General features: G+C 46.2%; 2 protein-coding genes across 5 annotated transcripts in view; one reads left to right on the top strand and one right to left on the bottom strand.

The window, feature by feature from the left end:
* The window catches only part of LOC101601630 (steroid 17-alpha-hydroxylase/17,20 lyase), a 7277-nt gene extending 1616 nt beyond the window's left edge, over positions 1–5661 (top strand). Inside the window, exons 2-8 of the mRNA XM_004659390.1 lie at positions 14–152; positions 376–605; positions 1596–1682; positions 2020–2235; positions 3941–4110; positions 4829–4932; positions 5387–5661. Of these exons, the coding sequence (XP_004659447.1) occupies positions 14–152; positions 376–605; positions 1596–1682; positions 2020–2235; positions 3941–4110; positions 4829–4932; positions 5387–5661 (1221 nt within the window). The remainder of the gene's footprint in view (positions 1–13; positions 153–375; positions 606–1595; positions 1683–2019; positions 2236–3940; positions 4111–4828; positions 4933–5386) is intronic.
* A 14739-nt stretch (positions 5662–20400) lies between these two features.
* Wbp1l (WW domain binding protein 1 like) lies at positions 20401–114371 on the bottom strand. 4 transcript variants are annotated; one of them, XM_004659391.2, is made up of 4 exons: positions 114192–114371; positions 38084–38186; positions 25138–25299; positions 20401–23927 (listed from the first exon to the last, which is right to left on the bottom strand). In XM_004659391.2, exons 1-4 carry the CDS (start codon positions 114279–114281, stop codon positions 23203–23205), a joined length of 1080 nt encoding a protein of 359 aa, XP_004659448.1. In that variant the 5' UTR covers positions 114282–114371; the 3' UTR covers positions 20401–23202. The 4 variants fall into 4 exon arrangements, with proteins under 4 accessions (XP_004659448.1, XP_044991156.1, XP_044991143.1 ...); XM_045135221.1 differs by having other exon boundaries at positions 37972–38186; positions 114192–114212; XM_045135208.1 differs by lacking the exon at positions 114192–114371 and adding an exon at positions 63223–63366.
* Positions 114372–116181: the final 1810 nt, after the last annotated feature.

Raw genomic sequence — 116181 nt, forward strand, 5'->3', positions numbered from 1 at the left:
CTTGCTCCCAAAGGTGACTCTAGACCTCCTGTCCCACCAAGGAAAAGGCATCGCTTTTTCTGACTCCGGTGCCCACTGGCAGCTGCACCGGAAGCTGGTGCTGGGCACCTTTGCTCTGTTCAGGGATGGTGACTACAAGTTGGAGAAGATCAGTGAGTGCCAGGCTGGCTCTGGGACTGGGGCTGATCTCTAGGGGGCTGGGGACAGAAAGGGGTTGGGGAAATGCCTTAAGTCCAGCCGTTTCTTGGAAACTGCTGCCATCTAGTGGCCATACAGTTTTCTGTGCTTGCCCTGTGGCTAAGCAGGGTGGGAGGGGGCAGGTAGCTAGAGGGCCAGAGGGCCCTGATTTACTTCCTCCACCCTTTCTCCCCTCAGTATGTCAGGAAGTCAGCACACTGTGTGATTTTCTGGTCACCTACAATGAGAAGGCCATAGATCTGTCCTTACCTGTATTCGCGTCGATAATCAACGTTATCTGCTCCATCTGTTTCAACACTTCTTACAAGAACGGGGATCCTGAGCTGATGACCATTAGGACATTCACAAAGGGGATCCTGAATAATCTGGACCAAGAAAATCTAGTGGACATCTTCCCCTGGTTGAAGGTGAGGGTGAAGCCAAGTCCCCAAATCTTTCAGTTACGGAGTTTCCTGAGCATTTCAGCTATGGTGAACTCTACCTATGCTGTCTCTTGTCTGTATAAATGTGTGTGGCTTTTAATCATACATCATCATCATCATCATCATCATTATTATTATTATTATTATTATTAAGGTGGGGTCTTGCTCTAGCTCAGGCTGACCTGGAATTCGCTATGTAGTCTCAGGCTGGCCTCAAACTTACGGCGATCCTCCTACCTCTGCCTCCCAAGTGCTGGGATTAAAGGCATGCACCACAACGCCCAGCTTAATCATACATCTTAATATTCATGATAGCAGCTTGCATTTAACCTATAATTTCTTTTTCTAAATTTTTTGTTCATTTTTTTTTTAATTTGAGAGTGACAGAGAGAGAAAGAGACAGAGAGAGAGAGAAAGCATGGGCACACCAGGGCTTCCAGTTCCACTGCAGACGAACTCCAGATGCATGCGCCCCCTTGTGCATCTGGCTAATGTGGGTCCTGGGGAATTGAGCCTCGAACTGGGGTCCTTAGGCTTCACAGGCAAGCACTTAACCGCTAAGCCATCTCTCCAGCCCATAGCCTATAATTTCTATGTGATAGCATTAAGCATAAGTTAATCACTGAATGTTCCTTGGAGCTATGTTAAATAATTCCCCTTGTGCAGATGGGGAAACAGTCTTCACCAGGTTAAGGAACTTGCCTGTGTCTGGAGTAAGGAAGTGTAGTAAGGGCAGCTTTGGTACTGAACATGGGGAGGAAGAGGAGGATACCACCCAGTCCTCCATTGTTTGGAGTTGCCCTAGTTTGTCCTTAATGATCCCATTCTGTATGGTTCATCTTGTGATCCATATGGCTGAAGGTCAGGTTGGTGTGGGAACTCTCCTGAGATGGAAAGCTAAGATTTGCCGCCAAGTATTGTCCTAGCTGGGAAAATGGAAGAGGAGTGGATTTGATGTTTCTTTCTGTTTCCTAGCTCTTTCCCAATAAAGCCCTGGGAATGATAAAGAAGTATGTGGAAATGCGAGATGGAGTGTTTATTAAAATATTGGAAAAGCACAAGGTGAGAGACCATGAGTTGTTAGAAATATCATAAGAGCGCCATTGGGGTTTATTTTGGACATCATGAGATCTCCAGAGCCTAGCACACAATAGATGCATAGTAGAAATGAAGCTAATTAATGAATGGGAGTGGCAAAGTAAAGAGGTCCCTAGAAGGGGCCCAGAAGAGAGGGTCCAGGGCTACTTCCTACCTCCACAAGCTCACAGGTTCTGCCGACCCCCTCTCCATTCACAAGCAAGAAGCCCTGCTGTCGGCGACGGGCAAGGATGGGGCATGGCAGGGATGTCGCAGGAGGGCTTTCTCACTTAACACTGCCTCCCATCTTTCCCTTGCCCAGGAGAAATTCAACAGTGACTCTATCACCAACCTGCTAGACCTACTGATTCAGGCCAAGATGAACGCAGACAACAACAATGGTGGCCCAGACCACGATTCCAATATGTTTTCGGACACGCACATCCTTGCTACAGTAGGGGACATCTTTGGGGCTGGTGTGGAGACCACCATGTCTGTAGTGAGTTGGATTGTGGCTTTCCTACTGCACAATCCCGAGGTGAGCATCTCCCCATGACTGTGTTCCTACCCCCCCCCCACCACACACACACCTTGGACCCCAGCCTCCACATTTGTATGGGTGGGGAAGGGAGATTCAAGGAAGAAAGATGCAGGAAGGTTAGGCTTGCCCTGTCGCTCACCCAAGCAGCGGTTGACCTGGCCCTGGGCTCAAGCTGCCCCGTCTTCTGGAAGCAGGACCCAGGCTGCAGATCCCCTACTGTGTAGCGTCTGACATACACTCTCTTCAGGATGTGACCATTGGGTTATGCTAAGCCCATCTTCTCTGTTTTTTTCTGTTATTGTATTTTTTTTTTTTTTAATGAGAGAGAAAGAGTGAGAGAAAGAGAATTGGCATACCAGGGCCTCCGGTCATTGAAATTAAGCTCCAAACGTGCGCATGTGCGACCTTGCACATTTGCGTCATTTTGTGCATCTGGCTTACATGGGATCTGGGGAGTCAAACATGGGTCCTTAGGCTTTGCAGGCAAATGCCTTAAGTCCTAAGCCATCTCTCTCTCTAGCCCTTTTCTCAGGTTTTTTTTTCCCCCTCAATTTTTATTAATATTTTCCATGATTATAAAAAATATCCCATGGTAATACCCTACCTCCCCTTCCCCACTTTCCCCTTTGAAATTCCATTCTCCATCATATCCCCTCCCCATCTCAATCAGTCTCTCTTTTATTTTGATGTCATCATCTTTTCCTCCTCTTGTGATGGTCTTGTGTAGGTAGTGTCAGGCACGGTGAGGTCATGGATATGCAGGCCATTTTGTGTCTGGAGGAGCATGTTCCTTCGGCTCTTACATTCTTTCTGCCACCTTTTCCACATTGGACCCTGAGCCTTGGAAGGTGTGATCGAGAGGTTACTCAGTACTCCAGTCACTTCTTTCCAGCACTATGATACCCTCTGAGTCATCCCAAGGTCACTGCCATTTGAAAAGAGAAGATTCTCTACCCAAAGTGAGAGTAGCATTAATATAAGGGTATAAATATTAAGAGAAGTGCTTACTGGGCAGTTTGATAAGCATAGTATATATATTTTTCCAGATATCAGCAGATGTTACACCCCTAGGGCTCATGACTACCCCTGTTTTAAGTTTTCAGTATCAGGGAAGTATTCCCCCACACCCCCCATGGAGCAGGCCTCCAGTCCAATTGGAGGGCAGTTGGTTTGCACCATGACAGACGTGCCACTATTGCACCCGTTGGCTCATTTGGCCTGGCTGACCAATTATAAGGCTTGCAGTGTCCTCAGGTTTTTTCTTTCTTACTTTCTTTCTTTCTTTTTAATTTTTTCATGATAGGGTCTCACTGCAGCCTAGGCCAACTTGGAGTTCACTATGTAGTCTCAGGCTGGCCTCAAATTTACAGCAATCCTCCTACCCAGAGTGCTGGGGTTATAGGCACGCACCCACCCAGCTTCTCTCAGGTTTCTAAAATAATATTTTACCTATTTATTTGCAAGGAGAGAGAGAAAGACAGAAAGTGTGAGAGAAAGAATGGGCACACCAGGGCCTGTAGCCACTGCAAACTACAGATGCATGCGCCACTCTGTGCATCTGGCTTTATGTGGGTCCTGGGGACTCTAACTTGGGAATATAATATGCCTTGCAGGCAAGTGCCTTAACCGCTGAGCCATCTCTCCAGCCCCTTCCCTCAGGTTTAAGCCACCTGCTCATATGCACCTTGCCCTGGCCCCTTAGGTAAAGAAGAAGATTCATAAGGAGATTGACCAGAATATAGGCTTTAGCCGGACACCAACTTTTAACGACCGGACTCACCTCCTCATGCTCGAGGCCACCATCCGAGAGGTGCTGCGCATCAGGCCTGTGGCCCCCATGCTTATCCCCCACAAAGCTAACGTTGACTCCAGGTATGCCCTCCCTCCTAAGACACCCAGCGCAGGATGTAGCCAGCTCTGCTAGCCAGCCCATCTTGTTCCCCATCTATGTCCCCCCACCTGCCCTCAGCCTGTGGGTCAACCTATGGTCAAGCAGGGGATACTACGATCAATCAGCCCATCCTTGGCTCACCCGCCACCCACCAACACTCACTGACTAAGCTGCAGAGCTTCCCAGTTCCCCTCCAAAGCCGCCTACCTCCCTTGGAGACATGAGTTTAGGATGAAAGACCCTGCTCTATGTGCCTATCCTGTCAAATAGCTGGTGTACACACACACACAAACACACCGGATCCTGAGGCACACCCAAAAGGCATAAAGGCCCATATAGTACACAGTGTTGATCTACAAGTATTTGTCCAGACAGGCGTGATGGCGCACGCCTGTAATCCCAGCACTAGGGAGGCAGACGGAGGAGGATCTCCATGAGTTCGAGGCCACCCTGAGACTACATAATGAGTTCCAGGTCAGCCTGAGCTAGAATGAGACCCTACCTTGAAAAAAAAAAAAAAAAAAGAACCCCAAGTGTTTGTCCAGAGGATCAGGCTGGACACAGAAGACAAGGAAAATTCGAGTGAGTGGGAATGAGGGAGTTGAGGGTTCTTCTTCCCTTCTCGGAGACTTGGGCTGAAAAGGAAGGGGATGGCAATGCTCCAGGGTAACCCAGTTCCTCCCCGCCTCTGTGGAGCAGCATCGGAGAGTTCACCATACCCAAGAACACACACGTGGTCGTCAACCTGTGGGCCCTACATCACAATGAGAAGGAGTGGCCCCAGCCAGACCGCTTCATGCCCGGTGAGCCTCTGTCCTGTCCTTGCCCTGGGGTCTGGGCCACACGGCCAGCCTGGACTCTGCTCTAACTTGCCAACACCCCAGCTCCCCCCTCACCCCTCACCAAGCTTGTTATTAGAAACCTCTTGGCTACACCCCTTGGGCCTGTTGCCACCCCCATTCCATCAGAGGGGGCTGTCCCAGACTATTCACAGCTGGGGTTCCCACTAGCTCTTCAAATTTAGTTTTCTCTGAGGAGTCCTCAGACATCTGGCTCCCAGCAAGCTCGCTCCTCCTCTCTTAGATGGTGGCATTTCCCACTTTGTGAATATTTCATTTCATCGGGACCATGAAAGGTTATCGGACAGCGAGGCCATCTCTCCTCGGGTGGGGTTCCCTGAGCGGGGCAGCATCGTCCCCCTTGGCCAGCGTAGAAGCATAACTGCCTGCCCTGAATGACGCATCTCTTTACTCACAGAGCGCTTCTTGGATCCGACAGGGGGGCATATCATCACGCCCTCCTTAAGCTACCTGCCCTTCGGAGCCGGTCCCCGCTCCTGTGTGGGGGAGGCCCTGGCCCGGCAGGAGCTCTTCCTCATCATGGCCTGGTTGCTGCAGAGGTTTGACCTGGAAGTGCCAGATAATGGGCAGCTGCCCAGCTTGGAGGGTGACCCAAAGGTGGTCTTTCTGATCCACCCTTTCCAAGTGAGGCTCAAGGTGCGCCAGGCCTGGAAGGACGCCCAGGCTGAGTAGCGCCTAGAGGTCCTGCCTAATGCCCCCCGACCCCATGCTGTGTAGCCGACAGTACAGAATTAAAGGTGCTATTCCCCCGTCTCCAGCCATTCCTCTCCTCCTCGCCCCCTCTGCCTTCTTTCCTAACTTGTAGCATGGCAGGTGATGTGCTGAATTAGAGGTTTTCTTCAGAATGTCCCTGAGTAAAGGAGTCATTTACTCACTCGCTCACTCAGTCAACAAACGTGTTGACTACCTTCTACGTGTCTGTCACTCAGTGACTCAGGGCACTCGGCCTCCCTGGCCTCTGGTCTCATGAAGTTCACGTTCTAGTGAAGGCTGACAGATAAATAAGAAGGTCAGACTCAGACTGGAGAGATGGCTTAGACAGCAAGGCACTTGCCTTGCGAAGTCTGAGGACCCAGGTTCAATTCCCCCAGGACCCACGTAAGCCAGATGCACAAAGTGAAGCACGCGTCTGAAGTTTGTTTGCAGTGGCTGGAGGCCCTGGAACACCCATTCTCTCTCTGTATCTGCCTCTTCCCCCCCCCACCTCAAAAAAATAAAAGAATGTTAGACTCATGAATGCTTTGACATCAGTTATTCTGGGCGATGTGGCATGAGAATGGCACAGTGGGAAGCAGACACTTCAACCAGTCTGTGGGGGATGCCAGGACACGGGGAGCAGACGTGACTGAGGGAGAAACAGGTGAAAGTTCTCAAGGTAGCTAGGTCAGCATGGCTCAAGAGGACAGACTAGCTCCCCCGGAGACTTTTTTTTGTGGGGGGGTTGGCTTTTCGAGGTAGGGTCTCACTCTATCCCAGGCTGACTTGGAATTCACTATGGAGTGTCAGGGTGCTGGGATTAAAGGCGTGTGCCCCCATGCCCAGCTTGATTCATTTTTTTTTGTTTATTTTTATTTATTTATTTATTTGTTTGTTTATTTGAGAGCGACAGGCAGACAGAAAGAGAAAGGCAGAGAGAGAGAGAGAGAATGGGAGTGCCAGGGCCTCCAGCCACTGCTAACGAACTCCAGATTCATACGCCACCTTGTGCATCAGGCTGGCGTGGGTCCTGGGAAGTCGAGCCTCGAACTGGGGTCCTTAGGCTTCACAGGCAAGCACTTAACCCCTAAGCCATCTCTCCAGCCCTTGATTGGTATTTTTAAATTTTAAAGGTGGGCTGGAGAGATGGCTTAGCGGTTAAGCGCTTGCCTATGAAACCTAAGGACCCCGGTTCGAGGCTCGGTTCCCCAGGTCCCACGTTAGCCAGATGCATAAGGGGGCGCACGCGTCTGGAGTTCGTTTGCAGAGGCTGGAAGCCCTGGCGCGCCTTTCTCTCTCTCTCCCTCTATCTGTCTTTCTCTCTGTGTCTGTCGCTCTCAAATAAATAAATAAAAAATTTAAAAAAAATAAAAAATAAAAAAAAAAAATTTTAAAGGTGCTCCCTTAGGTGCTTCACAGAGAATAGTGTCTCTGTACGGCGCTGGGAGCAGGGAGAACAATGAGAAAGGGGACTGTTGTGCTGCTCTGGGAAAGAGACATAGTGAGGGTTCAGGGCATGGCCACAGCATGTGCGTGGGTAGAGCTGTTTGTTTTCAAACTAGAGCAACAGATCTTGTTTACTTCCCCCCCCCCAACATTGTGTTGTATCTGCCTCACAGGTTTGCTTTGCAAGCATGTATAACCCACAGACTAGGCCCATCACAGCATCACCATCTTGGTCCTCAAGGATGGACATGCCCCCTCCTCACCCTCCTTCCCTGGGGCAAACACCACCAGGAACAGGATCTGGAAAGGAGGCAGCTGCCTCCCACAGCACTGCCTGGATTCTGATCTCTTTCCGCACAAAACACTCCCAAGAAGTATGAAATGCTTCCTCACGAGAAGATGGAGCCCAGATCTTGAAAACAGCCTTTTTATACTTTGGCCACTGGCCAGTGTGCAAATAAAGGATGTCCCCAGACATCCCCAGAGACTGGCTCTCGCCCTTTAGCCTAAAGAGAAGAAGTCTTCTCCCCAGCTTTCTGGCATCAGCCAGACCAGGGTCAGATCATCAATGACCCACAACCCAATCCTTTCCCTCTGATGAGACAGAAGGCTCTGGAAGGGCCAGCAAGGGCACAACCAATATCCTGCCTAAGCTTCCAAAGGAAAAAAACCTAAGGGAAGTCTAAGGAGAGACAGATATTTCCTCATACCCGCACATTCTTCAAAGAGCTCTGCTAATCCAGTGGTAGCAGGCCATCCCCTATTATCCCAGCTCTTGCGGTCTTGACCTTTGCCAGCCAGTGACTCCAGACCTGGCTAAAGAGCCCAGAGCGCCCATCCCAAGCAGCCTGGGAGGTAGAGATGCTGACGCCATTGTGAACTGAAGAGAGAGGTTAAACTGGAGTCCTGCTTCCCTCTCCCAGGGGCCCCGTGCCCCACCTTCACACTGCCTGCTGAGAGCCAAAGCTGCCTTCTGCTCAGAGTGCAGGGGTCAGGGCTGCTGGGGGAGAGCTGAGTACTTCACATTTGCTCAGATTTTGAAGGGCACTTTGTGGGCCAGTAACAGATAAAGCAAATCAGTAGAAGTAGAAAGCCCGTGTTCTCTGTAGAAGAGGGTGATGGTGAGATGGAAAATCTGCAGTCTCCAACTACTGAAGTGGAATGTTGAATGGCAGACAAATGAGACTACTGCTTCATTTTGCGCACAAAGGAAACTGAGGGCTCGTGTGGGTGATGCATGGGTGTGACTTTCCCCAAGTCCCACAACGACTTAACAGCTCAGCCGAGACCAGAACCCAAGACTTCAATGATGCGCAGTGAGGGGTCAACCATCCTTTCCCACCTGTCCCTACGGACTTGACAGAGGGCTTTCAGGATGTCTGGCCAAGGAGTGTGCTTTTCTGAAAAGCTGTCCTCTTACAAAATCTCATAGATGCTGACTGCTGCCCCACATGTGTGCTATTGCCTGGAATGAAAGGCCTTTCCTCACTAACCTGTCTGAGCCCCCCTGAGGTTCCAAGTAAATGCCTTCCTCCAACTATGACTCGATCGCTTCCTATTGGCCACGCACTTCTATCGACCCTGAGCCCCACCAGCATCTCAATATCTTCCTGTGCTTGAAATGAGCACAGAGGCCCCCAGGGACACAGTCCACCTCTATCTTTGAAGTTCATGGCTGAGCCTGAGTCTCTGGTCCATTACTAATTTATTTATTTATTTTTCTTTTGTTCCCTTTTTTAAATTGTTGTTTAACAAGGCAGGGTCTTCCTCTATCCCAGACTGACCTGGAATTCACTATGTAGTCTCAGGCTGGCCTCAAACTCACAGTGAACCTCTTACCTCTGCCTCCTGAGTGCTGGGATTGAAGGCGTGTGCCACAGCACCCGGCTCCCATTGCTAATTTCTTGAACCTCAGGATGTTTTATGCAGAAGGAAGCCCAGATCTTAGGCAAAGCTGGAAGGTCAAAGAAATCCCCACAGGCAGCATTTTGTTTTTGTTTTTATTTCTTTTATTTATTCATTTATTTTGTTTGCTTTGTTTTTTGAGGTAGGGTTTCACTCTAGCTCAGGCTGACCTGGAATTCACTATGTAGTCTCAGGGTGGCCTCGAACTCACAGCGATCCTCCTACCACTGCCTCTGTAAGTGCTGGGATTAAACGTATGTGTCACCACACCCAGCTTTTTATTTTTATTTTTGAGACAAGGTCTCATGTAGGCCAGAATGCTCTACTAATCCTCTTGCCTCTGCCTCCCAAGGGAAGGGATCACGAGCATGCACCCTATGCTTGGTTTCCCTCCTCCAGTGCTGGGGATCAAGCCCAGGGCCTCGTGTGTGCTGGGTAGGTACTCTATCACTGAGCCCCACCCCGGGCCCCTGGTTTCACTCTCCAGCACCACATACACAGGAGGTGGGGATGTGCCTGCAATCTCAGCACTCTGGAAGTAAATAAAGGCTGAAGGACCGGAATGTCAAGGTCATTCTTGGCTGCATAGGAAGCTAGAGGCTAACTGGGCTACAATGACCCTGTCTGGATAAAAAAAAAAAAAAAACTGGGGGGAGCACCTGGAGAGATGGCTTAGCCATTAAGGTACTTGCCTGGGAAGCATAATGAACCATGTTTGACTCTCCAGTTCCCACATAAGCCAGAAGCACAGTGATCAAAGCAACTAAGGTCGCACTTGGGCACAAGGGGGCGCATGTGTCTGGAGTTTGATTGCAGTGGGTGGTGACCCTGGCGTACCAATTCTCTCTCTCTGTGTGTCTCACATTTAAAAAAAAAGAAAAAAAGAAAAGCAGTCTGCAGAAGGCATCATGGCTCTGGAAAGAAGTGACCGGAGTGTTCAGTACTGCAATATCTCTATCACACCTTCCAAGGCCTCAGGGTCTAATGCAGAAGAGGTGGAGGAAAGAATGTAAGAGCCAAAGGAAGGGTAAGACTCCTTACAACGTGCTCCCCCCAGACACAAAATGGCCTGGATATCCATGACCTCATAGTGCCTGACCCTACCTACACAAGACCATCATAATAGGAGGAAAAGATGATGACATCAAAATAAAAGACTGATTGAGAGGGGGAGGGGATATGACGGAGAATGGAATTTCAAAGGGGAAAGTGGGGGAGGGAGGGTATTATCATGGGATATTTTTTATAATCATGGAAGTTGCAGTAAAAGAATTTGAAAAGATTAAAAAAAAAAAAACCTTAAGGTGGGCAGCAAGAAAGAAAAAGCAGTCTGTTGGGCTTGCCTCAAAAAAAAAAAAAAAAAAAAAAAAAGCAGTTGGCTGGAGGGGTAGCTTAGCAGTTAAGGCACTTGCCTGCAAAGCCAAAGGGACCCAGGTTCAATTACCCAAGACCCATGTAAGCCAGATGGCACATGCGTTTGGAGTTTGTTTGCAGTGGCCCTGGTGTGCCCATTCTCTCCCTCTCTCTCCCAAATAAATAGATAAAAATAATTTTAAAAATTAAAAAGAGGGCTGGAGAGATGGCTTAGCGGTTAAGCGCTTGCCTGTGAAGCCTAAGGACCCCGGTTCGAGGCTCAGTTCCCCAGGACCCACGTTAGCCAGATGCACAAGGGGGCACACGCGTCTGGAGTTCGTTTGCAGAGGCTGGAAGCCCTGACGCGCCCATTCTCTCTCTCTCCCTCTGTGGTGGTTTAATTCAGGTGTCCCCCATAAACTTAGGTGTTCTGAATGCTAGGTTCCCAGCTGATGGATATTTGGGAATTAATGCCTCCTGGAGGGAGTGTATTGTTGGGGGCGGGCTTATGGGCTTTATAGCCAGTTTCCCCATGCCAGTGTTTGGCACACCCTCCTGTTGCTGTGGTCCATCTTCTGTTGGCCAGGGGGTGATGTCCACCCTCTGCTCATGCCATCGTTTTCCCCTGCCATCGTGGAGCTTCCCCTCGAGCCTGTAAGCCAAATAAACCTCTTTTTCCCAGAAGCTGCTCTTGGTTGGGTGATTTCTACCAGCAATGCGAACCGGACTGCAACAGTAAAGTGGTACCGAGGAGTGGGGTTGCTGCTAGACACCTGACTATGTGGCTTCAGCCTTTTGTAGCTGAATTTCAAGAGGAAAGTGGAAGGAGTTGAAACCTTGGCCTAAGAGATATGCCTTGCAGTGCTGTAAGTACAGCTCAATGGACTATTCTGGTCTGAGCTGCAAGACCTGAAGGCAGTAAGAACTATGGACTGTGAGGTTTGGCTTATGAGGGTGCGAAAGAGCTTTGCTTGGACTGGGCTAGCAGTTTGTGTGAGAAGCTTGCTCTTATGCCCATGTCCTGAGAAGTTGTGCAGGGTTGCTTTGCGTAGAAATGAACTGGTGTGTGCAGAGGGATATGGCACAGAAAGAAAAATCTTTGGGTGAACTGTTGCCCATTCAGCTGCAACTGAGAGATTCCAACCTTTGAGACTGGGCTAGCTGACCTGTGCTGGGGCAACAAGAAGAATGTAGACTCTTTTTGAAAGGGCCTGAGTGCTCAAGGTGTCCTGTTCTTCAAAGTCTGCTTAATTCCCCCCTGGATTAACAAATTGGCACCCTACCTGGTATCGTGGAGTATAAGAAATGCTGGAAAGAGGGTCATTGAGTTTGCAACACGGTCTTGTGATTTGGAAATGGCCATGGGCAGTGTGAAGCGGGTTTGCTCTTTGCCTGCATAGAGACCCCATGGGGCCATGAGGATGAACCGTGGCTTGCAGTGGAGACCCAGTGGAGATGCCGGGACCATGAGATGGCTGCTGAGGAGCTGCCAGCCCCGATGAAGTTTTCCAGGACTGTGAGTAGCCTAGCTGGAGGGGCGGAATTGGAATGCCAGAGACTTGTTCCTCGTTAGAATTATCGGACTTGAAGATTTGTCACTGGCTAGAGTTGCTGGACTTGAAGCTACAGAGTTTGATGTTTGCCCTGGTTGTTTTAAATCTTGTATTGGTTGAATGTTTCTTTGTTATGCCCAATGCCATCTTTTGCAGTGTGAATATTTATTCTGTGCCATTATGGGTTTTTTGAGGTTATATTTTGGTATTATGGCTCAGTTAAAAGATCTTGAACTATGGGGATGTATGAACATCACTGGAATTGATAAAAACTATGGGGACTTTTAAAGTCAGACTGAATGCATTGTATTTTACATCATGTATGGATATCAGTTTATGGGGGCCAGGGGCGGAATGTGGTGGTTTGATTCAGGTGTCCCCCATAAACTTAGGTGTTCTGAATGCTAGGTTCCCAGCTGATGCATGTTTGGGAATTAATGCCTCCTGGAGGGAGTGTATTGTTGGGGGCGGGCTTATGGGTATTAAAGCCAGTTTCCCCTTGCCAGTGTTTGGCACACCCTCCTGTTGCTGCGGTCCATCTTATGTTGGCCAGAGGGTGATGTCCACCTTCTGCTCATGCCATCGTTTTCCCTTGCCATCGTGGAGCTTCCCCTCGAGCCTCTAAGCCAAAATAAATCTCTTTTTCCCAGAAGCTGCTCTTGGTTGGGTGATTTCTAACAGCAATGCAAACCAGACTGCAACACCCTCTATCTGTCTTTCTCTCTGTGTCTGTCGCTCTCAAATAAGTAAATAATTTTAAAAAAATTAAAAAGAAACGTTTAACAAAAGTCCTCTGTGTGGGAAGGGTATGCCCCTTATTTGTGTATTTTCCAGTAGCCACCAATGTGATGGGACAATACTAAGTTAAGGAGTTGCTCAGTGGCATCATATGCCAGCACTGAAACCATGCGCAGGACATGCTCTTGAGAAATGCATCATTAGACAGTTCAAACATTGTCTTCACATCACTATACGTACACAAAATAAGGAGGGATGGTCTATTACACAGCCACACTGCACACCTACACAGCACGTGTCTGTGCTGAACACTGTAGGCCACTGTGGCACAATGCTATCTGTGCACCTACACAGGTTTGTTTTCACCAGCATTGCCCACAAGCACATGAGAAAACACACTGAATTTTTAGTTCCACTATCGTCTTGTCATAAATGTGGTCAGTCGCTGATGGAAACATCATGAACACATAGTAAATACTATTGTGTATTTCTGCTGACACATGGATAGGTATTAGAAAGTGATTCATTTTTGTTTTAGTATATGCATTAATAATATATTCAGAAGTCTAGGGTGATGGCTTGCTTACTAAGCCTGCTGACACAGGTTCAATTCCTCAGCACCCACATACGGCCAGACGCACGAAGTGGTGCATGAGCCTGGAGCTCATTTGCAGTGGCAAGAGGCTCTGCTGTGCCCATACTCTCGCTCAAATAAATAAAAACATTTCTTAGGGCTGGAGAGGTGGCTTAGCAGTTAAGCACTTGCCTGTGAAGCCTAAGGACCCTGGTTCAAGGCTTGTTACCCCAAGACCCACATTAGCCAGATGTACAAGGGGTCACACGCATCTGGAGTTCGTTTGCAGTGGCTGGTGGCCCTGGCGCGCCCATTCTCTCTCCTCTCTCTCTGCCTTTTTCTCTCTGTTGCTCTCAAATAAATAAATAAAAATAAACAAAATATTTTTTTAAATTAAGAATTAATTAAGAATTTTTTTTAAAAACTACATATTAAATTGTGGGCTTAGTTTACTTTCCTGGCTATTTAGTAACTCATAGAAGTTATGAACATTTAACCACTCTTGTGAACTAGAAGAGCTACCCACCCCCAAGACTGGCCCTGCCCATGGGTGGAGCAGCTCCCCTGGGTCCACTCTGTAGGGGAGGAACTTCCTTGGTAAGGGAGATGTGTGGTGGGCAAATGTTCTGCAGGGGAACTCTCTCTAGTCACACGTGGACAGGTGTCCACCTATGGAGGCCAGGGGGCTCCAGAGGCAGCAGGGGCCAGAGAGGAAGGACACTGAGTGAGGAGGACCTGGAATCCCGGGCAGTAGGACTGGCTCCCACCGGTCTTGGATCACCCAGCACTGATTTTACTAAGCCTCAGCTTCCTCCCATGTCAGGGTTACTTTCCCCTGGAGCTGTCCATTGCCTGAGGTTCTGGTAAGGATGAAATACAAGCGTCTTTTATATGTGACAAGATCAGCCTGTGGACACTTGTGGTTGTGTATGGATACAGTGTTGTTCTGATGTTGGAATATGAATCTGCTTAGTGCCTTAATAAGCACTGGATTTATCATTGATATTTTAGTATTTATTTTTTATTTATTTATTAGACAAAGACAGAGAGGGTGAGAATGGGTGCGCCAGGACTTCCAGCCACTGCAAACGAACTCCAGACGCGTGCGCCCCCTTGTGCATCTGGCTAACGTGGGACCTGGGGAACCGAGCCTCGAACCAGGGTCCTTAGGCTTCACAGGCATGTACCTTAACCACTAAGCCATCTCTCCAGCCCTCATTGATTTGATTTTTTTCCACCCACTTCCATAAAGTAAGTCCTTCCATGAGATTTTTTTTTTTGAGAGAGAAGGCCTCCCTCCAGTGTAATTGAACTCCAGACGCACGTACCATCTTGCCTGTGCTTGCGTCACCTTCTGTGTCTGGTTAACGTGGGACCTGGAGAGTAAAACCTTAGGCTTTGCAGACAAGCACCTTAACTGCTAGGCCCTTCCCTGAGGTTTTCAAGCTAACTTTCCAAGAAACATTACTGGGAAAGGGAATGCAAAGGTACGAGAAGGCAGGGAAGTCTTCCAGAACCCACCTGTGGGTAGGCCATGATGACAGCAGCCAAGTGGACAAAAGGAGCAAGGACAAATGAGTGTCTCTGTAACTTCCCGGAGGGACTGGGTTTCTTGAGTCTTGGTGAGAAAACACAACGTGGAAGAAATATCACATTCCAATGAGGAACAGGCTGGCTTACTGCGAAGAAAAAATTCACATCAAATAAAAACTTGTTTCCCTCGTGAATGCTGGAATCCTCCTTTTTATCTCCTCTGAGGAAATCTATGCACTCTTTCAAGTAAAGATACAAAAAAGGGCTGGGCATGGTGGCACACACCTTTAATCCCAGCAATTGGGAGGCAGAGGTAGGAGGATTGCTGAGTTTGAGACTACCCTGAGACTACATAGTGAATTACAGGTCAGCCTGGGCTAGTGACACCCTACCTCAAAAAAAAAAAAAAGAGATGAAAAAGAAAAAGATGCAGCCGCAACTCCCAAGGATGTGCCCATGTTTCCAAAGGTCACACCCACCTTGTGGAAGTGAGCAGGCACTGCTTACCACTGGGAAGTGCCCATTCCAGCTCTAGGGGGCTCTTGGAGGGTATGGGCATCATTTTTGACACAGGCCACAAGGGGACAGTGCAGATCCTGAGGAAATGACATCGACTTCATCTTTTACCATATTACTGCCTGATGAACACGTCTTCTGGGTCCCTCATTTTGAGAAGTCACAAGCTTTTATCATGTGGCTTCTAGACACATTTCATTATTTTTTTTTTCTTTCCGAGGTAGGGTCTCACTTTAGCCCAGGCTGTCCTGGATTTCACTACATATGGCCCTGAACTCACAGCAATCCTCCTGCTGGAATTAAAGGCATGGGTCAAGCCAGGCATGATGGCACATACCTTTAATCCCAGCACTCAGGAGGCAAAGGTAGGAGGATCGCAGTGAGTTCAAGGCCACCCTGAGACTACATAGTGAATTCCAGGTCGGCCTGGGCTAGAGCGGGAACCTACCTTGAAAAACCAAAAACAAATAAAAAAATAAAGGCATGCATCACCATGCCTAGCCCTCTAGGCACATTTTAGCTCATGTTCTGCCTCCTTACTAGTTAACTGCACGGCCTTTGAGGTCAACAGATCTGGCTTCAAATCCTGGCCCTGCTATTTATTAGCTATGTGATCTTGGACAAGTGGGTTCTCTCCACTGACTGCCTCCAGGAAGTGGGAGTAATTACAATCTACCTCCAACAAGTGTCCTGAGTCAAAGATAAGGAAACGTAGCCAGGCATGGTGGCACACCCCTTTAATTGCAGCACTCAGGAGGCAGAGGTAGGGAGATGGCTAGGAGTACAAGACCACCCTGAGACAATTCCAGGTCAGCCTGGGCTAGAGCGAGACCCTACCTCAACACGGACCCCCCCGAAAAAAAAGGGTACCTAAGATGCTAAGACTCAGTATTATGTCAAAAGGCAATAAAAGCGCAATAGACAAATCAAGTTTAAATGTTTTATTATCTACTCACCTCTGGGCTTCATCTCTTGCCACTTCCCAGAATGCAATGCTTTCCAAAACACACATGTCTTCTGTTTAGGCTTCTCCGGATGCTTTTGTGCTTTTTCACAGCCTGACACTCAGGCTGGCATTTGCCTACATTCCCTTTTGTACCTTTTTAAAAAAATAACTTGTTATGGTGTTTTAAGTATTTTATTTATTTATTTTTATTTACAAGAGAAAGAGGCAGATAGAAAGAGAGGTAGAGAGGGACAGAGAGAGAGAGAGAGAGAGAATGGGCATCCCGGGGCCTTCCACTGCTGCAAAGGAACTCCAGATGCATGCGCCACCTTGTGCATCTAGCTTATGTGGGTCCTGGAGGTTCAAACCAGAATCCTTTGGCTTTGCAGGCAAGTGCCTTAACCAGTAAGCCATCTCTCCAGCCCTTAATATTTTATGATTTTATTTGAAGGGGGTACATAGAGAGAATCGGTGTGCCAGGGCCTCCAGCCACTGCAAACAAACTCCAGGCATATGCGTGCCCTTGTGCATTAAGTTGGTCCTGGAGAATTGAACCCAGCTCCTTTGACTTTGCAGGCAAAGGCCTTAACTGCTAAGCCATCCCTCCAGCCCCCTTTCTCGCCTTTCTTCTCCTGGCAAGCATGGACTGCCTTGAACTGTGTGAACTCTGTTTTCTTCCCCTCCAGACCTATTAGAACCCTGCCAAGGAACCAGGTCTAAGGCATCTTTGCATCCCCAAAGGCTTGTGAAGCAGCCAGTCTGTTTTGGGCTTCTGTTTTGTTCTAAGGCAGGGTATCATGTAGTTCAGGTTGGCCTTATCCATGTGTAGTGGGGCCTTGAACTCCTATCCTCCTGCCTCTACCTCCCAAGTGCCAGCAATAGAGGCTTCACTATGCCTGCGGCTCAGCAGTCTGGTGGTCTGTGGCTCAGTCTCTTGCTTCTATGTTGGAACCTGAAACCCAAATGAACCCAATCGCCAGCCCTTCCCATCAGGTCAGCATAAGGCTGGCCAGCAATCAACCAAGCCTGTTTCTTCCTCCTCCAGAGTCAAACCCTAGCTCTTGACCCTTGGCTAGAAACAGGAAACTGGAGAATGGGTGTTTCTTGAAATTCTCAATTCATCCAAACTACTCTGGCTTGTACCTCAGGGCATAATCAAATCTCCACTTAGACTTGGTCACTAGCGGCGACAGAAAGCATCTCTGTACCTCAAAAGAAAAATGAGGAATCCAATGACCCAAGAACTCGGCACCAACTTCCACACACAGCTTCTGGTAACCAGCCCATGAGTTGCACCCTGTTGTCTTTGGGCCACTCTATTAACTTTAAAAAAGATGTTGGGGCTGGAGAGATGGCTTAGCAGTTAAGGCATTTGCCTGTAAAGCCAAAGGATCCTGGTTCCTCCAGGACACACATAAGCCAGATGCACAAGGGGGCACATGCACCTGGAGTTCATTTGCTGTGGCTGGAGGTATTGGTGTGCCCATTCTCTCCCTCCCTCTCTGCCTTTCTCTCAAATAAATTTAAAAAAAAAAAAAGATGTTGTAGTGTGGAGGTGCGTGCCTTTAATCCCAGCATTCAGGAGGCAGAGATAGGAGGACTGCTGTGAGTTCAAGGACAGCCTGGAGATCCAAAGTGAGTTACAGGTCAGCCTGGAGTAGAATGAAACTTTGATACACACACACACACACAAAGTGAATAAAAAGATGTTGTATACCTCCAGTTCTTTCCCCTGTTTTAGTTTAAGACAAGGTCTTGCTAACAAGATTGGTCTGGAACTCACTGTGTAGTCTAAGCTGTCCTCAAACCTTATGACCCTCCTGCCTCTTGTCTACTGAGGGCATCAGATTACAGACACGCACCACCGAAGTTTCCTGTGGTTTTAGAAAACTATCCTAGATGTTAATATGTCCCACAAGGGTTGCCTGAAGGAGTCATGCAGTTGGTTTATCAAGGCAGGGTCTCACTCTAGCCCCGGATGACCTGGCATTCACTATGTACTCCAGGCTGGTCTCGAACTCATGGTAATCTTCCTACCTCAGCATGAGCCGCCACACCTGGGCGAGTCCTAATTTAGAAATAAAAGGCAACAATGACCCCAACTGTTACTGAGGAGCCAGAACAGTGTCCTTTGGCCCAGGGTCAATGACAGGGGCAGGGACAATGTCTGGCCAACTCTGAATTCTCCAAAGCCACGGGACTGACTACTGGGCAAGTTCCAGGCTAAGAGGTCAATACTCGCCACCATTTCCCAGGGGACTTGGCCCATTGTGAGCACTCCACTTGAACAACGGAAACCTTTTTTCTGGGAGCAAGTAACCCAAAGAGAAGTCACGACAGGCAGGCTGGGCACCACTCAAGGACTCACACCTGACTCAAAATGAAGAGGTAAAAAACAAAGGAGTTTGAGCTGGGTGTGGTGGCACACGCCTTTAATCCCAGCACTTGGGAGGCAGAGGTAGGAGGATTGCCATGAGTTCAAGGCCACCCTGAGATGAGAGAGTTAATTCCAGGTCATCCTGGACCAGAGCGAGACCCTACCTCGGAAAAAAAAAAAAAAAAAAAAGGAGTTTGAGTCTTAGGAAAGAATCACTGGCCCACAGTAACAGATGTTGGCACAGTAGGGACTCTTCTACCTAAAAAATCAGTCTGAGAACCCCCCCTTATTGGCATGACCTCCTGCTACTCCTGAAGTCTCTGAACCTGTCACTCATCTCTTTACCTATCGTGGGTGCTTGTTATTTCACTTTTTTTTTTTTTTTTTTTTTTTTGAAGTAGGGTCTCACTTTCTAGCCCAGGCTGACATAGAACTCATTCTGTAGTCCCAGGCTGGCCTTAAACACATGGTGATCCTCCTACCTCTGCCTCCCAAGTGCTTGGCTTAAAGGTGTGTGCCTCCATACCTGGCTCACACCAAATGTTTTGTCATCCTAGGTATAAGCTCTTGAGGGCTGGATGCTTGACTTATTTATTTCAAATTTCCCTAGCGTCCAGCACAGTACCCGGTACAAAGTAGGCAACTCAATACATTATTTTGTATATTAAATCCCAAGGGTGAGTTTGGTGACTCACTCCTGTAATTTCAGCACTCAGGAGGCTGAAGCAGGAAGTCTGAGATGAGCCTGAGCTATGTAGGCTGTACAGTAAGTTCCTAGCCAGCCTGGACTAGAATGAGAACCTGTTTCAAAACAAACAAAAAGCAAGGGGCTGGGCTAGAGAGATGGCTTAGCGGCTAAGGCGTTTGCCTGCAAAGCCAAAGGACCTCAGTTCGATTCCCCAGGACCCACATAAGCCAGATGCACAAGGGGACTCATGCATCTGGGGTTCGTTTGTAATGGCTGAAGGACCTGGCATGCCCATTCTCTCTCTCTCTCTCTCTCTCTCAAATAAAATAAAAATATAGTTTTTAAAAAAGGGGGGGGGCTGGAGAGATGGCTCAGCAGTTAAATGTGTCTGCTTGCAAAGTCTGTCAGCCTGAGTTCAATTCCCCAGCAGCCATGCACAAAGTGGCACAAATGGAATTTGTTTGCAAGAGGCCCTGGCGCGCCCATGTGTGTCTTCTCTCTCTTCTTGCAAAAAGGAAAAAAAAAAAAATCACCCAAGGATGACCACCCACATCCACATAGCTGACCTATCAGCAAATGAGACCTCCGGAAGTCACATTTCAACTTTGGTGTATCTGACAACTTGAGGTCTCCTCTCTCATTTTTGTTTTTGTTTTTTGAGGTAGGGTCTCACTCTAGGCTGACCTGGAATTCACTATGTAGTCTGAAGGTGGCCTTGAACTCATGGCAATCCTCCCACCTCTGCCTCCTGAGTGCTGGGCTTAAAGGCATGTGCCACCACACCCGGCTCTGAGGTTACATTTTTAATTTGTTTGTGGAGTGTGTCACAAAGTGTTCCAGACATCAGAGAGAGGCAGAAAATTGGAATGACAATTCCTCAGGACAAAGGGTGAACTCCATGGCAAACCCAGCCTGCTTTGGCCTGTGGCTCCCATTTGGCTCAGTATCTGTCCTCCAACACCTATGAGACCCCACTGGGGCTGTGTGTGGAGAAGGGAAAAGGGCTTGCAGTGTGGGTCTTGAGGGAACTCCCTTAAGTCTGAGAAAGGAAAATAAATAAATAAACAAAGTGCTGCAAGAAAAAAGTTCGGTAGAATGTTTGGGACTGATTTTTATTTGGGCTTCTCACAGTGGTTCGAGCCACTCTGTCTTCAGAACAATCACAGCACAGGAAACGTCACTGAGACTGCCCAGAAAAGTCTGACCAGCTGAATCTTATTGCTTAAGATACACATTATTCACAATAACTGACAAATGGTGATGTGCCTCACACAGGAATGTGTTAGCGTTTGCAAATCTCCCGACTGTAGCACCAAACCCTCCGCAGACTCCATCTTCTAGTTTACCCGGAACACCAGACTCGGTCAAGTCTCACCGGCCGCAGCTCTTCTTCCAGTCCTTACCGCCTGCGCTCCCCGGGCAGCGCGGCGGCCTGAAGCCGCGGAGGCCAGACTGCAGCTCAGCCGTCGCGGTCAGACATCGCAGTCACGGCCCCAGTTTTCCCTCAGGCCAGCTCCCCACTTTATGGTGGGGGGAGAAGAAACTTGAGAGGGTCCGATCTCCTCTATTTGATCAGTGAACTAGAGAAGGATTCATTTTGGTAAAACTTGCTCTCCTTTGAGACATTCAGTGAGTTGCTTGAGATTCATAAAGAAGGTCGCAGGAAAGGTGTGGCAGGGCTGCTGCTGGACTCGGCTCCTCTGGCCACACACCAGCTCAGCCCACTGAACTTCAACGAAGGTGGCCGTGGCGCACTGGGGCACCAAGGTGAACGCCTGCACCTCCGGGCAGTCCCACAGCCAGTCCACACTTGTCACTGAAGACTCAAGCAGCGGAGGGGGGGCAGACAGGTTGGGAGCATGTTTCCACAGACAGAGAACAGAACACAGGCCTCTGAGTGTCCACGGAGCAAAGTGCAAATTGCAGTGACGAGCTGAGTGAGAAAAACCTCTCCCTGGAGCGCAGCGTCTTGGGCGAACCCGGGTGGCTGCCGTTGACAGTGCTGCGGAGTACACCCGAGTACACAGTCAGGCATTTGTTCGGTAAACAGTAAATGCGTAAAATAAATTACTTTGAGAGGGCCATGTGTGCTCCAGCCATGTGATTACCACGAGCAGAATGGCTGCCATTCAAAGTATCTTCACAGGAACACAGGGCTCGGGGCCACGAACAACACACACACACACACACAAAACACACGCGCGCACACACACAAACACACATGCATGGGCACACACACACACACTCATACTCCAAAGTCACCATGTACAGACTTCACTTTGTTCGACATGGATTTTGGTTTTGTGGCATCCAAATGCCATTCACCTCACAGCCTTGGATTTGTCTGCTTTTTGTGGATGTATGTGTGTGTGTGTGTATATATATATATTTTTTCTTCTTCTTCTTCTTCTTCTTCTTCGTTCTTTTCTTACCGTAACACCCATGTCTGGTCTGCATATCACTGTTCGAGAGTTGGGAAAGAACCACACTCTGCATGAACAGGGCTGGATGGGGAATGTTAGTTTCGGTAGCTTGCATGCTCTTTTCAGAGTGTCCCTACCAAAGTGCGGCTGGTTCTCTGAGGTCAAGCAATAGAAACAAGGATCCTATCCATGGTCCTGCTGGGGATGGCCTTCACCTCCTGTCCTGACCCCAAGACTCTTTACACAGGCTGCAGGAAAGTGAGTCACCCCATTCCAACAAGCGAGGCCAGGGCCTGAGAACCACAGATAGCCAAAGCATTTCTTCGAAGTGGTCAGTTTAAAACAAACAAACAACGGACATTGAGACTCAAAGAAAAAATACTGTGTGAGAGAAAACAGGGGATGGGGCTGCTTCTCCCAGACCCGCAGCTTCCTCAGCCCATCTGTTCAGAGGACAGGAAGACACACAGGCCTGTCACTGTGTGCTCAGGGACAAGGACACTGATCACCTGCGGGCACAGGTGAAGGACAGAGGTAGAGGAAGCTGCGCCTCTGCCCTCCTTGGGGCCACAGCTGCTATCACCTAAGCTTGTCCACACTCTCTCTCTGCCTCAACTGCAGCCAGACTCTATGAAGCCCCGCTTGGGGAAGAGCCACAAAATTCCCTTGACCAGAAGAGGATTCCTGCCTGTCCACTGGTAAGGGTCTTGTTTCTGGCTGGCTTTTGTTACCGGTTTGGAGAAAAAAACCACAAAGGGAAGACAACATGATCTTCTACCCCTGAGCCAGGCTGCAGTCAGCCAGAGCATGCTGGGAGGGGCCGTTCACAATGCACAGCGGGGTACTGAACTTTTCACCTGGCACTGAAGAGCTCAGCAAGTGCCCTTCCCCCACTAACCTGTCCACCAGCCTCTCACCGTCCCGCAGGATTAGCTCAAGGCCAGCTCTGCAGTCACAGGTGACCATCACAGGCCCACGGAGGGGGTGGGGGAGCCCTCTTCACTCAGGGCCAAGACAAACTCTCTCTGGACCAAGACACAGTGAAGTTCTCTTAAATGAAACTCAGAGCATAAATCCACTCCATCACCAAGAATCATCTCAGGGCACAGTCCCAGCTCCACTCCTTGGGAACTCAGGGGCTTTTCAAACGCACATCTCTCTAAGCCAAGCAGGCAGGTGAGATGTGACCTGGAAAGGAGGAAGAAGAGGGTGAGGGATGAGGAATGAGTCACAGAACCAGCTTCTCAAGTCTTCCACGACACTGTGCTTCTGTGGGGGAGTCATCCACACCCCCGACTTGTACCTGGAGATGTGAGAAATGCAAGACAGGAGAAGAAAGAGGAAACGAAACAAAAACTAAAGAACACAGTGGCTGTGCTGCTTCTGAAAGTCACTTAATGCATCTCCCACGGGCCTCCCCGGCCCTGGTTGTCTGCCAAGCTCCTGGGTGCAGGCAGGGCACGCTCTAGCTGGGAGAGCTGCTGCTCTGGGAGTTTGCCGAGTCCTGTTCATTGATGGTGTTCAGCAGCAAGCATGCAGGCGGCCGTGGCAGGTGGGGGTGCCCAGGCTCTCGAGCCTGCTCCTCAGAGGGCTGGCAGAGCCCTTCCTCTTCGTCAACAGGAGGCCGCACGTGGCAACTGTCACAGAAGTCCAGGGGCCCATCCAGAGCATCATCGATGAGCGTGTTGAACTCTTTGAGGTCATCGTCACGGTGGCCCCGGTTACACACACACACTTCGATGCCCGAGTCACCGGTGAAGCGCCGATGTCGACCGGGCGTCTTGTCTTTGCTGTCGGGGAGTGCGCCGCCTTGCTCCGAGCCGTAGTCTTTCAGCAGCTCCTCCTGACACTCGGAATCCTTGTCCAGCTCCCCCAGGCCGGCCACCACGCCACTGGGCTCCACTGCAGAGGCTTTGCTGGCTGCTCGGTCAGCTGGCACGTCAGAGGGCTGAGGGTCAGCGACGCTTGGGGGTCTTGTGCTGCTTCGACTGGGCCCAGACAAGGGACTGCTCTGTGCCCCCTGGGAGCCCCGGGGAGGATCAGCGCCTGGAGGGCTGCCACCTGCGGGGCCACACGGAGGTGGCAGCTGCTGCTGCTGCTGTAGCTGGAAGGCACTGTACGGTGGGGGAGGAGTTGGAGGTCGGTTCACCACTTCCTCATAAGGAGGTAGTAAATAGTTTGGCAAAAACCCTAAAATGGGGAGATAGGGAGGAGAAATGACCTCACTGGCCATGGCTAAACATGCGCTGTCCCCTCTCACCCCTGCAGCACAGCCACCACTATGGCTTTTACTTGTGGGCAGGGGGGCAGGCGTTGCGAACAGCTGTGGAGGAAGAAAGGCAATCTGGGCTTCCTGATATCAAAGAGTCCCCAATGCTGCTGCGTAAGCAACGACCTCCTGCCTACCTGGAGTTGAGACACAGGGTGAGGCAAACGTGGTAATTGGCCAAGAAACAATGTCTGCCTGGAACAGACCTGTTTCCACAGGCATACAGGTCTCCTATTCCTTGTTCAGACTGAATCCTCCTGGGTAGCCCTAGGCCTCAGTGGCAGGGACAACAATGAACGCTCTCCTGATCATTCCTTTCTCCCCTGTACCTGTCTAGATATCCCATGTGGCGGGTCTTTTTCTGAAGATTATAAATCTGCATCGTCTCTCTCACTCTAGGGTGGTTGGAGGTGGTCTAGAAAGATAAACCAAGCTTCACCTTGACTCAGATCCACAGCAAGCAGATTACCAGCAAAGGGTGAAGGACTTTTGTCACCCAACCTCATTAAAAGCATGCCAGGTGAGTTTTTCAATGTGCTGAGTGTCCTGAGGCATAGATAATCTCATGATGAAATGATAGTAATCACTAGTATTTATTGAGCATCTAACCACCTGCAAGGAACTGTGCTAAGAAATTCACCCTTCTAGATAAGGAAGTCTAACATTTGTGACCCTTTTCATTTTGCAGAATGCGGCTGGTGGCTTAGGACAAGCTGCCTAGGCTAGGCCCTCCATGGAGCACTTGAGAAGAGACGTCGCCCCCTTCCACAGACACTTCTACTAGGCATATCCCATGGCAGCAAGCCACCAGGTGGGATTGAGGCCACTGATCTCCAAACCTCAAGCCACCCAACATTGTACTGCATCCAACTCTGCCTTAAATAAAAAGGAATAGAGACCTGACAAAAACTCAGCCATTGAGAGCTTAGGAAGGGGCCCTGTGACCTCAGGGACCCATGTCCCCAGCACTGGTTCCTCTGTGCTGAAGGATCACCCGCTGTTCTTGTACTTGGGAGACCCTGCTCTGGGTGGGACAAGGAAGGCAACCTCTCCGGGGGGCAGGTCCCAGCTCTGTGCAGCTGAGCTCCCGAGGCTGGGGTTGGGGGGGGGGGACGGCTTTGGGGTACATACTGAAGTAGAATGGCAGCGCTGAGTAATTGTGGGCTTCCCGGTAGGCGATCAGGTTGATCTCATGTTGTCGTTGCTGGGCCTGCAGGCGGTGCTTGGCTCGGCGGTGGTGGCAGACGCAGCAGCAGCTCAGGATGATGATGATGGTCCACACCAGCCAGAACCCTGGGAGCGGACAGGCAAGACAGAGAGTGCGCACCCAGTGAATGCCACCAACCAAGGGGGCCAGCTCTCCAGCATGGCTGAAGCTGGCACTGTCAGACCTCACCGGGTTACCGGACATGCAGATGGCTACAGTGAAGACACAGGGGACGGAAGGTGGCAGGAACGTGAGGATGACAGCACCAGAGGCCACTCACTCCAGGATGCCTCCAGGGGCCTGCAGCGGGGAGGGCAGGGGGGACCGGGAATCTCTTCCCAGCACCACTGACTGGCCCTGTTGTATTTTAGGTTTGGAAGGCATTTATTTAAATACCTCAACTTTTAGGACAGCATCCTCTTCCTTCTTTAAGAGATATTAGAGAAAATGTTTTAGATGTTCTGGTGCCCATCTCTCCCCTCCCCATCCTAACCCAAAACATTAGCAACTGAAGGGGCTTCAGAGTCGTCCCCCCCCCCTTATGCAGGAATTTATCAACATGACCAAGAAGAGGGCTGGTTCCTAAGAGTATGCTTCTAATGCAAGAATCACTCAAGCTAGAGGTGGAAAAGTTCTAATTGCCTCACGCTCATCTCCTCCCTAGAGAGTGTAAATGACTGCCTGCTTCTCTCTGTAATCCGGTATAATTCCGTCTCTCATGGCCTCAGTCTACTTCCCCCTCCCTCTGGCCTGAGCAGACTAAGAACTATTAATTAGCAGCCTCCCTTCTTCCTCCTTACTCCAGGACAGGCAGAGGAACAGGGGCCTGTAGCCCCTCATTTCCCACTGTTTCAGAAAACGCCAGTATAAGAGTCCCTTCCTAAATTTTCAAATGCAGGTAGAAAGGCTTTCAAATACAGTTTTTCTTTAAAAATACATACACATATATGGGAGATTTTTTTTTTTTTTTTTGAAGTAGGGTCTCACTTTAGCCCAGGCTGACTTGGGACTCACTTTGTAGTTCCAGGCTGGCCTCAATCTCACAATGATCCTCCCACCTCTGCCTCCCCAGTGCTGAAATTAAAGGTGCGCACAGGCATGCCTGGCTCATAGCTTGTGTGTAAGGGCACGGGGGACTCAACTCTGTCTGGTCCCCAAGCACATCAGGCAGGCACTGAACTATTCAGTTATATCCCCAGCTCAGGAATCAACATATATTTAAGTGGCAGGATTACTTTAAAATGTTCTTCTCCATTATTTGTTTAAAATTGGTTTAACTTTTATTTTTGTAGGCTTTTCCTTTTTTGGCTTTTATTTTGTATTACTTTGTTTTGTTTTTCGAGGCAGGGTCTCACTCTAGCCCAGGCTGACCTTAAACTCAAAGAGATCCTCCTACCTCTGCTTCTGGAGTGCTGGGATTAAAGACATGTGCCACCATGCCTAGCTTTGTTAATTTTTTTGTTGTTGTTGTTGAGGCAAGCCCAACAGACTGGACATTTTTAAAAAATATATTTTTTGTTCATTTTTATTTATTTATTTGAGAGTGACAGACAGAGAGAGAAAGAGGCAGATGGAGAGAGAGAGAGAGAATGGGTGTGCCTGGGCCTCCAGCCACTACAAACGAACTCCAAATGAATGCACCCCCTTGTGCATCTGGCTGATGTGGGTCCTGGGGAATCGAGCCTCAAACCAGGGTCCTAAGGCTTCACAGGCAAGTGCTTAACCACTAAGCCATCTCTCCAGATCACCCCCCCACACTTTTTTTTATCGGAGAGAGTGAGAGCGAGACAGTGGGAGAACAAGACAGAGTGTGAGAGAGAAAGTGTCATGTCAGGGCCTTTAAGCCCCTGTAATTGAACTCCAGATGCATGTGCCACCTTGACATGTGCGACCTCACAGCTTGTGTCACCTTGTGTGTCTGGCTGACGTGGGATCTGAAAAGTCGAACATAGGTCCTCAGAGTTCGCAGGCAAGCCACCTTAACAGCTAAGCCATCTCTCTAGCCCTTGTTGGCTTTTTTCTTTTTTTAATTGAAAAATTCATTCCTTCATAGGCTTTTGTTTGTTTTGGGTTTGGGGGGTGGACTGAAACAGGCTCTCATGTAGCCTAGGCTGGTCTCACAATTGCTAGGTAGCTAAGACGATCCGGAACTTCTGATCCTCTTGTTTCCACCACCCAAATGCTGGGGTTATAAGTGTTTGCCATCATGACCAGTTTATGTGGTGCTAAGGACAGAACTCAGCTAAGTGCAAGGTAGGTTTCCCACGGGAACCTCATTCCCAGCCCATCTACATAGGGTTCTATTATTTTTTTACAGTTCTATATTTTATTTACTAATTAGAGAGAGAGAGACAGAAATAGGGAGGGAGGGAGGGAGAGAATGGACATGCCAGGGCCTCTAGCCACTGCAAACGAACTCCAGATGCGTGTATCCCTTTATGCATATGGCTTATGTGGGTCCTGGGGAGTTAAACCTGGGTCCTTTGGCTTTGCAAGCAAGTGCCTTAACCGCTAAGCCACCTCTTCGGCCCTACGTAGGATTTTAAATTCCTTTGGGATCAAACATACAACCAAACGATGTGAATCATTTTTAAATGACTCCTGAATTACTTTCATAGAATATTACTTGTTGTTTTTTTTTTTTTTTTTTTTTCCGAGATACAGTCTCACTCTAGACCAGGCTGACCTGGAACTCACTATGTAGTCTCAGGGAGGCCTCAAACTCATGGCGATCCTCCTACCTATGCCTTCCAAGTGCTGGGATTAAAGGCGAGCACCACCATGCCCGGTTGAATATTATTTCTTAATATTTTATTTATTTGAGAGAGAGAGAGAGAGGCAGATATATATATTTAGAGAGAGAATGGGTATGCCAGGGCCTCTAACCACTGCAAATGAACTCTAGATGCACATACCACCTTGTGCAACTTGCTTATGTGGGTACTGAGGAATTGAACCTGGGTACTAGGCTTCGCAGGCAAGCACCTTAACCACTAAGCCACAGCCCTAGAATATTGTTTTTGACCAGGCTCCTAATAGTAAGTAAAAAAAAGCAGGTTATAAAAGGTTATAAAATAAGATGCAAACTTCTTTCCCTCACTCTCTTTCCAATAGGGTTCTAGGTAGCTGAGGCTGGCCTTAATGAACTTTGATCCTATGTCCCCCACTTTCCACATTCTGGGTTTACAGTTATGTGCCACCACATCTGGCTAATTTCAATTTTTTTTAATTAATCTGACAAGACCAATAAAGTCATAAGATTTTAAATTTATATTAAAATGATGTATATTAACACCCTCATTTACTAAGCCTGCTTGCTTTAGAGTTTAGTTTTTTGGTAGGAGTTGTTTATTTTTTAATTTAATTTTTATTTATTTATTTGAAAGAGAATGGGGGGGGGAGAGAGAGAAAGAGAAAGAACGGGCACATCAGGGCCTTTAGCCACTGCATATGAACTCCAGATGCATGTGCTACCATGTGCATCTGGCTTATGTGGGTACTGGGGAATTGAACCTGAGTCCTTAGGCTTCACAGGCAAGTGCCTTCACTGCTAAGCCATTTCTCCAGGCCTACTTACTTGTTTTGAGATATGGTCTCACTATGTAGTCCAGGCTGGCTTCAAGATCTCCCGCCTCTGCCTTCTGAGATGCAAGTGCCCAGCCTGTATACTGTTTGTCCCAGTATTATTTATTTATTTATTTATTTGAGAGAGACAGGCAGACAGAGAGACAGAGGGAAAGAGACAGATAGAGAATAGGCGCACCAGGGCCTCTAGCCACTACAAATGACCTCCAGATCTCATGCATCTGGCTTATGTGGGTACTAAGGAAATCAAACCTGGGTCCTTAGGCTTTATAGGAAAGCACCTTAACTACTAAACCATCTCTCCAACCCTTATTTGTATCTTTTAAATTGTTATTTATTTGAGGGGGCAGATAGAGAGAATGGGCACACCAGAGCCTCTATCCACTATAACTCCAAATTCAAAAGCCACCTTGTGCATCTGGCTTTATGTGGGTACTAGGGAACTGAATCTGGGTCCTTAGGCTTCATAGGCAAACACCTTAACCACTAAGCCATCTGTCCAGCCTCTGTTTCTTTCTTTGTTTTTTTTAATATATTTTATTTATTTATTTGAAAGAGAAAGTAAGGGGTAGTTAGAGAGAGAGAGAATGGGCATGCCAGGGCCTCTAGTCACTGCAAACAAACTCCAGACACATGTGCATCTGGCTTACATGGGTCTGGGGAATCAAACCTGGGTCCTTAGGCTCCCAAGGCAAACGCCTTAACTGCTAAGCCATCTCCCCAGCCCTATTATTTTTTTTATTTATTTTTTGTTTTATGCTTATTTATTTATTTGAAAGTGACAAACAGATAAAGAGGCAGTTAGAGAGAGAGAAAGAAAGAATGGGCACACCAGGGCCTCTAGCCACTGCAAACGAACTCCAGACGCATGTGCCCCCTTGGGCATCTGGCTAATGTGGGTTCTGGGGAATCGAGCCTCGAACCAGGATCCTTAGGCTTCACAGGCAAGCGCTTAACCACTAAGCCATCTCTCCAGCCCCCTATTTTGTTGTTTTTTTTTAAGATAGGGTCTCACTCTAGGCCAGGTTGACCTGAAATTTACTATGTAGTCTCAGGGTGACCTCGAACTCATGGTGAGCCTCCTACCCTGCCTCCCAAATGCTAAGATTAAAGGCATGTACCACCACACCCAGCAATTTATTTATTTTTAATTGACACACAATATGATCCAATTTTTCTTTTAAAAACAAGTATGCCTGGGATGATCCAAAAAGCAACATACTGCTGAGAAGACATGATGGAGGAGTGTCCATTGTGGAAGAGGTGACAGAAAGAATATAAGAGCCAAAAGGATACCACTCCTTACAATGCAACTGTCCAGACAGAAATCGGCCTGGATATCCAGGACCTCACAGTGCCTAGAAATACCTTCAGAAGATCTTCATAGGAGGAAAAGAAGATGACATCAAAATAAAAGAGAGACTAATGGAGAGAGGGAGGGTATACGATGGAGAGTGGAGTTGTGAAGGGAAAAGTGGGGGAGGGGAGGGAATTATCATGGTTTATTGTCTGTAAGTATAGAAGCTGTCAATAAAAATTATACATTAAAAAATTTGAAAAAAAAATATATATGGAGAGAGAGAGACAGAGACAGACAGACACACGGTGGTGCATGCATGCAAAAAGCTATTCTGGACTACGTAAGTGAGACCTTGTACCAAAGTAACAACAGCAGCAGTACTGATGATGTTGTGTAGGTGCTGGAAGTATAGCTCAGCATGGGTAAGGCCCTAACTTCTGTATTCAACACCGCTTCCACCTTCCACATGTTGAAATTATATACTTGTTTTGCTCGTTTATTTGAAACAGGTCATCTTTGTTGCCTAGACTGATCTTGAATCATGAGCTCCAATGACCTATCTTTAACTTCCTGCATATGCACACTTGAGGCTTACAGTCCACTCACACACAGACAGACATATATACATAATGATAAAATAATAAACACGTTAAAACATTTTAATGGAGAATGGAATGTCAAAGGGGAAACTGTGGGGGAGGAGGGAGGGTATTACCATGGGATTTTTTTTTATAATCATGGAAAATGTTAATAAAAATTAAATTAAAAAAAAAACATTTTAAAGGATGGGCTGGAGAGGTGGCTTAGTGGTTAAGGTGGTTGCCTGCAAAGCCAAAGGATCCAGGTTCCATTCCCCAGGACCTATGTAAGCCAGATGCACAAGGTGTCACATGTGTCTGGAGTTCGTTTGCAGTGGCTGGAGGCCCTGGTGCACCCACTCTCTCTCTCCCCCTCACCTGCCTCTATCTTAAGTAAATAAATAAAAAAATAAATAAGTAAATAAAAATTTAAAAAATTTTAAGGGTTACTCAGACTAGTTCCTATGAGGTTCAATTTCTTTTAGCTTGCCTTCAGAAATTAGAAGGAAGGTGGGCTTTGTTGCTTTTTATTTTGTAACTCATTATTGTTTTTTGTTTTTTGTTTTTTTTTTTTCGAGGTAGGGTCTCACTGTAGCCCAGGCTGACCTGGAATTCACTATGGAGTCTCAGGGTGGCCTTGAACTCATGGCAATCCTCCTACCTCTGCCTCCCGAGTGCTGGGATTTAAGGCGTGCGCCACCACGCCCGGCTTTCATTATTGTTGTTTTTCCCAGTGCTGAGGAGACAAGACAGGAGAATCCCTGGAGCTTGCTGGCCAGCGAGTCCAGCCCTGTTGGTGAGCTCCAAGCCAGTAAGAAACTCTGTCTCAAAGGAGGTGGACAGCATTCCTGAGGGTGACACTTGAGGTTGTCCTCAGGACTTCATATGATGTACACACAGGTGCTCATATGACCTCTCACACATGTGTGTCTGCACACACACAAACATATATGCATAAAAAACAATAATGAGGGCTGGAGAGATGGCTTAACAGTTAAGCGCTTGCCTGTGAAGCCTAAGAACCCCGGTTCGAGGCTCGGTTCCCCAGGTCCCACATTAGCCAGGTGCACAAAGGGGCGCACACGTCTGGAGTTCGTTTGCGGAGGCTGGAAGCCCTGGCGCGCCCATTCTCTCTCTCTCCCTCTGTCTTTTTCTCTGTGTCTGTCACTCTCAAATAAATAAAAAAATTAAAAAAAAAAACCAACAATAATGAAAGCCGGGCGTGGTGGCGCACGCCTTAAATCGCAGCACTTGAGAGGCAGAGGTAGAAGGATCACCATGAGTTCAAGGCCACCCTGAGATTACATAGTGAATTCCAGGTCAGCCTGGGCTAGAGTGAAACCCTACCTTGAAAAACCAAAAAGAAAAAAAGAATAAAATAATGATAATAATAAAAGTTCTGACCTTGTGCAGAGCATCTGCATGCTAACCAAAATGGAAAACATGTTTTTAAAAACAATGACAGTCCAATGTAGGAACTGAGTCATATGCCCCAGAGTTCACTAGAGACTTGGGAAAACACCACTCCTCAACTGGCAGGAAATTCCCCATTATGGTGCCAAAACATAATCAAAGTTCATTCCCCCTCCCTTCCACACGATGGAGCTGACTCCTCTCTTTCTGACAGCTCTCAACAGGAGCTCCTGACACTGCCATTGCCACTGTGCAAAACGCCAAGTTGGGGGAATGAAGACTTTAGAGACGTGTAGTTTAATCTAAAAGATGAACCATCTTGCCTCTAAAGGTGACCTCAGATACAAAGAAGCGGCCTGGGTTCACAAAGCAGCTCATTAATAACCAAGTCTTAGCTTTGTAGCCTGACTCGTTGTCTTTCTACTTCCCTCATCCTTAAGACGGGCCGAATAATGGTCTCTTCCACATTTGGTCATTGAAAGGACTGAGTTAGTACGGGTAGGAAAGGCAGAGCCTTGTCGACTGTAGTGCATTCTCTGGATTGCTACTGTGGCTGCTGTTGTTATAAGCATAATCACAGACTGGAAGGATTTCCTTTAGGCTTCCCTTTGACTCCCCACTAAAAAGCATTCCATAAAAAACATGGGTTAGGAACAAGTCCAAAGCCTACTTCTAGATTAATATTCTTGGCAAAATTCATTGGAAAATCAAGCACCTCCTATGGCCTGAGCTCCTGCCATGAGCAAGGTGCTGTGTCAGCTGATACCAGCTCCCCTCAGATCAGCCTGCCTTTGCCAGGGGCCTAGACCACTGGGGAGCTGGACTCCAACCGGGACTTGGAAGGAGGCCCCAGCTCCCTGATGGTCACTCTGTTCATGGTGGCAAATGTCCTGAGTCACTCAATGGGTATCTTTAAGGTAAACTAAAAAGAAAAGTTGTCTTGTATCTGTACTGAGACATCACATGGCACCCCATGAAGATGTACAATTTCAGATGTCAATTATTAGTAGATAAAAACAAGCTGGCTAGTGTTGACTGGATTTAAGTGTCCTTTTTGAGGTTCCATTGCCTTTCTCCCAACAAAAACCCAAACCAGGGAAACCTGAGGCTGTTGTGAAATTCCCCTAAATTATCTAAGGGGCAGAAGTTCCAACTTTATTTTATTGCATTTAAGTAGTTTTTGTAAAATTGTTTATTTGAGGAGAGGCATGGGCATGCCAGGGTCTGTTGCCACTACAAATGAACTGCAGACATACGTGTACTAGGTAACTGAACCCAGGCTGGCAGGTTTTCCAAGCAAGTGCCTTTAGCTGCTGAGCCATCTCCCCAGCCCTAAATATATTTTTAAAGTATTTTATTTTTATTTATTTATTTGAAAGAGGCAGAGAGAGAGAGAAGGAGGGAGGGAGGGAGGGAGGGAGGGAGGGAGGGAGGGAGGGAGGGAGGGAGGGAGGGAGGGAGGGAGAAAGGGAAAAGGGAAAGAATGGGCAGATCAGGGCCTCGAGCCGCTGGAAACAAGTTCCAGACACATGTGCCACCTTGTACATCTGGCTTATATGGGTCTCCTGAGGAGTTGAACCTGGCACTCCAGGGCCTCCTGCCTCTGTAAACTAACTTCAGACCCATGTGCCACTCTATGCATCTGGCTTTACATGGGTTTTGGGGAATCAAACCCAGGCTGTCAAGTTTTTGTGTGTGTGTGTCAAGTTTTATAAGCAAGTACCTTTAACCACTGAGTCATCTCTCCAGCCCAGAAATTCCAACTTTAAATTCTCCCTGGAAAATGTGGCTTGTAGAGTAAGAGTGAGCCCTAAAATGAACAATGGATACCTGCCTCAGGCTTGCTGGCTTTGAGCCCATTCCTAGACTTCCAGAGTCTCCTTTCCTCTATCTGTTTCAAAGGAAATTGAGCAACATACGGTCCACTTAAGACCACCTGTAATCTGTGCCCTCCGTCCTGGCCTACCACATGGAGCTCTAGAAGGGAAATGACAGGGGCATGAGGCTGACTCTGGTACTGAGCTACAACCAAGGTGGTTCCTTAATGACCCCAGCCAGTGTGAGTACCTGACAGAGCTATTCCTAGGATAAAAGAGATCCCAAGTCCCACTTTTCCTAAGCAAGCCCCACGACCCTAAGGAAGTGGTTTTTTCCACGGGGTCTTAGCTTATATAAATCTTATCCACTTAATTTATTTGTTGCAAGGAGAGAGAGAGAGAAAAAAAAAAGAGAGACAGAGAGAAATGGGCGTGCCAGGGTCTCTAGCTGCTGCCAACAAAACTCCGGAGGCATGCACCACTCTTGTGCATCTGGCTTTATATAGATACTGGAGAACTGAACCCAGGTCATTAGGCTTTACAGGCAAGTGCCTTAACTGCTGAGCCATTTATCTCTCCAGCCCCCCATTCCAGCTTTTTGGGGAGCGGGGTTTCAAGGTAGGTTCTCACTCTGGCCCAGGCTGACCAAGAATTCACTATGTAGTCTCAGGGTGGCCTCAAACTCATGGAGATCCTCCTACCTCTGCCTCCCGAGTGCTGGGATTAAAGGCGTGTGCCACCACGCCTGGCTCTAATCCACTTTTTTTTATTTTTTTTTTATTTATTTGAGAGCGAAAAACACAGAGAGAAAGACAGATAGAGGGAGAGAGAGAGAATGGGCGCGCCAGGGCTTCCAGCCTCTGCAAACGAACTCCAGACGCGTGCGCCCCCTTGTGCATCTGGGTCCTGGGGAACCGAGCCTCGAACCGGGGTCCTTAGGCTTCACAGGCAAGCACTTAACCGCTAAGCCATCTCTCCAGCCCTCTAATCCACTTTTTAAGGCCCACTTCGAATGCCACCTTTCCCAGGTGGCCTGCCTACACACACAGCAGAACTGGCACATACAGTCCACCTTCTTGCACTACTAGTTGCACACTGAGCCTCGCCTAGGTGCTGTGTTACCTTCCTGGTGGCAAGAATTCCACTCCCGCACCCCTTTGCTAACACAGAAGCAGCCACAGCATCAACTAAGAGCTTGTCAGGGCTGCGAAGATGGCTCACTGGTTTAAAGCACTTGCTTGCAAACACTACTGGCCCAGGTTCAGTTCCCAGACTGCCCACACAAGCTAAGCAAAAAGTGGCACGAGTGTCTGATATTCACTTGCGGCGACAAGAAGCCCTGGCGCATAAACACACATGCAAATATATAAGTTAAAAAAATAATAAAAGTCTGCGCGTGGTGGCACATGGGAGGCTGAGGTAGGAGGATTGCCATGAGTTCTCAAGGCCACCCTGAGACTACATAGTGAATTCCAGGTCAGCCTCGACTACAGCAAGGCCCTACTTTGGAAAAGAAATTAGTAAAGAACTTGCTGGTTGAAAATACTCAGGCCCACCTCAGACCTGCAGGGAGAAGAGCCTGGGACTCTGCATTTAAGTAAGAGCTCTAGAAAAATCTGACAGCCACCAAAGTAAGCACAAGTGCATGGAGACAACAATGATAAGCAGGTCTCTGTAGTCCGAACAGTATCGGTAAAACAGGATTTTCAGTTCTCATCTCATGGAGGCCCAGGGACTGGTTCAGGTTACAACAGACAGAAAGCTTGCTGGACAAAGCCCAAGGTCAGTGTGTGCCTGTGTGTCGGTACAATGTGTGCAAGTCCTCAGTGCACAGAAGAGTTCAGCTGAGCAGAGGTAGAAGGCTGGTGGAAATGGCATTTTCCTGAGGCGTCTCCTTAAGGCAGCTACAGTTAAGGAGGTACACAGCCTTTAGCAATGGTTAAAGATTTCCTGGCTTAAGTTTTCTTTCTTTCCTCTCTCTTTTTTTTTTTTTTTCAAAGATAGGAAAGCCAGTAGGTATTAAACCAACCCAAAGCTGTAAGGCAATTAAAGAGGAAATGGTTTAAAGCAACAAAAAGTATACTTTTTAACACCTGGAGGCAGAGGCAAGAGGAAAGAGTTTAAGGCCAGCCTAAGCAATATACAAATTTCCAGAGCAGCCTGGCTATGTAGGAAGACCCTGTCTCAAAACCAAACAACAAAACAGACTGCAGTTTTAAAAACATCTATCTATCTATCTATCTATCTATCTATCTATCTATCTATCTATCTATCTATGAGAGATTGAGAGAAAGAGACAGAGAGAATGGTCGTTCCAGGGCCTGTAGCCACTAAAAACAAATTCTAGACACATGTGCCACCATGAGCATCCGGCTTACATGGGTAATGAAAAACTGAACCTGGGTCCTTAGGCTTTTCAGGTAGGGTCTCACTCTAGATCAGGCTGACCTGGAATTCACTATGGAGTCTCATGATGGCCTCAACCTCATGATGATCCTCCTACCTCTGTCTCCCGAGTGCATGCTCTACCATGCTGGGCTAGCTCTGTGGCTTTTCTAAAATATTTATTTATTTATTTGACAGAGATGGAGAGAGGGGGAGAGAAAGAGGGAATGAATATGGCCGTGCCAGAGCCTCCAGCTGCTCCAAATGAACTCCAGATGTGGGTGCCCCTTGTGCATCTGACTAACGTGGGTCCTGGGGAATCGAACCTGGATCCTTTGGCTTTGCAGGCAAATGCCTTAACCACTAAGCCATCCCTCCAGCCCTCTGTGGCTTTTTGACAGGCCAGCTTTGCCTTTTGTTTGAATGTGGGGTGGGAGGGAGAACGTGAACTCTGTGCTTATCTGCATTTTAAAACCTTTGAACACGAGGATCCACCTGCTCTTCACCTGGTGTTCTACAGTCAGTTTCTCAGACTCCCCCCCCCTTCTAAAATAGCTACAATTCTGCACTCTCCCGCTTATATACATGATGGGGACCTCAAAGCATTGTCCCCTCCTGCACTAGTCTGCTCTGGTGTTGTGCTGACAAGCTGATGGGCTAGCTTCAGTTCTGGAAAGAGGCGGGTTGAGGAAGTGGTCATGTTTGGAGGAGCCACCCATGCTGGTTTAAGAGGCAACTGCATTTCAGAAGGAGAGAGACTTCCCAGCCAGGAGTGTGACTTCTTGCCAGATCAAACACTCATTTTAGCTGCTTTCCTACCATATCACTATTGGGGGGGGGGGGGATGCCGAGGGATAAGGGGGAAAGGGCAGAGGTGACAATAAAGGTACAGTCTGATCAGCCAGCCCAAGTATTCCATTTCATATAGAGGGCAGGGATGGAGACTCAGAATCATCTGGGGGAAACAGTTCACATTTGCCTCTCTCAAGACAGCTATGAGAACCACCTAGGACTACCCTGACCTAAGAACGCCCCCATCCTCCCATTTTTTTGTCCAGCAGCCAACACCATCTCATCTGAATTCCAAAAAGTATGTTAGTTAAAGCCACCTTTGCTCACTCCCTGAAGACACCGACAACGTCACCATCAGTGTGCAGCTGTGAAACATGCAAGTGGTCCTAGCTTCAAACCAACCAGTGGTATGCATGTAGCTGACAGATCCACTGGAAAAGCCTCTAGGTGGGAAAGGGTTAGGTGGCGATGGCCCTCAAAACTCCCTCTCAAGGACAATTCCACAGGCAGGGGCCTGAGGAGGATAGCTAAAGGACCATCAGAGGCTGCTCCATGAGCAATTCTGGAAGCCCCAGCAACACCTACAATAAAATAGCAAGAGGACCAGCTAAAGCTCAGCCCGGCACTGACAGCAGACTGGAGGTAGCAACCTCACTTCAAGGACAAACCTGGGCTAGCCTGAAGAAGGATCCAATGTTGTCAGCTGCATGACACATAGAGAACAGAGCGGAGGACCCCAGGCACAAGCATTAGAAGCAGGCTCGCCACCTCAGCCTCTAAGGAGGCTTAGATCGGTTTCCCCAGCTTCCAGCCCATGGTGCCCAGGGGGTACCAGAACCCTCCTCAACAAAGGAATCATTTCTGGAACCCATCACCAGATCTACTCACCAACACTGTCCCCAAGAGAATCAGAAAAGGCTGGCCAGCCCGTGGTTTCCCAAGGAGCAGAGGCAGTAACCGGGACCCTGGGACGCCAAGAACCCCCTGGGCAAGGACTTACACCAGAGTTCATAGTAGTAGTTGCAGCACTGAGACTGTCCACAGCAGTGTCCTGTGTCACAGATGTAGCTCTGGTTGTTGGTACCCACACAGGCTTCCTTATCCTACAAAATCAAGAAGCATCGGGGTATGTTACACCATGGCTCACACACGCCACCTTTCCTCCACCCCTTAAGCCCCTCCTCCTGGTCCTCTGCTGTCCATCCACCAAACTATGCCAGTGTTGATTCCATTAAGAGAATAAGATGAAAAGACCCACGTGACAGCACAGTTTAGGACAGCAATGGAGTTCATTCGCCTGGGAGGAGACAGAGCCAAGCCACGGGCTCCCCTCACACAGGGTAGGAAGAAGCGCTTCACTGGATGTGGTCAGTGTTAGACTCCCACTGGCAGGAAGGTGACGATTGTCTTGTGATTAGCTTCTGAGAAACTTCCAGGAATACTGACTGCCGTCAGGACTCTATGATTATCATCCAGTCAGGCATTCTAATCTCCCTTTAAAACACCCTCTCTAAGGTTAGCAGTAAGCTTCAAGAAAGCTTTAAAAAAAAAAAAAATTGGGGGGGGGGGGGTACTGGAGAGATGGCTTAGCAGTTAAGATATTTCCCTGCAAAGCCAAAGGACCTAGGTTTGATTTCCTAGTTCGTATCCATGCAAGCCAGATGCACAAGGTGGTGCATGTAGCTGGAATGCTTTTGCAGTGGCTGGAGGCCCTGGCGTGCCCATTCTCTCTCTTGTTCTCTGCCTCTTTCACTCCTTCTCTCAAATAAATTAATTAAAGATAATTCACTTTAGAAAAAAAAAAAAAAGACTGGGGATGTAGCTCAATTGATAGAGTGCTTGCCTAGCATGGCAGAGCCCTGAGTTCAATCCACAGAACAGCATAAACCAGGTGTGGTGGTGCACACCTGTGATTCCAGCACAAGGAGGTAGAGGGCAAGAGGACCAGGGCTACATTCTGGTCTACATAGCAAGTTTAAGGCCAGTCTGGGCTACATAAAATCCTCCTCCGTTCTCTGCAAACAACCCCCCCCACACACACACACACACAAAACCTGTTCTTCAAGTTCTTCACTCTTCAGAAAAGGAGCAACTTGGTGAGGTAACTTGGTCCAATTTCAATTTATTAGATCATTTTTGCTTATTAAATGATCTCTTAAGAATGACTAGATCCAAGATTCACACTGTCCCTTGTCAGGGACAGCTACATAAAGGCCACTGCTGAGTAACTGTCTACAGTTTGCCAAAGTCTATTCATAGCACTGGTAGATCGGGAGGAAGGTGAACATTTTTAAAACTACATTTCACATTTCAGATATGAACTGACGCCAGCTATAGTGGCTCACACCTGTAATCCCAGCACTCGGGAGGTTGAGGTTCGACTGGACTGTTTTGAGTTTAATGCCAGCCTAGGCTACATAGTGAGTTCAAGGCTAACCTAACCTGGGCTACAGAAGGAGATGGTCTCAAGATAAGATAAGTTAATTAGTCGGGCATGGTGGCGCATGACTTAATCCCAGCACTCAGGAGGCCAATGTAGGAGGATCCCTATGAGTGTGACACCAGCCTGCGGCCACACAGTGAACTCCAGGTCAGCCTGGGCTAGAGTGAAACCCTACTTCGACAAACAACAACAACAGCAAATTAGTTAATTAAACTAAAGCTACAGAATTCTCTACCATCAAACCTTAACCTCAGCCAGTATGTTCCTTGAGCACCGCTGCACTTACGATGAAACCTGCATGTCAACTGCTGTGTCTGGCTTTCAACGCTTCTTTGGTCATTTACCAGGCGGAGACTGTACCAAGCACTGCGTTGGGTAAACGGGACCCGGAAGATGATGACGACACAGTTCCTATCTTCAAGAAGCTCAGCATTTTCGAAGAAAAACCCCTGCCCGGCAGGGTTGAATCTGTGACGAAGACTAGGCTGAGTGACCCTGCCCATGGCGCACAGCCAGGCTGACAAGTTGCCAGTGGAAACTCAGGTCACATGGACTGAGCCTCCTCTCTGGGCCTGGCTTTGCTACACCGTCCACTCGGCCACAAGCATAAACAAAGCCCTCCGTGAGCAGCTGTAGTCTACAGGCCAGGCAGCCATAAAGAGAGGACAGGAGAAAGCACAGGGCTGGATACCCGATTCCTTTCTCAGTGTATGTATCTACCACACATCCTTCAAGTTCTTTTCTTTTCACTCTCTTCGAGGCAGGGTCTCACTCTAGCCCACGCTGATGTGGAATTCACTATGTAGTCTCAGGGGGGTCTTGAGCTCACAGAGATCCTCTTACCTCAAGTTTTCTTGGACTTCAAAAACTCTTACATCTGAAACAGGGTATGGTAGCGCACGTCTTTAACTCCAGCACTTGGGAGGCAGAGGTAGGAGGATTGCCATGAGTTCGAGGCCACCCTGAGACTACATAGTGAATTCCAGGTCAGCCTGGGCTAGAGTGAGACCCCACCTCGAAAAAGAAAAAAAAAAAAAAAAAGTCTTACATCCTAAGACAAGGGAGTTTTGGGAAGAAACATGAGAAACTGACAATGAAGGTGTGCAACAGTGTAGGGTTTAAAAAATTTTTGTTTTCCCAAGTCCACCAAAAGCGTGAACACACCTAGCAGATGTCTGTCCCACTCGAGGCTCCCTCAGAAGCCTACCTAGTGCCTGTGTACAGGACAGTGTTACACTTGCTATTTTTGCCAGAACTGACTTCACAGCAAACACTCCTCTCATAAGGACATCAAAAAGTTTTTCCCAAGTTCATCAGGTCCTGAAAATGCCATTTTTCTGGCACTGGCTTACAAAAGCAAGTTCAAAGTGTCTACACAGTTTCCTCGAGGCCGTGCTGCCTCCCCTCAGGCACATGAAAGACTCTGGGGCCACTCACCCCAGGACTGGGGGACATTTACCAGAGGAGGTGCAGGCCCTGAGCACAGGCAGCCAAGTCCTACGTGAGGCTTGCAACGGAGCACGCTGAAATCTAAACAAGTGGCATCCGCATGACCTGCTGGTGTCAGCTTTTCTCTTGGCTCTCCCGTGCCCCAAGGCAGGAGGCCCAGGGATAAACAAGACCCCACTCTGATTGGCTCCTCCACCCCCACTTTCCCAGGGAGACAAGAGCTGTCCTCGCCTCACCTAACCCAGTTCCCCAGAGCACCCCCTCTGCCTCCCCCAGACACAGTCATGGGCTGTCTAGAATGGTCCTGGGTATGGGAATCACCACTCTTTGCTGCAGGGGGGTAACAAAAGGCGGCAAATGGTCAACGAGGCCAAGAAGTGGGTTCACGGGGCTGGAGAGATGGCTTGGCGGTTAATGTGTTTGCCTGCAGAGCCAAAGGACCTTGATTGGATTCCCCAGGACCCACGTAAGCCAGATGCACAAGGTGGCGCATGAATCTGGAGTTGGTTTGCAGTGGCTGGAGACCCTGGCGTGCCCATTCTCTCTCCCTCTCTCTCTCTCTGCCTCTTTCTCTCTCTGTCTGTTGCTCTCAAATAAATAAATAAAAATAAGCAAAAAAATAGAAATAAAAGATTTTTTCTTTCTTTTTATTGTTTAAGGCAAGCCCAACAGACTGGCCCTTTTTTAATGCAAGAGAGCGAGAGCAAGTAAGCAGGAGAGAGAGTTGGTGCAGCAGGGCCCCCAGCCACTGTCATCAGACTCCAGGTGTGTGCGCCCCCTTGCAGTACCTTGTGCGCTTGTGTCACCTCGTGCATTTGGCTTATGAGGGATCTGAAGAGTTGAAAATGGGTTCTTAGGCTTCATGGGAAGCACTTTAACCACTAAACCATCTCTCCAGCCCAAAGATAAAAAAAAAAAAAAATTTAAAAAAAGGTCCAGGAGCTGGAGAGATGGCTAAGTGGTTAAGGCACTTGCCTGTAAAGCCAAAGGGCCCAGGTTTGATTCCCCAGGACCCACACAAGCCAGATGCATAAGGTAACGCATGCATCTGGAGTTTATTTACAGTAGCTGGAGTCTGTGGCACACTCTCTCTCTCTCTCAAATAAATAAATAAATAAATAAGAATATTCTTTAAAAGAAAGATCCAATATAAAAATTCCCCAGTGCCCTTTATGATTATTCTTGCTTTCCTCCTAAGCATCTTCAAGCACATTACACATACTACGTTGTTGAGGCTGAGTCCTAAAAAGTGAATATCCCTCCCCCTCCTTCCAGGGGGTGAACCAGAGAATGAGCTGTGATCGCCCTGTAGGTCAGAGCTGTCTCCTCATTCCCTCTGTCACTCCAGGACACCCCACTGCTGCTATGTGTCATTGGCTATCTGATCTCCAGGGAGAGCTGGGGGGGAAGCATGAGCTAAGTGGGCACTGCTCTAAATGCTTTTGAGGTATTGTTTCATTAAAAATTCAGAGAAACTTCGAAGTGAGTAGTAACAAGGAAATGAATGAAGCCCAGAGAGGCTAAGTAACTTGCTCAAGGTTTCAAAGCTGCAAAGTAAACCCATCAAGTTTGTCTGGCTCCAGATGCTGGGTTTTTAACCACTACCTACAGTCTCCCTGGTTCGTGAAATTAGACTCCCTCCGCTGCTTTCCATCCTTCGATGCTTGAATGAAAATCCTAAGCCAAACAAATACCAAGCATTCACCTTTGATAGCAAAGATAACGACTCAGCACTAGGGACTCCTGATTCTGGAACTGCGGACCTCATCTTCCACTGAGCAGTGAGGGGGTGACATGCTCAGGGGCTCTTCCCTTCTGAGTTTGAAAAGCCACACTTTCATATGCTGCTTCTCTGAAGAGTGGAACAGTATCTCACCCCAGTGTAGAATACCAGACTTCACTGACAGCCCTGAGCTGGGGTGGGGAACACAATACAATGGGCAAAAGAGCAAAACCCACACACAACATGCAGTCTGATGAAAGTCACTGAAACAAGCACACAGATAAAACTGCAAGGAAACTTGTAAAAGGTAATCATGAGGGTCCAGGTCGGCTTCTGGGGGGAAGGGAAGCTTACACTGAGATGGACAGGATGTTTGGTTAGATGGTCGGTAACTGCAAAAAGGGAACAGAAGAATGTGGTGTCAGCAAACTTCCTTGGCTTGGAAATGGTTGACTAATAGGTAGGGAGGTTAGGGAAGTTAGAACCTACCAGTACCAGGGGAGCACAGACCAGACTTGCATTTTAAAGTTACTTTCTCCCTGGCAGGCTTCACATGTATATAAAACTCCACAGCTGGGCTGGTGAGCTGGCTCAGTGGTTACAGGCACTTACTTGTAAAGCCTGACAGCTCAGTTTGATTCCCCAGTACTCACATAAAGGCAGATGCACAAAGTGAAGCATGTGTCTGGAGTTTGTTTGCAGTGGTAGGAGGCTCTGGTGTGCCCATTCTCTCTCTCTCTTAAATAATTTTAAAACTCCATAGTTAAAAGAATAAAAAATAAATAAACGTTGGAGACACTGAGTGTATCAAAAAGGAGCTGTGTGAGCAAAGTATCGTGGCGCACACCTTTAAATGCCAACACTTGGGAGACAGAGGTAGGAGGATCACCATGAGTTTGAGGCCAGCCTGGGACTACAGAGTAAGTTCCAGGTCAGCCTGGGCTAGAATGAAAAAAGAAGTGCTCTGTGCCAAGACTCACTTTAGGGCAGACTGGTAATTACTAGGACCTTTATTTCTAGTGGATCCTATGCTGGTACCACATATAGCAACCAACTCCAAGAGACCGGGCACATGTGGTCAGAGGCACAAAGAAGAAACAAACAAGGCCGACACAGGGCTGGAGAGAACACTTTTACAATGGAAAAGGCTGAACACTGTGTCTTTTGCACATATGCAAGAAATTATCTCATCTCGGGTGGCAGCGTAAACTGTGGGACTAACAACATTTTCCTTAATGGTTTCCATGTCTGGGGAGTTACTACTATTCTTAGCTGAGCCACTGTAAAGGTCAATTCAATCAGCGTAAGAACTTTCTAAGCGCCAGCAGAGAAAGAGACACTGGTCAGAATGGTTCCCAAGGCATGGTTTTAATTTGCCAGTTTATGGGGTTGGAAAATCCTGCTAGCAACTGGCTGACAGCAACATCATCTTCACATTCTTAGGAAAACACTGGAGTTTTAAGATGTAAGAGTGAAAAACAGGAAAATCGAAGTCTTTCACCGGATATACAAGCACAGGAGGCCAACTATCTTGGCTGCTTGATATGAATGACACTGGAAGACCACCTCTGGCTTGCCCCTTAAGGAGAAGAACAAATGTCTACTGGGAATGGCCAGCTCCCCAGATCACTTAACAACTATGCACTGACCCCCACCTCATCCCCACAATGTGCCAGGCACCCTGTGAACACTCAGAAGACTGGGTTGGAAGGATTGCCAGGAATTTTAGGCCAGTCTGGGGCTACAAAGTGAGTTTCAGGGTCAGCCTTGGCTACAGGAAGACCCTACTTCAAAAACGAAGCCAGGCATGGTAGCACACACCTTTAATCCCAGCACTCAGGAGGCAAAGGTAGGTAGGAGGATCTCTGTGAGTTCAAGGCCACCCTGAGACTACATAGTGAATTCCAGGTCAGTCTGGACTAGAGTGAGACCCTACCTCCAAAAACCAAAAAAAAAAAAGAAAGAAAAGAAAAGAAAGAAAGAAACCAGCTAGGCATGGTGGTGCACACCTTGAATCCTAGCACTTGGGAGACTACAGGGTGGGTTCCAGGTCAGCCTGGCCTAGAGTGAATCACCCTACCTCAAAACACCAAAAGAGGAAAAAAAAAAAAAAAAAAGGCTGCGCAGAGTGATGCATGCTTACAATCCCAGCATTTAGGAGTGTGAGGCAGGAGGAGGACTATGATTTGATATCAACCTCGGTGACATGGTGAGACTTGAGAAAAGTGGCCCCGTGGTGGCACACGCCTTGAATCCCAGCACTCAGGAGGCAGAGGTAGGAGGACTGCCATGAGTTCGAGGCCACCCTGAGACTAATTCCAGGTCAGCCTGGGCTAGAGTGAGACCCTACCTTGAAACCCTCCTTCCAAAAAAAGTGATAGGCTCCACAAGGATAATAAAACATAAAAATGGCAAATGTTTAGGTGAGGTGGTCAGGAAAGACATGAGGTGTCATCCGACTGACAACAAGGCGTCCAGGGGTGCAGGAACAGTGCTCCAGGCAGGGGAAGCCCGGCGCGTGCGCAAAGACACCAATTTAGGGAGCTCGGCGTCTCTCAAGGAGAAGGCAGGCTGGAGTACCGCGGACCAAGAGCACGTGAAAGGAGGGCTGGGAGCAGAGCCCAAACTGCACCTTGCAAATCCACTGCTGCCTTCTCCCTTAGGTGGCAGAGGAGATTTTAACAGATACAAAAATATTTTTGCAACTCTCACATTGACTTTTCAACTTGGGTCCATTTTTGCCCCATTCAGCCTGTAGCTGCTGTTGCAGCGTAAGCAACAAAATCAATTTTCCAGTCATTCTTCAGCCTAAGAATGACCTTCTAGACCGCAGACCCAGTCTAGCACTGCACGTGTGCTGGGGCGCAGTTCTTCCTGACTTGTACCCTGCTCTGAAACCAAAGGGCATGAAGTCTTCAACAGGACGGATGTGAAATGGCTAAATGAGAAGCAGCAGCAAGGAATTTAACTCAGAATCAGCTATTTTTGTTCTATCCCACACAGGACCTTCAGATGCTGCAAATGCAGCACTTTCAAGACCAGGTCCTTAGGCCTCAGAAAAAGATCCTTGGGCAGTCGTGACAATTCTTCTTTAAAGCTATATGAATTTACCTATATGTGAATATGTCTGTGTGTGTGGACTCAAAAGCCAGAAGTGACCATGGGATGGCCTCTGTCACCCATCCACTTGTTTCCTTGAGGCAGTCTCTCACTAAACGTAGAGCTGCTATTCTTGGTCAGACTGGCTGACCAGCGAGCCCTAATAATTATCTGGTTTTGGCTTCCCAAAGGACTTGGATTACAGGCATGTGTGGCCACACCCATTTGTTTACATGGGTGTTGGGGAACTGAACTCAGGCTGAGTCAGGCCCTCATGCTTGTATGGCAAATGCTGCAGGGGAATGAGAAGGCCCATTTACTTCAACCTGGGAAGGCCTTCTGGAACAATTCGGTCTGGAGCCTCCAAAAGACTGTCACTGTCCAGGAATCTGAGGAAGGGGACACAGTGACAACACAGTGCCTTGTAAGAAGTGGGTTTGCCTCCAACCATCAAGCAGCCCAGGGCTGTGATTCTCATAGTATCCCTGGGCCCCAAACCAGCCTGGCTCTTTGTTTGTTGCTGTTTTGTTTTGAGACAGGGTCTCATGGAGCCCAGGCTGGCCTCAAACTCACTGTGTAGGTAAGAATGACCTTGAACTCCTGATTCTCCTGCCTCCACCTCCCTAGTTCTAGAATGAGAGGTGCATGCTACCATGCCCACTTTATGGGGTGCTAAGGATCAGACCAGGGGTCTTGTGCATGCTAGGCAAGCATTCCACCAGCTGAATTATGTCCCAAGCCAAGACTGATATCCAAGTTTTTGTTTTTGTTTTTGAGGCAGAGTCTTACTCTAACTCGGACTAATACTGGCACTCACAGCAATTCTCTTACTTTAGCCTCCAGAGCGCTGCAGGTCAGAGGCATAAGCTTGATTTTTTAAAAATTTTATTTTTATTTATTTTATTTATTATTACCATTTTTTGTTTGTTTCCTGAGGTAGGGTCTCACACTAGCTCAGGCTGACCTGGAAATCACTATGAAGTCTCAGGGTGGCCTTGAACTCTCAGCCTCCCGAGTGCTGGGATTAAAGGTGTATGTCACCACACCCAGCTTCAGCTTGGTTTTATTTTTATCTTATTTTTTATTTTTTTGAGGCAGGGTCTCACTCTACCCCAGGCTGACTTGGAACTCTCCCTGTAGCCTAGGCTGGCCCTGAACTCACAGTGATCTTCCTTCTTAAGCCTCCCAAACACTGGGATTACAATACAAGCGTGAGCTACCACACCTGATGAGACTAATATTCTTTCCACAGGATCCCAAACATGCCCCAACAGTTACTCCTCTTCCCCCAAGAGCACCTACTTAGAACCAAGGCCATTAAGTGATTTATACTTTCTGCCTCATTTCATCAAAAAATGCATACCACATAAATCTTACGAAGTGACACGTTCATTAGTGAACTCCCACCTCGCCACTCCTGCCACTGCCAAAGCCACACGACAACTGGGTCCTCATCAAACAGCCCCCCACGGAGAGATTAAGTCCATTTCCTGTGTTGCTATTAGGAATTTGAACAACAAATTCAGCAAAAGCCACTTGACCCTGTCGGAAAATCCCAGAGTAAAAGTCGGAAGTTGCAACATATCCCGTTTTGTTAAGGTCCACTGGCCGGTGGGGTCTGGCTGGCTGCACTGGCACGGAACGCTAGATTACTGTATCACTCTTTCACCCTGCGCATTTAAAATGAAAGGCAGCCCCTCAGGATATCCCCAGCCGTCCCTAGGAGCTGGCATTTTTAGCCATAGATCAGGTCAGAAGTAAAACTTCTTTTTTTTTTTTTTAAATTTTTATTTATTTGTTTGAGAGCGACAGACAGAGAAAGAGGCAGAGACAGAGAGAGAGAGAATGGGCACACCAGGGCCTCCAGCCACTGCAAACAAACTCCAGATATGTGCGCCCCCTCGTGCATCTGGCTAACGTGGATCCTGGGGAATTGAGCCTCAAACCGCGGTCCTTAGGCTTCACAGGCAAGCGCTCAACCTCTAAGCCGTCTGTCCAGCGCTGTAAGACTTCTTTAATAAGGGCTAGTGCAGAGAGCTGAGGACTGAGATAAGTAAGTAGCCTGAAGGGTGCAGACAGAACAGCTGCAATGCCTGTCCATAGTTGATTACAATGAGGCAGGCCTATGCTTGCTTGGTAACTTTATTTACATACAAAAAAAAAAGAGCAATCAAACATTTAAAAAAATTTACTTATTATTATGAGAGTGAGTGAGCACGGGGGAGAGAATGGGTGTGGCAGGGCCTCTAGCCCCTGCAAATGAACTCCAGACATACACACTACCTGGTGCCGCTGGCTTATATGAGCTCTGGGGAATCGAACCTGGGACCTCAGGCTTCGTAGGCAAGTGCTTTAACTACTAAGCCATCTCTCCAGCCCCCACAAGCAACATTTTAAAATAAGGAACATTCATATAAAAATATAAGTATTTTTTGGAGGTGGCTGTGGTGGCGGCACACAGTGGTCTCAGCGCTTGGGAGGCTGCAGTAGGATCACCATGAATCTGAGGCCATCCTAGGGCCACAGCATGACCTACAGATCAGCCTGGGCTACAGTGAAACCCTGCCTTGGAAAAAATAATACATACGCATTTAAACATATGTAGTTTTTGCTTGTTTTTCAAGGTAGGGTCTCACTCTAGTACAGGCTGACCTGGAATTCACTCTGTAGTCTCAGGGTGGTCTCAAACTCATGGTGATCCTCCTACTTCTGCCTCCCGAGTGCTGGGATTAAAGGCGTGCACCACCACGCCTGGCCATATATATACTTTTTAATCCAGATTTCCAGTTTCTCTAGAAAAATACAAAGCTGGAGAGATGGCCTGCAAGGCCAAAGGACCCAGGTTCAATTCCCTAGGACCCACATAAGCCAGATGCACAATGTGGCGCATGTGTCCGGAGTTTGTTTGCAGGGGCTAGAGGCCCTGGCACATCCATTCATTTTCTCTCTCTCTCTCTCTCTCTCTCTCTCTCTCACACACACACACACACACACACACACACATAAATTTTAAAATACTCAAAAAGAAAATGCAGGCAGGCATGGTGGCACACACCTTTAATCTCAGCACTCGGGAGGGCAGAGGCAGAGGTAGGAGGATCGCCATGAGTTTAAGGCCTCTCTGAGAGAACAGAGTGAATTCCAGGTCAGCCTGTGCTAGAGAGCCTACCTCAGAAAAAAAAGAAAAACAAAAGTGCAAAGCCCATATTCTCCCCCATAAGACGTGGGAGGTGTGTGTGCATGGGTTTCACCAGTCTCCCACTTCCTCCTACGGTCAGCCTTGACTCAGTCAAGGCAGTTCTGATCCCTGGACACACCCGACCCAGCTTGGAGGTTGAGTCGTGGGTGGCTCACTCGCTCATCCTGAGGTTAAGATAAGCAGCAGTCTGAGCTCTCCTTGAGACTCGCACAAGTGGCACCTCACATGTACCACATCACGTGGGTGCTTGACAATGGAGGGATCCTTTCCACTGCGTGCGGGGGCGTCCCTCTTGATAACCAGGAATGCCCTCATCATCGTGCGGGAAGAGAAACGGTTCCACCCAGTCCCTGGGTGTCAAGCACTGAGGTTGTGTTTACGCATTATTTATTCCCCTTTTTGTAGGAAATGAGAAAACTGGGACTCAGAGCAATCACATAGCTAGAAAAGGTGTCTCAATCCAACACTCAAATATTAGTGGGGAAAATTTAGTGCTGAGAGGCTAGCATGTACAAGAACAGATAATGGACTCTGCCTTCCCAGTGCTTTATAATAACTCAATTCTTAGGTTAAAATAAAGTTCACATTTTAGTTTTTGTTTGTTTGTTTTGTTTTTGAGGTAGGGTCTCATTCTAGTCCAGGCTGACCTAGAATTCACTATGTAGTCTCAGGGTGGCCTCGAACTCATGGCTGTCCTCCTACCTCTGCCTCCTCTGAGTGCTGGAATTAAAGGCGTGTACCACCACACCCAGTTTATGCTTTAATTTGTATTGCTGAAAAGATCTGTAAATATTCAGGCAGAGGCCAGTTCAATTGCTAGAGTACTTGCCTACCATCCACGAAACCCTGAGTTTGATCTCCAACACCTCATAAAACTAGGTGTGGTGGCCCATGCCTGTAATTCCAGCACATGGGAGGTGGCCAAAAGATCAGAAATTCAAGGTCATCTCTGACAACATACTGGGTGTTAGGCTAGCCTGGGCTATAGGAAACCCTGTCACAGAAAAAAAAAAAAAAGATTCAAGTTCATATTGTCCCAGTATAATTAATAGATTTCATTCTTTTTTCTTTTCCCTTCCTCCCTCCCTCCCTCTCTTCTCCCTCTCCCTTTCTTTCTTCTTCCTTCCTTCTTCTCTTCCTCCCTCTCTCCCTCCGTCCTTCCTTTCTCCTTCCTTCCTCTCTTCTTTCTGCACGTGTGTGTGTGTGGTGTTGGAGACTAAGCCAGGCCCTCACTCACACTCTACTACTGAGATACAGCCTCTGTCCCATTCCTTTCACTTTTTTTTTCATGTGTGTATTGTGGTGTGGGTGTATGGCACGTGCACGTGTGTGCACTGTGTGTACAGGTCAGAAATCAATGTCAGGTTTATTCCTCAATCATTTTTTTTACCTTATTGAGGCAAGAATCTTTCACTGGTCTGAAGCTTACCAAACTAAACAGCCAGCAAGCCCCAGGGACTCTCCTGTCTCCACAGCCCCAGCCCTGAGGCCCAGGCCGTATACCACCTTGCCTGGCTTTTACATAGGTGCTGCGGAGCTGAACTCAGGTCCTCATGCTTGCATGGCAAGTGCTTTACTGACTGAGCCTTTTCCCCAGTCTCTCCCATTCCTCCTTTTTTCCCTTAATCACTAGTAATGTGATAAAACCTCAGGGTAGAACCCTAGCACTAGGGAGGCAGAAGTAGGAGGATCACTGTGTAGTGAATTCCAAGTCAGCTTGTGTTACACTAAAACCATACCTCAAAAAAGCCAAAACAAAAGGGGGGGTGCTGGAGAGATGGCATAGCAGTTAAGGTGTTTGCCTGCAAAGCCTAAGAACTCCTGTTTGAATCTCCAGGTCTCACAAAAGCCAGACACACAGCGACACAAGCATGCAATGTCGCACATTCACAAAAGGGGGCGCACGTGTCTGGAGTTAGCTCACAGCTGCTGAAGGCCCTGGCATGCCCATTGTTTCTCTCTCTCAACAAAAAACGTCAGAGGAAGCTGGGCGTGGTGGCACATGCCTTTAATCCCAGCACTCAGGAGGCAGAGATAGGAGGAGTGCAGTAAGTTCGAGGCCACCCTGAGACTACATAGGTAATTCCAGGTCAGCCTGGACCAGAGTGAGACCCTACCTCAGGGAAAAAAAAAAGTCAGAGGGCTGGAGAGATGGTTTAGTAGTTAAAGTGCTTGCCTGCAATGCCTAAGGATCCATGTTTGATTCCCTAGTACCCACATAAGCCTGATGCACAAAGTGGTACATGCACCTGGAGTTTGTTTACAGGGGCTAGAGGCTCTGGTAAGCCCATTCTCTATATATATCTGATTTTCTCTTTCTCTCTCTCAAATAAATTTTTTTTTTTTTAAGTCAGAGCTGGGCATGGTGGTACACACCTTTAATCCCAGCACTCAGGAGGCAGAGGTAGGAGGATCTCCGAGAGTTGGAGGCCAGCCTAAGACTATATAGTAAATTCTAGGTCAGCCTGAGTTAGAGTGAAACCTTACCTCAAAAAACCAAAGAAAAGAATTTTAAATAATATATACACGTACATAATTACATATAATTATTAATATGTCATTAAAATTTGTACAGAATGTTCAAACTTCTTAGCCTGTCAGTTGTTACATGCAAGAAGTCAAAAGGGGTGCTACCACCCTATCTTACAGATGAGGAAACCAACCCCAAGGCCACAGTCAGGACGATTAAAACTAGTCTATAGTTTTGACTTTTGTTCCTATATCTGACTACGTTCATTAGTGCCTTTATTCTACCTTGAAAATGTCAAACAAAATACCCATATTTCTGGGCTGGAGAGGTGGTTCAATGGTTAAGGCACTTGTTTGCAAAGCCTAACAATGGGAGTTCTATTCCTCAATACCCACGTAAAGCCAGATGCACAAAGTGGTACATGTATCTGGAGTTAGTCTGCAGCAACTGGAGGTCCTGGTATACTCATTTTCTATGTCAATCTCTCTTCTATCTCTCTCTGCTTGCAAATAAATTAAAAAATTACTTTTTTTTTTTGAGGTAGGGTCTCAAAGGCATGTGCCACCACACCTGGCTTTGAAATGGGTGTTCTTTAAAAATATTTTTTATTCCTTTAATCCCAGCACTCAGGAGGCAGAGGTAGGAGGATCGCCATGAGTTCGAGGCTACCCTGAGATTACATAGTGAGTTCCAGGTCAGCCTGAGCCAAAGTGAGACCCTACCTTGAAAGAACAACAAAACAAACACGCACCAAAAATAAAGAAATAAAAGGTCTCACTACAAATAGATAGTTAAAAGAAGACTTCCGACTACAGACAAGGTGTCCAAGACTGAAAATGTTAAAGAAACAAGAACTTTCTGAAGCATGAGGCCATGAATTTAAGAGGTTAAAACAGCCTCAGATGATTACACCAAACCCAAGCTACAGAAACCAGTAGCTGGTCTTCAATATGGCCTATTATTAAAATGACTGCAGCCTAATCATGTAAGCCACGCAGTTATCTGAGTATGACTGAGCTCTGGCCCCTGCTGGGGAAGGGTCACGATTACTCGGAGTAACAAATGAGATTTCAGTTCCAGAAGGTCCTGGTGTTATCTCCCCCACCACATACACACACAGAATGACCTTAATAAGACATAGTACTGGGGCTGGAGAGATGGCTCAGTGGTTAAAGGAGCTTGCTTATAAAGCCTGACAGCCCAGGTTCACCCACGTAGTATCAGACACAAAAAGTATTATGAGCATCTGCGTGCACACACACACACGTGCTAAAAAAAAAAAAAAAAAAAAGACACAGTACTGCCGGGTGTGGTGGCACATGCTTTTAATCCCAGCATTCAAGAGGCAGAGATAGGAGGACTGCTGTGAGTTCGAGGCCTGCCTGGGACTTCAGAGTGAGTTCCATGTCAGCCTGGGCAAGAGGGAGACCCTACCTCAAAAATAACAATAGGCTGGAGAGATGGCTTAGCAGTTAAGGTGCATGCCTGTAAAGCCTAGGGACCCAGGTTCGATTCTCTAGGACCCACATAAACCAGATGCATGTGGTGGCTCATGCATCTGGAGTTCATTTGCGGTGGCTAGAGGCCCTGGCACACCCATTCTCACTCACTCACTATCTCTCTCTGTTTCAAATAAATAAATAAATATCTTTAAACAACAACAAAGACATAGTACTGACTAAAGGGACATCAAGAGGGAAGATTTGAAATCTCTGGGCACATACGGATTAGAATGCAGCATGAGAAGGTACACCTACTGTCCCTTTATTAACCCTTTCAAGTCAGGCATGGCAGCATAGACTTGTTAGGAGACTGAGGCAGAAGAATCATATGTTCAAAGCCAGCCTCAGCTACATAGTGAAACCCTGTCTAGAAGGCTCATGACTCACTTCCTCAGCATAGCAGAATGCTGTGTTATCAGGAGTTTCTTCCCAGGGTCTCTCCACCTTGGCACTGATGACACTGGAATCAAATAATTCTTTGTTATAGGTGACACTTGTGTATGTTGTAATCTGGTACGCAGCATATCTGGCCTCTAGTCACTATGTAGCAGTAGCAATCACTCACCCAAAGTTGTGTCAGCCCAGTGTCCAGACATTGTCAACTGTCACATGGTGGGGGACGGGGGAGATGCCCCTTGTTTTGAAGCACTTTTTTTTTTTTTTTCGAGGTAGGGTCTCACTCTAGTCCAGGCTGACCTGGAATTCATTATGTAGTCTCAGGGTGGCCTCAAACTCATGGTGATCCTCCTACCTCTGCCTCCCGAGTGCTGGGATTAAAGGCGTGTGCCACCATGCCTGGCGTTTTGAAGCACTTTTAAAAACAATTACACCAATGGGGTACAAAATTGTGTCCTATTCAGTTTTGTTATTGGATCGACTCATAGGCTCCATACTGCAAATTCCCCAAAGGCAGGCCTGATGTCAATGTCACAGAGCATCTACCCAAGCAAAAAATAAAATTAAATTAAAAAAAAATTGAGAGCCTCTTTCTCTAGAAAGCACTGGGACTACAGAGTGAAGAGCCTGAAGACTCAGGCCTCTCAAGCAGGCCTCAGGTCTGTGCAACAGCAATCCTCCAAGGCTTAAAGTCATAGAGAGGTCACTTTCTCTAATTGGTGACAGATCAACCCATGGCTATCTGGCCATAACAGGTTCACAGAAACTTAATTTAAGCTGCTGTTTCAACTATAAGAGAGAAGCAGTATCAGAGAACCACAAGAAGTTCTGGAGAGAGGGAGACTTGTTTTGCAGAAGGCTGGAGTGTGATCTACAAATCCAGAGCCTCACTCGGAGATGGAGGAGTGAATGCACGTGGTATTTTTTGTCTTGTCTTTTGAAACAGGGTCTCACTCTGTAGCCCAAGCTAGCCTCAAACTCAAACTCGCAGTGATCCTCCTGGCTCAGCCACCCAAGGGCTGCAATCACAAGTGTGAGTCATCTTGCCCGGCTTTTACTTCTCCATACTGGGGACTGAACCCAAGGATTTATGCATCTTGGGCAGTAACCAGGGATTTCCAAACACTTGATTGAAAATCACACTGTTTGAGACCTTGCATCAGAGTTGAGTAGGAATTCCTGAAATCATGTGTTTAAGTTAAGCAAGAGAACCAAATGGCAATAAATATTCCAGCCTCCGTGATACAGGGCCCAAGGGAACCAGTTTTATGTGCAACACAACACAATGTCAGTAATAAATCCTATGCTACTGCCAGGAAAAGTATGTTACACTCCAGCCATCTGCAAAGCAAGTCTCCCTCTCTCCAGAACTGCATATGGTTCTCTGACACTGCTCCCCTCTTATAATTTGAAACAGCAACTTCAAATTAAGTCACTTGAGCTGGAGGGATGGCTCAGTGGTTAAGAGGCTTGCTTGCAAAGTCTGACAGCCTAGGTTGGATTGCTCAGTACCCACATAAAGCCAGATGCACAAAGTGGCGCATGCATCTGGTGTTCATATGCAGCAGCAAAAAGCCCTGGTGTGCCAACTGCCTCTCTTTCTGCTTGCAAATAAATAAATAAAAATATTTTTTCCAGCACTCAGGAGGCAGAGGTAGGAGAATCACCAAGAGTTCGAGGCAGCTTAAGACTACGTCAGCCTGGGCCAGAGGGAGACTCTACCTCAAAAAAAAAAGGGGGGGGGGAGCTGGAGAGATGGCCTAGCGGTTAAGGCACTTGCCTGCAAAGCTAAAGGAATCTGGTTTGATTCCTCAGGACCCACCTAAGCCAGATGCACAAGATGGCACATGCATCTGGAGTTTGTTTGCAGGGCTAAAGGCTCTGGCATGTCCATTCTCTCTTTATATCTGCCTTTCTCTAGCTCCCTCAAATAAATTTAAAAAAAAATTTTAACAATTGTTTTTAAAGATTTTTTAAAATTTATTTAGTAGAGACAGAGAGAGTGAATGAGAATGGGCATGCCAGAGCCTCTAGGAACTGCAAATGCATTCCAGACGCATGCGCCCCCTTGTGTATCTGGCTAATGTGGAACCTAGAGAATCAAACTTGAGTCTTCTGGCTGTGCACACACCTTAACTGCTAAGACATCTCTCCAACCCCAATTTTTTTTATCATTTCCCAGGATAGTTTTTTAAATTCTCCCTCCCTCTCTCTTTCTCTCTCTCTCTCTCTGCGTGTGTGTGTGTGTGTGTGTGTGTGTGTGTGTGTGAGAGAGAGAGAGAGAGAGAGAGAGAGAGAGAGAGAGATTGACATTAGGTGTCTTCCTCAGTTGCTTTATTTTGTGAGGCAGGGTCTCTCACTGAACCTGGAGCTCATCAATTCAGCTAGACTAGCTGGCCAGTGAGCAGCCTGGACCCTCCTGTCTCTATGTCCCAAGTGCTAGGATTACAGGCACGCACCATCACAACTGGCTTTTTATGTAGGTCCCGGTGATCCAAAAATCAGGCCCTCAGGTTTGCAAGGCAAGCACTTTATTTTTCCATACTGGGGATTGAAGCATCTCCCCAGCCCTTAACTTCTTAAATGCAGCATGATGCTGTCATCATTTCTGTACAGCTCAGCATGAAGATTTCACTGCTTAGGACCTCTCTGCACAGGGTATAAAGAACACAAAGGCTACAGTTTTCACACACTCTTATTGATGTGTATGTGTAAGTTCAATACATAACAGCATATGCTGATCTACCTATCAATACATAATGCAATACATCACTAAAGAGAACAATACTGTGATTGAAGAAATATAAGATGGGGGATGGGGGCAGGAAGCTGGAGAGATGGCTCAGTGGTTAAGGCACTTGCCAACAAAGTCTAACAATCCAAGTTTGATTACCCAGTACCCACATAAAGCTAAATGCCCAAAGTGGTACATGTATTTGGAGTTCATCTGCAGCAGCTGAAAGGCCTGGCATACTCATTATCTCTGTCTGTCTTTCTTCCCCCTCGGCTTGTAAATATGCAAATAAAAATATTTTTAAAAATACAAGCTGGGGAGGGTAACTCACTTGGTAGACTGCTTGCCTAGCATAAGGTCCTGGGTTCAATCTTCCATAGGAAGAATGAAAGGGGGATGGACAAAAAAAAAAAACAAAAAAAAAAACGCTGGGCGCAGTTTCACTCTAGGCCAGGCTAACCTGGAATTCACTATGTAGTCTCAGGGTGGCCTTGATCTCAACACAATCCTACCTCTGTCTCCCAAGTGCTGGGATTAAAGGCATGTGCCACCGTGCCTGGCTGCAGTCATTTTTAAATATCCCCAAATTATTCTGTGGAATAAAATTTACCTCTTCAAGTAAAAGGGGTGGGAAGGGGTAGGTCCAACTCCTAGGGTAATACTGGAGGAAGTGACTGTTGTTTTTGGCTGTCCTAGATAAAAATGTGAAAATCAGCAGATATAATCCTTTTGTCTCCACTAGGTTGCACCCCATCCACTGCTTTTTCATCAGAGATGTGATTTAAAAAAAAAAAAAATGCCAGACTCCTCTTCAGCAGAAACCTCTTTCAACAGACGGCTAAGTTTAAAAAAATGCACCTAAGGGCTAGAGAGATGACTTAGCAATTAAGGAGCTTGCCTGCAAAACCTAAGGACCCATGATCAACTCCCCAGATCCTACGTAAGCCAGACACGCAAGGTGATGCATGCACATAGGTCGGCGCACATGTCTGCACTTCGATGGTAGTGGCTGGAGGCCCTGGTGTACCAATTCGCTCTCTCATTAAAAAGAATTTTTTTTTTAATGCACCTAAAGCAGGCTTGGGTAAAAACCACCTTCCTCACTTTTGGGAAAACTGGGGAACAGTCACCTGCAGGATTTTTACATCCATTTAGATAAAGATTCTGGCGCAACCTTTGGTAGTACAAACAAGTGCCACCTTGGTGGCTGCTGCGTTCCAAGCAGGATCTTGCTTCATTGTCCTGAATCTGGTGGAGGAAGGCTAAGGCCAGAGGATCAGAGAGACTGGAAGTCCTCTGCAGGACACAAAACAGGGAGCTGGGAAGAGGCCTGCAGCAGACTCTGGGGGGTGGCTCCAAGTCAGAGTGCTACATAGCAACCAAGGACATCCTCACTCCATCACGACCACACCTCCCTAGGGTGAGCTACAGCACAGAACCCCAAGTTTGAGACACATGGGTGTCTGGACTGAAGTAATTCATAGCCCCTCGATAAATGTTGGCCAATATTTAGCAGTTCTGGATTAAACTGAAAGAGACAGAAAGGGCATGCCAGGGCCTCTAGCTACTGCAACCAACTTCAGATGCATGTGGCATCTTGTGCTTCTGGCTTTACATGGGTACTAGGGAATCAAACCTCAGTCCTTTAGCTTGGCTGGCAAGTGCCTTAACTGCTAAGCCATCTCTCCAACCCCGTTTTTTATTTAAAACTTCAGAGGTAAGACAGAGGAGTGTGTGTGTGTGAGCAGTGGCATGCCAGAGCCTCTTGCTGCTATAAACAAAAGCTCTAGATGCATGCGCCACTTGGTGCATCTGACTTTACCTGGGAACTCAGGAACTGAACCCAGGTTGTCAGGGTTGGCAAACAAGCATCTTTAACCACTGAGCCATCTCCCTAGCCCTAATCTTATTTATTTCTATTTTTGGGTTTTTTGAGGTAGGGTCCCTGTCTAGCCCAGGCTGACCTGGAATTCACTATGTAGTCTCAGGCTAGCTTCAAATTCACAGTGATCCTCCTACCTCTGCCTCTCAAGGGCTGGGATTAAAGGCGTGCACCACCACACACAGCTATTTTGATTTTTAAAAGAGGATCCACCAGAATTACTAAATCAATGCCTTCTGACTCGAACATGAACTCTTTTAATTATTTATTTACTTATTTTGAGAGAGAGAGAGAAGGAGGCAGAGAAAGAAAGAACAGGCATGCCAGGGCCTTTCAGCCACCGTGAACAAGCTCCAGACGCATGTGCCCCTTGCGTGCATGTGCGACATTACACACCTGCATCACTGCATCTGGTTACATGGGATCTGAATATTCAAAAATGCATTCTTAGGCTTCACAGGCAAACACTTGAACCACTAAGTCATCTCTCCGGCCCAATTATTATTATTGTTATCATTTTATTTATTTATTTTTTGTTTGTTTTTGAGGTAGGGTCTCACTCTAGCTCAGGCTGACCTGGAAGTCACTATGTAGTCTCAGGAGCCTCGAACTCACGGTGATCCTCCTACCTCTGCCTCCCGAGTGCTGGGATTAAAGGTGTGCGCCAGCACGCCCAGCTCTGTTATCATTGTATTTTTGAGACAGAGAGAGAGAATAGAATTCACGCTAATAAACAGAACAAGTGCTTGCTGTTGTAATTTTGTTTTATGAATATCAATCATCTACTTTCTGGTATATATGTCAATTCTCTCAGCCAGAAAAAAAAAAAACAAAACCTATTTCCTGATTGTGACAGACAATAAAGAGATAGTATGCCCAACTATGTATTGTTTACACAATTTGGCATGTGGTAGCATATCATGAAAGCTTCTAAGCTTTAACTCCTCTAAGTACTAAAAAGACTCTTCTTTGATCAGCATGTAGCCAGGTATTCTAGCTAGACAGTGTCGCTGTCCCTTGTGCAAAGAACTCATCGACCCTGTGGCCCACTTGCCCTTTACAGCCGCTGAAGTCACGCCACACTCGTTATCAAATTAAAGGGCATGAATACGTCCTTCTACAATGTCTCTACTAAGGACACCTGGGGAGCCTAGATTCTTTGTATCAGGCAAACTCAATCCCAAGACTTGGGGATGAAACAGTTTCCCTTCTCATCTTAGGAACAAACAAAAACAACACTCCTAACCTGATCTGTCTGGAGTGCTCCTTCCTCCAGCTCAGATATCTGGTAAACTCCTACCCATCCGTCGAGACGCAGATCAGATATCACCTTCTCAGGAAAGCCCTCCCTGTCAGTGTCCAAGCCAGCCTGATTTAGCAGTGTCCCCACCCTCATGACATTCCTGTTACACTGTTATGCAAGCATACTGTCTTGTCACCAAACCCTGGAGGCCTGTCTCTCAAAACGCAGCCAGAAACAACCTGGGTCAGGAACACTTGCGGAACTTAAAAGAAACACATGCTCCTGGCCTGGGCTTCAGCCCTACAGAATCTACATGTGGATAATTCCCTGGAAGGATCTTGTAGTTTTGCACCTTTGGGGGAGGACACACTGAGTACATGGGCAAAGTCTCTACCTGGCAGCGAGATATTCAGTAGATGTGGCAAGCATGAGACTTCCACATTTGCCACATTGCAAATGGCAATACAGGGAGCTAGGGCGGTGTCTTATCCTGGGCTGGGGAAGACATAAGCACGCCCCAACCAGACAATGTAGCGATCCTGCTCCACTCTCCACTCGCCCATAACACAGCCTAGTGAGAAAGATCAAAGATCTGAAAAGATCCAGGTTGGGGGAAAAAAAAAAAAAAAAGAAGGAGAAGCCAGGCATGTGGTGGCACACACCTTTAATCCCAGCACTTGGGAGGCAGAGGTAGGAGGATCACCATGAGTTCAAGGCCAGCCTGAGACTACATAGTGAATTCCAGGTCAGCCTGGGCTAGAGTGAGACCCTACATAAAAAAAAAAAAAAAAAAAAGAGAGAGAGAGAGAGAGAAAGGGGGAGCCACAAAAGTTTTAATTATCATTTCTTCAGCTAAGGGAACAACTTTGGGCAAGTAACTTTTGTATGCCTCAGTTTGCACGTCTACAGCTAACACTATCACAACAGACACAGAATTGTGGCCAAACCTGATGGCTCCTGAGTGTAATCTCAGCACCTACGAAGCTAAGGCTGACGTTCAAGGCCAGCCTCGGCTACAGTGTGAGTACGTTATGTATGATAAAAACCAAGTCTAGATGTATCTTTCCTCATTCTTATAAAACAGAATAATCCCCAAATAATCCTTAGATTTGCATGGCTCTAATACAAAACATATTTACCCTGACATAAAAATGCTAGAAATAGGGCTGGAGAGATGGCTTAGCGGTTAAGCGCTTGCCTGTGAAGCCTAAGGACCCCGGTTTGAGGCTCGGTTCCCCAGGTCCCACGTTAGCCAGATGCACAAGAGGGCGCACGCGTCTGGAGTTCGTTTGCAGAGGCTGGAAGCCCTGGCGCGCCCATTCCCTCTTTCTGTCTTTCTGTCTTTCTCTCTGTGTCTATTGTTCTCAAATAAATAAATAAATAAAAATAATTTTTAAAAAAAATGCTAGAAATAACACAAGATTACATAGCCAAAATGCTTCAAGTTGGTACAGGCAAGGTTTGAGCTACAGAAGTCAAGAGCGTGAATGGTCTGTTACAGGCCCTCTCTCTGTCCAGCCTTCTGCCACAACACTGGTCAGAAACAGGCTTAGAAAACTGCTATTGGTCCGTTAAGACACCACTTGGTTGAGTGGGGTTCTGAGACCCACAGGTCCCTGCTGTCCCGTCACCTCAGGAAGACATAAGTCAGCACACACCAAGCGACAGGTACACATGTGCACTGAGCTCACTCACACCCTCCACCTCGGCTAAGGGTCTGGTTCAGCAGCTTCGGTTCCTATACCCCATCGGTCTGCATCCTTGAAGTCTGAGTGAAGGGCTGGGGAGATGGCTCAGGCCTGACAGAGTTGAGGTTAGCTCCCCAGAACCCATATAAAGCCACACGTGTAACATGAGGATCTGTGCTTGCAGCACATCCGCAGAAGAAGGGAGACAGAGACAGGACAATCCCAAAGACACAAGGTCAGCTTCTCTGGCGGATACAACGACAAGACAGACCCTGCCTCAAAACAAGGAGGAAGGTGAAGACCAAAACTTGGTTGTCCACACACCTCCACATGCACGTCATGACATATCCCTACCCACACTCACACATGAACAAACACATCATGTACCCAAACACAAACCCAGTGGATTTTGAAGAAACAAAGAGTCAGCAAATGCAATTAATAGTGAAAAGGCTAGGGATGTAGCCCAGCAGTAGAGCACTTGTCCAGCATGAGTGCAGCCCTGGGTTCCAAACCAGCAACACACACACACACACACACACACACACACATGCGCGCTCGCGGATGGAAAAGTTAGGAGCTTACTAAATGACTCTCTTGGCCATCCAAGGTACTAATGTTTTACACACATTCTTTTGTGAAACCCACTTCAAGAAAGTTATTATTGCCGGGCGTGGTGGTGCACGCCTTTAATCCCGGCACTCGGGAGGCAGAGGTAGGAGGATCACCGTGAGTTCAAGGCCACCCTGAGACTACATAGTGAATTCCAGGTCAGCCTGGGCTACAGTGAGACCCTACCTCGAAAAAAACCAAAAAAAAAAAAAAAAGTTATTATTGAAGTATTATTATCCACGCCGGGAGTGGTGGTGTACGCCTTTAATCCCAGCACTCAGGAGGCAGAGGAAGGAGGATGGCTGTGAGTTCCGGGGTCAGCCTGCGCTGGAGTGAGACCCTATCTCAAAAGAAAAATCAAAAACAAAGAAGTATTTCTACCTGCATTTCAAAGACAGGGTTCAGAGCCAGTAACTGGCCTGCCCACGACCTTGAGGGAGCCCAAATATGAACGCTGATCTTCCTAGCTCCCCAGCCCTGCTCTTTCCACCCGATCAGGTGGGCTCCTCTGGCCCGCCACCTGCTGACAAAGCACGGGCTGTTTTGTCCACCCTGTTTCCAATACGCGCTCACTCGGCTCATGAGTAAAGGCAACTTTTCTGGGGGAGGGAGTAAGGAGTGCTCCGTATCAACAGTGCCAAAGGGACACTTTGGAGATTAACAAGGGCAGTGTCGGAATGTCTGCAGCTCTTTCCCCAAGCTACTTCTGGAGCACTTCACGTAACCTCAGGCGCACCTGCTCACCTAGCACTCGGCCCACAGTGAGCGGAACCGGTTGGCCCCAGAGACTTCCCTCTAGGCTTGGGGTCTGAGCTTCCCCTGGCCTTGCTTCCCCTGGGGACAGGCCACAGAGGGTGTGTGTGCCTGTCCCCACCCCTCTTGCAGCCCTGCGGCTGGGTACAGTTACACATTCCGATACACACAAGCCTCTCAGACCAAAGAGGGAGTGGGGGAGTCTAGCTCTCAACGCCCTGGAACAAATACTTGGCAACTGCTAGGTCCTGTTCTCGGCGGACAGCAGCTGGGCCCTTCCTACTGCTTTCTCATGCCACACCAGGTTACCGGCTGTAATTTAGAGCCCCCACTTCAAGGGTGGCTCACAAAGCAATCAAGTCTCTGCCACAGGGTTCTGCTTGCCTTGCAAATCAGTCAGCAGGACCAAAACAGGACCAATTTCACACTCTGTCCTCCTGACATGTCCAGGATCCCTCAGCTACACAGTCCGGCCAATGTTCAAAGCAAGACAGCTGACCTCTTACGAAGGGAAGAACAGAACCCCCTAGATCTGCCCACCTCTGCCCCACTCCCTTCAGAACCAGAGGACTGGGAAAAAATCTCTGCTAATCAACAAATCAAAATGGAGAAGGAAGAAAAGGGGGTTTTGAGCAAGAATCCCACTTGGCTTCTCCCCCACACCCCTAGCCTTACCCTTCAACTGTTTCCTCAAAAAAACCTGTGCAAATGGTTTCGTCTGATGGAAAATCAAACATGGCCAGCCTTACAGCCACCTCAGGGATGTAGGGGGTTAAGAATATGGTGGAGAGACAGCTAGCAATTTGTGTGTGGGAGCTGGCCTGTCAGGAAGGACTGAGCCATTTTCTAAAGTGGGCCCTCCACCCAACGCAGCAATACAGTAAACAGCCCCCACCCTGCCTCCCTTCCAGCCCAGCCCACAAGCCATGGAGAACCAGTCAATTACCTGTCTAAGCCCCAAAAGGAAAGGCATCCTGCAAGAGCATCGTCCACATTAACGTTTGGAACAAAGGGCTCTTAAAAGTTAAGGTCTTGGAGTGAGCATGGTCCCTGGTGGGTCTGCCACTCAGCTCGATTAACCGGCCTTCCTGAGCAAAGAAGAGAAAGTAAATAGAGTCCTGGGACCCAGCAGGCTGCTCCCCTTGCTCTCCTCACTACTCCCTCCCTCCCCCCCACCCCGCACCCCGCCTGGCTCCGACCCACCCCCACCTTCTCGTGACATATCTCAGACGCAGCACAGCCCAAGCTGTCTGCCAAGGGGGAAATGACATCAGTTCAGGCACAGCAGAAACAACTTCAGACAGCTGCTGAGGAATACTGAGAAGGATGTGCTGCAAACCCATGATGCCAGCAGGACCCACCTAGAGACCTAGAGCTGGGGCCTGCAGCTGGGCACAGCCCCATGAGGCTGCAGGAGAGGGCATGGCCCCGGGTGAGGGCTGCTGCTCACTCCTGCTAGCTCCCTTTAGCTTCACCGGCTCTGAGCGGGCTCCACAGGCATAAATCAAGTCTAGGAAGCTGAAAAGCAATGTGCTGCTCTGAATACGGACCAGTTCCCGAGGCATTGTTTCTCCTCCTTGGGAAAAGGACATGAAGCCTGGTGACTGGGAGTTTCACAGAAACTTTCCCACCCCCAACCCGGCCACAGCCAGGGCTCAGTAAACAATAGCACAGTTAAGCTGGCTGTCCCAATCCTCTCTAGGAGAGGAGGCACCTCTTCCGGGCGAAGGTGGAACATTCTACCTTGGACCCTGTCTGGGGCCGGAGGGTTTCTATTTCATAAACAAACTGTACATGCGAAGGTGCCAACATCTTTCCTCACTTATCTTACAAAGGGTACAACAAGTCCCACCGCAGCCGCCCAGTTGCCAGTAAAGCGGACCGGCTATATTTAAACCCACTCGGGCTTCGGAACAGTTCACTCCCTGAGGTGTGTGGTGCTTCCTTCTGCTTTGTTCAGTTTGAGGGAAAAAGCATTCTTAAAAGCAAGCTCTGCCCAAGACACAAAGACTCTGGGGTCGGCGTCCTGATCTGACTTTTCCTGGTCATGATGTAAGCCAATTCCCTTCCAAGCCTCTGTCTGCTCAACAGCAGGTTTCTTCAGACTGCAATATCCTATACCAAAAACAGCAGCAGCAAAGGACAAAAGGTCCATGCTTAGGTGTGTATTTGCAGAAACGACATTTATTTAGAGCATGTGTGTGTGTGTGAGGTGTGTGTGTGTGTGTGTGTGTTGCTAGAGACTGAGCCTCACCATACTAAGGACCCTTTCTCATTGAGCTGTATTTCCAGCCCAGAAATAACTGTTGAAAAGAACAGTCATCAAATGAAACTTCTAAGTTTCTTTTTTGTTTTTTTTTTTTGGAGGTAAGTTTCACTCTAGCCCAGGTTGACCTGGAACTCACTCTGGAGTCCCAGGCTGGCCTCAAACTCACAGTGATTTTCCTACTGCCTCCCATGGGCTGGGATTAAAGCAGTGCACCACCACGCCTGACCCCAAAGTTACTTTCTAATAACTTCCTAGACTGCAAATTAATTAATATTTTCCATGACTCAGAGTAAATATATCCCATCTTGCTTTCCTTGTATTTTTTTGCAGCAATTTTCCTTCAGTAATGTTTATTGAAGGCCTCTGAAACAGTGGCACCATGCTGGGTATGACTCTTGTAAATCAAAAATGACTCTGCTGGGCAAGGTGGCACACACCTTTAATCCCAGCACTCAGGTGGCAGAGGTAGGGATATTGCCATGAGTTCAAGGAATGAGGCACTACCTCAAAAAAAAAAAAAAAAAAAAAAGACTCTTGCAAATTAGTATCTCAAACCTCCCTCCCCCCAGGACAATAAATTAGCAGCGCACAACACTGGAACACAGTGAGGTGGCAGAGTCCTTTTTGATCATTAGAATCCAGACGCATGATGTGCCTGCTGCAGGTCACCACTGATGGTCAAGGTCACATTGACTTTTCTGTCAAGAAAATGAATGTGCCAAACTGCCTGAGACACTTCCCTGAGACTCATGAAACAATAGCTCCCAACCTCTTTGCTATGAAGAAAAGAACAGGGCTGGTGTACAGAGAGGTGGCTTCTGCAGGTGCCTGAGGCCTGGGAAACCATTCTTAACAAATAATGTATCCTCAAGACATGCCCGGTCTGGCCTCGTGCCCTCACAAACAGGCCAAATTGCCTGCCTGAGAGGTGAGACTGGACATCAAGGCACACGGTTAGAAGACGATGAGTGAAGCTGCTTTCAACCCCCTCCTCCCATTTATTTCTTCGGTTTCCTGGCAACCGCTGAGAATCAGAAAACACATGCAGCACAATTAACTCTGGCAAGTGAACTGGAGGAAAGAGTATCTTCAGCCCCTCCTGGGTGACTCTGGCCTGCGCCAACCTAACAAGACAGACAGGCACCTGCAGTTCTCCGGAAACAGTACCATGACATCAGCCTGCCCATTCATTCATGCCTCCCACTGATTGCCTACTGCATGCCAGGCACTGTTCTCGGCATGGGGGATTCCACCATGACCAAATCATGCCCCACACCTTGCTCTGATAGGCTGTGGAGGTGTTCCATATTTTTTTCTGTTCTTTTTTTGGGGGGAGGGTGGGGGAGTCTGTGTTTGAGACAGGACCTTATGAAGCACAGGGTGGCCTTGAACTCACTATCAAGCACTCAATCATGCTGAGCTTCTGATCCCCAGGCATGAGACACCATGCCTGGATGTGCAGTGCCAGGGATGGAAAGCAGGGTTTTGTGCAAGCTAGGTAGGCACCCTACTTAGCTGAGCCACATCTCCAGCCCCACATTTCTAAATATTATTTATCAGTGCTGACATTGGAAAAAAAAATGTTACTATAATTTTTTATACAGGGGGAATGTATATAAAAATTCAATCAAGGCCAGGCACAGTGGTACACAGCTATAAACCCAGCACTCAGGAGGTTGAGGTAGGACTGCTATGAGTTTGAGTCTAGCCTGAGACTACATAGTAAATTCCAGGTCAGCCTGGGCTAGAGAGAGACCCTACCTCAAAAGAAATAATTCATCCAAATAATCAAAATTGCATTACAAATTGGGCATGGTGGCACATGCCTTTAATCCCAGCACTTGGAAGGCTGAGATAGGAATAATCACTGTGAGTTCAAGGACAGCCTGAGACTACAGAGTGAATTCCAAGTAAACCTGGGCTAGAGAGAAACCCTACCTCAGAAAAGAAAATGTATGTGTGTGTGTGTGTGTGTGTGTGCGTGTAAAATAAATAAATACATACATACATATATATATATGTATGTATATATATATAAAACAGAATAATTTCCCCCTAACAAGCCATCCTCTTATAAATGTTACTCAAGGCAGGGTTTCTAAAATTTTAATTTATTTGCACGTGTGTGTCTCTGTGTGTGGGTATACCAGGATCTCTTGCTGCTTCTAGTGAACACCCATCTGACTTTATGTGGGTGGCTGGGGAACTGAAACCAAACCAGCAAGCTTTGTAAGCAAATGCCTTCAGCCACTGAGCCATCTGCCCAGGGTTTCTAATCAACAGTTGTCTGCATTTATCTTCATGGAAGATCATAAATGTCTGAGCCGAAGGTGGCATCTCACCTAGAAGCGTTACAGCTAGTGCCGCTTCACCCACCCTGGAAGAATGACTACAGACAATTTTCTCACCACCCCACTTCTTGCCCAGCCCCTTGCTGACTAAGCTCCTCAAAGCACCTCACCAAGATCCTGGGATGAGGAGAGGAGGAGGCCGAATTGACAAATGCAGCCATTCTTGGGAAGGTGAGCTCACTCTCTACCATGTCCCTGAGATATTACCACAACCTAGTGACAAGTATCATCACCATGGTCTCCTCAGATTTGGGATCTTTGAAGCAAAATGATCATGAGTTTCTTCTGCCAGCTGGGAAAACAAACAAAAGAAACAAAAACAAAAAGGCATTTTTACTTCATCTTAAGTGACCCAGGCTCAGCTCATACACTATGAGCTACAAGTTGGGCAAATCCTTCTTCAAATAATTTAATTCAATTGTCTGCCAACGCAGAATTAAATTCAGCCTTCAATTTCTCAACTTAAAAAATAGTAAAAGGAAGTCATACTAAACTAGAATTAAGAGGGATTATGTTGTCAAAATACTATAGGCTAACCACTACTTACGGCCTCAAGCAGTGTCTTCCGTTAGCCCAGCCCTCTCTTCCCCAGAGAACTCTCAAAGACACTACTGCTGAGAACGTTATTCTTTGGGTTCTGTTTAACTTATTTGTTTTCATTTTCATTTTTATTTATTTATTTGAGAGAGAGAAAGGGGCAGAGAGAGGGAGAGAGAGAATAGGCGCGCCAGGGCCTCCAGCCACTGCAAACGAACTCCAGATGCATGTGCCCCCTTGTGCATCTGGCTTATGTGGGTCCTGGGGAATCGAACCAGGATCCTTTGGCTTTGTAGGCAAGTGCCTTAACCACTAAGCTATCTCTCCAGCCCTGATTAAGTTAATTTTTAAAGAGAAAGGGCTGGGGAGATGATGCGGCAGATAGAAGTGGCTGCTCTACAAGCATGAAGACCTGGGTTCAGTTCCCAGCACCCACGTAAAATGCTAGGCATGGCCACACATCTGTAACCTCAGGGCTGAGAGGGGCAGACATGGAAGGATCATCAGAACTAGCTGCTCAGCCACTCTGACCGAAAAACAGCAGCTCCAGGTTCAGTGAGAAACTCCACCTCAAGGAACTAAAGCAAATGAGTGGGAGGAGAGGATGCCCAATGTTCTTCACTAGCCTCTACATACATGTTCACAAGACACACACATGCATATACCTCACACATGCAAAAATTTTTAAAAGACATACTGCAACATATATGTTCATAGATGTCACTCTTTTACTATAATCAGTTTGTTTTTTTTTTTGTTTTTTTTTTTTTAAATTTTTATTAACATTTTCCATGATTATAAAATATATCCCATGGTAATTCCCTCCCTCCCCACCCCCACACTTTCCCGTTTGAAATTCCATTCTCAGTCATATTACCTCCCCATTACAATCATTGTAATTACATATATACAATATCAACCTATTAAGTATCCTCTTCCCTTCCTTTCTCCACCCTTTATGTCTCCTTTTCAACTTACTGGCCTCTGCTACTAAGTATTTTCATTCTCACACAGAAGCCCAGTCATCTGTAGCTAGGATCCCCATATGAGGGAGAACATGTGGCGCTTGGCTTTCTGGGCCTGGGTTACCTGACTTAGTATAATACTTTCCAGGTCCATCCATTTTTCTGCAAATTTCATAACTTCATTTTTCTTTACCGCTGAGTAGAACTCCATTGTATAAATGTACCACATCTTCATTATCCACTCATCTGTTGAGGGACATCTAGGCTGGTTCCATTTCCCAGCTATTATAAATTGAGCAGCAATAAACATGGTTGAGCATGTTATCAGTTTGTTTTTTTAAGTAAGCAAGCAAGCAAGAGAGAGAGAAGAGCGACAGAAAGAGAATGGGCGCACCAGGACCTTCAGCCGCTGCAGACGAACTCCAGACTCATGCACTACTTTGTGCATCTGACTTTATGTGAGCACTGGGGAACTGAACCCCAGGCAAGCACCTTAACTGCTGAGCCATCTTTCCAGTACAACTTAAGTCTTTTGATGGCACTGTTTATACATTGACCACTTTAAATTTCATGTTATTTGCACACCTGTGTGCACATACACATGTACACGTGCACACACACCTGGGTTTTTTTTGCCACAATGCAAATGAATGCTTGTTGGCTTCATATAGGTGACTGGAAAATTGAAAACAGGCCAGCAGGCTCTGAGAGCATCTTTAATGGCTGAGCCATCTTCCCCATTTATGCCTTTTAAATCCTGGGAACAGAAGAAGAGTTTCTATCTAACCAACATCTCAATAACACAATCCCGTGATGTAGTATTATTATTCTTTTTTTTTTTTTTTTTTTTTTTGGTTTTTCGAGGTAGGGTCTCACTCTGATCCAGGCTGACCTGGAATTAACTCTGTCATCTCAGGGTGGCCTTGAACTCATGGCAATCCTCCTACCTCTGCCTGGGATTAAAGGCGTGTGCCACCACGCCCGGCTCTTGTTATTCTTTTTTTGTTGTTTTGTTTTTCGAGGTAGGGTCTCGCTCTAGCCCACGCTGACCAGGAATTCACTATGTAGTCTCAGGCTGGCCTTGAACTCGACAGCAATCTGCCTACCTCAGTCTCCCAAGTGCTGGGATTAAAGGCAAACACCACCACACCCAGCAATTATTTTTTAATGTATGCTTTTTAATTAAATACTTATTTGAGAGGGAAAGAATGAGCATGCCAAGGCCTCTCGATACTGAAAACAAACTCCAGATGCATGTGCCATTTTGTGCACCTGATTTATGTGGGTGCTGGGGAATCAAATCTGGGTCCTTAGACTTCACAGGCTTAAGTAGACTTAAGTGCTATACCATCTTTCCAGCCCTAAAGTATATTTTTATTTATTTGAGTGATTATGGGCATGCCAGGGCCTCCTACTACTGCAAATGAACTCCAGATGCGTGTGCCACTTTGTTCGTCTGGCTCTTACATGGGTACTGGGGAACTGAACCTAGGCCATCAGACTTTGCAAGCAAGTGCCTTTAATTGCTGAGCCATCATTCTAGCCCTAATGTATTATTATTACCACTATTCTTCAGTTGCAGAAACTGAGGCATACTTATTAATTCATATAATCTAAGGTCACACAGCTTGCCTAGGAAAACAAGGATTCAGATGAAGTCTCTGGCTTCAAAGAGTCAGATATTAGGGGCTGGAGAGATGGCTCAGTGGTTAATACACTTGCCTGCAAACCTAAGGACCCACGTTAGATTCCTCAGTACCCATGTAAAACCAGATGCACGAGGGAGCACATGTGTCTGGAGTTTGTTTGCAGTGACTAGACACCCCGGTGTGTCCATTCTCTATCTCTCTCTCATAAATAAATAAATAAAAAAAATATTTTTCTAAAAAAGGGTAAGATATTAATTAGACCAGAGCCATAAACAGAGGAAAAAAAAACAAAAATCAAAAATGAGGGTCAGGGCTGGATAGATGGCTTAGTGGTTATGGCACTTGCCTGTGAAGCTTAAGGATCCACGTTCAACTCTCCAGATCCCATTAGCCAGAAGCACAAAGGTAGGGAAGCGCAAGGACGCACATCCCCACTAGGTGGCACAAGCGTCTGGAGTTCAATTTCAGTGGCCGAGGCCCTGGTGTACCAATTCTCTCTCTGTCTCCCTAACAAAGTAATAACAATAAAAATAAAAGTTGAGGGACAAATGAATGCTCAACAGACACACAGATCCCTGTTGTGCTCAAGATCCCTACTTACACCGCGCTGGGGCTGACAGTGGTGGTGTGGAGAGTCACATGTGGACTTGGGGTCCTCGGGACTCATTGAAGAGCCGCGCTCAGTGAGGTAAATAACTGAGGAAGTACTCAGGTCCTCATACAACAGAGCCCCCACAGGGAACAAGCAGGAGACGTGCCTGGGCCCTGCTTCCCCGGCACCTTGTGGGACTGTTCCCACCCCCAGATCCTGTGGCCCACTGAGGCTGATGGAGGCAGAGAGCTGAAGATTGGGGGTATCTTCTGGGTATCTTATCTCACAATCAAGGAATCTGCAGAAAGAAGGGTGTTGTCAGAACAGAACAGTAAGTGCTAGGCTTCTAGAGTAGCAGATAATCTCCAGGCCTCAGGACATCTTATTTCCAAGAGCTTTCAGTCAAGGCTGTGGTGCGGGCAGCACAGAACATCTAAGATAAGACTTCTTTCTCAGGCCTGGGCACAGACCCATTTAATGCCTGAGAGTTCCAGCTTGGGTGGCGGGGAGGGATGAAGAGGTCCCCAGTCTAAGTTACAGAGAGAAAGGGAGACTCTTCCTCAGAGGAACATGGGGCTGCGCACCAACAAAAAGATCCTGAAGCAATTATTGTGGGGAATTCCATGGATCGAATTCCAAATGCAGACAGAAGTTTGTAGATCTCCCTGCCTGGCAGAAGTGCAAACAGTTGCTCAGCTGCTAGAAACCAAGAGTTCTGGCTTATCTATATCCTGGGGCTGAACAAAGGCAGACCTGCTGAGGCAAGAAACATGCATCTCTCCTGGCTTCTTAGTAAGACAAGGAGTTCTACAAGTCACATGGCTCACTCCTACAAGCGGCAGAAAAAGCTGGTTCCTTTCCTCTTACTGAATTTTCAGGACAGACAGCTTAGGTAAACAGTCCTTAACTGCAGTATGCAATCACTTGTTACACATCAAATGATATTCAGAGAAGGAGCATTCCAATAGTTGTTGATGTCTCTCATTTCACAGATGGAATAACTTGCATGTTAGTGAAATTAGGTAACTCAATCAAGGTTGTGCACCTCTCAGGCCATGGAGCCAGCATTTCAACCGGGCCTGTGTGGCTCCACAATGGCGTGGACATACATGGAGATGGTATTTTTATTTTATTTTTTGGCTTAAAAATTATTTATTTATTTGAGAGAGAGAGAAGAGGCAGATAGAGAGAGAAAGAGAGATGGGAAGAGAATGGGTGTGCCAGGGTCTCCAGCCACTGCAAAAGAACTCCAGACACATGTGTCACTTGTACATCTGGCGTACATGGTTAGTGGGGAATTGAACTGGTCCCCAGGCTTTGCAGTCAAGCGCCTTCACTGCTAAACCATCTCTCCAGCCCTTTTTTGGTATTTTGAGGCAGTGTCTCACTCTAACCCATGCTGACCCAGAACTATGTAGTCTAGGCTGGCCTCAGACTCACAGCCATCCTCCTACCTTGGCCTCCTAAGTGCTGGGATTTGGGCTAAAGAGATGGTTCAGTGTTTAAGGCACTTGCTTGCAAAGCATAAGGACCCAAGTTCAATTCCGCAGTACCCACATAAAGCCAGATGCACAAGGTGGCGCATGTGTCTGGAGTTCGTTTACAGGGGCTAGAAGCCCTGGTGGTGCCCATTCTCTCTACCTGCCTCTTTCATTTGCAAATAAATAAAATATACATATGAAAACTAAGTGCTGGGATTAAAGGTATATGCTACCACAAACAGCAGGGCTGGTATTTTTTTTTTAATTTTTTTTGTTGTTCATTATTTATTTATTTATTTGAGAGTGACAGACACAGAGAGAAAGACAGATAGAGGGAGAGAGAGAGAATGGGCGCGCTAGGGCTTCCAGCCTCTGCAAACGAACTCCAGACGCGTGCGCCCCCTTGTGCATCTGGCTAACGTGGGACCTGGGGAACCGAGCCTCGAACCGGGGTCCTTAGGCTTCACAGGCAAGCACTTAACCGCTAAGCCATCTCTCCAGCCCAGGGCTGGTATTTTGATATTAATTGTAACTGTCACTTCACCCTGATCTTCATAGTTGCGTCCAGACCCCTACGGTACACTGTAGTGGTGACAAAGATGCACCCACCATTGGGTTTGGTTGAGTTTTAGAATATGTGCTGCCAAAGCAAGCACAGGGGTTATTTAGACTCCCACTTTGGGAGAATAGACAAGTATACACAGAGCCAAGCACAGACTCTGCATAGTAAGTGTGAGTGGACGGAGGACAGAGATGGCAACTCAAGAACTCAGAGAAGGGATGTTGAAGCCAAAGAAAGCTTTAGCAAGAGGTGGCTCCTAGGACAAGCTGGGTTTGGGTGGGGAGAGAAGATGGGCACATTGAGCAAGGCCAGGCAAGGATAAAAACACAGATACAAGCACCCATGAGGCCTAGAACAAAGACAGAAAAAGCAATGATCAAAGCATGGTGGTGCAAATCTATAATCCCAGCACTCCAGAGGCCGAGGCGAGAAGATTACACCAAACCTGAGGCCATTCTGGTCCAAATAACAGTTTCAAGGGCTAAATACAGAATAAAACAAGGGCTGGAGAGATGGTTTAGAGATTAAGGTGCTTGACTGCAAAGCCAAAGGATCCAGGTTCAATTCCCCAGTACTCATGTAAAGCCAAATGCACAAGGTGGCACATGGGTCTGGAGTCCATCTGCAGTGGCAAGAGGCTCCAGTGAGCCCATTCTCTTTTTCTCTTTGCCTATCTCTCTGAAATAAATAAAATATTATTATTAAAAGATCAAAACGAGCCGGGCGTGGTGGTGCACACCTTTAATCCCAGCACTCGGGAGACAGAGGTAGGAGGGTTGCTGTGAGTTCAAGGCCACCCTGAGACTCCATAGTGACTTCCAGGTCAGCCTGGGCTATAGTAAGAACCTACCTTGAAAAAATAAAAAAAAGAAAAGAAAAGAAAAGATCAAAACAAAACAAGAGGGCAGTAAGATCAGTTGGCACCAGAACGTGGAAGCCCTACAAAGGGATGCATTTAATGAGCACAGTTTTAAGTTAATGAGGAGGAGCACAGTTCTCCATGTGGGCAGATTATGCCAGCCCTATGAATATCACAGGGACTTTTATTTCAGCATCTAAGGCTGCTTTGATTCCATTTACTATTAAGATATGCTCTTGGAATTGATTTCATTCTATTGACTGTTGAGATGGGAAAATACTCCTATCAATGGTACAGACTCAGGGGTGTTGGGAAAGGGGAGCAAGGGGGGGGCAGCTTGTTTTGTTTTTTTGTAATCCAATGAGCCTGTAATTCACTACACAGCCCCAGCCTAGCCTCTTGGGTGAGCCTACTGTCTCAGCCGCCCTAGTGCTAGGATTATACAGGCCACCACACCTGAGTTCAGACTCAATGTTTTAGACAGAAAGAGAAAAGTCAACGTCGTAGAAGCCACAACTGGTTTACAGCAGATTCTCGACACTTCTGCTTCTTGCATCTCTTGTTGCTCCCCAACAAGACAAGAAACCAGATCACCTGCCACTTGCAGGGTTTAAGAGGAGCAGAAACTCACCAATGACACTGGGCTTATCAACAGTGGCTACAGTTCTCACCACACCTGCAATTTGAGCTTCCCCACGGACAAGAGAGTGTGGTTTATTTCTGCACCAAAATTCTGGGTTTGTTTTCCTACCTTGTAAATGGTTCAACTCCAAGCAACTGGCAAATAGCTAAGAATTACAAGGCAATCAACGGACGCATATGCCTACTAAACCGAAGGTTGAAGCGAGAGGACCCAGGGGTGTTCTTCAGTGGGAGAGTGCTTGCCTATCATGTGTGAGACAGTGGATTCCAAAAAAAAAATACTGGAAGCTAAAAAGATTCAAACAGGTACAAAAGACATAGGTCACACCAACTACATGAAACAGGCTCATATGGAATTGCAAGGAGAACTCCATCAGGAAAATTAGACTTTGTGGTGTCCACTGAATCTGATTTCTTTCACTTCTATATAAATTTTGGGCAAGATAAAAAAAAGAAAAGTGACCCACTCTGAGTGGCAAAGGCTTACAGACATCTCAACTGAGTTCCTGAAGCAGCTCTGTGTGCTCTGGAAGTGGTGACCTGAGCAGTCATCCTCACTGTCCAGAGAGAGAGAGAGACCTCCTTGATTGTGCCCCACTCTCTTCTGTGGTTCAACTCAACACTTCACACCTAATCTTTACGATATTTATGCCCAAGCCTATCTCCTCTTCTAACGTACAACTTGGAGGCAAGATGCGGAATTTTCATGCCTATGACCCGGAAGATACTAAGCAATGTCCTACACAAGGAAGACCATCAAGCTAAGACTATTCCATGCCTAAGAAATAGCTTTAATGAGACAACAGAAACAAACAAACAAAAAAAGAAACCGATACAGGGACCGCCAAACATTAGTGCTGACGTCATTTTCCTAGTCACAACAGTCTGACAGCTACAAGATCAGGACTCTGGACTCAGAAGGGTTGATGAGGGCTGGAGAGATGGCTTAGCGGTTAAGCGCTTGCCTGTGAAGCCTAAGGACCCCGGTTAGAGGCTCGGTTCCCCAGGACCCACGTTAGCCAGATGCACAAGGGGGCGCATGTGTCTGGAGTTCGTTTGCAGTGGCTGGAGGCCCTGGCATGCCTATTCTCTCTCTCTCCCTCTATCTGTCTTTCTCTCTATGTCTGTCGCTCTCAAATAAATAAATAAATAAATAATGAACAAAAAAAATTAAAAAAAAAAAGAAGGGTTGATGAACAGATTGGAAAACCTTCTGGGGATGGGAGGAGGATTTTTTTTTTCTTTTGAAGTTTTGAGACAATGTTTCATGCAGAGCAGGCTAGCCTCAAACTACTACTTAACTGAGGATGACCTTTAACCTCCCAAGTGAGATTACAGGCTTGTGCCAATACTTGGCATCATGTGTCTCATTATCTCATATGTGTGTCTCCAATTTTGTAGCTGAGAATTTAAAAGCACTTAAATTGCCTCAAAGACAAAATTCACTTCCTCGATTTGTGGGACACAGCTCACTGCCTAGCAAGTTTTCCAATTATGGGAAACAGGGTAAAGCTGCTGTGGCTCTGGCCCCTGTCACCAGATCACCACCAGTAACACCTGGGAGCTGCCTTGCTTTTGCATAAAGGCTGGAGAAACTTAAAGAGGTTGGGCTGGAAGCACAGCCTCCGGCACCATTCCTTCCCTCATGTCCTGAATCGTATGCAAATAAAATAGTATGTCCTCCCTCCTTTGGCTGGAAAAATTTCATGGTGTGGTGGCTCATGCCGTTAAGTCTAGCACATGGGAGGCTGAGATAGGAGAATCACCATAAATTCAAGGACAGCTTGGGCTACAGAGTGAGTTCCAGGTTAGTCTGGGCTAGAAAGAGACCTCGACTCAAAAAAAAAAAAAAAAAAAAAAAAAAAAAAAAAGCCAGGGCAGTAGAGATGGCTCAGCCATTAAGGCACTTGCCTGCAAAGCCTAATGATCCAGGTTCAATTTCCCAGTACCATGTAAAGACAGACGCACAAAGTGTTGTGTGCATCTGGAGTTTGCAGCAACTAGAGGTCCTGGCATGTCCATTCTCATCCATTCATTCATTCTCTCTTTCTCTCCCTCCATCCCCCTCCTTCCCTGCTTTACAAATTATGTAACTAATATATATATATATATATATATATAAATATCTTTTTTTCAAGGTAGGGTTTCACTTTAGCCCAGGCTGACCTAGAATTTACTATGCAGTCTCAGGGTGGCCTTGAGTTCAGTGATCCTCCTACTTCTGCCTCTCAAGGGCTGAGATTAAAGGTGTGCGCCGCCACCACGCCCAGCTCATAACTAAAACTTTTTTTAAATGCCAGAAGATCACTCCCACAGGTTGTAAAGGGAAGGGGAACCTCCAGACTATTAGCCAAATCAGTTGATGACCAAAGGTGGTCAAACTGTAGAGGGTATTACTGCAGAGGCAGAGCCTTTGTCACAGGACCCTGGACCACAACTACACCTGAACCCTTCCAGGCCTCCAGGAGGAAGGGAGGGAAGGAGGGGGGCAACCCACCACTGTCCACTAAGAAAATCCTCAAACATACTTTCACGTGGGGTTCAAATTATGAGCCGAGCTCTAGAGCAGAGTGGGAGGGGTCAGAGACAGGCTTTCTCCTCAAAGCTGAGGGAGAGGTGCCGCAGAGTGTCTTTGAGGAAGCACACCGTCCCACCAAGGAGGAAAGTGCCTGATCCACTGTTCCTCCCTGAAAAAGATGAGTGGGGTCAACATCTTTGCCTTTCCATGCATAGCACTTCCCAATACTCCAGAGAAACTAAAGTTTTCCCAAGGTCTTGAACTGTGCTCAAATGACAGATGGGGAGCCAGGCCGGGTGTGGTGGCGCACCCCTTTAATCCCAGCACTTGAGAGGCTGAGGTAGGAGGATCGCTGTGAGTTTGAGACCAGCCTGAGACTACAGAGTGAATTCCAGGTCAGCCTGGGCTAGAGTGAGACCCTACCTCGAAAAACCAATACAGCATCTTAAAAGTGAGTGCCTGCAGAGCCTATATACCTAGGTTTGAGTCCCCAGTACTTATGTAAAGCCAGACATGGCAAGAGGCCCCGGCACATTGCCTCCAGACCCGGTAAACAAACAATGATTTTTTTTTTTTAATTACAAAAGCCAGGCACAGTGGTGCATGCCTGTAATCCCAGCACTAAGGAGGCTGAGGTCCAAGGATTGCTGTGAGTTCAAGACCACCCTGAGACTTCAAAGTGAATTCCAAGGTCAGCCTGGGCTAGAGTGAGGCCCTATCTTGAAAAAAACAAAATATATATATATAGGTAGATAGACGGATGGATGGACAGATGGACGGAAGGAAGGAAGGAGGGTGGGCTGGAGAGATGGCTTAGTAGTTAAGACTCTTGCCTGCGAAGCCTAACGACCCAGGTTCAATTGACCAGAATCCATATAAGCTAGGTGTACATGGCAGCACATGTGTTCATCTGCAGTGGCTAAGGCCCTGGGTGTGGCCCATTCTCTCTCTCGTTCTCTCTCTCTCTCTCACACACACACATTAACAAACATAAAAATATTTTTTTAAAAAAATTACAGAAGACGGCTGGAGAAATGGCTTAGCAGTTAAGGCCCTTGCCTGTGAACCTGAGGACCCAGGTTCAATCCTCCAGGTCCCACGTAAGCCAGATGTACAAGGTGGTACATGAATCTGGAGTTCATCTGCAGTGGCTAGAGACTCTGGAGCACTCATTCTCTCTCTTTTTCTCTCCCTCTCTGTGTCTCAAAAAAATATATATATATATAATAACTATATTTATTATATATAATATATATTATAATATATATAATAAATATATATATATAGATATTTTTTTTAATTACAGAAGAGAACTGGAGAGATGGCTTAGCAGTTAAGGCACTTGCCTGGGAAGCCTAAGAACCTAGGTTCGACTCTCCAGAACCCAAGTAAGCCAGACACACAAAGTAACACATGCATCTGGAGTTCAACTACAGTGGCTAGAGGCCCTGCCATGTCCATTCTCTCTTTCTCCCTCCCTCCCTGCCTCTCCTTCTCTCTCTCTCAAATAAAAATAAATTTAAAAAAAAAAAGATAAAAGAGCCTGGACAGATAGCTTAGCGGTCAAGGCATTTGCCTGCAAAGCCAAAGGATCCTGGTTCAATTCTCCAGGACCCATGTAAGCCAGATGCACAAGGGGGCACATGAATCTGTAGTTCGTTTGCAATGGCTGGAGGCCCTGGTATGCCCATTCTCTCTTTCTCTCCCTCCTTCCCTTCCTCCCTCCCTCCCTCTCTCTCTCTCTCTCTGTGCCTCTTTCTCTCTCTCAATAAATATTTTTTTAAAAAAAGAAAAGAGGGCTGGAGAGATGGCGTAGCGGTTAAACGCTTGCCTGTGAAGCCTAAGGACCCCGGTTCGAGGCTCGGTTCCCCAGGTCCCACGTTAGCCAGATGCACAAGGGGGAGCACGCGTCTGGAGTTCGTTTGCAGAGGCTGGAAGCCCTGGCGCGCCCATTCTCTCTCTCCCCCTCTACCTGTCTTTCTCTCTGTGTCTGTCGCTCTCAAATAAATAAAATTAAAAAAAAATAAATAAATAAATAAAAAAAGAAAAGATAGGGCTGGAGGGATAGCTTAGTGGTTAAGGTGCTTGCCTGTAAAACCAAAGGACCCAGGTTGAACTCCCCAGGACCCACATAAGCCAGATGCAAAAGGGGTGCACACATCTGGAGTTTGTTTGCAGTGGCTGGAGGCCCTGGTTAGCCCATTCTCCTTCTCTCTCTACCTGCCTATTTCTGTATCTCTCTCTCAAATAAATAAATAAAAATAAAATAAGTATTTTTTAAAAAGAAAAGATAAAAGAAGCCTGCATCAAAATGAAGCTGAGTATCTCCTTACCAGCCACCGGCTGTCAGAGACTCACTGAAGTACACGATGAATGCGAAGTTCATATTTTAAAAAATATTTCAGTGCTGGAGAGATGGCTTAGTGGTTAAGGCACTTGCCTACAAAGCCAAAGGACCCAGGTTTGATTCCCCAGGACCCATGTTTACAGTGGCTAAAGGCCTTGGCATGTCCTTCCTCCCCTCCCCCCTCCCCCCTGCCTCTTTCTCTCTCTTAAATAAGTACATAAATAAAAATTTTACTTATTTGGGGCTGGAGAGATGGCTTAGCGGTTAAGTGCTTGCCTGTGAAGCCTAAGGACCCCGGTTCGAGGCTCGGTTCCCCAGGTCCCACGTTAGCCAGATGCACAAGGGGGCGCACGCGTCTGGAGTTCGTTTGCAGAGGCTGGAAGCCCTGGCGCGCCCATTCTCTCTCTCTCCCTCTATCTGTCTTTCTCTCTGTGTCTGTCGCTCTCAAATAAATAAATAAATAAATAAATAATTTAAAAAAATTTTACTTATTTGAAGAGAGACAGAGAGAGAGAAAAAAAAAACAAGAGCAGGTATGCCAGGGCCTCTTGCATGAGCCACTGTGTGTATCTGACTTTATGTGGGTACTGGGGAATTGAACCCAGGTTGGCAGGCTTTATAAGCAAGTGCCTGTAACTACTGAACCCTCTCCCCAGCCCTAAACTTCTGTTTCCCTCTTTTTTTTTTAAGTTTTTCCAGGTAGGGTCTCACTCTAGCCCAGGCTGATCTGGAATTCACTATGTAGTCTCAAGGTGGCCTTGAACTCACAGCGATCCTCCTTCCTCTGCCTCCGGAGTGCTGGGACTAAAGGCGTGTGCCACCACGCCCGGCCAAACTTCACCTTGTTTATGGGAGGTGCATGGCCAGAAGCTGCCTCTCGTGCTCTGAGTAAAACGATGGAGTATATGCTGAAAGGAGTGGGTGGCCAAGCCAGCATACGGGATGACAAACAAGGTCTTCCCATGGGGCATGGTGTCTTGAACTACTGCTACTTAGTAACGGGCATTCCCACTAAGACCAAGGACTGCAGAGAAAACACGTGAATAGGGCTGGGGAGATTGCTCGGTAGGTAAAGTGCTTGGCACCGCAGCATGAGGATCTCAGTTTGGATCCCAACACCCATGTAAAAGCCTGGTGTGGAAGCAGGTTCCTGTGACTTTAGCACTGGGAACGTGAGCTAGGAGAACCCCTGGGGCTTCTGGCCAGTGAGTCGAGCTGAATTGGCAAACCCCAGGAGTAAGAATAGGTGGCGAGCTATTGAGTGACACACTCAACATCTACCTCTAGTCTCCACACCCACACATGTGCACATACACCTACACATGTATGTGCCGCTACACACGATTACACATATATGCAAACAAGACAAAAGTGCAAATCTAGCCGGGGGTGTGGAGGCGCATGCCTTTAATCCCAGCACTAGGGAGGCAGAGGTAAGAGGATGGCCGTGAGTTCAGGGCCACTACAGATCTGTTCAGAGATGCATCATGGAGGCCACGCTTAAGTGTTCTCCACTTCATCATGAGAGGATATTCCTGGACTGACAGATACTTCTGTGCCTTGTCATCTGAGGCCCCAAAAAACTACCAGAAAGCTGGAGCAATGCCTCAGCACTTAAGGGCACTTCCTGTACAAGCACGAGGGCCTGAGAAGGCCTGAGAGACCACTCAGGGTTCAATCCCCAGGACCCACAGAAGCAGCTGCAGGGGGCTGGCTATGCACGTCTGTAACCCCAGTCCCACAGGGGGAGCAAACACTCAAGAACTGACAGAGCTGGGGGGGGGGGGAGTCAAGTTCCAGGATCAGTGAAAGACTCGGGGTAAAACACAACTGGGCAGGGGCTGGAGAGATGGCCCGGCGGTTAAAGTCACTTGCTTGTAAAGCCTGCTGGCCTGGGTTCAATTCCCCAGCACCCACATAAAAGCTAGATATGCAAAATGGTGCATGCATCTGGAGTTTATTTGCAGCAGCAAGAGGCCCTACTGTACCCATTCTCTCTCTCTCAAATAAAAAATTTTTTTTAAATTGGGGGGGGTATGGATTTTCAAGGTAGGGTCTCACTCTAGTCCAGGCTTAGGGTAACCTCGAACTCACAGTGATCCTCCTACCTCTGCTTCCTGAGTACTGGGATTAAAGGCATGTGCCACCATGCCTGGCCTAAAATATTAAAATTTTTAACAAAAGACTGGGCTGGAGAGATGGCTCCGTGGTTTAAAGGCGCTTTCCTGCAAAGTCTAATGACGCGGGTTCAATTCCCTAGTACCCATGTAAAGCCAGATGCACAAAGTGGTGCATGCATCTGGAGTTTTTCCAAGACAAGAGGCCTTGATACATCCATACTCACTTTGTCTCTCTCTTCAATAAATAAATAAATGTGTTTTTTTTTTTAAAGAAAGGGTGGCTGGGTGTGGTAGCACACCTTTGATCTCAGCAACCAGAGAGGCAGAGGTAGAAGGAGCATCATGAGTTCAAGGCTACCCTGAGACTACCTAGTGAATTCCAGGTCAGCCTGAGCTAGAGTAAGACCCTACCTCAAAAAAACACCCCCCCCCCAAAAAAAAAAAAAAAAAGGAAAGGAAAAAGGGGTGGAGGGATGGCTTAGAGGTTAAGGCACTTGCCTACAAAGCCAAAGGAACCAGGTTTGATTCCCCAGGACCCATATTAGCCAGATGCACAGGGGGTGCACACATCTGGAGTTCGTTTGCAGCGGCTGGAGGCCCTGGAGCACCCATTCTCTCTCTCTCTCTCTCTCTCTCTCTCTTTCCTTCCTCACCTATTTCTCTCTCTCTCAAATAAATCTCAAGTAAAGAGAAAAAGATAGAAAGAGACTAGTTGGAAAGAAAGGATTCGGTGAAAGGGAAATATGGGAGGGGTAGAGACGGTGGTGGGAGGGGATTATGATCATGGTGTATTGTTTATATGTACGGAGACTGTCAATAAAAAGTTTAAAAAATAAGAAAGTGGCACTCTGTGGGGATATGCTAAACTTTTGGCCAAGAGATTGAAGAAAACCAAAGACGAACGTCAGAAATACATTGCCAAGGGATGCAGACTGTCCTTGCTCAGAAGCTTCTAGTTCTGGGTCTAGTCAAAAGCAACAATCTTGGGACTCAGGAAATGGCTCACCAGGCAACAAGCTTGCCACACAAGCACAAAGGCCCGAGTTGAATCCTCGGCACCCACATAAAAAGCCAGGCATGGCCACGAATGCCCATAACGCCAGTCCTGCAGGAGGCAGAGACAGGAAAATGGTGGGGGCTTGCTGGCCAGCCAGTCTGACTAAAGCGGGCACTTCCAGGTTCAACAAAGATTGTGTCTCAAACAATATGGAAGAGTAATAGAAGGCTCCCCGGCATTCTAATCTGGCATGATGCATGCCATCTGCGCTCACGTGTGTTACATTACATGTACACACCACACTCCCCCCACTTCTCCAAATGATTTAAGACAAAAAATAACAATCCCAGGCTAGGTATAGTGACACATGCCTATTATCCAAGTACCTGGGAAGTAGAGTCAGGAGGATCAGCAGCTCAAGGCCATCCTTAGCTACACAGAGAGCTCAAAGCCAGCCTGAGCTACGTGAGATCCTATCTCAAACAGGAGCTGAAGAGATGGATTAGCAGTTAAAGGCTCTTGCTTGCGAAGCCTGACATCCCGGGTTTGATTCCTCAGTACTCATGTCACACAGTAACACACGTCTAGAGTTCATTTCCAGTGGCAAAAGGTCCTGGTGTGCATATACCCCACTCTCTTTTTCTATCTGCCCTTCTCTCTTCTCACCCCCAAATAAAAATATTTAGAACAAAATTGGCCAGGCATGGTGGTGCACACCTTCAATCCCAGCACTTGGGAGGTAGAGGTAGGAGGACTGCCATGAGTTCAAGGCCACCCTGAGACTATATAGTGAATTCCAGGTCAGCCTAGGCTACCTCAAAAAAAAAAAAACTTTAAGATTGAGAAATAAATGATCAGTCTTTGAATCTAAACCTGTTTAACTCCAGATTTATACCTTGAGCGCCCACAGCCCTTCTCTTACTGAACATCTGTTCACAAAATTGTTATGTCACTGCACCTCTCAGTCTCCAAATTTTGTTTCTTTTGTCCCTTAGCAGCAAAAAAGACTCTAATGGGTTCTCTTCATTCTCCCATGTCTGTCTGGACATTTGTGCAATCTCAGATAAGAATAGGACTTTTCCAAAAATCCTCTCAACACTAGTAATTGAGGGCGAAAGTCCAAAGTTAATCTTTCACATTATGCACTAAGCAAAGATTGGAAATAGATGTGTGGGGCACAGAAAATGCCAAAGGAATGTGTTTGGGGGATGGGGAAGACTTGCTATGATTAAAACTCTTGGACCTGCTTAGGTAGCAATGAGAAACTGAAATTAGAAGAGCATTTTTGACTTGCAGGACTGAGGAGCATTGTTGGGAGTAACATTTGTGTAAAGTAGTAGAACATTGAGAGCTAATTATGAAAAGTGAAGAATTATCATAATTAGCTAAATTTAAAAATATTATTTATTACTCCTAGCTCTTATTAAAATTCTGATATATTAAGAAATTACTGTCCATTATTAGAATGTGATTTGTATGATACATGGTTATGTTAAAAAATAAAATCCAGCTGGTTGTGGTGGCGTATGACTTTAATCCCAGAATTTAGGAAACAGAGGTATGAGGATCACCGTGAGTTTGAGGCCACTCTGAGACTGTATAGTGAGTTCCAGGTCAGCCTGAGCTACAGTGAGACCCTACCTCAAAAAATGAAATAAAGGGCTGGAGAGATGGCTTAGCGGTTAAGCGCTTGCCTGTGAAGCCTAAGGACCCCGGTTCGAGGCTCGGTTCCCCAGGTCCCACGTTAGCCAGATGCACAAGGGGGCGCACGCGTCTGGAGTTCGTTTGCAGAGGCTGGAAGCCCTGGCGCACCCATTCTCTCTCTCTCTCTCTCCCTCTATCTGTCTTTCTCTCTGTGTCTGTTGCTCTCAAATAAATAAATTAATTAATTTAAAAAAATTAAAAAAAATGAAATAAAATCCTTATCTTTTTGAGAGTCAAACAATTATTTATTGATAAGGAGTCTGTAATGTCTGCTTCAAAATAATTTCACTAGGATAGATAGAAGTGAATACACACAAAAATAAAGCAAGATTGGCTATGACTTGATAAGTTGTTGAAACTGAGTATTGTATGCATGAAAGTTCACAATAACCCTTTCTCTTGTACATGTCTAAAACTTTGCATATTAAAAAAAATTGAGGCCGGTTGTGGTGGCACATGTCTTTAATCCCAGCACTTAGCAAAGTAGAAGGATCGCCTTGAGTTCAAGGCCACCCTAAGACTTCAAAGTGAATTCCAGGTCAGCTGGGCTAAAGTAAAGCCCTACCTCTAAAAACTAAAATAAAGGAATAAAAATTGAGCACTGGGGAGAGTGCTCAGTTGGTAAAATGCTTGCCTCACAAGCATGAGGACCTGAGTTTGATTCCCAGAACCCACGTAAAAATGCTGAGGCAGGGACCAGATAAGGGTGCTTGCTTATAAAGCTTGACAGCCTTGGTTCAATTCCCCAGTAACCACCTAAGCCAGATGCATAAAGAGGAACATGCATCTGGACTTCATTTGTAGCAACAAGAGGCCTTGGCACACCCATTCTCTCTCTCTCTCTCCCCTCCCCCTCTTTTTCTCTGCTTACAAATAAATACATTTTAAATTTTTTTTTTTTTTTTTTGGTTTTTTGAGGTAAGGTCTCAGTCTGGCTCAGGCTGACCTGGAATTCACTCTGTAGTCTCAGGGTGGCCTCGAACTCTCGGCGATCCTCCTACCTCTGCCTCCCAAGTGCTGGGATTAAAGGCGTGCGCCACCACGCCCGGCTAAAAAATATTTTTAAAAAGTGGACAGTACCTGAGAGAGATAACACCCAAGGCTGTCCACTGGCCTATACATGAAGGTACACACACATGAACACACATGTGCATAAAAAAGTTGAAAGACTTATTCTAAATTATGTTCCTTCATTCTTACTAAAATAGTATAAAGCTCTTCAGAGAACTTAAAAGAACCAAGGAATACCAAAAGCACAAACAAAAGGAAAGATCACACTGGACTTTTACCAAAACAGTTGTGTTTCAAAGGATCCCATCAAGAAAGTAGGAGGAGCTATAGCACTCCTAGGCATATATCCAAAGGACTCATCTCAGTTCCTTAGAAGTACATGTTCAACCATGTTTATTGCTGCTCAATTTATAATATCTGGGAAATGGAACCAGCCTAGATGTCCCTCAACTGATGAGTGGATAATGAAGATGTGGCACGTTTATACAATAGAGTTCTACTCAGCGGTAAAGAAAAATGAAGTTACGAAATTTGCAGAAAAATGGATGGACCTGGAAAGGATTATACTAAGTGAGGTAACCTAGGCCCAGAAAGCCAAACGCCACATGTTCTCTCTCATATGTGGATCCTAGCTACAGATGACTTGGGCTTCTGCGTGAGAATGAAAATACTTAGTAGCAAGCCGGGCATGGTGGCGAATGCCTTTAATCCCAGCACTCGGGAGGCAGAGGTAGGAGGATTGCCATGAGTTCAAGGCCACCCTGAGATGACAGAGTTAATTCCAGGTCAGCTTGGACCAGAGTGAGACCCTACCTTGGAAAAAAAAAAAAAAAAAAGAAAATACTTAGTAGCAGAGGCCAGTAAGTTAAAAAGGAGATATAAAGGGAAGAGAAAGGAAGGGAGGAAGGTACTTAATAGGTTGATATTGTGTATATGTAAGTACAATGATTGTTATGGGGAGGTAATATGATGGAGAATGGAATTTCAAAGGAGAAAGTGGGGGGGGAGAGGGAATTAACATGGGATTTTTTATGATCATGAAAATGCTAATAAAAATTTTAAAAAAACAAAGTTTTCCTTCCTTAATAAATAAATATAATAAAATTGTTAGCATAAAAAAAAAAGAAAGTGGGAGGAACTAAAAGATACATTAACCATGGGACTCTTTCGAGTTCCCTATTAGCTCATGTATGTGCCTCACTGAAAGAGAAAGGAGACTTTGCCTGGCCACATTGGCATCTTGTCACAGGAATGGCTAGTCTAAAAGCTATCTCTGGGAAATGCTGATAGAAGTGAGGGGGCTCTGGAGCAGCTCAGTAGTAGAACATTTACCTAGTACATGCCTTTAATCTCAGCACTCAGGAGGCAGAGGCAGGAGGATCACTGGGGGTGTTCAAAGCCAGCCTGGAACTACAGAGTGAGTTTCAGGTCATTCTGGGCTACAGTGAAACCCTACCTTGTAAAACAAGACCGAAAGAGAAAACACAACCTCAGAGAGGTGAGCTGGCCCAGGTTTTCAAGTCTGTATGGTAGCATGGCCAGGTCTGGAAAGCATGTTAGAGGCCTGACACATCCAGTGTAAAGGAAAACCTTTCCCAGGGACTTCCGGTTAAGATGGCGGCGTAGGTACCACGCCAAAGCAGCCTAGGGAGAAAAAAGAACAAAAAAACTCAGCAAAATACACACTTTTACTAAAAAGTGAGGTGTATAGGAAATTAAAGTGGCAGCGGAGAAGTAGAAGAGTTCTAGAGCATCCAGAGCCTGCACAGGTGGGAAAAGCGGCCCCGGCAGCTCGGCCAACCGCCGCGGCCGCGACGCAGCAGAAAACTGCCAGACTCGGCTCGAGCCGCAGGACAAGCCAGGTGCGGGATTTTCCCCTCACACCGCGCTCTCCGCAACTCGGGAAACGTGAGGGGAGAGCGGCAGTGAGCAGGAGGAGCAGACCGCGAGATAGAAGCACACGTGGAGCAGCCAGACAACCAGAGCAGCCGCGGCTCCCTCCCCTCCCCCACCACCTGAACCCAGCTCTGGCAAACAGAGCAGTGGCCCAGGACCCGGCCAGGCCAACTTGGGCTGACAGTGGGACCCAAGCAGGAGCAGAGTTCGGGAGCAACATCAGCGGCTCCAGCACCGGTACCAGCGGCCCCAGCAGCAGCAGACCCAGGAGTGGCAGCAGCGGCAGATCCCGCAGCAGCAGCTTCAGGAGGAGCAGCGGAGGTGGACACAGCAGCAGCAGCTTCAGCAGCGGTGGTGGCTCCAGCAGTGGCAGCTACAGCAGCAGCAGCGGCTCAGTTTGCCCCGTAGGAAAAGCAAGTGCCCAGCTCCAGAAATCAGAACAGCAGCCCGACGACCCAGGCAGCAACTTGACTGAGACCACAATCACCCAAGGTAACTGGGATTGCACCAGGGAAGGGTCTCACTTGGTCACAAGCTGACTTGGAAACCTCAACAGACCAGAAATCTAAACCTCTTTGTTGATAGAGGATCTGGTCATTATAATAACTACTCTTACATACATACTCGGGGCTGTTTTTGATTGAATGTGTACAGTGTTTAGTTAAATTTTAGAATCTACCTGTATTTTATTACACTCAGCCTGCTTGAATACTCCTATAGCAGGGAAACTCAACCCCTAAGAACATCTTTGTAGATACTCTGAGAGTCTTAAGAGCCACACCTAATACTTTAAGGTCCTACCCTGAAAATATATTACATCAAATCAATTGATACAGCTAAGAATACACAGCTAGCTAGAAAATCCAAGCATTAACTTAATCCAAGATGCAAAAATATATACATTATAACACAAGAAACACTAAAAAGCAAAACGATATAAATCCACCTAAAAGTATTAATGCATCAGAAATGTCCTCCAGTGAGAAAGAGTTAGAGGAAATGCCTGAGAAAGAGTTCAAAAGAATAATTATAAATATGTTCAAAGAGGTCAAAGAACACATGAAAACAATCAAAGAGGAAATCAAAGGAATCAAAGAAGAGGCAGGACTCCAATTTAATGAAATAAAGAAGGCAATACAAGACATAAATAGGGAAATAGAAATAATAAAGAAAAACCAGTCAGAATTACTAGCAATGAAGAACACAGTTAATGAAATAAAAAACTCTGTAGAAAATCTCACCAGTAGGATGGATGAGGGAGAGGACAGAATACCTAAGCTAGAAGACCAGGTGGCAGACCTAATGCAGTCCAACAAAGAGAAAGACAAACTTATAGAAAAGTATGAGTGGGAATTTCAAGATATTCGGGACACTATGAAAAGATACAATATAAGAATTCAGGGCATAGTAGAAGGAGAAGAACTCCACTCCAGAGGCATAGTAGGCATCTTCAACAAAATCATAGAGGAAAATTTCCCCCAAATTGGGAAAGAGGTGCCAATACAGATACAGGAAGCCTTTAGAACCCCAGCCAGACAAAACCCAGAAAGAACCTCTCCTCGCCATATTATAATCAAACTTCCAAACACACACACCAAAGAAAAAATATTGAAAGCAGTTAGAGAGAAAAATCAAGTTACCTACAAAAGCAAGCCCATCAGGATTACAGCAGATTATTCAACACAAACTTTTAAAGCCAGAAGGGCTTGGAGTGATATATTCCAAGTTCTGAAAGATAACAACTGTCAACCAAGGTTACTTTATCCTGCAAAGTTATCCATTCAAATAGATGGAGAAATAAAGACATTCCATGACAAAAGCAGGTTAAAGGAGTATTTGAAGACAAAACCAGCTCTACAGAAAATACTTGATAGAATCCTCCATGCTGAACAAAAGGAAAAGCACACATATAAGGAACCTAGAAAAAACAAGCTATACTCAAATACCAGTTAACAGAAGAGAGCACAGGTAGAAACAGAAACACACACACACACACAAATGGCAAACATAAATACACACCTTTCAATAATATCTCTTAATATCAACGATCTCAATGCTCCAACGAAAAGACATAGATTTGCAGACTGGGTTAAAAAGCAGGATCCTACAATTTGTTGTCTCCAAGAAACGCACCTTTCTACAAAGGATAGACATTATCTTAGGGTGAAAGGTTGGAAGACGGTGTTTCAAGCAAATGGGCCTAGAAAACAAGCAGGGGTTGCTATCCTAATATCAGACAGGGTAGACTTTAGTCCGACGTTAGTCAAGAAAGATAAGGAAGGTCACTTTATATTGATTAAGGGCACACTCCAACAGGAGGACATTACAATCCTAAACATATATGCACCTAACATGGGGGCTCCCAAATTCGTCAAACAAACACTATTAGAACTAAGGTCACAGATAACACCAAACACGGTGGTGGTGGGTGACTTTAACACCCCACTCTCATCAATTGACAGGTCATCCAGGGAAAGAATAAACAGAGAGGCATCTGGACTAAATGAGGTCATAGAAAGAATGGACCTAACAGATATATATAGGACATTTCATCCAAAGGCTGCAGAATATACATTCTTTTCAGCAGCACATGGAACATTCTCTAAAATAGACCATATATTAGGACACAAAGCAAATCTTAACAAATTCAGGAAAATTGAAATAATTCCTTGCATTCTATCTGACCACAATGCAATTAAACTACAAATCAGTAGCAAGAAAGGCTATAGAGCATACACAAAATCATGGAAACTAAACAATACACTACTAAATGATGAGTGGGTCAATGAAGAAATCAAAAAGGAAATCAAAAAATTTATAGAGTCAAATGATAATGAGAACACAACATACCAAAATCTCTGGGACACAATGAAGGCAGTTCTAAGAGGTAAATTTATAGCCTTAAGTGCCTATATTAAGAAATTAGAAAGGTCGCAAGTAAACGACCTAATGCTTCGCCTTAAAGCCTTGGAAAAAGAAGAAAAAGGCAAACCAAAAATCAGTAGACGGGAAGAAATAATAAAGATTAGGGCAGAAATTAATGAAATAGAAACAAAAAGAGCAATCCAAAGAATTAATGAAACAAAGAGTTGGTTCTTTGAAAGGATAAACAAGATTGATAAACCCTTAGCAAATCTGACCAAAAGAAAGAGAGAAGAGACACAAATTAATAAAATCAGAGATGAACAAGGTAACATCACAACAGATTCCAGAGAAATTCAAAAAATCATAGGGACATACTATAAAAGCATATACTCCACAAAGTATGAAAATATGAAAGAAATGGATGATTTCCTTGATCTATATGACCTACCTAAATTAAATCAAAATGAGATTAATCACTTAAATAGACCTATAACAAACATGGAGATCCGAACAGTTATCAATAATCTCCCAACTAAAAAAAGCCCAGGCCCAGATGGATTCACTGCTGAATTTTACCAGACTTTTAAGGAAGAGCTAACACCATTGCTTCTTAAGCTTTTCCAGGAAATAGAAAAAGAAGGAATTCTACCAAACTCCGTCTATGAGGCCAGCATCACCCTGATACCAAAACCAGGCAAAGATAGAACAAAAAAAGAAAATTACAGACCAATCTCCCTCATGAACATAGATGCAAAAATTCTCAACAAAATATTGGCAAACAGAATACAAGAGTATATCAAAAAGATCATCCACCCTGACCAAGTAGGCTTTATCCCAGAGATGCAGGGATGGTTCAACATACGCAAATCTATAAATGTAATACATTACATAAACGGGTTGAAGGACAAAAATCACATGATCATCTCATTAGATGCAGAGAAAGCATTTGACAAACTCCAACAACCCTTCATGATAAAAGTCCTACAGAGACTGGGAATAGAAGGAACATATCTCAATATAATAAAGGCTGTTTATGACAAGCCTACAGCCAACATATTACTAAATGGGGAAAAACTGGAAGCTTTTCCACTAAAATCAGGAACAAGACAAGGGTGTCCACTGTCCCCACTTCTATTTAATATAGTTTTGGAAGTCTTAGCCATAGCAATAAGGCAAGAGACACACATAAAAGGGATACAAATTGGAAAGGAAGAAATCAAGTTATCATTATTTGCAGATGACATGATTCTATACATAAAGGACCCTAAAGACTCTACTAGCAAGCTGTTAGAGCTGATCAAAACCTACAGCAATGTAGCAGGATACAAAATAAATACACAGAAATCAGTAGCCTTCATATATGCTAACAACAAACACACAGAGGATGAAATCAGAGAATCACTCCCATTCACAATTGCATCAAAAAAAATAAAATACCTTGGAATAAACCTAACCAAGGAAGTAAAGAATCTATACAATGAGAACTTTAAAACACTCAAGCGAGAAATTGCAGAAGACACTAGAAAGTGGAGAAACATCCCTTGTTCCTGGATTGGAAGAATCAATATCGTGAAAATGGCAATCTTACCTAAAGCAATCTACACATTTAATGCAATCCCTATCAAAATTCCAAAGGCTTTCTTCATGGAAATAGAAAAAACAATCCAAAAATTCATTTGGAATCACAATAACCTCGAATATCTAAAATAATACTGAGCAACAAAAAAGAGGCTGGTGGTATCACCATACCTGATTTTAACCTATACTACAGAGCCATAGTAACAAAAACAGCATGGTACTGGCACAAAAACAGACATGTAGATCAGTGGAACAGAATAGAGGACCCAGATGTAAGCCCAAGTAGCTATAGCCACCTGATATTCGATAAAAATGCCAAAAATACTCATTGGAGAAGAGACAGCCTCTTTAGCAAATGGTGTTTTGAAAACTGGATAAATATCTGCAGAAGGATGAAAATAGATTCTTCTCTCTCGCCATGCACAAGAATTAAGTCCAAATGGATTAAAGACCTTAACATCAGACCGGAAACTTTGAAACTGCTAGAGGAAAAAGTAGGGGAAACCCTTCAACATATTGGTCTTGGCAAAGACTTTCTGAATACAACCCCAATTGCTCAGGCAATAAAACCACAGATTAACCACTGGGACCTAATGAAATTACAAAGATTTTGCACCGCAAAGGACACAGTGAAAAAAGCAAAGAGGCAACCTACAGAATGGGAAAAAATCTTCGCCAGCTATATATCTGATAGAGGATTAATATCTAGGATATACAAAGAACTCAAAAAGTTAAATAATAAGGAATCAAACAAGCCAATCAAAAAATGGGCTATGGAGCTAAATAGAGAGTTCTCAAAGGAAGAAATACGAATGGCATATAAGCATCTAAAAAAATGTTCTACGTCACTAGTCATCAGGGAAATGCAGATTAAAACTACATTGAGATTCCATCTCACTCCTGTCAGATTGGCCACCATCATGAAAACAAATGATCATAAATGTTGGCGGGGATGTGGAAAAAAAGGAACCCTTCTGCACTGCTGGTGGGAATGCAATCTGGTCCAGCCATTGTGGAAAACAGTGTGGAGGTTCCTAAAGCAGCTAGAGATTGATCTACCATATGACCCAGCTATAGCACTCCTAGGCATATATCCAAAGGACTCATCTCATTTCCTTAGAAGTACATGCTCAACCATGTTTATTGCTGCTCAATTTATAATAGCTGGGAAATGGAACCAGCCTAGATGTCCCTCAACAGATGAGTGGATAATGAAGATGTGGTACATTTATACAATGGAGTTCTACTCAGCGGTAAAGAAAAATGAAGTTATGAAATTTGCAGAAAAATGGATGGACCTGGAAAGTATTATACTAAGTCAGGTAACCCAGGCCCAGAAAGCCAAGCGCCACATGTTCTCTCTCATATGGGGATCCTAGCTACAGATGACTGGGCTTCTGTGTGAGAATGAAAATACTTAGTAGCAGAGGCCAGTAAGTTGAAAAGGAGACATAAAGGGTGGAGAAAGGAAGGGAGGAGGATACTTAATAGGTTGATATTGTATATATGTAATTACAATGATTGTAATGGGGAGGTAATATGATGGAGAATGGAATTTCAAATGGGAAAGTGTGGGGGTGGGGAGGGAGGGAATCACCATGGGATATATTTTATAATCATGGAAAATGTTAATAAAAATTAAAAAAAAAAAAAGGAAAACCTTTCCCTGGGCACTAATGGAGTTCTACAAAAAGACTTCTGTCCCTTCTGTCAGATAGAGGACTTTAAAATGGGCAAAAGAAGGGCCGGAGAGATGGCTTATCAGTTAGGGCATTTGCCTGCAAAGCCTAAGAACTCATGTTTGAATCTCCAGGTCCCCCATAAGCCACATGCAGTGATGCAAGTGCGCAATGTCGCACATGCACCACAAGGGGGCGCACGCATCTGGAGTTCGTTTGCTGCAGCTGAAGGCCCTGGTGTGCCCATTCTCTCTCCCTCTCAAAATTAAAAAAAAAAAAAATTAAATGGGCAAAAGAGTAAACATTTTTTCTCCAAAAAAAAAAATGACACCAGTGAACAATAAACTATAAAAAAGAACTGGTTCAACCCCAGTACCACAAAAAACAAGCAGCCAATTTAAAAAATAATTGGGGGCTGGAGAGATAGCTTAGTGGTTAAGGCACTTGCCTGCAAAGCCAAAGGACCCACATAAGTCAGATGCACAAGGGGGTGGAGGCATCCGGAGTTCGTTTGCAGTGGCTGGAAGCCCTAGCATGCCCATTCTCTCTCTCTCTTTACCTGCCTATTTCTATAACTCTCTCTCTCTCAAATAATAAAACAAACAAATTATTTTTTAAAAAAAATTCAACCTCACTAATCATCAGGGATATACACATCAGAGCCACAATGAGAAACTACTTCACACCCAATACCACAGCAAAGCAACTGAGAAACTGTGACATCTTGCAGGTAATATAAAGAAATTAGGGGGCTGGAGAGATGGCTTAGTGGTTAGCGGTTAAGGTGTTTGCCTGAAAAGACAAAGGATCCATCCCGGTTCTAATCTCCAGGTCCCACATAAGCCAGATGCACAAGGGGCACATGCATGTGGAGTTCATTTGCAGTGGCTAGAGGCCCTGGCACATTCATTCTCTCTCTCTGCCTCTCCCTCTCAAATAAATAAATAAATAAATAATATATTTTTTAAAAAATGAAAGCCGGGCTGGGTGTGGTGGTGCACACCTTTAATCCCAGCACTCGGGAGGCAGAGGTAGGAGCATTGCCATGAGTTCGAGGCCACCCTAATTCTACATAGTGAATTCCAGGTCAGGCTGAGCTAGAGTGAGACCCTATCTCGAAAAATAAAAAATAAATAAATAAATAAAAGCCAGGCATGGTGGCACATGCCTTTAATTCCAGCACTCGGGAGGCAGAGATAGGAGGATTGCTGTGAGTTCAAGGCCACCCTGAGACTACATAGTGAATTCCAGGTCAGCCTGAACTAGAGGGAAACCCTACCTTGAAAAACAAAAAAAAAAGGGGGGGGAAGGGTATTACCAAGGGATACTTTTTATAATCATGGAAAATATTAATAAAAATTGAGAAAAAAAAAGAAAAAGAAAAACCAAAGAAAGAAAGAAATTAGAACCTCATACTCAGCTGCTGCAGGTATGGAGTGATCCAGCTGCCTCAGAAAACAATCTGACAGTCTCTCAAAATACTAACCATAGTTATCATTTCACTCCTAGGTATATATCCATAATCTGAAATTTCAGATCCATATAAAAACTTGTACATAAGCTGGGTATGGTGGTGCACACCTTTAATCTTACCACTTAGGAGATTGAGGTAGGAGGATCACTGTGAGTTTGAAGCTAGTCTGGGGCTACAGAGTGAGTTCCAGGTCAGCCTGGGCTAGAGGGAGACCCGGCTTCAAAAATAAATAGCTGGGGGCTGGTGAAATAGCTTAGCAGTTGAAGTGTTTGCCTGGAAAGTCTAAAGACCCTGGCTCAATTCCCCAGGACCCATGTAAGCCAGATGCACAATGAGGTGCATGTATCTGGAGTTCATTTGCAATGGCTAAAGGCCCTGGCATACCCATTCTCTCTATCTGCCTCTCTCTCTCTCTCTCTCTCTCTCTCTCTCAGATAAATAAATAAATATTTTAAAAAAATAGCTGGGCATGGTGGCACCCACCTTTTTCTAAATTTTTTAAATTTATTTACTTATTAAAGACAGAGAGGGAAAGAAAAAGGAAGAGAGAGAGAGAATGGGCACACCAGGACCTCTAATCACTGCAAATGAACTCCAAATGCATGTACCACCTTGTGCATCTGGCTTACCTGAGTCCTGGAGAATCAAACCTGGGTCTGTAGGCTTCGCAGGCAAGCGCCTTTACTGCTAAGCCATCTCTCCAGCTTGGCACACGCCTTTAATCCCACCACTTGGGAGGCAGAGACAGAAGGATTGCCATGAGTTCAAGGGTACCCTGAGACTACATAATAAATTCCAGGTCAGCCTGGGCTAGAGATCCTACCTCGAAAAACCAAAAACTAAAACAAAGAAAATAAGAAAAGGAGGAAGAAAGGAAGGGATAGGAGAAAGAGAGAGGAAGAAGGGAGGGAGGGAGGGAAGAAAAGACCCATGTGTTAACTGATACAATCCAGCACTCAGAAGGCTGAGACAAGAGACTGTCACCACAAGTTTGAGGTTTGGCCCCCTGGCCTGGGTTCTGCACACTAAGTTTAAGACCAGACTGGGTTGCGTAACAAAATCCTACCCCAAGAAGAAAAAGAAAGGAAAAGAAAGCAAACTCTGACAAAACACCTCTCGTCTGACAAACATAGTGATAAGTGTGATTTGGAACTAGGAGCTAATCAAAATCTTTTAAAGTTTTTTTTTTTTTATTTTATTTTATTTTATCTTTATTTATTTTAGAGAGAGAGAGAGGAGAGCACCAGGGCCTCTAGCCATAAGCATGCTGGGGGCAGGGCACGGTAGCTCATGCTCATTATCCCAGCACTTGAGAGGCTGAGGCAGGAGGACTGTTGCAAGTCCAAGGCCAGCGTAGGTTACAGAGTGAAATTCTTTAAAAAAATGAAAGAGCTAGGCGTGGTGGCGCACACCTTTAATCCCAGTACTCGGGAGGCAGAGGTAGGTGGATCCCTGTGAGTTCGAGGCCACCCTGAGACTACAGAGTGAATTCCAGGTCAGCCTGAGCTAGAATGAGACCCCACCTCGAAAAACTTAAAAAAGAAAGAAAGAAAGAAAGAAAGAAAGAAGGAAGGAAGGAAGGAAGGAAGGAAGGAAGGAAGGAAGGAAAGAAAGAGGGAGGGAGGGAGGGAGGGGCTGGTGAGATGACTCAGAAGTTAAGGTGCTTGCCTACAAAGTTTGATTCCCTAGTACCCACATACCACATAAAGCCAGCTGCACAAGTGGCACATGCATGTAGAGTCCATCTGCAGTGGCTGGAGGCCCTGGTGCAGCCATGCACACTTTCCCTCTGTATCTCTTTCTCTCTCTATCTCTCTCTGCTTATAAATAAATAAATAAAGCCTTTTAAAAAATGAAAGAGAGGAGGAGGCAGGAAGGAAAGGGAAGAGGAAAGGGAAAAACAGCAAAGTGGTTGGTCAGACCCACAGTCAGACTTGTGTGTCATACAGCAGATGCAGCCAACCTCCTGATCACCTGCCTGGCATCACGCAAGGCACCACAAGCCACTTAGCACCTGCGCCAGCATGTCTAGCCTTCAACTACAGGCTTGCTGTCCTTGGGTGAACCTTGCAGTTAGAGACTGCAGAGGACCGCAGACCAGGAGAGCGGGGCTGAGCAAACTGGACAGCAGAGGCTCTGGACGAAGCCAACCGAAACGCTCCCAAGGGCAAACGGAAGGCGTGGGTGAAGAAATGGAGCTTACGCAGGCGGGGAATGCGCCTGTGTACACCCTACTGATGGCAATGTAGACAGACACAACAACTTGGACAGCAACTTGGCACTACACCCCAAGTTTTAAATGAACCTACGGTATAACCAATCCCATGTTCCCCAATTCCATGTCCAGGAATCAAACACAGTTGCATAAACAGGCACAACAATGCTCACCGAAGTAAAATGTGTGAGGGCTGGAAAGATGGCTTAGCGGTTAAGCGCTTGCCTGTGAAGCCTAAGGACCCCGGTTCGAGGCTCGGTTCTCCAGGTCCCATGTTAGCCAGATGCACAAGGGGACGCACGTGTCTGGAGTTCGTTTGCAGAGGCTGGAAGCCCTGGCGCGCCCATTCTCTCCCTCTCCCTCTATCTGTCTTTCTCTCTGTGTCTGTTGCTCTCAAATAAATAAATTTTAAAAAAATTTTAAAAAAATGTGTGAAATGGCAAATCCGTGGCCACAATGTATGTTTAGCTATACAGGAGTGGTTAAATAAGGCACAGTACAAAACAACAAAAGGTGTGTGTTAAAGAGCAGAGGGAACGCCAGGCATGGTGGTGTATGCTTATACTCCAGCACCCGGAAGGCTGAAGCAGGAAGATTGCCACAGGTTTGGGGCCAGCGTGGACTACACAGACCTTACCTCAAAAAACAAAAAGACAAAACAAAAACACCCATTCTCACTCTCTCTCTCCCTTTCTCTGTCTCTAATAAATAAATAAATAAAAATACAATCTTTAAAAACAATAAAAATTAAAATAGAAGGCTGGAGTGATGGCTCAGCAGTTAAGGCATTTCCCTGCAAAGCTAAAGGACCCAGATTCGATTCCGCAGGACCCAAGCCAGATGCACAAGGGGGTACACACGTCCGGAGTTTGTTTGCCTGGCTGGAGGCCCTGGTGCACCCATCCTCTCTCTCTCTCTCCTCCCTCTCCCTCTCTTTCTCTGTCAAATAAAAATAATAAAAATATTTTAAAATAAATAAAATAAATAAAAATAGAAAAAAGTAAGACCCAGGTTTGATTTCCCAGTACCCATGTAAGTCAGATATACAAAGTGGCACATGCATCTAGAATTCATTTGCAGTGGCTAAAGGATGGTGTGCCCATTCTCTCTCTGTATATATATATATCTACCTCTTTCTCTCTTCTCAAATGAATAAATATTTTTAAAACATTTTTAAAAACAAAGAAAATAATGAACCTCACCTACACCAGCAATTATATGTGTGTTACATTCATATAGCTATAAGTATGCAACATAGGCAGAAAAACATTTCTAATATATATGCTATGTGTTATATACAAATACAGGCACAGAAAAACACTAAAAAGACACACCAAACTATACCTTTTCACTTTTTACCTTAATATTTTTAGATTTCAATATTATCTACTAGCCAAGTACAGCGGTGGCTCATGCCTGTAATGCCAGCACTTAGGAGGCTGTGGCACACAGATCACCAGGAGTTCAAGGACAGCCTGTTGCTACAGAATGAAACCCCATGTCAAAAATATATAGATATATATACATATATACACATATATATATTATCTACCATTGTTATAAGCATGTGTTGCTTTATGTAATTAAAACCAGAAGCAAGATAAAAAGTACCTGGGCTGGAAAGATGGCTTAGCAGTTAAGGCGTTTGCTTGCAAAGCCAAAGGACCCACATAAGCCAGATGCACAGGTGGCACATGTATCTGGAGTTCGTTTGCAATGGCTGGAGCCCCTACAGTACCCATTCTCTCCCTCCCTCTCCCCCCCTTCTCTCTCTCTCTCCCTCTCTCTCTCTCTCTCTGCCTCTTTCTGTCTCTGTCTGCCACTCTCAAATAAATAAATAAAAATAAACCAAGAAGGGCTGGAGAGATGGCTTAGCGGTTAAGCGCTTGCCTGTGAAGCCTAAGGACCCCGGTTCCAGGCTTGATTCCCCAGGACCCACGTTAGCCAGATGCACAAGGGCCTGCACGTGTGTGGAGTTCGTTTGCAGTGGCTGGAGGCCCTGGGGCATCCATTCTTTGTCTCTCTCTATCTGCCTCTTTCTCTCTGCCGGTCGTTCTCAAATAAATAAACAAAATTTTTTTTAAAAATTGAAAAAAAGAAAGCAATTCTCTAAGGAAGGCAAGCACAAAGACAGCCAGAGTGCACCTTATACCAAGTGGGATGGGAGCAGGTTTTATAGCAAGAGGGTCTGAAAGCTTAAAGAGAAAAGGCCCTAGGAAAAAGAAAGGAGGCATCGGAAAGAACTCGTCAGACTACTCAAGAATTCAGCATTCCTAGAGAAAGTCCCATAGTAACTCCCTCCTCCAAATGAGCCACTACAAGAGAAAAATACTTAGATCTGATCAATAAAGTAAACTGTGGTTTTGCTCAAACTGTCAGGTGGAATTTTAGATGAAGGAGATAAATCAGGAGGTGGCAAACCAAAAACCAGCATGCAGCACGTTGAAAACTATGACTACTTTCTCCACGAGCACATGCCTCTAACCTGAATGACTATTTAAAAAAAAAAAAAGTGTTACAACATAAAGTTCATTTGCTAGATATTTAAAAATCAAAACAGACATGTTTTTGTAACTTTATTCTAGGACCCACCCTTCCAAACCACAAATGTTCTCGTAGCAGCTTACATTTTATTTTTACCTCTTCCAAAACAAACTGTGAAAGAAAGTTCAACTCTAAAACACCTGAGATCTTGAATCAAAACAGCCTTGGCTCGCTAAGGATGGCGGCCCCAGGAGCACAGGAGAGGCCCGGCCCGGCTGTTTTCCCACAGGAACAAAAAAAGAAGAACAACACCAAAAGCCAACAAAGCAGAGCCAGGGGAATACAACTGCATAGGCGGAGAAGCCCAAAAAGTCACTGACTGTCGGTCACAAGTTTGGAAGGGTGACCTGTTTTTTTGTTTTTTTTTTTTAAATTTTTATTTATTTATTTATTTGAGAGCGACAGACACAGAGAGAAAGACAGATAGAGGGAGAGAGAGAGAATGGGCGCGCCAGGGCTTCCAGCCTCTGCAAACGAACTCCAGACGCGTGCGCCCCCTTGTGCATCTGGCTAACGTGGGACCTGGGGAACCGAGCCTCGAACCGGGGTCCTTAGGCTTCACAGGCAAGCGCTTAACCGCTAAGCCATCTCTCCAGCCCAACCTGTTTTAATCTCCACATTAAGAAAGCATGGCGGTTCACGCCTTTAATCCCAGCACTTGGGAGGCAGAGGTAGGAGGATCACCATGAGTTCAAGGCCACCCTGAGCTGCATGGTGAGTTCCAGGTCAGCCTGGGCTAGGGTGAGACCCTACCTAAAAAGAAAGAAAGAAAGGAAGGAAGGAAGGAAGGAGCCCAAACTTGGATCAAAAGCCACAGAAGTCAATAGGATGGGATTCGCTTCCTGTGCTGAACTCCGGGGTTGCAATGTTCTGCATTTATTTGTATTTCTCTGCGGTTTCCACATCCCATACACAGCTCAGGCCAGGCTGTGCTCCACCTAGTGGAACTGAAAAGCATGGCCACAGAGAAGTTTCCACAGGCTAGACCTACTTGCTTTCATCTGCCCTTGTGGTTTTCGTTTAAGAACACCATTTGGGTTTGCCCCAGTGGAAAGCCTGATGGCCTGTTACATTCTTTCCCTAGTGTCCTCCGCGGTCCCATAACCAATCTGAACTGAGTCATGTTCTTAGAACTTTTTCCTTTCCCCAGTCCAAGTCTCGGCTCTACGCTCGTTTTTAGCCATAGGAACACTGACTTGTTCTCGCACACACTCAAGCATGTGGAAGCCGTTAGGTGTTCTCGGGTTCTGCTACAAAGGAGGCCAAATGCCCTACACTCCGGCAGCTAAATCTACAGGAGAACCCCTTCTCAGGACCCCAGGATGTAGTGTCAGTTGGTGTTGGCCACCAGCAGGCCACTCTAGCGGATGCTCTCAGTATCTTGGACGGCTGTGGACGGTTGTGCAATGAGATCCTCTTGGATTTTTTTGGTTTCTCGAGGTAGGGTCTCCTTTAGACTAGGATGACCTGGAATTCACTATGTAGTCTCAAGGTGGACTTGAACTCACAGGGACCCTCCTACCTCTGCCACCTGAGTGCTGGGATTAAAGGCGTGTGCCACCACACCCAGCTTCGGATGACTTTGAATTCAGAATTCCAACTGCTTTTTGGGTGCCTGGCCAATTCTTAGGGCTAAGTGGAGGGCCCATCAGTGACAGGTTCATTCCATGGCCCACACCCCCAGTCATGGATACCACTGGGACCCTCGATCCCATGCTTAACAGCAGAGACAGGGAAAGTAGTCAGTGAGTGACAGGGAGTGGTGATGGCTGGCCTTGGTGACCTGTCTATTAAGGGAGGAAAGGAAAGTATTAACACAACTCACTTCAGATTGGTTCTGGGGATCACGCAGGACCCTGGGAAAAGGAAGAAACCAACCATCAGAACTTCACTAGGGCAAAAACAAACGAAATGATGTTCTTAAGCTGAAACCACAAGGGCAGATCAAAGCAAGAGGAAAGAAAGTTCAAGACAGGTTGGATATGGGAGGTTCATCTGCTCACTGAACCACACACCAGAAGAGTGCTTTTGTCAAAATGCCTGATGCTGGCCAGGCATGGGGGCCCACGCCTTTAATCCCAGCATCTGGAAGGCAGAGGTAGGTAGATCACTGTGAGTTCGAGGCAGCCTGAGACTATACAGTGAATTCCAGGTCAGCCTGGGCTAGAGCGGGACCATACTTTGAAAACAACAAAATGTTTGCTGTTGGCTGACGGAACAGAGTTGACTGGTAAATGCATCACTGAGATTCAGCACACTAAAGCTCTCTGACTGTGTGCTGGAGTCAGAGGCCATCTCGTGCAGCTCACCGTGCCGCTCTCTTGGCAGGAAGGCTGACCTCAAGCTGCGATGCGGAGCGGACACCGGGGAGGGGAGGCGCTCCACCTCGGCACCGGGTGGACAGGACAGGCCCGTCAAAGTCTTTGTTGCAAGAGGACAACCTAAGCAGTGTGAGACGGTTAACATGTTCCTGGCACTCACACAAGACGCCAGCATCACTCCCAAGCTGTCACAACTAAAAACCCCACCAAGCCTGGTTCAGTAGCCCACGCTGTTAATCCCAGGACTAGGGAGGCTGAGGTTAGAGAATCACCATTAGTTTGAGACCAGCCTGGGCTAAAAAATGAGCTCCAGGTCAGCTAGGAATGGAGTGGGGCTCTGCCTCGAAAACAAAATGGGTTGGAGAGATGGCTCAGCAGTTAAAAGACACCTGCTTACGAAACCTGAAGGCCTGGGTTCGATTCCCTAGAACCAACATACAGCCAGATCCACAAAGTAGCCCATGTGAGTTTGTTTGCAGCGGCATTAGGTACCCATTCTCATTCTCACTCTATTTGCAAATAAACACATTTTTTAAAAGAGGGGGGCTGTGAAAACGGCTTAGTGGTTAAAGGTGCTTGTTTGAAAAGCTTACTGCCCCAAGTTTGATTTCCTAATACTCATGCAAAGCCTGATGCACAAAGTGTCACATGCATCTGGAATTCACTTGTGGTAGCAAGAGGCCCTGGCCATCCATACACAGTCTCTTTCTCCTTGCAAATAAGCAAAAATATTTTTTTCTACTCTTATTTTTATTTAAACATTTTTTTCTCAATTTTTATTAACATTTTCCATGATTATACAAAGTATCCCATGGTAATACCCTCTCCCCCCCCCCCCCGCCTACTTTCCCCTTTGAAATTCCATTCTCCATCATATCCCCTCCCCAGCAGTCTCTCTTTTATTTTGATGTCATGGTCTTTTCCTCCTGTTATGATGGTCTTGTGCAGGTAGTGTCAGGCACTGTGAGGTCGTGGATATCCAGAACAAAAATATTTTAACAGGGCTGGAGAGATGGCTTAGCGGTTAAGCGCTTGCCTATGAAGCCTAAGGACCCCGGTTCGAGGCTCGGTTCCCCAGGTCCCACGTTAGCCAGATGCACAAGGGGGCGCACGCGTCTGGAGTTCATTTGCAGAGGCTGGAAGCCCTGGCGCGCCCATTCTTTCTCTCTCCCTCTATCTGTCTTTCGCTCTATGGCTGCCGCTCTCAAATAAATAAATAAATAAAAACGAACAAAAAAAAATTTTAACAAAAGAATAAATAAAATAAAAATGTTACCAGTCACTGACAAAGGTCTTGTGGAGGGAGACAAAATTATCCCTAGTTGGGAGCTAGGGTTGTAGATCTATACATTCACCAGGAACAGTGGTCAATGCAGCAAAAGGATCATGGGAACCTCTAACCAGATATAGCACAGAATCAAAGTCCCACTGAACTCCCTAGACCTTGGTGTGTGTATTGTGTGTGTGTCTCTGTCTGTTTTTTGTTTTTTGTTTTGTGTTTTCACTCTAGCTTAGGCTGACCTGGAACTCACTCAATAGCCCAAGCTGACCTCAGTTTAAGAGCTGACACTAACTTGCTGACCACAGTGCACGCTAAGGACCACCAATAACAGCAACAGTGACATTCATTCCGCTTAGTCACTAAGTATATTCCAGGAATGTTCTATATATTATACCTTTTCCTCTCATGATAACCCTGTAAGTTACATGCTAACACTATGCTCATTTTGTACAGGAGGAAGTCAAGGCACCAAGGTTTTAGATAGCCTGCTTAAGGACAGTGTCACATGTTTAACTATGATGGTCTGATCCCACGGACCATGATCTCACCACGGTGTTAGACTGTACCAAACCCCCACGCGGGAATGCTTTTACAACTGCATTCTGTTATGTAGTCAACAGCTACATGTACCTACGTAGCTTACGTTGATTAAACAACATACCACTCTGGAAAGCAGTCTCAAGGGCTAGAGAGATGGCTTAGTGATTAAGGCACTTGCTTGCAAAGCCAAAGGACCAAGGTTCAATACCCAGGACCCATGTAAGCCAGGTACATACGGTGGGAAGCAGTCTCACAGTTCCTCAAGAAGCAGCCCAGAGTTACCATTTGACCTAGAGGTTAGGTATCTACTCAAAATTGACAGCATACCTAGAATCCCAGCACTCAGAAGGTTGAGGAAGAAGATGCCATGAGTTCCAGGTGGCCTGACTATAGAGCAAAACCCTGTTTCAAAAAAAAAACAAAACATGGGTTGGAGAGATGGCTCAGCAGTTAAAGCACTTGCCTGCGAAGCCTAAGGACCCAGGTTTGATTCCCCAGGACCCACATAAGCCTAATTAATGTGCAAGGTGGCACAGTGTTTAGAGTTCATTTGCAGTGGCTAGAGGCCCTGGCACTTATTCTCTATCTCTCTAATAAAAAAAAAATTTTTTTTTCAATGGGCTGGAGAAATAGCTCAGCAATTAAGGTACTTGTTTGCAAAGCATAATAACCCAAGTTTGATTTCCCAGTATCCACATAAAGCCAGATGTACAAGATGGGGCATGTATCTGGAGTTCATTTGCAGTGACTAGAGGCCCTAGTACGACCATTCTCTCACTCTCTTTCTCTCGCTCAAATAAATAAATATTTCAAAAACACCAAAAACATGGGACTGGGAACATGGTTTAGCAGTGAAAGTCTCTTGCTTGCAAAGCCTACTGACCAGGGTTCAATTCCCAAGCCATCCACATAATTGCAAAAGCTGGTGTCACAAGTGTCTGGGGTGTTCACTTTGTAGCAGTGAGAGGTCCTGGCACACCCATACACACATGTACACATGTACAAAACTGGGCTGGAGGGGTGGCTTAACTGTTAAGGCACTTGCCTGCAAAGCCAAAGGACATAAGTTCAATTCTCCAAGACCCACATAAGCCAGATGTGCAAGGTGGTGCATGCATCTTGAGTTCACTTACAGAGGATGAAGGCCCTGGTGTGCCCATTTTCTGGTTTTTTTTGTTTTGTTTTGTTTTGTTTGAGGTAGGGGCTCACTCTAGCCCAGGCTGACGTGGAATTCACTAGGCCATCCTCTTTCTTATCCTCTCCCTCTCTCTCTCTCTCTCTCTCTCTCTCTCTCTCTGCCTCTTTCTCTCTTGCAAATCAGTAAGTAAAATTATTTTAAAGGAAAGAAAGAGAGAGAGAGAGAGGTTGGAGAGATGGCGTAGTGGTTAAGGTACATGTCTGTGCAGCCTAAGAACCCAGGATCAATTCTCCAGGTCCCATGCAAGCCGGTGGCATGTGCATCTGGTGTTCATTTGCAGTGACTAGAGGTCTTGGCACACGCATTTTCACACACTCCCTTTTCCCTTCTCTCTGTCTCTAATAAATACATAAAAATCAATCTTTTTTAAAAACCACAGTCACTTGGGAGGTAGTGGTAGGAGGACCGCTGTGAGTTCAAGGCCACCCTGAGACTACATAGTTCATTCTAGGTCAGCCTGGACAAGAGTGAGGCCCTACCTCAAAAAAAAAAAAAAAAAAAAAAAAAAAAGCTGGGTGTGGTGGCACACACCTTTACTCCCAGCACTCAGGAGGCAGAGGTAGGAAGATTACCATGAGTTCAAGGACACCCCAAGACTACATAGTGAATTCCAGGTCAGCCTGGGCTAGAGTGAAACCCTATCTCAAAACCAAAAAAAAAAAAAAGAAAAAAATGAAGCACTGGGTTGGGAAAATGGCTCCAAGGTTAAAAGCACCTGCTTGCAAAGCCTCATGGCCTGGGTTCAATTTCCGCACTCACACAAAGTCAGATGCAATAAGTGGCACATGTGTCTGGAGTTCCTTTGCCATGACATGAGGCCCTGGAGTGCCCACACTCACTCCTTCTATCTTTGTATTTCTGTCCCTCTTAAATAAATATTTTTTTTAAAAAATGAACTACTTGGCTGGGTGTGGTGGCACACACCTATAATGCCAGCATTCGGGAGGCAAGGGTAGGAGGATCACCATGAATTTGAGGCCACCCTGAGACTACATGTCTGGACTAGAGTGAGACCCTACCTTGAAAAAACCAAAAAAGAAGAAGAAAACGAACTACTTATACCTGCTGTAACACGGATAAGACCTGAAAATGTTATGCTAAGTAAAATAAGCCAGTCATTAAAAATCACAAAGGGCAGGATTTATATGAAATGTCCAAAACAGGCAAACCCATAGAAACAGAGGAGGCCAGTGGCTGCTGAGGACTAGAAGTGGAGATGGATGGCAAGTGACTTCTAATGGCTATAGGCTTCATTTTGAGGAGGCTGAAAACGTCCCAAAATGTTAAGATGATCATATGATTCTGTGGCCATACTAAAGCAAGAAATTTATGTAAGTTTTTGGCATGGAGATATCATAATAAGCTTAATGTAAAATATATGGGAAGGGGGCATGTTGGCTCACCCCTTTAATCACAGCACTCAAGAGCAACGTTGAGGTGGTAGGAGGATCACTGATAGTTCAAGGCCAGCCTGGGCTACACAGTAAATTCCAGGTCTGGCTGGGCTGGACCTGAACCTGAGACCCTGCCTTAAAATACAAAAATATAGGCTGGGGGCTGGAGAGATGGCTTAGCGGTTAAGCGCTTGCCTGTGAAGCCTAAAGACCCCGGTTCGAGGCTCGGTTCCCCAGGTCCCACGTTAGCCAGATGCACAAGGGGGCGCACACGTCTGGAGTTCATTTGCAGAGGCTGGAAGCCCTGGCGTGCCCATTCTCTCTCTCCCTCTATCTGTCTTTCTCTCTCTGTCACTCTTAAATAAATAAATAATTTTTTTCTTTTTTTTTTGGTTTTTCGAGGTAGGGTCTCACTCTAGCCCAGGCTGACCTGGAATTCACTATGGAGTCTCAGGGTGGCCTTGAACTCACAGCGATCCTCCTACCTCTGCCTCCCAAGTGCTGGGATTAAAGGCGTGCGCCACCACGCCCGGCAATAAATAATTTTTTTAAAAAGTTTAAAAATATATATATATAAGCTGGGCATGGTGGTGCATGCCTTTAATCCCAGCACTTGGGAGGCAGAGATAGGAAGAATAGCTATGAGTTCTAGACCACCCTGAGATCACATTCTAAATTCCAGGTCAGCCTGGGCTAGAGTAAAACCCTACCTCGAAAAATCAAAAATTTAATAGATAAATAAATAAGACCCTGCCTTAAAATATAAAAATAAGCCAGATGTGGTGGCACACACCTTTAATCCTAGCACTCGAGAGGCAGAGGTAGGAGGATCGCCATGAGTTCAAGGCCAGCCTGAGACTACATAGTGAATTTCAGGTCAGCCTGGCTAGAGTGAGACCCTATCTCAAAACACCTAAATAAATAAATGAGGCTGAGGAGATGGCTCAGTGGATGAAGTATGATTATCTAAATTCAGATCCCTAGATCTCACATAAAAAAAAAATAAATAAATCTCAGCATGCTGTTAAGAAGGGAGGCAGAGATAGGAAACCACCAGAGGCTCACAGAGCAGCTAGCCTAGTGACAGGAGCAGTGAATTAGGAGAGACTTTGCCTGCCTCAAACACAATAGAAAGCAAGGACCAAAACCTGAAAATTGTCCTGTGACCGTCACATGTATGCCATGGAATGCTTGTGCCCATAGCTTACACACGAACATGCATGCGCTCACATTTACACTCATGCACACACAACACTGAATTTGATTACAAATTCATTTTGGGGGCTGGAGAGATGGCTTAGCAGTTAAGGCATTTGCCTGTGAAGCTAAAGACCCAGGTTCAATTCCCCAGGACTCACATAAGTCAGATGCACAAGGTGGAACATGTGACTGAGTTCATTTACAGTGGCTGAAGGCCCTGGCATGCTCATTATCTATCTATCTATCTATCTATCTATCTATCTATCTATCTATCTATCATCTCCCTCTTTCTATCTCTCCCAAATAAATAACATGAAACCACAGGGTTAGGGACAGGGATCAGGAATTGTGAGGGACAGGTTTTCTCTTAAAAAAAAAAAATCAGTTTTGTCAGGTATAGTGGCACATGCCTTTAATCCCAGCACTCAGGAGAGAGTGATAGAAGGACTGCCATGAGTTCAATACCACCCTAAGATACAGAGAGAATTCCAGATCAACCTGGGCTACAGTGAGACACTACCTCAAAACAAAAACAAAACTCATTTTCATTTTGTCTCAGGTATTCTAGAAACAGTCAAGTGCTCAGCAGCCCCATGTAGCTGAGTAGCTACTGAACTGGATGGTACAGGCAGAGGTCATTTCCAGTATGACAGAATGCACCACCTTAGCCAAAAGAGGAAAGTCTCCTCACCTCTGACCTGTAGAGCCTCCCCTTCAAGACTCACTTCTTTCTTAGACTCCAGACCCACACTCTAGCTTCCATCATAAACTATGAGTGACCTCTAACCTCTGTTATGAACTCTGGTTTCACTCCCCCACTGTGGAAGGCACTTTTCCCATCCTTGACCCACAGATGTTCTGCTCATCCACAGCAACCTTTCTAGTCCTGTTCAAATGCTTATTCCTCAATGAAACTTTCCCTATCTTCCTCACACCCCGACAGAAGCAAGCGCTCCTGTCCTCTGGCTGCACTTCTAGTTCAGCATAGAAGCTGGATCATAATTCTTGTGCTATCTTTCCATCCCACAAGGTTACCGGATCCTGTGGGTCAAAGATGCTATTCCACATTTGATGGTTCCCAGAAACTAGCAGCAACAGCCAACCTGATCAGTAACATCCCTGCTACTGAATGTCATCTGAGGATTTACAGAAACTCAGGTGCTGATTTTCTGTTTGCTTGTTTTCTTGAGATAGGGTCTCTAGCCCAGACTGGCCTGGATTTCACTATGTAGTCTCATGGTGGCCTCGACACTCACAGAGATCCTCCTTCCTCTGCCTCCCGAGTGCTGGGATTAAAGGTGTGTATCACCACGCCAGCCTCAGGTGCTGATTTTAGATAAATGGTCATTCTGGAATATCAAACAGTCTAAGAAAAGGAGGTAAAAAAGGGACCAGACCCTGCAATCCTCACACCTCAGTATCCTTCAAGAAGTTATGACTGTGGTTGTCCTGAAATGGTTTCTGAAAATGGATGACAGGGATGTAGTGTCCTTGGTAGAGTGCTTGCTGCCTGGCTTTCAAAAAGCTTTGTGTTCAGCCAAGCATGGTGGCACATGCCTTTAATCTCAGCACTTGGGAGGCAGAGGTAGGAGGATCACTGTGAGTTCAAGGCCACCCTGAGACTACATAGACCCTACCTCGAAAAACCAAAAAAAAAAAAAAATCTGTGTTCAACTACCTATACCATATAAACCAGATATGATGGTTCATTCCTATAATTTCAGCACTGAGGAGGTGAGACTAAATTCAAGGATATCCTAATACATAGCCTGTTCAAGACCAGCCAGGGCTACATGATACCCTATCTCAAAATAAGAGAGAACTTGAGAGAGGAAAAAAAAAAAAAACTATAGACACACAGAGAAAAAAATGGGGGAGATGGCACATACCTGTAACCTCAAAACTTGGAATATCACAAGTTTGAGACCAGCCTGGGCACAGTGAGACTCTGTCTGATAAAAAAGGTAGTGTTTCTAAATTTAAACCTAAAACAATGGAAGTGAGTAAAAGTATATACAACTGAGGCAGTTAGATGAAAAAAAAAAAAAAACTTATCAGGAGCTGGAGAGATTGCTCAGTGGTTAAGGCATTTGCCTGCAACACCTAACAACCCAAGTTTGAGTCCCTAGTACCCACATAAAGCCAGATGCACAAAAGTGGTACATGCATCTAGAGTTTGCAGCAGCTAGAGGCCCTGATGCAACCATTCTTTCCCTTTTTGCAAACAAATAAATTTTAATATAAAAAAAGTAACAGAAACTGGTACCCCATTAAGCTTTAAAGTTGACAAAGAAGGTATGGCATCTATAGAAAAAGACATTTCTGGGGCTGAAGATATGGTTTAGCAGTTGTGGTGCTTGTCTGTGAAGCCTACGGACCCAGGCTCAATTCTCCAGTACCCACGTAAGCCATATGTACAAGGTGACACATGCTTCTGGAATCTGGAGGTCCTGATGCACCTATTCTTTCTCTCTCTCTCCCCCTCCGTCTTTCTCAAATAAATAAATTTTTAAAGTATTTTTTTCATTTATTTTTATTTATTTATTTGAGAGAGACAGACAGAGAGAGAAAGAGGCAGAGACAGAGAAAGAGAGAGAGAGAATGGGCGTGCCAAGGCCTCCGGCCACTGCAAACTCCAGATGCATGCGCCCCCTTGTGCATCTAGCTAACGTGGGTCCTGGGAAATCAAGCCTCAAACCAGGGTCCTTAGGCTTCACAGGCAAGCGTTTAACCACTAAGCCATCTCTCCAGCCCAAATAAATATTTTTTAAAAGACATTTCTACTAAAACTTTAAATAACATAGTCAAGGAATCTAATGAATCTAAGCAACTTTGGGAAGAAAACAACTCTACGTTATCTCAAACATAATTTAACTAGAGAAAGCAAATGCCAAGGCCTTCCTGTTTGGAAACTGCTACTTTTTTATTCTTTACAGATTCAAGGAACCCTATTTGTGAGTCATAATGACCTATGGGAGAATTAAATTCAGGCTCCTAATTGGAGGAGTAAGCTAGGTTGATGAACTTTCCTAGCCTACATGGCCAAAAAAAAAATCAGCTGTTCCAATGCAGAGCTCGTAACAGGAAAAGCAAACTACCTATAAATATCAGGTATCTGGGATACTAAACGTGTATGTAGCTAGACATAGTGACACACACTTGGAATCCCAGCACTTGGGGGGATGACACAGAAAGATTACAGTAAGTTCAAGGCCAGCCTAGTCAACATAGCAAGTTCCAAGCCAGGTTTATATTGCCAAACCCTGTCTCAAAAACAACACAAAAAAAGACCGTATTTAATAGATCCACTTCAGGGAGAGACCTGTAACCAGGTGCTCACACCATTTTCCACAGAGAATGAGTTCAGCCAGTCCCCAAATCAGAGGGAACTAGAGGTCATTGTTGAAACAAGGACAATAACTGCCTGAAGTATGTTCTGTGCCAAATGGTCTCTGGATTTTTTTTTTTTTCCTCTCTGATTTGTACAAAAAAAAAAAAAAAAAAAAAAAACCCTAAATTGAGTAAACTGTGCTGGACTCAAAGTCAATAATTATATTTTAACTTCCATCCCAAAGGTTAAAAGTCAAAACACAAATCTCAATGTACCTATGACAGAAAGCCACAGGAGTATGAGGGAGGGGTGGGATGAGGATAGATGGGCGGGTGCCCGGATGAGGATAGGTAGGGCTGGGGGGGCGGGGGGAGGCGGCTCACTACCAACTGTCCTCTCTCTGCAGGAACTCTTAGCTGCTATTGGTCACAACCTGCACCCATCCAAACGGAACAAAGTACAAAAGCCACTCTGTCCCAAAATAAGCATTAGAAGTGCCAGACATATGATAAGAAAACAGCCTGTGATTGACAAACTGCACAGAGAGAGGACACTAAAGATCCTCTTCTGTTGCTTCTAGGACCAAGGGCTGGTGGTGAGACCAGCCACTCTCCTTCCTAAAAGTGGATCCACTTCCCACTATCAATCAGCCTCCCCTGCAAAGACTATATATTTTTATTTAATTTATTTATTTATTTTGGTTTTTTGAGGTAGAGTTTCACTGTAGCTCAGGCTCTCCTGGAAAAAATGTAGTCTCAGAATGGCCTCGAACTCACAGCAATTCTCCTACCTTAAAGACGTGTGCCACCCACCCTGGCTTGGCCCCACATGTTTTGATCAACCCTCTGCATGGTAACTGAATGCCTATTGGAGACAGCCTTTCACATATAGAAATAGAAAAGCAAGTTCATTCTGTATTTTGTTTGGCCAATATCTATACTTTACCAGTCCTGAGCATTGTAAATGTTCTAGTAGACAAATTTTTTCTGAAGTTGATGATTTTAAGTGGAAAAATAGAACTTTTAACAAAAGCTAAAAACTAAAATTTCAACCCTAGAAAAGAGTAAACACACTAAGCCATTAAATGAGCTCTATTTTGCTTATGTGCTATTTCCAATATACATAAAAAGAAAATCTGGGCTGGGGTAATGGCTTAGTGGTTAAGGCATTTGCCAGTGAAGCCTAAGGACCTAGTTCGATTCCCTAGGACCCACGTAAGCCAGATGCACAAGGATATGCATGTGTCTGGAGTTCATCTTCAGTGGTTAGAGCCCCTGGCATGCCCATTCTCTCTCTGTGTGTCTGCCTCTTTCTCTCTCTCAAATCAATAAATAAAATATTTTTTAAAAAAAGACAAGAAAATCTGGGCTGGAGAGATGGCTCAGTGGTTAAGGCGCTTGCTTGCAAAGCCTAATGACCCACGTTCAATTCACCAGTACCCACATAAATCCAGACACACAGAGTGGTGCACGCATCTGTAGTTTTTTTGCAGTGACTGGAGGCCCTGGTGCACCCATTCTCTCTGTCTTTCTTCTTCTCTCAACCTCTCTCTCTCTACTTGCAAGTAAATAAAATATTTTTGAAAGACTACAAACAAAAAAAGACACTTCCACAGATAAGCTGATAGACAAGCTATGGTATGTAATACCTGAGCTGGAATGCTACAGTCACAAAGGGAATGAAGTCCAGGTACAGGCCACAATGACCTCAAAAACATGACCAACTCAAAAGGCCACATATTGTCCCGTTCCATTATACAAACAATGCAGAACAGGTAAATTCAGAAGTAGAATGGAGAATGGTGGTTACCAAGGGCTGGAGAAAGTGGGGACAGGGAGTAAAATGGTTAATGGGGAGGGGTTTTCTTTGGGATGATGAAAATGTTTTGGAACTAGATAGAAGTAGCAGTTGCACAACACGGTGCATGTACTAAACACCGCGGAATGGCATCTTAAAATAGTTAACTTTAGAAGCTCAGCTCACTTAAAAATCAATCAAGGGCTGGAGAGATGGCCCAGTGGTTAAGGCGCTTGCCTGCGAAGCCTAAGGACCCCGGTTCGAGGCTCGATTCCCCAGGACCCACGTTAGCCAGATGCACAAGGGGGCACATGTATCTGGAGTTCCTTTGCACTGGTTGGAGGCCTTGGCGCACCCGTTTTCTCTTTCTCTCTCTGTCACTCTCAAATAAATTAAAATAAACAAAAAAAAAATCAATCAAGGGCTGGGATGGCTCAGTGGTTAAGGCACTTGCCTTGAACCCTGGTTCAATTCCCCAGTACCCATGTAAGCCAGATGCACAAGGTGACAAATGCGTCTGGAGTTCATCTGCAGTGGCTAGAGGTCCTGGTGTGCCCATTCTCTCCATCTACCTCTTCTTCCCTCTTTCTCTCTCTCTCAAATAAATAAAAATATTTTTTAAAAAAAATCCTTAGTAGCAGAGGCCAGTAAGTTAAAAAGGAGACATAAAGGGAAGAGAAAGAAAGGGAGGAGGGTACTTAATAGGTTGATATTGTATATATGTAAGTACAATGATTGTAATGGGGAGGTAATATGATGGAGAATGGAATTTCAAAGGGGAAAGTGGGGGGGGGGGAGGGAGGGAATTACCACGGGATATTTTTTTATAATCATGGAAAATGCTAATAAAAAATTTTAAAAAAATCAGTCAAGTCCCAGATCTTAAGAGGCTGAAGCAGGAGGATCTTGAATTTGAGGTCAGCCTGGCCTACATAGTGAGACCCTGTCATAAAAAAAAATCAATTTTTTTAAAGTAGAGGGTATTAATGGACAAAACAAGGTACATACGTGAAAAGTGCCGTTAAATTCCAACAGAAAGGAAATGTATTATTGTTGGTGGTTCTGCTCCTCATCATAAGATGAGGTTCAAATGCTAAGTAGAATAGAACCTACCAGTGTGCTGCTGTGTGCAAAGGCTTTTCTGAAGAACACAAAGGGAATACAAAGTGAAGAAAATAAAAATGGTAGAAGCTTTGCCAAATTTCAAGGAGGAGGGGTGATTTCCCCCTACTGCACCCCACCCAATCTGGCACCCTGAGTAACGCTCCAATTAGGGTTTCGAAATGCCACCCCTGGCTGGAATCAGCACAGGCAAGCTTCTCTGGACAGAGCAAGCCACCTGGGAAGAAAAGCTGGGGTGCTCCACTTGCTCAGAAAGCCCCTGAGAGCGGTCTCAGGTCAGGGACTTGCGCTCCCAGGCCGGGAAGCCTAACAGCAAGGGCTTTTTTCACAGTTCAAGCGTCCCCTTCCTCCTGAGGGAATCCACTCACCTACCAAGCAAGTCCTGCCACCAGCGACATGCCTCCAAGGTGCCCTGCCTACACCACTATAAACGGAGCCGGGATGCCCTCAGAACTTTCCTTTGTCCAAGCTGAAATAAGTACCTTGCCAGGCTCTCTCTTCCCTCTCAGGCCAGCTCAGTAGCCTGTGAACCTCTACACACCTACGTGCACACAGCTTCGGACTCCTGCTCCCCAGCCCCAAATACCCAGTCACAGACACCCCAACGCACCTTACTATACCTGCCGGTCTCAAAAGCCCTGCAAGTCGCCTGGCACCATGCCTCCCGGCACCTTCCTGACACCAAAACAGTCACAGGTGTCCCTTGGCAAGACACCGACGCCCACCCCACAGCCCCGCTTTGCCCTGTGCACGCCGGGCCTGGGCGTCTGTCTCGGAACCCTTCCACTCTAGAGTAACGACACCCCTGCAGACAGGCAGGCCGGGACGACCCCCAAGCTCCCAGCCCGGTGCAGACGCCCTCCTCCCCGCCTTACCTGCGGGGGTTCAGCCCTGGCTGACAGGGGGCTGGGCAGCGCCTGGAGGAGCAGGAGCGCCATGCCACCCAGGAGCCTGCTCCTCTCCATCCCCTCCTGCTCCTGCTCCTCCGCCACGGCGCCGCCACCTCCCTCCTCCTCCTTCGCCTCCCTCTCTTCTCCCCTCTTCTTCCTTCTTCCCTTCTTGTCCTGGTGCACTCTCTCCTCCCGCTTCCGGCTCGGCTCCACCCCGCCCCAGACAAAACACCCTCCCCCGACACGAGGTAGGCTCTCCGGTTCCAGCGCCTCATTGGCCCCTGCCCTTTGCTCATTGTTCGAAATCTCTGTCTGTCAAACACAAGTCCCGCCTCTCCTCGCGGGGGCGGGGGAGACGATCGAGGGATGCAGCCAATGAAAAGTAAGAGGAAGCCGGGCCATCTTGAGCGCGGCGAGGGGGTGTGAAACTGGCCCCGCCCCGCAGAGAGTGGCGGAAGTAGCTACGATAAGACAGCAGGATCATGCAGATACATTAAAAAAAAAGGTGAGAGAGCCAGCCATTTTGAGTGTGGCGGAAGCTTTAGGTTTCCACAATTGATGAGGGAAAAAAAAATGTGATCATCCTAAACCATGATTCATTTCTAGAAATAACTGGGTACACCTAGAGAGTAAATCAACTGCAATCTAAACCTCTGATGCCGTTTATCTTGAAGGACAGCTCCATGAACTTTTTCAATTTCGCACTGCCCAAGCAGCAAATCAAGTCTATTTGAATTCCTGTTGCCACCTTTACCTGAGGCACGGTGTTTTGTCATTCTAAGTTTCAAAGACAAGATGCTAATGACTCTACCTACCTCAGAAACAGCTCTGAAATGTACCTCTCGCTGCTTCATCAAGGTTATCTTACAGCTAAATAAAAATGGCTTCCCTCATGCCCTGTAGGGTTCTTCCTTCTCAAATTCCTCCCATACACCACAGGAACAGTTCTGTCCTACATAAACTTAAACATTATGATGTGGCAGCTTCCCCTTTGAAAATACTCATCTATTTATGCTCGAGAGGTGGGGCCCTGAGTTCAATGCCCAATGCCAGCCAAGAGGGAGGGAAAGAAAATGCTTCAACTACTTACTTACAGGATGTATTGTTTCAGCTTCCCTTTCTCTGTGACCACTGTCCACTCCTAATTCTCATTTCTCCTACCTCCGTTACATTCTCTCACAAACCCATTCACAGTAAACACTTAAGAATTACCCACAGCATGAATCAAGTGCTTTCGACACAAGTTTGAGGGCCTGAGATCCGATTCCCGGTACCCACCTAAAAATACTAGGGGTGGTGTCCCTTGCCTTTAAACCCAGTGTGTGTGGGGGGGGCAGAGATAGAAGAACCCCTGGTGCTTGCTCACTACCTATCTAGTGCAGTGAGCTCTGGGTTCAGACCGTCTCAGAAAATAAGATGGAGAGTGATTGAGAAACATGCTTGCTTAACAACCTCTAGCTTCCCCAAGCATATGCACACATACCTGCATGCACATCCACACACACAGGAACACCCACTCCCCACACATACACAAAAGTTACCCAACAACTCATACATAAAGTTCTTTGTTTACATATCTCTAGCCTTCACCCTTGTTTTTTTTATTTTTATTTTTATTTATTTATTTTTTTTTTTGAGGTAGGGTCTCACTCTGGCTCAGGCTGACCTGGAATTCACTATGTAGTCTCAGGGTGGCCTTGAACTCTTGGCGATCCTCCTACCTCTGCCTCCCGAGTGCTGAGATTAAAGGCGTGCGCCACCACGCCCGGCTCACCCTTGTTTTTTCTGGATTCAAATACCACAGTGTTTAGTATTGATAGTATCTGCTGTCCTGAGTTTCAGGGTTTTGCATAGCACACCAAGTCATATTCCTCTTACTTCCCTTTAAAATTGCTACCATATTCTAGGCAGGGCTCAATCATAAGTTTAAATGATGTAGGTAAAATAAATGAACATGTATGAGGCCCTGGGTTCA

The sequence above is a fragment of the Jaculus jaculus genome, chromosome 1 (genome assembly GCF_020740685.1).
Source record: "Jaculus jaculus isolate mJacJac1 chromosome 1, mJacJac1.mat.Y.cur, whole genome shotgun sequence".
NCBI lineage: Eukaryota > Metazoa > Chordata > Mammalia > Rodentia > Dipodidae > Jaculus > Jaculus jaculus.

Coding starts and splice junctions, on each gene's coding strand:
- Wbp1l (XM_004659391.2), bottom strand. CDS start 114,281: ATGGAGAGGAGCAGGCTCCTGGGTGGCATGGCGCTCCTGCTCCTCCAG. Junction 25,300..38,083: donor CTACTACTATGAACTCTGGT/GTAAGTCCTTGC, acceptor GTCCGCTCCCAG/GGTTCTGGCTGGTGTGGACC. Junction 23,928..25,137: donor AGCGCTGCCATTCTACTTCA/GTATGTACCCCA, acceptor TCCCCATTTTAG/GGTTTTTGCCAAACTATTTA.